Below are 144,179 nucleotides of genomic sequence, written 5' to 3'. Positions count from 1 at the left end.
GAAGGAGCACCGGTACGCGACGGACAGCCATGGACCCCATCCTACGTGTCATCCCGGCCCTCCTAGCCTACGACCTGGTGCACCGAAACCGCCGCACACGCCGCAGAAGGTCAGAACAACACCCAGGGGCAAAGGGGGGGGGGCGAGGGGCAGGAATCATAACCCCTACCCAATTTTAAAAAACTATATTCTGTACATACAATACCTCCAGGGTCTTGTCACTTCGGGGGGCGTGTCCACCAATCCCTGCGTACCGCAACAACGGAAGTGGACGTGTACGCGTACCCGTCACCACTACAATGGTGGGACAGACCGTACCCACGATCTGAGGGCGTGGGTATGGTCCGTACCATGCGTACCCCTACATCACCACTACAATGGTGGTACGGACCGTACCCACGCCCTCAGAGCGTGGGTACGGTCCGTACCACGCGTACCCCTACATCACCACTACAATGGTGGTACGGACCGTACCCACGCTCTGAGTCCGTGTGTACGGTCCGTACCACCATTGTAGTGGTGATGTAGGGGTACGCGTGGTACGCGTGGTACGGACCGTACCCACGCCCTCAGAGCGTGGGTACAGTCCGTACTACGTGTACCCCTACATCACCACTACAATGGTGGTACAGACCGTACCCACGCTCTGAGTCCGTGGCTACGGTCCGTACCACCATTGTAGTGGTGATGTAGGGGTACGCGTGGTACAGAACGTACCCACGCCCTCAGAGCGTGGGTACGGTCCGTACCACCATTGTAGTGGTGACATAGGGGTACGCGTGGTATGGACCGCACCCAACCTATGAATGCGGGGGTACTGACCGCATCACCCGTACCCCTAGGGCACCAGTACATTTGTGATACAAGGCATACACACGCCACGAATGTTGGCTTAGGGCCTGGTGCAGCATATAATCAGTATATTGGGGTGTGTGTATGCCCAGGACAGCAGAATACCAGCAGTGGACAGAGACATGTGAGGGGTGGGTGCCTATCACTCCCAGCAGTGGACAGAGACATGTGAGGGGTGGGTGCCTATCACTCCCAGCAGTGGACAGAGACATGTGAGGGGTGGGTGCCTATCCCTCCCAGCAGTGGACAGAGACATGGGGGTGGGTGCCTATCACTCCCAGCAGTGGCCAGAGACATGGGGGTGGGTGCCTATCACTCCCAGCAGCGGACAGAGACATGTGAGGGGTGGGTGCCTATCACTCCCAGCAGTGGACAGAGACATGTGAGGGGTGGGTGCCTATCACTCCCAGCAGTGGACAGAGACATGTGAGGGGTGGGTGCCTATCACTCCCAGCAGTGGACAGAGACATGTGAGGGTTGGGTGCCTATCACTCCCAGCAGTGGACAGAGACATGTGAGGGGTGGGTGCAGAGGAATACCAGCAGTGGACAGAAATATGTGAGGGGTGGGTGCCTATCACTCCCAGCAGTGGACAGAGACATGGGAGGGGTGGGTGCCTATCACTCCAGCAGTGGACAGAGACATGTGAGGGGTGGGTGCAGAGGAATACCAGCAGTGGACAGAGACATGTGAGGGGTGGGTGCCTATCACTCCCAGCAGTACACAGAGACATGTGAGGGGTGGGTGCCTATCACTCCCAGCAGTGGACAGAGACATGGGGGTGGGTGCCTATCACTCCCAGCAGTGGACAGAGACATGTGAGGGGTGGGTGCCTATCACTCCCAGTAGTGGACAGAGACATGGGGGTGTGTGCCTATCACTCCCAGCAGTGGACAGAGACATGGGGGTGTGTACATCATTATCAGATGACCACAACTCCATGGGTGTATGTACGCATCCCTAATTTTCGACTATGTTGATAGTGCCATAACAACACATCACTGACAGCAGTGTCCCATTCCCATGAGGATGGATGTCTTTCCCCCACTGCATGACACACCACATGTGGGTGTGAGGACAAATGACACATGCATACCCACCCCTGGCGGATGCAGCACAATACACACACAGAGATCATGCCACAAGACTGTATAGTCATGTCAATGCCTACTAAACTAAGAGAGCCTAAGGGAACACACACTGTCACGCACATCCCAGGACTGATAGGAATGTACAGGTGCTGGGACAGCCACCAAGATGTTGTCTCTCATGGAAGGAATAGGGTGGAGTTCCCACAGATACAATGCCCACAATTGTGAGTCAGGTGAACAAATACCCCGCAGAACAAGTACCATATGTGTGCTAGGCTGGGATTACACACATGCATAGTGCGGAAAAGGGAGAATTTCTCCATGAAGGCATGGCAACATACTCAATACACAAGTACAGTGACTAGCAAGGATGGCACAGACGATGCAGCCGGAGACATTGCTGGGCAGGCATGGCCATAGTTGAAGGGATCCGTCACCAACAAAGGGAATGTATACACAGGTCAGCACAACAATTGTGCAACTCTCTGCAGGGAAGATGTCAGGTGCCACGGAGGAAGGGACACTCCTTGGTACAATATCTCAAAAAACAAATAACACACACGACCAAAGATCCTTTGCAGAGACCTTGTGATGGCACGCAGATCCCATGGTCCAACTCATGACCATCAGACTCGAACCTTTGCCCGAAACATAACACATTACCACAACCCCAACTCCTGGAGCATCAGCACCAACATCAATACCTGAAATGCAACAGTGTTCAAAGTAAAAAGAAACTGCTTTAATCAGCATAAAATAATATTTTTTTTCAAGAACACTATATACAAAGGCCAATGGCCAGTCCAGAATAGAAGTCCTTGGTGGGGACACATGGGCACGCGTCTCTCCTAGCTTGCCTGCACATTTGAACCCTCAGGTTCGTCGACTGGGGGGGGGTGGGAGCATCATGTGGGGAAGGACCAGGCACCGCAGGGACAGGAGGTGTAAGGGTAGGTGTGGAGGGTGCAGGGACGCCTCCACCACAGGCGATGGGGTAGCGCCAAAGTTGGAGGTGAGCTCTGCGCTGCACACTTCTGCCAGGGCGTCCAGAGTATCCCCTGCACCGGAAGAAACCGCAGGCACAAAGGAGGGGGGAGGTCGGAGGGATGGGATGCAGCGCTACTGGGGGAGGGGGTGGACATGGGGGGACTCAACTCCCCTACCCGGGGAGTGCCTTGCACGTATGTGTACGCACTGGTAGTACACATACGGGTACGTGTGCTACCAGTGCCTACACGTACGTGTACGCACTGGTAGTACACGTACGTGTAGGCACTGGTAGTACATGTACGTGTAGGCACTGGTAGTACATGTACGTGTAGGCACTGGTAGTACACGTAAGTGGAGGCACTGGTAGTACACGTACGTGCGTACGGTCTGTACCACGTGTGCTCCTACGGCACCACTACTATAGTGATACGGACCGTACTTGTACAGTCCGTACCACGCGTGCCTTTATCCCCCTGAGTGTGCGTGCCAGGAGGTGTGTGCTTGCCCTTACGTGTTGGTGTGCTGCCTGTGTCTGGTGGCGTGCGTGCTTGGGAATGTCTGGGTGTGCATGGGACAGGTATGGGAGTGGGAAGTGTGGATGGGGCTGGGGTAGGGGGGGACGAAGCGCTGCAGGAAACTCACTGCTGCCATCAGTGAAGAGTCCATGGACCTCAGCAACACTCGTTGGTCAGACATCGCTGCTGACATGCCCTCCATGAACGACACCATCTGTGTCAGCAGTCTGGTGTGGCCATGGAGGACATTCAGCATCGATGTCTGGCCAACCTGCAACTGCCGCTGAATGTCCACAGACTCTGCAGTGAGGGCAGCAGGGGTGACAGGGGCAGGGGGTGCGGTGCCTGGCACGAAGGAGACATGGTGGTGCCCTGCACGTACAGAAGGGACCGGAGCAACTGGGAGGGTGGTGATGGGAATGGAGGAGGTGGTGCCAGGTGTTGTAGCAGCCTCCGTCCCCTCGAGGAGTTCAGTCTCGGACCCGTGAGCGTCGTAATCGGTGTCGCCACCAGACAGGTCCTCCGCCTGACTACCCTCGCCCTCCGTGCCACTTGCTCCCGTAGACTCGCCAGCAGTGGTGGCACCGGTGCGGGATCCCTCCTCCAGGTCCGTGCAGGTGTCTCCCTCGGTGTCCTCCGATGATGCTGTGGGCAAGGTGAAGATACAGAAAATAATCAGTCACCTGTATACATCTGACACTTGAGTCCAAACAAAATAGGTCACAGTTCATATCAGGCAATGCATCATGAGTAACATCTAGATTACTCCGCACATATGTAAGCCCTGCACTCCACAGTTGGTTGACCCACCATGCCACTTGGAAACAAGGAAAAACAGGACACAACAGCAAATAACTTGATATCAAAATATACTGAGAAGCTAGTGTCTGGGAACAGTTGAGCACAGCAATACTAGGAAGGCATGCCACCTCTTGTTTACTGTGAACGAAACAGTATTGGTGCACCCAAGGCCAAATAACAGACCTCAATGCTGAAGGTGTCCCCACACTCAGAGACCTGTAAGTACTTTGGAAACCTAAACGAAATATATTGTGATCCCTTGGGAATCACACCACTTTACACAATCTACATGTTTAGCATGTGTGAATGTGCCACTTTGTGAACAGAACACACATGTGCCTGTATAAAAGAAGTCTCACAAGGAGGTGCACACACAACTACATTTACACAGTCATTGTATGAGCTGCCAGCCTTATTCAAAGAAGCCACTGTTATAAAGAAATGGGGTTTCAGTAAGTACATATACATGGCACCACGGCGGTCTGGATGACTTGACACTCGTAAGTTGGTATCAGCAACAACCAAGGACTTATCCAAATGCCACCACACTGTGGGAACATGTATATGTATAATCTGAAAAACAGTCTAATTCGAACTGTGCCTTTCTTTAAAATGTGCCATCGTGTCCCCTGAAAGTGTAAATGTGGTTTCTTGTGCACTTCCTTGGGAGACATCTGTCATGCAGGCACATTATTGTCCTTCACAACAAAACATCAAAGTCAAGCATTGAAAACATGAAGACATGTTGACAAGTGTAGTGAGTGCCAAGGTACAAGACTTCTTGACTAACAACTTGAATCATGCCACCTGTCACATGGCCATCCGTACCATGATGACACAGTAGGCAACATATCTGACCCACTGCCTGTCATGTGGAGTGGCACACATGTCCAAACACAGGGCAATGCATAAGCTAATGGGCCTGCAATTGTGTCGGAATAAGGCACACCTGCACTGAGGAGACACCCTCATGGCAAGCAAGAATGTCCACACAGATGTCAGCACACAAAGACCAAACTACGTAGCATCTGGACTACACACTGGTGCCAAAAATGGATGAGCAGGAACCATGTATTTAAACTTTTGACACATGCTACAAAGCACAAACATTAAGCCCTGCACAACATCACTGGGTCACCGCATGTTGAGTGTCTGTCCAGACAATTATCACACACAGGTCAGACCTGGCAAGGAGACATAAGGTTTGGACATGTAGGCCTCGCCCGCACAAACCCCCATACCTGAGACAATATGATTGAGACAGATCAAGAAGTTACACCTCTTAATCTGGGTTTACTAAAATGTGCATCAAGAATTCCAAAATGTACTCCACATCACCTTGTGAGGCTGCCAACACATATTTGTGACAAACAACCATCAACAGACAGTTGTAAATAGACACACAGGCACTGCCCAGTGTGAGGATGCACAAGCCAAATGGGGTCACCCTGTCCAGTGGACACATGTAGCACACTTTAGATAAATACAAATGAGGCCAGGGAACAATGCCACAGAGGCCAACCTATTCTGAACACACAGAGAATGGGCACAGTGTTGGATGACACACATGATTCCGAGGCAAGGGTGTCTCAGGGGACTGTAGTGGGTACACTGCTCCATGGTCCTAGAATGATCTGACTGTAACATGAGCAACCGTCCCGGCACTATGCATATCTCCCACTCATGCACATCATGTCTGAGGCCACAACATGGGTCATGCATGCTGCAAGTCTGTTCATTTGAAACCTCACACTCCTATGTTGAGACTCAGCATCAGTGACAACAAATATGGACCCCCAAATTACTGAACAGGACAGGGCACAGGCAAGGTACCAACACTTGTCACAGACCACCCACACACATGATGCAGAAAGCAATGTGCACTTGGATTAACTGGCAGCCTAGATGACCATGTGCAATAGTGATTACACACAGACCAGGGAACACATGTCAAGGAGGGGAAGGGAGGAAGAACAGCACCGGTTGACTTGGGGGAACAGGATATGCACTGCACATATAAACCCTGGCAGTGTATCCAGGCGACTGAGCACTTCCAAAAGCTGGTGACACACAACAAACACACATGTACCTACCCCCTCCTTGCTGCTGTATCTCCTGTAACCGCCTATCCATGTCAGGGAAGACCACCGCCAGGACACGCCTCATCTGGTGGGTCAGGCGAAGGCGCCTGCCGTGGGGGCGTGGAGGCGAGTCCTTCAGCAGGACGCGGGCGATCCTCCGGGTCCAGCACCGGATGTCCTGCCACCGTTTTCTTACTTGGGCTAGGCGCCGACTGCGACCCTCCACTGATCTCACGGCCCTGACGGCCGGCTTCCAGATCTCCCCCTTCGTGTAGGCAGTTACCTGTGAGGATGACAAACTGAGACAACATCACTACACCTGCTCCATGTCAGAGAGACACACATTTGAACATCTTTGATATGTTGAACAGGGCATAGGATGCTGCCAAGGAATAGCATCTTTGTCATATGGACATTGGCCTCTGTGGAAGCCCCAATGCACTACATGGCATATAAAGTACACAGGTGGCATGAGGGGTGTGACACACTCCATGAACATGGCACACACTGTGCATCACAAGCAACACCAGGCTGATGGACAGCACCTCCAAGCAGTTACATGCCCCAGGCCACTGACGCAACCTCAGCAGAGTACACAGACACACACAGGCACAGATCAATCACATGTCATTGGCAACAGCGGATACAAACCTCACTCTGCACATGTGCCACTTGCCTGTGGGGTGTCATAGGTGTGGGTCTAGCTCAGCAAGTCAGACACACAGCACAGCTTATTTCTCACATCAGATGGGTAGAGCTGTTGCCTCCTCCATGCAGCTGTGGTGCAACACTTCACATAGACACTCACCCACATGACAAGGAACATTCACACACATCAATGTCCAGGGGGCGTGCACATCACTTGGACACTCTCACCACAGCTCCACTCAACTCACACACATCTGTGGGTACAGTCACCTGTCACACCGGGGGACCACTGAATCACCTCAGGACTATAGCCAAAACATGCCACAAAGGATTAGCCAGGCAGAATGTGTCATGCACTTTGCAGTGAATGTCACAGTAAGCACAATGCAAGTGAGGAGTGCACACATGAACTACATCATGCTCTGCATGGGAGACATAAGCCATTCCCCCCCTGGGACCCACTCTAAACAACATTGCATGTATGTCACACCTGGACACAATTCCAGAAGTGACAGTCACAAAAAAGGTGCACAGTCAAAGCTAGTGGAGTCAGCACTCACCTGCTCCACTGGTCTCCCATACAGGCTGGTGTACTTTGGGAGGATGACATCCAGCAATGCCTCATTCTCCTCCTGGGTGAATGGCTGGGCCCTCTCCACAGACCTTGACATGGTGCCAGAGGAAGCACAGACAGCAGCAGTGTTGTCGACAGGAAAGTTGTGCAGGCAAGTGCCCTCTCATGGGTTCTGGCTGACTTATATCTGTCTTGCTGAGGGGCATTCATTTGGAGGAGTACATAGTGATTGGTCAGATTCATTTGCATCTTACGTTTACTCCAATCCCTTTCCACATACACCAGTGACAGCATTTGCAAATTTTGAGCATCATGTCAAGTCAACAACCACTTTGCAACATTGCATTTTGTGGCCAACTGACTTTTCCAGGCCACCTGATGGAAAAATTTGAACTGAAAACTCTGTATCCATGACAACCAGCATGCATTTAGTGCCTAATACTTGGCCCTTATGTGTCCCCTATGTAATTTTCAAATCGACACACAGGTACGGTGCGTTTCACACGTACCCCTATGGCACCAGTTGCACAGTGCGTTTGACACGTACGTGTAGGCACTGGTAGTACACGTACCCGTGCGTGTACTACCAGTGCCTACACGTACGTGTACTACCAGAGCCTACACATACGTGTACGCACTGGTAGTACACGTACGGGTAGGCACTGGTAGTACACGTACATGTAGGCACTGGTAGTACACGTACCCGTACGTGTACTACGAGTGCGTACACGTACGTGTAGGCACTGGTAGTACACGTACGTGTAGGCACTGGTAGTACATGTACATGTAGGCACTGGTAGTACATGTACCCGTAGGCACTGGTAGTACACGTACGTGTAGGCACTGGTAGTACACGTACCCGTACGTGTACTATCAGTGCGTACACATACGTGTAGGCACAGGCATTACACATACGTGTAGGCACTGGTAGTACACGTACGTGTACGTGTACTACCAGTGCCTACACGTACGTGTACTGCCTGTGCCTACACGTACATGTACGCACTGGTAGTACATGTACGGGTATGTGTACTACCAGTGCCTACACTTATGTGTATGCACTGGTAGTACACGTACGGGTATGTGTGCTATCAGTGCCTACACGTACGTGTACGCACTGGTAGTACACGTACGTGTAGGCACCGGTAGTACATGTACGTGTAGGCACTGGTAGTACACATAAGTGTAGGCACTGGTAGTACACGTACGTGTGTACGGTCCGTACCACGCGTGCTCCTACGGCACCACTACTATAGTGATACGGACCGTACTTGTACAGTCCGTACCACACGTGCTCCTACGGCCACACAACTCTAGTGATACGGACCGTACACACGCCCTCTGAGCGTGTGTACGGTGCGTTTCACACGCTTACACTGTTGATAGGATGCGCACACGAAAGGAATGGAGGTCTCAGACTCGCACAAGGATGTACATCAAGTCATTGTCATTGCTGTCCTACATGTGCAGGGCCTAGGTGTGTCAGGCAGTGATATTGCACATGTCTCCTCATGTATTTGCATAGTTGATGTGTGATGACCTGTGTACACATGTCATGTGTGATGGGGCACTATGTGGCATACTTCCCCTTCACACTTTGCACATGTGTGCATGTAGTACAAACGTATCAAGCACAGCATCACTGGTATGGCACAGTCACCACCACCCGCAACTGTCCCCTGATGTCAGGGACAGGGACACTAACAACTGACATTTAACGACCAGCGTGCACCGATGTGACTATGTCATGTGTGTGTCATGTGTTCCCATGAGCTTGCTGTTGGTGTTCCGTCAACTGCATCTGCTGTTGCTGCATCCAACATGTGTCTGTGTGTAGATGGGCATGGCACACATCTACGCACACCATGCCACATGTGGATTTCCACGTAACGTGTGTCTGTATGCATCGAACTTGATATTTTGACATGAAGACATATCTGCGTTGTCTCAATGTCTGTGTTTTCTGTTTTCACGTGTACCCCTTCATCGCAATGTGTGTGATCTGTACATTTGACATTCCATGTGATCTGTGCGTCTAGCTTGCCGTCAGCTGTCTGTATGAGATGACATCCTTCAAATGCTGATATGTGGATGTATGTCACTCTTGTGATGTCTCTGGCTGTTCACTGACACTGGCCCACAGCTCGTTTCAGGGCATGTCATGTAGACTTGACAATCAACGGGTGTAGCTGGCTTTTCGTAGGAGCATCACCTGGCTGGCATACGTGTCCTGGATGTATTGCACAGATCAGACTCTGTATTTAGCAGATGTGTATTAGCAGTTGAGCATGTGCTCAGTTCATTGACATTAATGTTGTTATGTTCTCACTCTTCGTTATTCATTCCAATTTTCTGCAGGGCTCCGCCTGTCCCCAGACCAATGCCAGACTTGGGTGCCATGAGGGAACGTGACTGCATACACCGTTACAGATTCACCCACCAGTTGATTGAGGACCTGACAAACAGGCTGGCACCACACCTCCAACCGCGACACAGGTATCCTACTGCGCTGACCCCCAAGATGAAGGTGATGGCAGCCCTACATTTTTTTGCCACAGGTACGTTTCAATTCACCATAGCTGATGTTGGTGGCATGTCCCAGACGATGTTCAGCCGTGTCCTGCATGATGTTTTGGCAGCCATGTTAGAGCACGTGGATGAATTCATCCATTTTCCGACTCCTGAGGAGTTGACAGGTGTCAAGGGTGATTTCTATGCCCCGGGAGGGATGCCCCATGTCATTGGGTCCATTGATGGGACACAGGTGGCTTTGGTACCACCACAGGCACAGGAGGTCGCCTATCGCAACTGTAAACATTACCACTCTATAAATGCCCTTGTGGTGTGTCTTGCTAACATGCTGATTTCCCATGTCTGTGCACGTTTTCCAGGGTCAGCACACGATGCCTACATCATGAGGCGTAGCAGGGTGCCACAAATGATGCTGCGGCTGCACAACGAACGAGCATGTCTTGTTGTTGGGTATACTCTGTTTGTCCTGTGTTTTGCGGTATCTTTGTATCTTACGGCATCTCCTGACTCACTTTTTTACAAGATGTTTCCATGTAGGGGACTCTGGCTATCCCAACATGCCATGGCTGATGACGCCTCTCCGCAACCCAAGATCAGCTGCAGATCACCGTTACAACAATGCACACGGGCAGACCAGGCGAGTGATTGAGAGGACGTTTGGCCTCCTGAAGAGCCGATTCCAGTGCCTTCACAAGACAGGCGGCTCCCTCCCATATGCACCGGCGAAGGTCTGCAAAATCTTCCTCGTGTGCTGCATGCTGCACAACATGGCAGTGGAGAAGGCAGTGCCACTCATCCTGGAGCAGCATGAGCAGGAACATCCACCCGTGGAGGATGAAGGGCTTGGTCACGAGGCAAGTGAGGAGGAGGAGGAGGAGGAGGATATCCGGAGTCAGCTCATACGCAACTTCTTCTCATAATGGTGAGTCACTGGGTCTGAGTGTGCACGCTTGGAGCCTTGTGTGGCATGTGTTGCAATGTGTGTGTCCAGCTGACTGTATGCTAAGTGACTTAGATGTGTGTTCTGATGTGTCACTTGAGTGATGATGTCATTCCACTCATTTTAGCTGTGACCCTAATTTTTCTAATCGCATGGTGACAACATTATTCCTTTAGAGTAAATGACCATGTATGCGGATAACAATCTTTTAGCTGACTTCTTGTGTGTCTGTCATCCACAGGTTCTTGCGCATGTTGTGTGGTCGTGTCATCGTTTGCCTCCTGCTATTCCTCATGAGTATTGCAACGTGTGCTGAATCAGCGTTCCATGCACGGACATGGGGAAAAGTCATTTTGGGTGAGGATTGCAGCAAGGCATTTAGGGGTTGTTACATGTTTGGAATGTGTGGGGACTGCTCCTGAGCATGTTGGGTTACCATGCATACATGTCGACTCACCATGGGGCACATGACATGCAGCATGACTCCCATGAATTGATAGTCAACCTTCGTGACAGTCATCTCTAATGGTTTGTGGATTCTGATGAAGGCATCAATGTGTGTATAACTTCCCTCAGAAACATACGGGATGCTACGGGTGGACATGGTGTGGGACATCCCCATAACAGGCTCAATGGGGAAGTGCAGCCTCTCCGTGTGCAGAAGGGGGTGTCTGGCTCATCCCCTTAACTTGTGTGCCAGGCCATTTGGATTTACTACATCTCTGTTGTGAAGGGGGTGTCCAGTGTAGGTCCCACATGTTCAGCCAAATGACCTGTGTGTCTGTTTATATTGATGCATTTCCCTTAGTGTGAGCCTGAGTAATATAGGGGTTCCTTACCCTCCAAGGTGCCTCATCTCTGTCAATGCAGGTCTCTTGCCACTTTGCATGCGTCATCTCTGGTATAGTTGTCAAAGATTGTGCATATGAGTCTATGTGTAGTTTGGCTACATTCATGCAGTTATTCATGGGTTAGAATCTTGATTGAGCATGAAGTCCATGGTTGTGTATGTATTTGGGCATGTTGGTCCCCACGACGGGCCGTCAACACCTGCTGAGGGTGTGTCTCCTGTGCGCGGCTCGGCCTGATCCTGTGTCAGTCATCTTTGGTGATTGTGCTTCCATTTTCTCTGGGTGTGCCATGGGTAACCGGACACTCCTTCCTTTACATACGCCTGTTGCAGTTGTCCTTTCTGACATCCTTGTCTTTGTGTGCTACTTTTGGCATAGTTTCCAGGACATGCCGCCTGCTGCTGCGGCCCCTGCAGCAAGGGCCCACAAAGTGGCGGGATTCGGCAACACACACACCGCAAAGATGCTCCTCCCTGCCTCCCTCCACCCATTCATTTGGCTGTCATCATCTTGTCTGTGCCACTGTTGGGTCCACGCGGTGCCAAAGGTAGGACCGTCAGCACATGCAATGTGCACATTGCATGACCCTCATGTCCTTGCATGACCCACAGCACACTACAGTCTGATGTTGTAGCCACCCTCCAAGCAATGTCTATCCGAAACTCAATCGCCTGCTCTCAGGCATACCCTAAGCGCACACACGACACCTTTGCATGCTGAGTGTGCAACTCCAACTGCCTACACAGAGCTGCCCCACCTTCCAGGCCCTGTCACACCAACCAGATCATGTCCCTCCTGCTCCACACCGGCTCCGTCCACCAGCAAGGCCATGGGAGTGGGACTCAAGCCTTCAGCATGTGGTATAGTGGCGTCATCTGGCACATGGCCCAGGGATCATCTCTCAGCGTGTCAATCTTCAATGTGTCCAGGACCCCCCTCTCCACTATCACATGCGCACACAACCTCATCATCATGTCATATGCCATTGACACCCAGGTGCTCCTCACCCTCACCAAAGACGCAGCCATTGCCAGTTCCAACATTCAAGAAGGCATGAGGTACGTGGATGAATGGCTGAACATCAGCCACCTGAGGCTGGATTTGTACAGGACTGAGGTAAGCATCTGAGGATTGTCCCCTTACAGCTGGCTCAACTCCTTGTGTCCCACCCGCAGGCGCCCTACACAAGCACCCAGTGGCCACGCACACAGGATGGTGTGCATCATGGATTTGTCACTCACATTTGCCATGCAAATCACCAGCATCTGTACCTCATGCTGCAACACCCTCTGCATGATGCACAAGATCCTCAGATAGATCCACTCCAAGGAACGACAGACCATCCCCCAGGTCCACGACACCAGCCGTGTCAACTACTGCCCCGCCCTCTACGGAGCAAGTACATCCAAACTCATGGGAAACTTGTCCACATCCAGGGTGCATCTGCACAACTCAGCTTCAACATCCCACACCCCATCAATATCACCGTCCACCTGAGATAGCTGCAAGGGATCACTGTGTGCAGCAGAATGACCTTCACACTCCTCACACACACTCAGGAGGCAGTCAACAACCCCAGACCCCAAAATCAACGTTGTACGCCTGTCATCCAAGACCCCGTTGGCCCAACTCTATGCATCCGAACTTGGCCTGGCCACCATTCTTCACATCCACAACACTCCAGCATGAAGGAGATGGTTCTCACGCCTGGACAAACATACCTGGGACTTCCTCCCCGGGAACCTCCACATGAGCCATGACCTCTAGGCCTTCATCATCCTCTTCCTGATAGGTGTGTCCGCACAGTATTTCAAGCCCCCCCTCAGCAGCTTGAGGCCATCATGGGTGAGTATTGGGCTCCCAGGCTGTATCGGATGATACATTGTGACCCATGTGTGTCCTGTACCGGACTCAGATCCCAGGGTATGGATGGCTGGAGTTAGTTCAACACTCAGGCATAGTTTGACATTTACCCACACGTATGTTGTGGACTAATGCAAAATGACTGCAACATCTCATGACAAAAAAATAATTTTATTCTCGGTGGGGTGCGTGTTTTGGTAGAAAAAATGAGGTGCTCTACCGGGTGCATAGAATCCAAAGTTCACAGGGGGAGATGGGATCCTTGGCATTTGAAGTCATCAGAGTCCAGACCCCAGTGTTGGTCCTCATTGGTCAGACTGTGACCAGCAAGTCCATGTGGCAGAGAATGTCAGTGAATGATGTGCTGCTGTTGCGCATGAAGGACAGGTGCCAGGGCACGTGACCTGGGAGATGTGGATGGTCCGCTGCCTCTCACGGTCTTTTCCGTGGACGACCCACCTTCCTCCGGGGACCCTCAGATGCAGGCCTTGACGATGTTTGGGACGCTCCGTCGGACGAATCCTTCTCCTCCTCCTCCTCCCTCCCTGTGGCTGGTGCTGGTCTGCGCCTGGTGTCACAGGGAGGGTTGCCCATGTTGTCGGCGATCCGACGGAGTGAATGGCTTATGTCCCTTTGCACCGCCAGGAGCTCAGCCAGTCTTGCCTCCATCCGTCCTTGGTGTTGTTGTTAACTGGCGTGTTGCTCGGCCTGCTGATTCTTAATGTCTGTGAGGGTCGCCACTACCTGACTGATGGCCCTGGTGTCACGCCGGTATGCCTCCATGATGTTGCGTACGTGTGACATACCGGTCCCTTCAGCTGTCTGGTCAGGTTCTCTCCTCCGCCTGCCTCCACTCCCACCACCCCTGCCCACACGAGCCTGGCCTGCCATTGTGAGCACATCGGGTCTACGGGACCCCTGAGGGATGGCAGTGTCGGTGTTGGCTGCCTCCTCCTGGGTGCCTGGAAAACCTTGTCCCTTCAGGTCAGACTGGCTCAGTTGTTCATTGTGGGCAGGGCTCCTGGGTGTCTCCTGGGCTGTGGCAGGAATGGGGGTGGTGGTTGGCACAGATGTACTAACAAAACAGATGTACCTGAAGCAGGTGTTGCAGGGGCCTGGACACCAGAGGGGCCAGGTGGGTTGGGGTCATCCGCGGAGTGTTGTGAGGTGTCGCTGCCGGTGGGATCAGGTTCCTCCCGAGCCTGGGACTGTGGTACTTCCCCCCCATTGTTGGGGGGAGATCCATGACGTTGCCCTGTGTGTGAGAGAGACAATGTTAATGCTGTTTAATGCAACATCCATCTTTCATACATATTCTATTTGCCACAGTTCCTCCAGGTAGTTGTATGTGCCTAGCATTCACATCAATGTTCACTTGTGGATGGGTATGTTGCAGGGGACTGATTGAAATGTTCTCCAGGGTGTTTGACATGTCGAATTTGGGCTTGCTGTGGCTTGATCTTTTTGTGTCACATGTCCATTGTGAGAGTGGGTAACTCCATTGGCTGCCCCGGGGGTGTGTGCTTGTGTAAGGGGTGAGTGATCATCCCTCAGCCCGACGCTGTTCAACATCCACATGGCCCCACTCACAAAAGTGGCCCGCCACAACAACCTCAAAAACATCTCCTACGCCGACGACACCCAGCTCATCCTCTCCCTCGCCAAGGACCCTCACACCGCCAAAACAAACATCCACAAGGGCTGAGGGCCATCGCCGACTGGATGCGGAGCGGCCATCTGAAACAGAACTCGGACAAGACGGAGGTCCTCATCGTGGGACCCACACCCTCAGCCTGGGACGACTCCTGGTGGCCGATCGCTCTGGGGACAGCACCGACACCCCCAACCACCACGCATGCAACCTAGGATTGATCCTCGCATCCTCCCTCTCCATGTCCAAGCAGGTCAACGCCGTCTCCTCCTCCTGCTACGACACCCTACGCACGCTCCGCCGGATCTACTGGTGGATCCCGACCAAAACAAGTAGAACAGTGACACAGGCCCTCATCAGCAGCTGACTGGGCTACGGCAATGCACTCTACACAGGACTCTCATCCAAACACCAACGGCGGCTACAACACTTCCGAAACGCCTCCGCACGACTGATCGTCAACGCCCCCTGCCACAGCCACATCACCCCCCTCCTGAGTGACCTGCACTGGCTCCACATCGACAAGAGGATCACCTTCAAGCTCCTCACCCACGCACACAAGGCACTCCACAACGCCGGACAAGCCTACCTGAACATCAGACTCAGCTTCTACACTCTCACCCGCCAGCTCCGCTCCGACAGCCTCGCCCTCGCAGCTATCCCCCGCATCCAACGTACGACCGCCTGTGGGAGATCCTTCTCCTACCTCGCCGCCAAGACCTGGAACACCCTCCCAACCCACCTACGACTGACCCAAGACCTACTTGCCTTCAGAAGACTCCTCAAGACCTGGCTCTTCGAGCAGTAGTGGAACCCTCCCCCCCATCAGCGCCTTGAGACCCTCACAGGTAAGTAGCGCGCCTTACAAGTACCCTGATCGATTGTTGATTGATTGACGGTGCCTGCTGGTGGGTGTAGTGTGGCAGTGGGTCTCCCAGGTGATGTATCTGTCCCCCCATAGAGCATGCTGCCATGTCAGTGAGTGTGAGTTCCTGTCCTAGATATCTGAGCTTGTTGTTCTTGTGTTAGAGTTTGCAGTTGTCACAGGAGGGCCTTGTGCTGCCTACAGCAGAGCTAAGTGTCAGCTACCTTGTCAGTACTTTGCCAGTCCCTGTGCATTGCGCATGGTGCATGGGTATGTACCTGGGCCATATGGGCTGAGGGCAATGGTGTCTGTTTCTGAGTTGTACAATGTGTTTAGTGATCCCCACCCTCCCAGCATCCCGGACATCCAGTCTTGGGTTTGTGGTTTGTGTAGGCTGGGACATGGCATGGCCTTGCTTTGTGAATGGGGCATACACGTTAGTGGCATGAGCGTTGTTTTTGAGTGTGGTTGTGTCCGGTGAGGGCTTGGGGGTAGGTGACTGCATTTGTTGTAGTTGGGGTGTGGATGCCATTACCCCCATGTTACGTAAGTTGTTTGTGTACTCACCACGCTCGGCAACTCCTTCGACTCCGTGTACTCCCACCGGCGGAAGCAGGGCCATCACCTTCTCCTCCCAGGGATGGTAATGTACCGGTCTGCGGGGCAGCCCACCTCCAGGGATGTTACTCTGGGCGTAGTCCTCGTTCATTTTGCGCTTGACTGCCCTCCGCAGATCGTACCACCTGGCTTGGCATTCATTCCTGGTCCTTCTGATGGGCGCAACAGCATTCACCCGATCGACGATCCTCTGCCACAGGCGTGATTTTTCGGCTATGCTGGTCTGTCTGACCAATGTTCCAAAGAGCTGTGGCTCGATCTGATGACTTCGTTGACAAGGATGTCCAGCTCCTCCCTTGTGAACTTTGGATTCTTGTCTGGGGGCATGGTGTGGGGTGTGGGTGTGGATGGTTGTGGGTGTGTGGGTGTGAATGTGTAGGTGTGTGTGTGAATGTGTAGAGGGGGTATGTGTGAAGGAGCTTGTGTGAAGGTGTGTAAGTTAAGATGTATGGGTGCAGTTGTTTGTGTGTGGTGTCTGTCAGCAGTGGGTCTGTTGCAAAGGCTCATGGTTTGTGAGTGTGGGCCCTTTTTATTGGTCCATTTGTGGGTGTGGCTGGGTTTGAAATTTTGGTGGGTGTGTTATAAGAGGTGGTTGTGAGTTTGGGCCTCTGTTTGCCTGTTTGGATGTGCCAGGTCAGTCTTTTAGATGTTTTTTGTATTGTAGACGTGTTTTCTGGTGTTGTGCGAGGCGAATTGACCCTCCTTGTGCTGTTTTCCAGTGTCCTGGTTCTGTACGAGTTGTTTTAGCGTATGTAAGGTGCGTACATGTTGTTGTACAGTGCTCACATATGCAATGTTGTTGTACGGTTCGTACATATGCGATGCTGGGGTACGGTGGTGGGGTATGGCGCGTCCAAGTACGGGGCTGGGGTACGGCGCTGGGGTACAATGCGTCCAAGTACGGGCCTGGGGTACGGTGGTGGGGTACGGTGCGTACAAGTACGGTGCTGGGGTACGGTGTTGGGGTATGGGGCTGGGTAGGGCGCTGGGGTAGGGCGCTGGGGTACGGTGCGTCCAAGTCCGGGCCTGTGGTACGGCGCTGGGGTACGGTGCGTCCAAGTAGGGGCCTGGGGTACGGCGCTGGGGTACGGTGTGTCCATGTACGGGGCTGGGGTACGGTGGTGGGGTACGGTGCGTACCAGTACGGGGCTGGGGTACGGTGTTGGGGTACGGTGCGTACATGTACAGGGCTGGGGTACGGCGCTGGGGTACGGTGCGTCCAAGTAGGGGCATGTTGTACGGCGCAGGGGTACGGTGCGTCCAAGTACAGGCCTGGGGTACGGTGGTGGGGTACGGTGCGTACAAGTACAGTGCTGGGGTACGGTGTTGGGGTACGGGGCTGGGGTAGGGCGCTGGTGTAGGGCGCTGGGGTACGGTGCGTCCAAGTACGGGCCTGGGGTATGGTGGTGGGGTACGGTGCGTACAGGTACGGTGCTGGGGTACAGTGTTGGGGTTCAGGGCTGGGGTAGGGCACTGGTGTAGGGCGCTGGGGTACGGTGCGTCCAAGTCCGGGCCTGTGGTACGGTGGTGGGGTACGGTGCGTACAAGTAAGGGGCTGGGGTAAGGTGGTGGGGTACGGTGCGTACAAGTAAGGGGCTGGGGTACGGTGCGTACATGTACGGGGCTGGGGTACGGTGGTGGGGTACAGTGCGTACACGTACGGAGCTGGTGTAGAGGGCGGACATGGGGGGGGGGGTACGTTGCTGACATATGGGGGGGGGAAGGGGAGGCTGTACGACTCGTATCCCGGGCACAAGTTTACCCGGATACGAGTGGTACGGCGTTCGCTCCGTACGGGTCCTTTTCCATGCGCTTGTGTTTTCGGACGGGCGGTTCGGATCGTACTTGCGCGCTCAGACTTCAGTTTTACGATTTGTATGTAAAACTGTCCGGGGACGTCTCGTAGACTTTTCCCGCAGTGATTCGTATGTATTTTTCACGTACGAATCGTACTTCGCCGTTTGTACGGGACTTGTACGATTCGTACGTAAAAAAATACGGATACGAGTCGTACGGTAATTTTTTTTAACGGATCGGAATCGGCACCTTTATAATTAATAAAAATTATTATTTAATCATTATTTTTAAGTAAATATATTTATATATTACATTTTATATATGTATGTTTAATTTATTTTTAAATTACATTTATTACTTATAATTGTTAAAATTAACAAATAAATCTTAATTTTTTTAAGTTAAATGTATTCTTTCAAGTATTTTACATTATTTTTATACATATATAAAAAAACGATATTTTATACTTTGATATTTTTAACAACGATATTGTTTTTCTCAATATTTTTGTACTTACTATTATAAAGAAAGGAGGTCGATATTTTTGACAACAATATTTATGTCCTGAAATTTCTGTAGGTCGATATTAGTGTTGTCGATATTCTGTCATTGATCCCTTTCAACAAACTCATCCATCGCCTCACCAACTTGCTGTCTCGCTTGATTGAAAGGTTATCTTTCATAGTCAACATTCGGCTTTGTATTGAACTTGGCTCCTAATGCTTCTTTGATCTGACTGTATGGTATTGCATCAGTCTGTGAGATTTTCTTTATCACCTCTTTTATTCCATCACCAGCCTGGTTCTTTAAGTATTTTATGATTTTCTTATCATCTACTTCTTCTAGGGCATCTATAAAGTCATCAAACGTCTTGATCCATGAAGTCCACCTAATGCCAATCTTCTGCTTTTTGGCAGTGGAATGGCGTTGGTGGCTTCAGAGATGCAGCTGCATTATATTTCGTGCTACTTTCTGCCGCTGTCGAGAGTATGTGCTGTTCCAGCTGCATTTGCTGTGCACCTGATTCTGCACCTTTTGGAAGCACCAGCTCTGTGCTTGAGCTGGGGTCGTCCTGCCTGTGCAAAGATCGTGTGGCGCTTCCTTCATCCTTGATGGTGAGTAAGTTTTCTGTTTCTTGCACAGAGTTGTCTTTGCTTTCGTCTTTTTGTTTCATTCAAGTCATTTATCCATATTATGGAGCAGCTCAGTATCTCTTCTTTTAGCCTTATCGGCAGGTTTTGGCAGGCTTTTTCAATTGTGCTCCTCCTCGAGACGTTGAACTTCTTCAAGGGCCACGTATGGGCTGGCGTGGGGCTTTGACTCTACATATGCCAACTGCAGGCTGCTTGGCATCGACTTGGGGTGCACGTGGTACGTACGAGCAGTTTGCTCTTTCATTGGAAACTCTCAGGGAGAGCAGTCTTGTTTCTTCTGGGCACATATCCCCTACTCGTTGCCAGTTGTCGCGTCCTCCTCAGCACAGGAGCATGCAAATGAACATGCCACACACAGAGCTTTGTAACAGACGTCTCTATTCTTCAGCATACAACACACACACTGCTGTCTAACTATGTCATAACCATTATTAACCACATCTTAACACCCTCCAGCCAGTTCCATAATTTCTCTGTTGAGTCCACCCAGAACTGTGAAGGTCCTAGTGTACATAATCTCAAAAGACTACATCTACGTCATCAGCAGCACACGAGACAGGGGAATGTCCCTCTCGGCAGCAGCATAACGGACACCCCTGTGATGCAGGGCCCCCCTGTCATCTAGACATAAAGGGGGGACCCCTCAGCTTGAGAGCTTGAGGGTATGGGTATTGCGAGGGGCCCACTCACCATTCCTTGCAGGGGGGCCTCCTAAGGTTTCCTTACACTACTGCCTCTCAGTCTTTGACAGTGGTGGCTGGCATCTAAGGGGAGGGAGGGAGGGAAGGCACGTGCAAAAATAATAATAAAAAAAAACCACTTACCTGAAGACGAACTCGACGTCTTATGCACAGTACGTCTTTTTTCTTCCACGGCAGCCCGGCCACCAGGAAACTCCCTTGAATAATCCTGGTGCTGTTCTCCTCCAGCATGAGAGCAGCGCCCTGATTGGAGGTAGTGGCCTCACTCGGCCCTCCACAGGGCTCTGGAGGACGGCACTTGCTCTAACCCCGCTGTCTTATAATCAGCTGGGTTAGAGATGTTTAAAGTGCATGTGTGGCTTGCTGTCACGAGACGGCCATCCAAAAAGAGATGCGCATTCTGAACAGTGCACTGACAACCCACCTCCCTCACTGCTGATGTCACTCAGCAGGCCCGCTCCCCCCTGATGAGTTACCATTTTATTTGTCATCACTGTGGCTTTGGGGGTACTTTAAGTGGGGTGACGCTCCTCCGCTCCGATGGAGGAAACGCCCGTCGTCTTTGAAGTAATCATTTTGCACACACACACACACTCACGCACGCACGCACGCACACTCACACACACACACACACACACACACACACACACACACACACACACACACACACAAAAAGAGTAGACAATTTATGTCCATTGAGATCTGATGGCCTGGTTAACCAACCTGCCAGCAGAAAGGTTTGGATGGGAGACACCTGACTTCTTATGCAAAAAATCTCCCACCTGAAAACGGCCTCTGCTTCAATAGAAGCCAATGGGGAAACTGCACCCCCCAGTGTTTGTTTCACAATCTCCCACTTTCCAAGCTTTAAATGTTGGTATGTATGGGTTAAGTCTGTACTCCATGCTATAGCTCACCTCCTCATTATATAATAATAATCCACATTTGTAAAGCGCGAACAATCGCCCGTAAGGGTCTCTAGGCGCTGGGGGCGGTCAGGAAGATTAAGCGCGCTATTGCCCAGAATCACATGGTGCTGGGCTAATCTGCCGCCGGCGATCGAACCGTGATCCCCAGATTCCGGAGTCAGTCGCCCTGGTCGCGGTGCCACACCTCTTCCCTGTTTCACAGGGGTGGGAGTATGTACGTGTGGAGAGGTGGTGTTCTTTGAGGTAGGACAGTATATCTACACCCAGAGTTTAACCCTCCAGTAGGGGGTAGATTTATTACTCATTTTCGAAATTCACAAAAGTTTCCAGGTTATTCCTTGAAACTTAACCTATTCCATCTTTTTCAAGTTCCACTCCTAGAAGGTTTGTGTAGTCCATTGTTGCATGCGTAAATATGCCAGAGTATATTGTATACGTAAAAAGAAACTCAGAGCCAGTGCAGATGAACTAACTATTTTACTCTTTTTTCCTTCACCTGCTAAATATGTTTCACCTTGGACAAATCTTTTATCTTAGACCTCCATCAATTTTCTGGGTGGTCCCTTCACTGCTCCATCCTGAAACGAGCACTGGAAAAGTCTATAGGTTTCGCCGATGCGAAATCTATTTGCTTTGTCAATGTTTTCTTTTCTTTACAGGTTGCACAGTAGAGCAAGCTGCTGTGCAACATGGCTTCAAGTTAAAACAAGCATTTACAATGCAATGGTCTCGGCATTGGTAAAGTTAGAGCTATTGGCATTGCTCATGACATTATTTTTGTTTATGTTTTTGTTTTTAAAACATTTAAAGAAACGGCATTGTCATGAGCAATGCCAATAGCTCTAACTTTAACAATGCCGAGACCGTTGCAAGGTGGAATCAACAAAAGGCATCGGCCTGTTGATCGTCAACGCCAGCATTGGGGACAGCCGGCGGGGGCTTCACGAAACCCTTGCGGACCCTGCATTTCTTCATTTATACACATGAAGAACTGTCTTTAGGCACTTTCGAATTTAGGGGCATATTATCAAGGAGGGCGTTAAAATTATCGCCGCTTTAGCGGCAGAAAACTGCCGCTAAAGCGGCGATAATGGGCTTGATAATATGCCGCAGAGAATTCCCATAGAAGCCCATGTTGACACCAGAACATGGGCTTCTATAGGAATTCTCTGCGGCATATTATCAAGCCCATTATCGCCGCTTTAGCGGCAGTTTTCTGCCGCTAAAGCGGCGATAATTTTAACGCCCTCCCTGATAATATGCCCCTATAGTCCTTTTTTATACACAGCGCATGAAGCCGGGTCTCAGCTTCTTTCCGAGCGCTCCTAACTTTACTAAAAAGGAGGTGAAACCTGAGAGAAATGAAGTGATATGCACGGACTCACTCGACGAGAAATCAGGATTGCAACAAGTCACTTCACAGTGTCCCCGTTTTAAAGTTTCGCCAAACACCCGGAGACATAGATACCGTACTAGTTTGTTTTGCTCGACATTCATAGGTACAGACTGCATTCGTACAGGGTGCGCACGAAGAGCCAGTCGTTATTTTTAGGGGGTGACACGGTAGCTGTCGAGATGAAGTGTATTGCAAGCCACTCTGCTGCTTAAGGGCACACGAGATGCGGTGATCGGGCGGGCAGGCAGACGGCGTGTAAGCACAGTAGTGAGGCTATTAGGGGGTCCTGGCAGCGTGCAGTGATCCAAGGGGAACTCTAAAATCCGATAGATGGATATGACCAGGAACACACATGCTTCTTATTACAAAAACATCTCACAAGTGATATACTTTTATGAAGGCCTTGTCCGGTTTGCTGGGCGTCAAACCTGCTACCCCCCCCCCAAATCACGGAAGAATTCCGAGATCAACTCAGTCTCACTTCAACGTAGGCACAGTTCCACCCTTAACCACCCCGACGTTCATCTCCTCTGCAGACACCACCAAAAGCGCAAAAGAGGGTCCCAAAATCAAATAAAACGAAGCCAGCACATCTCACGGTGTTCAGGTACAAAAAAGCCATTCACAGGGAGCCAGGAACAAAGTCAACATCCTTGATAAGTCGGCACAAAAATACGAAGTGAGTGCGTGTGGAAAGAAATCTGCGTTTCAATATCAGGATCTGCAGAACGCCCCCTTCCCCCCAAAAAATTAGCGCCTCAGGCAGCCTGGGTTCTCTCCCTCCACGTCCTGTGCAACAACTGGCCCCTCTCCCAGTCTGCAGTGCCTCTTACAGATCACAGGAGGTGGGGATAAAGGGAAGGGGGGCGGGAGGGGAGGAGGAGGGAGGGGGTGTAAGGCTCTGTTACACATCCCACCTTTGAAAAAAAATGTAAGGAAACGGCCAGCTTTGACCAGCAGGACTTAAATTGACGATCACATAGAGGGGAAACAAGCATTGTCTCCACAACTGCAAAACCAACAAGGCAGAGCAAAAGGCACACCACCGCCTTTCTCCGAGGCAGAGCAGAAATGCCTCGGAGAAACGCAGCGTCGTTTTCGGATTCGGGGGCGTGTTTTGCTGTTATCTCCTCCAGCCATTGGCTGGAGGAGATAAAGAGACTTTCTGCAAAAAACACGCCCCCCGATCCGAAAAAGACGGGGCCTCATCGGAGTGACTGACCTCTTCTCCAGTGGCTGGCCAGCATTCAAGAGGCCAGCCAATGGAGAACAGGGGAGAAGAGGGGCGGTTTCAAGCCCCTCTTCTCCAAGTCATTAAATCTCCCGACTTCCGGTTCTGCCTTCGGCAGACCGGTCGTCCTCGACCTAAAAAAACAGCCCCATGGGGTGCGCTGCTGTGCAACATGTAAAAAACACTGCTGTTTAGTTTCAGTTTTCCATTCACTGGAAGACTGTTTAGTCCATCTGAAATGCTGAGTTGTCCTGGGACATTGTCCAGATTTCTGAGACCTCTTTTGATTCACCAAAAGCTTATTACCTCGACTTTGAGGTTATTTGGTTGACTGGGAGATTGTTTAGTTGACTATGAGGGTGTTCACTTGTTCTTGGAGGTCTTTGCGCGAATTACCAGGTTTTTGGGTTAACTGGAGGTTGGTCAGCTGACTGGGGTACTTGCAATAGATACGAGAAAGTATTGAGGTGACTGAGGTATTTCAGTTAAATGAGAGCTTGATAGTTGAGCGACTGAACTTCGTTTAACTGTTTGGTGGAATGGTTGACTGGGCCGCTCTACAGTTCACAAGAGCGGTTCCAAAAAAGCAAACCTGCTCTTTGCTCCCTTTCTGGGAGCCAGGGTGTCTCACGGTTAGGTCTTTGGTAGCCTTGGTAGGCAATCCGGATATTTTTAAGGTTGTTAAGCATGAGAAGGTACACAAGCAATTTGTTGAAAGTCGCGTGTTGGTGTCAGCACATGAACCAAACCAAAGTAGCCTAACAAAGTTCCATATGTCTAAAGTCTCTGATTTCACATAAGAACACGCATAAAGTTACTGAAGCAGCTCAGAGGAAATCTATGTGCTTTTATATCCTTTTGTTTTATTACTATAGAAAACAGTTCACATTAGAAAATAGCATATGAGCAGCCCCACCCTCCCCCCACCCCACAAAATCACATAAAAAGCTGGCAGAAAACACACACCACGTGTTGCACAAACAACAATCTAATAATATATATTATATATGTATCTAAATAAACTATCTGTACAAAAAATGTATGTCAGGCAAAGCCTTTCCTTTGTTCAGGGAATGTATACGGTGATCTACAGTCGGTTGCTCTCCACACAGAGCCTTGTTAGGCGAGGCAGCTCCAAGCCCCAGTCCCTCCCTCCTGATCTCACCAAGGTCTGATGGGATCAGGAGACGTGTCCTGGGTGGTAGCAGAGGAGCAGTCTAGGCAAGGAAGTGGAATGGACAGCCCAATCATCACACAGTGAATTGGTGAGAAATCGAGGCTCAAACCCAACGCTTTGATCCTTGCGTCCCACATCGCTCTTTCGACTCTGAGTTGGGATCACGGAGAAGCCCTCAGGCTCTGTGTTCTAGCAACATCTCCCTCTCTTCACTCCCCATTTTACTATGTCTTTCACCAAAGCGTGGGTCCCCACATAGATCCTCGAGTGCTGGGCCCTTGCCAGATTTATATAATATCCGAGTGGGATAAATTCATAATCAATCAATCTGAGTGGGAGTCATTTACTGATTGTCTTGAAAACTCTGGCATGGCTCCCTCCCCCCTCGTTGGCCAACACTGGACAACTATGAGCCATGCTGGAATGGTGTATCTTTGCAGCTGAAACACAAATACCAACATTGAAGTAAATCATGATTGTCGAGCCAATCACATATCAGGATTGTGCTGTGGGAAATATCTCATTCTTGTATGTGTTATTAACACAATTACTCAGTAAGGCCCTCAGACACCTTGGTGGTGCTGCCGGCTTTGTGCTGTGGCTGTGTAAGCCCATGTTTTTCCATATGGCTACTCACCAGTCTTATTGTGAGTACTCCCAAGAGAAGTGTGGATGTCGAAGAAGGGACCATGATCTCAGCAAGAGGCGGGGTGGTGAGTGACGGGAATGACTTTTAGGCACATATAATGAGAGTGCGAATAAATGACTGAAGGGTGTTGCAAGGGAAAAGAAAACTAGATGGATCAGCTGTACCGTGGGGGTTGGTATGCATTTATCGGAACACATGGTGCGTTGTAATTTGCGATGTACAAGCACCGCTTATATTTAATTTAATAGACAGCCATGTTACTCCATCTATACTAAGATTCTAGGCCATCATTAGGGTCCACATGACTTCTGACTTGCCTCTTAGTTCAATAATGGCTTTGTGTTTGGGGTGCGAGCAATGATGTTCCCAAAAAATATCACTTTTTTATAAATTTCTGTCTATGCAGTGAAATAATCTGATGTACCAAGGAGAAATGCTTCGGCACGTTATATCACAATTATATCATATGTTTGCATGATGTTTGTTGCACAATGTACATGCCACACAGTCTCATGGCTCAGCTCATGCACGGACTCTTAGCGCCAAGCCTGATCCATGGCTCGACTCACCCTATTGATTTGCCTACACACCATTCTCTATTTGCCACTCTGGCTTAGCACATGGGCCCGTCAGTTACTTGAAAAATTACTTGTAAAGGGTGAGAACTAGAAACATTGAGCCCCGCTCACTTGCACCAGTTTGGCAACTCAACCATCAAGGCTTCTTGTAGCAGGGACAAAGAAGGGTGCATGCAATGAAATGCATTAAAAATAAGTGATCCCAGGGCAGGAACTCTATGCCATTGTGTAGTACCTGACCATAGTCATGGGTTCCCAGGGAGAACTACCAGGCCCAATTGGAACAAGCAGGGGCATAGATTCAGCTGGGATGTTTAGGTATTGACACTCCTCAAACGTGTTCTTAATGTGTTATTTGTGTCTGGCGGCCTGCCTCGGTCTGCTATGTCTGTGTTGGTTTTTCTCGTTGCTCTCATTTCACTAGAAGGTTTTAACTTGTTAATATTTTGGATCGGGATTTTATTATATATAGTGATCTGTTTACAAAAAAAGTAGTAAACTGGCATCTATAGAAGGACTCCTTCAATGGGTGCAAATGTACAACTTTGTGTAATTCACAAACACCGGCAGGAGTAGGCTCAGAAAATTGCAGCAGTCTCACATTTCCAGACATACTACTGGCAGTCAAACACCCAAAAGGTGTTGGGATGAATGCTTGTAAATAGTGTAACACTAGCAATACCTTGGTGTAGCATTCCAACCCATTTTTGCCCACTGTGCCACTCTAGACAGATGCCCACCTCATACAAATCTGTACTGACCCTGTTCCTCATGGAAACAGTCCATCCCGAACCTTGGCCATCTCCACCCTGCAACCCACTGCATTTTTAGTTTGGAAATTTGAAGTTCACATCCCCCGCCCTCCCCTGAATCTCAGTGACTGAGCTATGCCCCTGCTGGGAAGAAAACAGAAAACATTATGACATACACCTCGAATTGGGAGGAGTAAAACAGATCACACCAGAGGCACAGTATGAAAAAAATGGCAGCTGGCTATGGAGAATCACAGATCATAATGGGAGTAACAGAAGCAAAGTTCAGCTGACAAGAAGAAGGCAGCTTGAGCACAGATCAGACTCTGGGAGGAAGAGTATGGCCAGCTCATTTGTGCTCAGAGGGAAGGGAGTACAGGCTGAGCAGGAGCGAGAAGCAGATAGAAGTCACATGATCTGGAACCGGAAACAGGAAGTCGAACAGATCGGACTGTGGACGGAGGTTGGCACAGGAAGGAGAAACACAAATCTCTCCCCAAGACTCAGAATGGCAATCCGAGGAGGGATCTGCTTTCTCCCTAAGGCACCAGGAGTTTCCGGAGCTCATAACATTGATCATATCTACCAAACCTCTGGCCAGCGCCTGTGATGGTGGGAGCGGCACAGGCTCCAAGAGGGGTTACTATGCAGTTCTCAGAGGGGTTGCTTTGGTTCCCATGTTGTTAGAAGGCAGCAGTTGGCTGGCACTGTGATCGTCTTCGAAATGCTGGCATTTACGGGGGAAGTGGACGGACAAGGGCAAACAGGCTGATAAAGGCATCTACGCAAACTTAGAGGTGATACTCCGGCATTCCAGGAAGACCAGCAGAGTCCTCTCCTTCCACCTGGCAATACCTGGACACAACTGGCAGTGTGGGTACAGAGTGGCAGAGAAAACCCTTGACCATAATGCTCTGAATTGCCTCCATAGCCCAGGAGTTTGGCACGGGAATAGAACATCAGCGTCCCATTTCCTCTTGATATAAGCAGGGCATTGTCCGCGAGTATAGAGTGGCAGACTTCCCACAAAGTTGTAGTTTCTTTTACATACAGAAAGAAGTGATATGGCATTGGGCAAGGATGGCACCGAGGCAGAGTGATGAACAGACTTGCAATAGGGCTATGACTTATCATGAAAGAGGAAACCTGCTTCTCAATGTTCCAACCTCTGGTCACTCAATGATATTCGGGTGCAAGAAAATTGGCCCTGAAGCAGAGCGTTGCCGCTATTGCCACTGCTTGGGCACGTCTAGCAATCAAAATGTAGTTCAGCGAGTTTACAGCTCGACAAAGCTGGTTCTAATTTAAATGATATTCTGACCTTCCTCACCATACAAGCTTGGCACATGGGCAGACTGACACTAAAGTAAACACTGTTGTACTCCCCCTTTGCTAGGACATATGCAACAGTCTGAAGGCTGCATTTGGTGATGTCATTGTCCCCTACTAGTATTGCTTAAGCATTCTTGACCCCCAGAAGCATAGTGCAATCTTAGGACATGCTCTGATCTCTCGTCATCGATGGAGCATGGTCTTGGGGCAGACTGGCACTGACATGTCTCAGTCTCCCCTTGCTGGTACTGCAGCTGGCAGCACCCACTGTAGCTTATCAATGGCACAGGCTATATCTCCTCATCCTCGCTAGCTTTGCTCCAGCGGTGGCAGCAGTTGGCTGTGATGCCCAGGAGGAAGTTGGTGGCAACAGAGGCGATGGAGACCACAAAGCCAACAAAAGCGATGAAGAGGTAGTCGTCGAGGGTCAGCGTCAGGTGGCATGCCTTAAAGCTCTCCTCAGTCAGTGAGAACAGTAGGGTGCCCTCCACCTCAGGGGGGCCTTGGCACTCTGCATGCTGGGCATCTGAAAGAAAGAGGGGAGAAGGGCATTAGGTGCTACAATCTGAGACAGGATAAGAGCCCCATTCCGGTGACTCGCGAAGGCACCAAAAGTCTTCCATCAATGCCACAATGCAATTCAACACTTTTACCCAAGCACAGACCTAGGACGTAGCATGCTACCCATCCACTAAAGTGCTTCTGCTCCTCATCAGAGTATGTAGCGCTATATAAAATCAATTACAATACAATACATTAAAAATAATGCTTAATACTACCTGTAAAATTCATGACGGATGTCGGAAAGCGTATTTAGTATTCATGAGCTTCCTGAAATGAGTCATGGGAGCTGTCAGAATGAAAGAGAATTCGAGGAGGGCATTAATGCTCAATAAGTGCCTGAAAAGATCTATATATTTGTGGGAGCATTTCACAGCACAGTGGTACAGGGAGCTGCATTACATTTTTGCCATTTGTGGGATGGTTGATGAGAAATGAGACAGCACAAACTACAGTAGATGTACAGAATCCAGGAAAATATCACACATATTAGACACGGAGAGCATGGCAGCAGGGCTGTTAAAGAGCAAGAGTCAGATATCCGGGAGCAGTGGGGAACGCTGTTGGTCCTGGTGGTCTTCATACCTGAGGAGGTGAGCTTTAGGGCGAACGTGAACGCAGGAAGGGAGTGTATGGCCTAGAGTTTACTGGGGAGCATGTTTCAGGAGAATTGTTCAATAAACCTTAAGGAACCTGAACCAGCAGGAGAACATGTTGGTTTAGTTACAGACAGAAGATTTTGGATGGCAAAGTGCAGTAAGCATTCTTACTTTCTTATGCCTACTACCCCTCCTGGGCTATAGGCCATCAACCAGGACTCTCCATCCATCTGTCATGGGCTTTTCTTTCAATATGTCTCCAAGTGTAACCTATCTCCTCGCAGTCAGCCTCAAGGCCTTTGGCACCAGCGGTTTCTTGGCCTGTCTCTTTTCCTTTTCCGCAGTAATCAAAAAGGGGTGTAACTCATGAGGTACTGATGGCCTAGTTTGAAGATATATGTGAGTGAAGCCAAGGAGCTCAGCTGGAATGCTGTTGCAGCACATGTTATGTTATGCTATGTTGTGCAGATTTGTCGAGGACACTATCTCCCAGGAGGGCATCTTGGCACTGAGGAAGGGTGAGTGTGGTCAAACCAAGGGCATAGAGGGACTACTTGAAAAGCCAGGTCTTCAGCTTCTAACATAACTCAAGAAGGGAGGAGGAGGCTCTTATGTGTAGCAGCAGGTCATTCCACGCTTTAGGAGCGATGAAGGAGAAGGCTCGACCGCCAGATCTGCTTTTACATACGGGTGGGGCGTGTGCATGAAGGAGTCCAGACGAGCTGAGGTTTCTGAATGGTTAGGGCAGGCAGATGTGATTGTTGAGGTATGCTGGACCATTTTTATGTAGTGCCTTGAAAGTGCCAGTGATGAGCCTGAATTGTGCTTGTTTGTGTACAGGAGCCGGTGGAGCTCATTAAGATGAGATGTGATGTGAGTGCGGGGTGGGTGGTTGAGAGTGATTCTGGCCATCAAGTTCTGAATGGTCTGCAGCTTTCTGGTGAGTTTTTTGTTGGTCCCGGCATACAGGGTGTTCCCGTAGTCAAGCTTGCTTGTGATGAGGGCATGTGTGACAATTGTCCTGGTGCCAGGTCCGAGCTGTAGTTGCCAATAAGTAGTTCTTTGAAGTAGGGAAAGATGATGTCACTTCCTGATCAAATGGATGATGGAAAATTCAGTGATGTAAATTTCTGTGCAGAAGTAAACGTTTGTTTGCTAAAAGCCAGGGTAATTGAACTGTGTGACTAAAGTAGGCAGGACCTGGTACTGTAAGTAGGCAGGACCTATTCCATGCACCCAGTGCAATCTTCGGTAGGGGTGGTCAGAACTTGGGGAGTTTACTCTGTGGAAATACGCAGAGATATATAAACTCTGTTAGATTCAGCAGAGATAACCCCTCTGCCCCTGGTTTATGCCCACCCCTAGAAAACACATTGAATAGATAGGCATGGAACTAGCATTCGTGAGAGCAGTTGTCCTGGTATATGCTGTCCACTAGTTATAGTAGACACCTTGTACCAGTCCAAACAACCCTTATTGATGAATAGGTTCAAAGATAACCTTTATTGAAAGCTATCCTAGTGGTAGCTATGGAGAGCAGCCTTCAGGCTAAGTCTTGAAGGAGTGTAAAGCAGCTTGGTTTACCAGATTATAACCTCTTGAATGACCAAATGAAAGGAGAACCACACAAGGTATATATGAAATATGTATTTATTTCTAAACACTCACTACTAATCTCTTTATGAGATTAGAGTCCAAGATACACAATAATACAGTTCTAAAACGACAGTATATAGCACAATATACAATGGGCCCCAGGGGGAGACCAAACCATATGTTAAGAAAGTGGTATAAGAACCACAACTTGACTAGACACAGTGCCTAGAGCACGTAGAATCGCTGGGACCCCATGGAACCACCCAAGGTAGTGACACAAGGGACCCATGGGGGACGCGTGCAGTGTGAGAACACAGCTGGGAGCTCCGTACTATTCTATGGAAAAGTCGCGGTTGGAATTTTAAAGTTTAAGGACACTTAGGAGAGGACTTTGAGCAAACCCTTTTAGACTTAGAAGGTTCTAAGGCCAGCGACCATGTGAGCACTGGAGGACTCGTGTTACCTCACCCAGGGAAGCCGGGTGCATAGGTGCCAAATGGTTTTGGGAATCTTCGTCGTTTCCAATGGAGAGTTGCTGCAAAGTGCTGCTGCCGTGATGAAGAAAAGTGTCTGGTGTGATACAAGCCTGGATCAAAGATGTGAAGAACCTGAAAGCAGAGGGGACAGAGTCTGAGTCACTTGCCAGTGACCAGGGGCACGATAGACGAATGGCCACCGATGTAGGGTGCTTCAGGTGCGAAGAGGTGAAGCTTGACTCTGCAGACACGGGGACGAGGAGATGTCGAGGACTACCAAAGTCTGGGGGTGAGCTGTCCCATGGGGGGGTCAGTGTCCGGATTGAACACCAACAAGCCTTGGCAACTGCAACCCACGCGGTCAGAGATAAGATGCTTCGGTGAGGAACAGCAAGGTCCAGGGGACTCCCCAAGCGATGGATAGTCAGGGTACGTCTGGAGCAACCAGGTAAGCCAAATCAAAGTTAGAGTTGCCTTCACAGGGACCCACCATTCGACGGACCAGGGATCGCGAAGGGACCTCGAGAGGTATCACACAATACCAGCCCACGGGACACTCGGTGAGTGTAGGCCAGTAATCTTCGGTGGAAACACTGCTGTGGGCCTGGACTACAAGTAGCCCAAAGCACAGCCTCAGGAATTGCCAAAAAGCATATGCTGCTTCAAATGTGCACAGTGTTCAGGGGTTCCGGTTTCATGGTCCCCACGAGGGATACGGGTCTCAGAGTTGCTGACAGCATGGGTCGGCCTCTGGGAAGTCTGGGAACCAACCTCCTGTGTTGCAAATTCTTCGGAGTCCGTCGAGAGCTTCGTAGATGCAAACCAGTCAGATGCGTCTTAGATGCCTGCCTTGCAGGGGAGTAACTCCTTTACTCCAAGGGAGATTATTCAGTCATCTAGCGCCTCGGAGATCGTCGAAGTTCCGGGATTATGTAGCAGAGTTTTGTCCAGGTAAATCTAGAGTCCTGTAGCCAGGGGTTCCTACTTTATACCCAAGGAAGGGGTGGGACAAACTCTGGGGACCCGCCTATGGGAGGGTCAGGACAGAGGGGTGGCTACACCCATGTCCTTTGTCCAGCTTCGCGCCAGAGCAGGGGCTGAGTGCCCCTGCAACCGGTTTGAGCTGGACTATGCACAGAGACACCAAATATGCCCCTAGTGAAGACATCAAAGCACTCTTGGAGTGCACCCACTCAGCCCCAATACACTAAAGCCTGTCTGGGAGGTGGTCACACCTCCCTGTGACAGGAAACCTATTGTCCATGCCTCCCCTGCCAGAGTTTCATCCAGCAGCAGGAGGGCAGACTCATGTCTGTGGCTGGCAGCATCCATTTTGTGATGCCAGGGTTCTGTTAAGCTGGTACCGGGTGTACCGGTGGTGTCATGTTTCTCCCTCTAGAAGGGTGGAATCATACCTCTCACACGTTACTGGTGTGGAGGTATGATTCCAAGGTGTTTGACACCAAACAGGACATGTTTCCATGCAGCCATTCCAAAGTTAGCATTTACCGCTGGGTTATAATGCACTTAAGAGTATTTGGTTTGGCTGCATCACAAACAACCCCGGAATAAAGGTTCCAAAAGCTGCAGAGGGGCTCTGCTCATGCTTGGGCACCCTCTCACATGAAACCCAGCACCCTGCCTTCAGGATTGTTAAGGCCTGCCATAGGGGTGACTGATAGGTTTACACGTGCAGTGATATGGAGAGAAATAGGTAACCTATATCTCAGTAAGGGGTGCATACACCACCTTACCCAGGCTGCAGTAGCAGACCTGTGGTGTCATTTTGAAAGGCCGCCCAGGGGTTGCATAATACATGCTGCAGCCCCTGGTACGCCTCTGGGGTACCTATGCCCTGGGTACATAGTATACCACATACTAGGGACTTATAAGGGTACCCCAGAATCCAATCTGGAGTGTGCTTAAAGTACTGGTAATCAATTTACAGAGGAAGCAGCTAGGCTGGGGTCCTGGTTAGCAGAGCCCCAGCCAGACTAAAGTTGAAAAACAGTGAAACATCAGCAAAAAGTGTGGGTAACTATAAGAAGCAGATCCTACTCTCCTACACAAACCCCCTCCCCAAACGTAAGGACATTAAACTAACCTTGACCAGTTGAGTCTTCATGTTCTAAGTGGAAATATCTGGAGAGTCCATCTGCACTGGCATGGTTACTCCCAGGTCTATGTTCCACTGTATAGTCCATCCCCTGTAGCGAAATGGAGCACCTCAAGAGTTTGGGGTTTTCACCTGTTAGACCTGGCACCTTGGCGTGAGTTTCCCTTCCACTTTTTGCTGATGTGCCTCATGTGTTTTGTTGGTGTTGGCTGCTCAGAGCACTGTGCCACTGCTAATCAGTGCCACAGTGCAAGTGCTCCCTGTTGTAAAATGTATACATTGATTGGTGTCCATGTTTGGCTTATTTGGTTTACTATCAGCCCCTAGTAAAGTGCACCAGGAGTGCCAGGGCTTGTAAATACAAATGCTGCCACCCACAGAAGCGGCCTAGTAAAATGTGTCCAAGGTCTGCCACTGCAGAACCTGCGTGCAGTCTGGTACTGTCGCGCTGACTGCGCAAGTGCCCCCACTTGCCAGTCCCTAAATCTTCCCTTAACTACATATTAGTCACCCCTCTGGTAGGCCCAAGGGCAGGGTGCATTGTAGGCATACGGTAGGACATGCCCTGATGTGTGTGGCATGTCTTAATAGTGAATTACAGCCATTTTCGTTTTTCACTATTGAAGGCTACCTGCTATCTATAGGCCAGAATGGGCTGCTGGAATTACTACACGCAGTAATCCCAGTGGACTCATAGAGCATGGTAGAAAGTCAAGTTTAGTATGCCTGAACTCAGAATAATAAAATACTTCTTTTCGTAACGTTTATTTTAATATCCTGTGTTTGTAAATACTACTTTTAGAAAGTTAGTATTTACTGACCTGGCCATATCAGTCCGCCTCTGCTGTGTGTGTGTGTGCTGCCTAGTTTCAGTGGGGAGCAGGGCTGGGGAATTCCAGGAGACAGGCTGGCTGCCAGGTGGTGGGTAGAGAGATTACACCAGGATGGGTGGGAGGAGTACACCTTGACTCTGAATAGACCTGTGCTCTGCCACCACAATGCCGGCTCCGCCCCCTGTGGAGTGGCTGATGTCTCTGCCCTGCTGCTGAAAGGAAAGAGCAGAGTCACCACAACAAAGTGCTCCAAAACCGGACTGAGCCAGGCCCAGGCCCCCTGGTGACAAAGAACAAAAGAATTGCTGTATAAAAGAAGGAGCCCTGCTCCTAAGAAAGCAGATCCTGTTTGCCCCAAGAAGAAACTCTGCCTGAAGAGAAGGACCTGGAAAAGCTGCATGGAGGAGTACTGTCTCTAAGCCTGAGAGACTGGCCTGTGGTGGGTGCCTTGCTGCTGGAAGGAGAGTAAAAGACTGCAGAAAAGACTTTTATTCAACTTGTGCTTTACAAACAATCTCCAAGGGCTTGCTTGTGAACTTGCCCCCTGACCTGCGCCCCAGGAACAGTGGGCGCTACCTTTCCCCTGTAGGAAGAGGAAGCTGCTGTGGGTGACCCTGCAACGCTGACCCCAGAGAACCTGTGTGCCCCATCTCACTGAGCACCGCGACTTCTGGCTGCCCGGGCTGCTGTGAGCACCGTGAAAACCAGCCTGCCTGGTCTGATCAAAGCAAGCAACTGCCCCCTCGAGCTGTAGCTCGCAACGTAAGGAGAGACGACCGGTGTCCAAGCGCCGAGCCTCTTCGACCCTGCGCCGCCGAGACCACTGTAAGGACCCAAGGCACCCTGTTCGCCGTCTGGCCGAAGCCGACAGTGCTGCGGCGCTGAGGATTACCCCTGAGCTGCCCCTCCTGCTTCTGACCCCTTCGTTGTGTGATGAGAAGTCCCCGAACGCCCCACAAAGCATCGCCGCCCGCTGAAGAGCCGGGACTGCAACGCGACATGGGACGCCCTTTGCGGGACTGCTGAGGCCGCCACGAACATTGCCCCCAAAGAACCAGGTACTGTGTGCTGAAGCGCCCCTGTACGAAGCTTCCTTCGCTTTGTACGGGCTTTGTACGGTGCCAGCGTCGCGCTACGTCACTCACGCGTGAAGCGTGAGCTTTGGTACGGTTCGTACCAGCTGTGCGAAGCGTCCCCACGTAGGTACGGTCCATACCGGTGAACATATATAGGCGTTGCTCACGCGGGAAGCGTGAGGTTCGGCAAGAGGCGTATCGGACTTGTACGACGCGTCCCTACGAGGGTACGGTCCATACGGCTTCAGTCTAGCGTACGCGTGCTCACGCGATAAGCGTGAGAAACGGCACGACGCGCCTAAAACCCCGTACGAAACGTACTGAAGGCGCTACGAAGCGCACAGATCCTAAAAGAAGCATATTTTAACCTGAAAAGTGCCTTTTAAGAACTGTGAACTCTTTGAAAAGTATTTCAAGTAACTGGAACCCCATTTGGAGTAAAGAACTGTATTTTTGAAAGCCTGCTTAAAGAAACCTTTTATATAAAGAATATATTTTTACAAAAATACAGCCTTGTGTCTCTGTGTGGTGGGTTGGTGGTTATTGTGTGGGACATCTTGAATGCTTAACATAATGCCCTCTGGAATCTAGCCTGACTGCTCGCGCCACGTTACCTAGAGGGGGAGCAGGGGTTATTTTCGCAGAGTAATCCTTCGCCCTGACTTAGAGGAAAGGGTCCCTGCTTGTCGCAAGTGCATACCTGCGCCAACCAGAGACCCCGGATTCTAACATCACCCTTCATCTGTTTTAGCCATTAGAGGGGCTTATGGTCTGTCTGAACAGTGAAGTGAGTGCCAAACAAGTATGGCCTCAGCTTCTTCAGAGCCCAAACCACAGCTAATGCCTCCCTCTCAATAGCTAACCAACGTTTCTCTCTGTGGGTCAGCCTTCTGCTAATAAAAGCTATTGGCTGATCCTGACCCTCATCATTCAATTGTGATAACACAGCCCCGACCCCAATTCAGATGCATCTGTTTGAACAATACATTCGTTGGAGTAATTAGGACTTTGCAGAATGGGAGCAGTGCACATGGCCTGCTTCAGTTCATCAAATGCCTTTTGACAACTGACTGTCCACTGAACTTTCTTGGGCATTTTCTTAGAAGTTAAGTCATTCAAAGGAGTCACTATGGATCCATAACCTTTGACAAATCTTCTATAGTACCCAGTCAGGCCCAAGAAAGCTCTGTCCTGAGTCTGGGTGGTTGGAGCAACCCAGTCCATGATGGTCTGGATTTTGCTCTGCAATGGTTGAAGCTGGCCTCCACCCACAAGGTGGCCCAGGTACACAACCTGACTCTGCCCTATCTGGCACCTAGTGGCCTTGATAGTTAGGCCTGCTTTTTTGCAGGGCCTCCAAAACATTTCTTAGGTGGACCAGGTGATCCTCCCAGGTGGAGCTAAAGACAGCAATATCATCTAGATATGCTGCACTATTGGCTTCCAGTCCTGTAAGGACTTTGTTCACCAACCTTTGAAAAGTGGCAGGTGAATTTTTCAAACCAAAGGGCATCACCACAAATTGGTAGTGCCCACTAGGGGTAGAAAATGCTGTCTTTGGCTTTGCATCATCAGCTAGTCTGATCTGCCAGTAGCCAGCTGTTAGGTCAAATGTGCTCAGAAACTTGGCTGAGGCCAAAGTATCTATAAGCTCATCTGCCCTAGGGATTGAATGGGCATCAGTCCTAGTGACGGCATTGAGACCCCTGTAGTCTACACAAAACCTCATCTCTCTCTTGCCTTCTTTGGTGTGAGGTTTGGGCACTAAGACTACTGGACTAGCCCAAGGGCTATCTGAGGGCTCAATAACTCCCAATTCTAACATCTTCTGGACTTCAGCCCTGATTCAGTCCCTGACATGGTCAGGATGCCTGTGAATCTTATTTATAACAGGCAGACTGTCACCAGTGCCCACTTCATGAGTGTACCAGGTAGTCTGACTTGGAGTCAGTGAAAACATATGTTTAAACTGACTGAGAACTTTTCTGCAATCAGTTTGCTGCTGGACAGTGAGGCTGCCTGCCAAGGCAACACCATCTACTGATCCATCATCAGGGTTCTGAGAAAGCAGGTCAGGGAGTGGATCACTCTTTTCCTCCTGTCCCTCATCAGTAGCCATGAGCAAGCCCATGTCAGCCCTGTCAACATATGGCTTGAGCCTACTGACATAGAGCACCCTGTGGGGGCTCTTGGGAGTTCCAAGGTCCACCAGGTAGGTAACCTCTCCCTTCTGCTCAAGTATGGTATGGGGGCCACTCTAATTGTCTTGGAGGTCTGCTGGGGCCACAGCCTCCAACACCCATACTTTCTGCCCTGGCTGGTAAACAGTCAGCACAGCCTTTTGGTCATGCCAGGCCCTTTGTAATTCCTGGCTAGCCTCAAGGTTTTTAGTTGCCTTCTTCATGTACTCAGCCATCCTGGAGCGGAGACCAAGTACATAGTCTACAATATCCTGTTTAGGGGGTTTGAGAGGTAACTCCCATCCCTCTTTCACTAGACACAATGGACACCTAACTGGATGTCCAAACAGAAGTTCAAATGGGCTGTAACCAACCCCCTTCTGTGGAACCTCCCTGTAGGCAAAGAGAAGGCAGGGCAAAGGTATGTCCCATCTGCACCTAAGCTTTTCTGGGAGACCTTTGATCATGCCCTTGAGGGTTTGGTGAACCTTTTCAACTAACCCATTGCATTGTGGATGGTAAGGGGTGGTAAATTTATAATTTACTCCACACTCCTTCCACATAGCAGTTAAGTAACTAGACATAAAGTTTGCATCTCTGTCTGATACTACCTCCTTAGGGAAACCCACTCTGGAAAAGATTCCAAGTAGGGCCCTTGCCACCACAGGAGCTGTAGTGGTCCTGAAGGGAATGGCTTCTGGGTACCTAGTGGCATGGTCCACAACCACCAGTATAAAGCACTGCCCAGATGCTGTCTGAGGATCCATGGGACCAACTATATCAATCCCAACCCTCTCAAAGGGAACCCCCACCACAGGTAGTGGTATAAGGGGGCCTTTGTTGTACCGCCTGCCTTACCACTGGCTTGACAGGTGACACAGGAGCGACACAACTCCTTTGTGTCTTCAGACATTTGAGGCCAATGAAAGTGAACGACAATTCTGTCCCAAGTCTTGTTTTGGCCTAGGTGACCTGCTAAGGGAATATCATTGGCTAGTGTTAATAGGAAGCCCCTAAACTTCAGAGGTATAACCAACCTCCTGGTGCCTTCAGGCTTGGGGTCTCTACTCTCTGAGTATAGGAGTCCATCATCCCAATACATCCTATGGGTTCCACTAGCATTCTCCGCAGCCTCAGCAGCAGCCTGCTGTCTGAGGGGTTTGAGAGAAGGGCAGTTCAGTAGCTATTGACTCAGATATGCCCTGGAAGGGCCCCATGTCCCCAAGAACTCAAGCTGATCAGGCTCAAGCGCATCTGGGACAGTTCCTTCTTCAGGACTAAAATCAGCTCCATCAAGAGACTGGTCTGGATTCTGAGTCAGGGGGGAAGACACTGCCTTAGCCCATGCTCATTTTCTTGGAAGGCGCCTGATCCATTCTTCCTGGATCCAGGGCCTGTTCAGTTTTAGACATTTTTGACTGTGACCTGGTCATAGCAAGCACAGCTGCAGGGATTCCCAACATTTCTGCATGATTCCTGAGCTCCACGTCAGCCTAAGCTGAAGTTTCCAAATCATTGACAAGCAAGCATTCAACAGAGAGGTCTGCGCTTACCACATCCTTCTTAGGGCCAGTTGTCCCTCCCTAGGTGAAATTAACAACTGCCAAGGAATGGTCTGTCCTGACATTGCTAGCAGTGGTCACTTGGTACATCTCACCAAGTATGGCTCAGGAGCCACAATATCTTTTGTCACCATTGTGACACTTGCTCCTGTGTCCCTGAATGCCAAGGCCTCTTTTCCATTTATCAAAGGCTGCTGTCTGGATGTGCCCACATTACTGGGACTGACAAAGGAGAACATATCCATGCCTCCATCACAGATCAGTACAGCCTGAGTAGGAACTCTGACTAGGTACCACCATTTGGAGCTGAACTAGGGGGAACAGTTGCCTTAGGGGCAATGGTGGCTGGAGTTGAGTCCTTGGACTTGGTAAAATCACTTGTCCAATGGGCTTTCTGTTTACAGATTTTACACCATGGTTTCTTTTGGCCTTTGGCCTTTTCCTTTGTTAGATTGAGACTCCCCACCAGATGCAGATTTTTGGGGCCCTTGAGAAGACTTCTGGTCTTCACCCTTGTCCCCACCCTTATCAGAGTTTTGGGAATCATGCTTCTTGGAGTCACCACCTTGGTTCTGAACCTTCTGCCGCACCCTGGTTCTGACCCATTTGTCTACCTTCTGACCCAATTCTTGGGAAGAGGTCAGATCAGAGTCCACCAGGTACTGATGCAACAGCTGATTTTGACTATTATTAAGGATCTGCTCCCTCATAATCAAATTGTACAATCCTTTAAAATCACACACTTTACTGCCAAGTTACCAGCCTTCCAGAGCCTTAGCAGCACAATCTACAAAGTCAACCCAGTCTTGCGTCTGTGCCTTATGGGTGTCTCTGAACTTCAATCTGTACTGTTCAGTGGTTAAGCCAAACCCATCAATCAGTGCACTCTTCAAGACTTTGTAATTGTCAGCATCCTCTTCTCTAATAGCGAGGAGCTTGTCTCTACCTTTATCTGCAAAGGAGAGCCACAAGATTGCTGCCCACTGCTCCTGAGGGACCCTCTGTACTTTACAGGCCCTTTCCAGTGCACTTATACATTTGTGGATGTCATACCCACTCTGGTAGGGAAGGGCAATCTTGTTCAGGTTCCTATGGTCATGAGTATGTTCTCTACCTCTAGGGACACTGTTGCTGCCACCATGGGGCTCTAGCCCCCATCTTTGTGAAGCTCTCTGGAGGTCCAGGGATTCCCTATCTAATGCATGATCCTAAGCTTAGCTTTCTCAAACTCAAGCAGTCTGCATTTCCTCTCATAAGAGGACTCCCTTTTCTGAGAAGCAGAGGTCCTATGAGAAATAGAGGTCCCTACAGATGTACCAGAATGATTAGACTCCAGAGAAGGAGAGCTTGATCTTCTTGGCACACCACCAACCCTTCCAGGTGGGGTATAGCGAAGGCCACTGAGGCCTTCTCCCTCACCTTCAGGATGGATTGGATTTTCCAGGTCAGGATCATCTTGATCCTCCTGGCCAGCATCGGAGTCTAGGTCATAGGTGTTTTCACCTCCTGGCCTTTCCTCTTCTGCTGCCCACCCAACTTGCCTGCCTCATCAGACCCTGGGGTCTTTCTGAGGTCATCTAAAAGCAAAGTCTCTATGAGGCGTTGAGTGCTAGCACTTCTCCCTGTCTTCAACTTCCTTGATGTACACATGTTTCTCAATTCTTGGAATGTGAGATGGTCATGCTTGGATGGCAAGTAGCCTCTAGCTTCAGGTCTTGGAGACATACTAGTTGTGTGGTGTAGTCACCTACCTAAGCTAGTGAGAGCTACTAAACTCTCTTGAGTTGGGGAAAAGTGGTGTGCTGGTCCCTTTGCTAACCCAACTCTAAGTTCAATAGAACTTACTTTATTCTAGACTTGATTTATATGTACCTAGGTACCTATAGTGGTTTTCAGTTAGTCACTGAAAAAGATTATCTGGTAAAGCAATAGCAAGCTTGAATCCAACCGCTGCACACCAATGTGAGAAGTTGGCCTGGTATATGCTGTCCACTAGTTATAGTGGGCACCTTATACCAGTCCAAACAACCCTAATTGATGAATAGGTTTAAAGACAACCTTTATTGAAAGCTATCCTAGTGGTAGCTATAGAGAGCAGCCTTCAGGCTAAGTCTTGAAGGAGTGTAAAGCAGCTTTGTTTACCAGATTAGAACCTCTTGATTGACCAAATTTATATTTATATTTATTTATTTGGAGTTTTATATAGCGCTTATAAGACCCGGGGATATTAGAGCGCTTTACAGCATACATGTATAGAAACATAAACATTAGAATACAGTGCGTAGCATCTAGAGTACTGGAGGTCACTTAGATCGAGGTCATTGGCCAGATGCACGGAGATGATGGTTGAGGAGAAATTCTTTTAGTTGTCTCTTGAAGTTCGTGAAGGAGGGATTAGTCCTGAAGTGGGTAGGGAGAGAGTTCTAGATTTTTGTTTATGTCTTTTTGGCGGGATTGAGAGGAGCGAGTTGGAGCTTCTTAGGTTTCTTGATTGCCCTGCTTTTGTGAGTTTGGCAGCGAGGTAGTCCGGATTGCCTGTGTGTAAGGCTTTATGGGTGAGACAGGCAGTTTTGAAGATGCAACATGCTTCGATGGGTAGCCGTTTTAGGTCCCGCAATGGAGGGGTGATGTGGTTGTATTTCTTGGTACCTGTGACCATTCTTGGCTCTCATGGGGGCTGTGTGTGTTTTCGCTGTCCCCGTTAGTGTGGCATTTCCATAGTCAAGTCTGAAGAGAAATAGAGATTGGGTTACGATTTTTAGGTCATTGGGGGTATGAAAGGTTTGATTTTGTAGAGGAGTTTTAGGTTGTAGAAGGCGCCTTTTGCTGTGGATTTAATGTGAGAGCTCATGTTGAGACTTGGGTCTAGGGAGATCCCTAGTGATTTGACTGTGTTTGCTGGAGTGAGTTTGCAGTTTAGGGAGTCAAGGTTGTTTATCCATTCTTGGATCTGAGGGGGGTGTTCGTGATTGGAGAAGACAAGGATTTCGTTTTTTTCTTGGTTGAGTTTGAGGTGGTTGAGTGTTAGCCAGTTTTCTACTTTTGAAAGAGTGGAGTTGAGACGGAGGATGTAATTGAGGAGGAGATCTCGTGGTACAGCTGGGTGTCGTCAGCATAGAGGTGGTAGGCGATGCTTGCTTGTTTTAGAATGGTAGTGAGCGGTTCCATGTAAATGTTGAAGAGTGTGGGGGAGAGGGCTGAGCCTTGAGGGACACCTCGAGTTGAGGGGGAGGTGTTGGACATTGAGTTTTTGATTTTTATGAGTTAGGAGCGGTTATGTAGAAATGAGAACCATTTTAGGACATTGCCATCTGCTCCGACACGCTTTTGTAGGGCGTCTAAGAGTAGGTTGTGATCAACCGTGTCAAAAGCAGCTGATAGGTCGAAGAGGACAAGTAGGCAGCATCTGTTGGAGTCAAGGGAGTTGTGAATGTCATCGGTAATGCTCTGTATAGCGGTTTCTGTGCTGCATCCCTTCCTGAACCCGGATTGGTGTGAGTCAAATAGATTGTTAGATTCCAGGTGTTGGTTCAGTTGGGAGAGAACACATTTCTCCAGGATTTTGGCTAGGAAAGGAAGGTTGATGATGGGCCTAAAGTTTTTGAGGTCATTTGGGTCAGCATCATTTTTTTTTTAGAAGGGTGGGTGACTTGGCCTTGTTTGAGGCAGCCGGGCATCAGTCCGTTGATTAAGGAGCTGTTGATAATTGCCCGCAGTGGGGTTAGGGTAAGGTTGAGGTTCTTAGCTAAGGAGGCAGGCGGAGGGTCTGCGTAATGGTTGGAGTGTTTGGAGTTGGCAATCACATTAGAAATGTCCTCTTCGAGAGAGGTTTGAAGTCCTTCCAGCGCTTGGGGGAAAATGGGGGACTAGGGTGAGGGCTGATTTTGGGGGTAGACAGAGGAGGGGTCTCGGCTTCCGGGAGCATGTTGTGAGCTGGGGTTGGGTTAGGTTTCATTAAGGGTGAGGATTTGCCGTGTTGTGATTGAGGGTGGTGGTCTAGGGAGAGCTCAATATTGGAGATTTTGTCATTGAAGAATTTGGCCAGGTTGTTACACTGAAGTTCGGAAGCACGGGGGTTAGCTTTGGCGCGCTTGGAGGTCTGTTTCTGGATGATGTTGAAAAGTTCTTTGGGGCGGTTTTTGGCTTTGTCTAGTGCGCTCCGGAAGAAGGAGGCTTTCTCCTTGATTATGTGTTTTTTGTAGTTACTGTGTTCTTTCCTGAGTTGGGAGAGGTTGGTTGTGGATGGGTTCCCTCTCCAGAGTCTCTCAGCGGCTCTTACTTTTCTTCTTTCGGAGTTGAGGTCATTATTGAACCATGCTCGGGAGGGGATGTCTCTGACTCTTTTCAGTTTCAGGGGGGCTAGTTGGTCAAGAGCAGTTGTCATTGTCCTGTTGTACAGTGTAGTGAGCTCAACCGTGTTGAGGTTGTCTGTACAGGTTGGGTGTTAATGTTAATGTTATGTTATGGTAATTTATATAGCGCACGGCTGCCCCAGCCAAGGGGCGTCCCGGCGCTGCGAAAAAAACCAATTGCAGAGAGAAAGAGGCGCAAAGAAAGGGAAGCAATTATTGAAAAAGGTGAGTTTTGATAGCCTTTCTGAAGGTCAAAAGGTCCTGCATGCCACGGATAGATTCCGGAAGACTATTCCATAGCTTGGCAGCTAAGAAGCTAAAGGATCGGCCGCCTACTCTGGCCAGTCTGGTGCGAGGAATGATCGCGAGATGTTGTCCCTCTGAGCGAAGCGACCTCCTAGGAGTATACTCCGACAAGAGGGGGCACAGCATTGGGGGAGAGGCGGTTTTAAGGATTTTAAAGGCTACACATAGTGCCTTAAACTGGATCCTTTTACCCACCGGGAGCCAGTGTAATTTTTTCAAGGCTCCGGTCGTCGAGGAGTGGCGAGGGAGACCTACCAGCACCCTGGCAGCCGCATTCTGGACTCTCTGTAGTCTGGAGGTTTCGGCAAGGTTCGCCCCTAGTAAAAGAGAACTGGCATAATCCAGTCTTGAAAGGATAGTCGCCTGAACAATTAACTGGCGGGTGCGGCAGTCGAAGAACCTCAAAATAGGTCTGAGGTTACGTAGAATGCCGAAGCAGGTGGCCGCCACCTTTTTAGTATGGTGCGTAAACCTCAGTGCCGAGTCCACCCAGACTCCCAGATTTTTAACGCATTCCTTAGGCTTAGGAGGTTGGCCCAAGACATCAGGCCACCAGCTATCACCCCAGGACGCAGTATTTTTCCCCAGGAGCAGTATCTCTGTTTTCCCCGCGTTAAGTTGGAGAAAATTTGCCGTCATCCAGTTGGTGATGTCAGTGAGTGTCTGTTTAAAGCGATAAGCCTCCAGACCACTGTTGTCATTGAGAGCCACCACCAGCTGGGTATCGTCAGCGTAGGATACCAATGCTAGTCCGCTCCTTCTAGCCACCTCTGCAAGGGGGCGGACATAGACATTGAACAGGGTAGGGCTCAGGGAAGAACCCTGCGGCACTCCCTGTCCGATGTTATGCTCCTTCGAGATGTAAGGGGGGGTGGAGACTCTGAAAGACCTGTTGGAAAGAAAGTCTCTAAACCATCCTAAAGCTATCCCTGTAATACCAATTTCCTCCAGTCTCGTCAGAAGGACCTCGTGCGACACCGTATCGAAGGCAGCACTGAGGTCCAACAGGACCAGTGCTGCCGTTCCGCCGCTGTCAAGGATGGTACGGAGGTCCTCTGTAACACTGAGCAGGGCTGTCTCGGTGCTGTGACCAGCTCTAAACCCGTGTTGGGAGTCATCCAGAATGTTATTGGTTAGGAGGAAGTTGGTCAGAATGTTATTGACGTGTGCCTCGATGATTTTGGCTGGCCAGGGAAGCAGGGAGATGGGCCTAAAATTTTCAGGAAGCATGGGATCTAAAGTGGGTTTTTTTAAGATGGGGGATACCCATGCCTGCTTCCATATAGAAGGAATGCTGGCAGTAGAGAGAGACAGGTTAATAGTGCCTCGTATATGTTCTGTAATAAGTTCATGGGCTTCACAGAAAGTCTCCGGTTTTAAGGGATCCGCCGGGGAGCCAGATTTAATTTTTCTACAAATTTTTTGAAAACTCTCTTGCTCAAGAGTAGGAAGAGAGGAAAGAGAAGGTCTGGTAGGATCCAGAGTAACCGAGAGCTGCGGACATTTAGGGAAAGTATCATAGATTTTCCTAATCTTATTGGTGAAAAAATTAGCCATATTATTGCAAAGGTCAGGAGAGGTAGTGGCAGTGATAGCAATTTTTTTCGCAGTAAGGTCTTTCAGAATTTTAAAAACAGATTTAGAGGTGTTGGAGCTACTGTTGATTTCATCGGCATAATATGCCGCTCTTGTTCTGCACACCTTTCGGTGATAGGTTTTCTGGAGTAGGGCGTAATTCTGTTTGAGATTGGCATCGTAGTTTTTTCTCCAACCCCTCTCCGCCTTTTTGCATTCCTTTTTCAAAATGGCTAGTTCAGAGTTGTACCAGGGACTAGCCGTATGGGTACGGGCCTTGATCCACCTGGCAGGGATCAGGGTGTCTAGTGCCTGGGTGATCCAGAGGCAAAACTGGTCATACCTTACGTCAAGGTCCTCACTTAAGGGAGGAGGATTTAACACCAGGAGTTTATGCAGATCTTCTAAGCGGAGTTTTCTCCATGGACGTTTTTGAACTAGCGGAGTGGGCACCAGAACAGGGCTAGAATTGCAGGAAATTGACAGTGTTACCAGATGATGGTCCGTCCAAGTCATAGGAATAGGCGGGTATGCGGATCCACTCGTAATATTAGTAAAGATGGGATCAAGGAGGTGTCCCGCTCTATGGGTGGGACCACTTACGAGTTGATTAAGCTGAAAAGCAGCGAGATCCGCAAGAAAGGTGGCAACTTTAGGCTCGGTGTCTCTGTCTAGATGTATGTTGAGGTCGCCTATGATCGTGAAGTTAGCCGTTTTAGTGATGTTAGTGCCCAGATACTGTAGGAGAGAGTTAATGAAGGGGGCATCAGCGCCAGGGGGTCTATAGATCAAGAGGCCAGTTGCGCAGAACTGTGAGTTGGCTTTGATAGAAAAGCGAGCGCTTTCGCTGCCCTTAATGTCCACTTTAGTTAGTTGGCAGGCAAGGTGGGATTTGACTATAAGTGCTAGCCCGCCCCCTCTTGAGCTCCTGTTCACCGTGTGAGTGGTATATCCCATAGGAGTAGCTAAATTGCAAACCGAGTCCATGTCATCTTGGAGCCACGTCTCGGTCGTGAACAGGGCATCAAGGGAGTGATCTATTAAGAGATCATGGATTTCTAGATGGTGTTTTTGCATAGATCTAACATTTAGGTGTCCTAGCCTGAGAGCCTGGGGTGGTTTAGGTTTCGATTTGGTATTAGAGCAGAGTTTGAAGGGGTGTAGTAGGGGATTTAGAATATGGGCTGGGTTCCGCCTGGTACATGAGCAAGTGGGGGGCTGGAGACTCAACAACTCGGTCTTAGAATAGCACATCTTACCCTGAAAAATGTGAGAGGGGGAACAATATATCTGACGCCTGGCGCTGCCTTAGCGCGGACGGGCAGCTCTTTGGCGGGTCTTCGGCGGGGCTGCGCGCGATCGCTGCGCGCTCGTGGTACTGCGAGGGCTAAATAGCCCAGAGGAAGTCAAGCACTAGAGCGCTAACCGCTCTTCGTGCAGGCCGACCGGAAGTGCCTGGAGGCCCCCACGATGAGTAGCAGGGAGGCGGCTCCGCCAGAGAAGGCAAGTCAGTAATGGCGTGTGATGCAGGGGGGTATTGAATTTTAAAAAGCACTCAGTAAAAATATCACACAATTTCACAACAGAAAAATAAAAATGCACATTAACACAGGAGCGCTGTCAAGCTCTTACTGCCCAGGTCAGATCGCAAAGCGGGTCGGGGACACTGCCACTGGGTGCAGTGATGTTATGGTTTCTTCAAGGACAGGGAGGGGGATGTCCTTGAGGTTTCTGCTCCTTTGATGGGTAATTTGTGTTTTGATTGGTGGAGCTGCTGTTTGATTGATGCTGAATATTATGATGTGGTGGTCTGACCAGTTGGTTGGGAGAATGTTATTGATGGTTATAGTTTCACTTTTGGCTATGATTGCATCTAAGTTAGAGCCCTTGTTGTGGGTTTGACCCTTGCAGTGTTGGGTGAGCTCATTTGCGAGAAGGAGTTCATTTAGTGACTGTATAATAGTGTCCCTTTCGTTATTCCAGGGGAGGTTGAAGTCACCCAGGATGATGTTGTCAGAGTTGGCTAGGGAGCACTGTGTTAGAAGGTCCGATATTTGTTCTCTGAAAGCTGGAGAATTTCCTGGGGGGTGGTAGATGAGATGGCATTTTGTTACTTTGTTGTTTTTACGTGTTATGTTGGTGTTGAGGTATTTGACGGTTGAGAAGGAGTGGGTTTTGATTTCAACTATATTGATGTTGTTCTTATGGATGATGGCAATACCGCCACCGCGTTGGTCTATTCTGTCTTTTTTCAATAATGGAGAAGCCAGGGGGGACTAGGAGGTCATGGAGCAGGTATGATGTTTTATTGAGCCAGGTTTCGTCGAGGAACGCAATGTCAATGTTGTGATTCAGTATGGCATCAGCCAGCTCTATTGTGTGCTTGGCTGCGGATCTGCAGTTTATAAGCATGCAGTTTACCTTGCCGCTGTTGGAATAGATTTGGGAGGAGGGGCGAACTTGGGGAACGGTTGTGTGTTGGGAGGGAAGTCGTGTGGACCTAGGTTGGTTGTTGTCTCTACCTATTCCGGTGATTACCTGGATGTTGGGAGGGGGTTGTTCTGGGGTCGTAGGTTTTAGCGAGTGAATGGTTTTAGCAAATGAAAGGAGAACCACACAAGGTATATATAAAATATATGTATTTATTTCTAAACACTCACTACTAATCCCTTTATGAGATTAGAGTCCAAGATACACAATAATACAATTCTAAAACGACAGTAAATAGCACAATATAAAATGGGCCCGGGGGGGGGGGGGACCAAACCATATATTAATAAAGTGGTATAAGAACCACGACTTGACTAGACATAGTGCCTAGAGCACGTAGAATCGCTGGGACCCCAAGGAACCACCCAAGGTAGTGGCACAGGGGACCCATGGGGGACGCGCGCAGTGTGAGAACACAGCCGCGAGATCCGTACTATTCTATGGGAAACTCACGGTTGGAATTTTAAAGTTTAAGGGCACTTAGGAACCCTTTTGGACTTAGAAGGTTCTAAGGCCAGCACCCACGTGAGCACCGGAGTACTCATGTTACCTCACCCAGGGAAGCCGGGTGCATAGGTGACAAATGGTGTTGGGAATCTTCGTCGTTTCCAACGGAGAGTTGCTGCACAGTCCTGCTGCCGTGAAGAAGAAAAGTGTCCGGTGTGATCCAAGGCTGGATCGAAGATGTGAAGAACCTGAAAGCAGAGGGGACAGAGTCTGAGTCACTTGCCAGTGACCAGGGGCACGATAGACGAATGCCCACTGATGTCGGGTGCTTCAGGTGCGAAGAGGTGAAGCTTGACTCTGCAGCCACAGGGACCAGGAGATGTCGAGGATGACCAAAGTCCGGGGTGAGCTGTCCCACGAAGGATGTCAAGTGCTGAGGGGTCAGTGTCTGGATTGCACCAACAAGCCTTGGCAACTGCAATCCACGCGGTCAGAAAAAAGATGCTTCGGTGAGGAACAGCAAGGTCCAGGGGACTCCCCAAGTGATGAAGAGTAAGGGCACATCTGGAGCAACCAGGTAAGCCCAATCAAAGTTAGAGTTGCCTTCACAGGGACCCACCAGTCGACAGACCAGGGATCGCGAAGGGACCTTGAGAGGAATCACACAATAGCAGCCCACGGGACACTCGGTGAGTGAGGGCCAGTAATCTTCAGTGGAAACACTGCTCGGAGCTTGGCTAGCCCAAACCACAGCCTCAGGGATCGCCAAAAAGCATATGCTGCTGCAAATGTGCACGGTGTTCAGGGGTTCCGGTTCTACAGTCCCCACAGGGGCTACGGGTCTCCTAGTTGCTGAGAGCACGGGACGGCCTCTGGGAAGTCTGGGAACCTACCTCCTGTGTTGCAAATTCTTCGTAGTCGGTCGGGAGCCACATAGATGCAAATGGGTCAGATGCGTCTTAGGTGCCTGCCTTGCAGGGGAGTAACTCCTTTACTCCAAGGGAGATTCTTCAGTCATCTAGCGCCTTGTAGATCATCGAAGTTCCGGGATTATGCATCAGAGTTTCGTCCAGGTAAATCTAAAGTCCTGTAGCCAGGGGTTCCTACTATATACCCAAGGAAGGGGTGGGACAAACTCTGGAGACCCACCTATGGGAGGGTCAGGACAGAGGGGTGGCTACACCCATTTCCTTTGTCCAGTTTCGCGCCAGAGCATGGGCTGAGTGCCCCTGCAACCAGTTTGAGCTGGACTATGCACAGGGACACCAAATGTGCCCCCAGTGCAGACATCAAAGCACTCTTGGAGTGCACCCACCCAGCCCCAATACACTAAAGCCTGTCTGGGAGGTGGCCACACCTCCCTGTGACAGGAAACCTATTGTCCAGGCCTCCCCTGCCGGAGTTTCGTCCAGCAGCAGGAGGGAAAACTTGTGTCTGTGGCTGGCAGTATCCCTTTTGTGATGCCAGGGTTCTGTGAAGCTGGTACCGGGTGTACCGGTAGTGCCATGTTTCTCCCTCTAGCAGGGTGGAATCATACTCCCACACCAGTTACTGGTGTGGAGGTATTATTCCAAGGTGTTTGACAGCAAACACAACATGTTTCCATGCAGCCATTCCAAAGTTAGCATTTACCGCGAGGTTATAATGCACTTAAGAGTATATGGTTTGGCTGCATCACAAACAACCCCGGAATAAAGGTTCCAAAAGCTGCAGAGGGGCTCTGCTCATGCATGGGCACCCTCTCACATGAAACCCAGCACCCTGCCTTCAGGATTGTTAAGGCCTGCCATAGGGGTGACTGATAGGTTTACATGTGCAGTGGTATGGAGAGATATAGGTAACCTATATCTCAGTAAGGGGTGTATACACCACCTTACCCAGTCTGCAGTAGCAGATCTGTGGTGTCATTTTGGAAGGCCTCCCAGGGGTGGCACAATACATGCTGCAGCCCCTGGTAGGCCTCTGGGGTACCTATGCCCTGGGTACATAGTATACCATATACTAGGGACTTATAAGGGTACCCCAGAATCCAATCAGGATATACTTAAAGTACTGGTTGTCAATTTAGGGAGGAAGCAGCTAGACTGGGGTCCTAGATACAGGGCCCCAGCCAGACTAAAGTCGAACAACACTGAAACATCAGCAAAAGGTGGGAGTAACTATAAGAAGCAGATCCGACTCTCTTACACAACGCATCACGTATAGTGACTTATGCAATGAAACAATTGATTTGGAGGCAAAAAGGCAAGAGGTTCCTTTAGCTGGAGAATGAAGACCAGCAATCCAGTGACCAAAGCGCAGCACTGCTCCTAAATATGACCATTTGTCATGAACAGAGAGACGCTAGCGGCCTGGACTGAATTGCCGAATAAAAGTAGGCAAGTTTTTGTGATCAGCAGTGGATAAAAAAAACACACGTACAGCGATAGAGGCTTGAGCCTTGTCACTGTTGACCAGCAGTGTCTCAGACACAGATAGTGGCTGGACGTTAGACATCATGATGACCCATGTACAGAAGGTGACCCCGGATGAAAAAATGGAGTCCAAGACGCAGGAGTGGGGACATGGACATTGCGCACCACGTTACAGCGTATCACGCTTCATCCACAAAAACATAGCAACAGCATCACAGTTTAGCGTTACTCCACAACTACAGCATCGTGGACTTTGTGTAGTTCAATGGCATCTGGGCTTTACCCACACTACAGCGTCCAGACTTTTTCCTCACTACACCAAAAATGAGCGCCCTGAAAGACTCCTCCTGTCCACTTCATTCCAAGAAAGTTACAACCAGCCTCCTAACAAATGTGACCAGCCTGACCCTTTTTGATTGTACGCAGGCACAATTGCATTTCAGGGTTGTCGCAAAATACACTGTGGAATTGCCAGCGTATATTTGGTGATTTCTAATTGACTTAACACTGCACTATAGATGAACTGAGGCCATTGGTTAATGACTTTCCTATTAAACTTCATGCTGATGCTTGAGTTGTGCAGATTTCATTGGGCAGAGCTCATTGGGAGGCATTAATAATGGGCTTTTCTTTTTCTGAGCTTCGAGGGAGTATTGGGCAGAGATCTCTCGGCTTCTTTTCATAAAGCTAATTGCCTTTTTCGACTGTCGCTCATTAGTTGCATGCCTGTGCCCGGTGTCCAGTAACTTGGCGGCCGTCGGGCAGTGCTCACTGGTGCTCAGTGGAGCTCCGTGTCCCTCACACACGTAGAATATCAGGCTGATCTTGACCAGGCATTTTATGATTTTCACTTAGGTCAGATTCGCGCCAGCAGTGTGCTCTACAGGTGAATGCGTGTCAGTGCTGCATTTATGTAGGAAATTGATCTCTGGAAGGAAGCATGACTGAAACTTGGAAAACTCTCTGTCGCTGCAGCTAAAAAAAATCCTCTCATATACTCACGGCCAGACTGATTGACTTCAGTTAGGTGGAGTCTTTGCTGAAATCCGTGCTCCAAGTGGAGCACGGAGTGGGCAAACTCCTCTAGCTCCGCAGGCGGAGCAGAGTTTACTACCCACCCCTAATTCAGAGCTCCAGTAAGTACTCCTACTGACAAACGTACTACATTTTGTTCTCCTGTGTCCTTCATATCTTTGAGAGTTTGGTGAAATGCATTCCAATTTTGAGTGACTGATGCCCTGCCCCCTCCAACAGATGCTTTATGACATTATACTGCTATGGTCTCCTCCCAAATATAGTGCACTATTGTGCAGCAATGCTTCTCCCCCTCGTGGTGCACTTCACTGTATCATAAGTGCATTGTCCTATAGTACTGCTCGACCCTGCCCCTCTTTTTATTGTCAGTTCCCTGCACCCCCTGACAATAGCACTGCACTATGGCAGCGTTCTCCCACCTCACCCGTTCTGATTTGCACACCTTCTGTCCCAAGCAAAGGGGTCAGTGGACAAGCGTGAAAACACTTTCCTACCTCCTTCCACGAAACAGACAGCTAAAGAGCTGCTAGTCCCACCTACACCCTTTTTGTCCTTCTTCTGCAGCCCATCCAAGGGATGGGGTTCAGCAGAAGGCTGGCAGACCCCTTGATATTTCCTGGTTGTGACAGAGGAAGCTGTAAGGGAGATGTGGGCAAAGAGGGTAAAAGAAAAGCAAGACCCAGCAAAAGGGTTCCCGTTGATGCAATGTACCACCAGCATGGAAAAAGCATGTGCAAGGATATAGAACAGTAGGTTGGATTCCCGCCATGGCCAATGCTGGTAGTGGAGCAGTGCCAGCTGAAGTCCAGCAGATTTGTTACGGCAAACAATGCTCGTGTAGGTGGAGCAAGCACAGCAAGTGCGGCGGTTGCAGAGAGCCAAGGGAGGGGCAGCGCTATGGGCTGCAATGCGCTAAAGGATGGCGCATCACACACACGATGAGATGTTGACTCCACAACTCTACTCACTTCTCCTAGAAGACACTATTGAACCAAGCGCACAACATCGGCCACATAGGTAGCGCACCCCAGCTATGTCCCGAATTGTCTTAGACGCACCACTGGTGGATGAGCAAAAGAACTTGAGAGAACCCTTCAAAATGAGCAATAACTCCTCCCGTCAAGTAACACAGATAGTGATGATGACTAGGATGCGCCATTTCAGGGATGTACCTGCCACTGGTGCAGCAGGTGCAGTGGCACCAGGTCCCAGAGGGCTGAGGGGCCCATTGAATGCTGATTATTGCAGAATTTCACAAGGGGCCCATTTCCTTCCTTGCACTGGGGTCCTGGACATACTGGCAACGCCCCTGCCCCATTTGACCCCTCCAAAGGCCTGCTTCCCTAATTAGAATAGCCTGTGCCACGAGCAATGCCCCTAAGTCTGAGTTAACAATAAGAAAGTTTCCTAATATTCACAAAATACTGTGAAATTCCGAGAAGAGCAACAAACACTTTTTGAATGCTACAAAACTAAGCTGGGTAGACGTAAAACAATTATGCATCATGTAATTAGTGAAATTCACGTAATTTGTTTTCATGTAATTAAGCAAAATGTCTGCAAAATTATACAAAATTACACCTAATAACAGGAAATGCTCATCCACCATTTCGCGCTATATTTTAGCATGAAATGCATTCATGTCAATTTTTGACACAAGGACACATTTTGAGCTAAAAGACAGTGCACAAATACAAAAGCACAGTGAACAGTCACTCACAGTATGTTTTACTGAGAATGGCACAGTCGCTGTAAATCTTTCCACGAATGGCTCATTTGCTTAATTACAAAAAGTGGCGTAATGGTATTTCCTAACAGGCGTAATGCAAAATTCCTGCAATGACATATTAAACTTGCGTAATTTGAATTTCGCCCAGGCGTACTTGTAATTGCGTGTGAGGTTAGGGACCGCGTGGTGGTAAAGAGTAACCGGCATTAACCGGCCCAACGTGATGCAGCTGCTGTGAAACAAACATTGCTAGATGCTTTCGGAGATGTTTGCCTGGCCACAATACGTGATGCAGCTGCTGTGAAACAAACATTGCTAGATACTTTCAAAGAGGTTTGGACAGCAATGGGCACAGGCGCCTGACTCCGTAGCTCCATCTTCCCAGGGAGCGAGCATCACAAAAGAACTTAAATGTGCTGAGAGAAAATGATAAACGGGGACACCAGAAGACGTTAGAACTAACAGAGAGACGGCGGCGCCGCTTGACTCAACCGAACAAGCAAAGAAGGAGGAGAAAATCCCAGAAAGAAAAGACCCTTGTCGGAGAAGAGAAAAGGACCAAAGATGGTGGTCGCAAGCTGAACTACCCCCGAAAGAAAGACCCACACTCAGCCACGCACACGGTGAGCCCTGCAACATACCCGTTCAAGTAAGATCAGTGTGGAGGACACTTCTTGTGATATCTCAGAAGTTACAGCACTGATATACAGGCAAACGAAGGTTCCGTTAAAATATCTGGCGAGGAACCAAAACTGACTTGGCTGCTGGGGGCCGCCATTTTGGAGAGAACAAAAACAATTATGATGCGATAGGTTTCGGAAAACAACGTAAGTCTTGCTCAATCGGCCGGTATGAGAAGACAATAAGGGGGTCTGGTATTACAAACCGGAGCACTATTGCTTCCCATAGTCCAGAGGAAGATCAGGGGACACGCCTAATACTCCAGCGCTCCCGGAGTGAAATCGAAACTATTGGCAGGGCGCCACCATCTTAGGGCCGCATTGCAAACAACAACAAAGCCAGCAGGAGACAACGCGCTCAACCAGCACAACACTTGGGGAGCAACGATACTCTAACTCGGAAAGGAGGGCTCAAAACCAGCGCTCCCAAGCCTCGAGCAGCTTCGACTCTCTGGGAAACATAGCTGCATAGCCGTATAACCAGACGTGCTCCGCAACTTACCATTTGCACCAGACAACAGTGCGTCCGATGACATATAACAACATCTAAAGCTCAATTCAACAACGATAGGGAACGCAGCCCAAGAGTGACCAGGGAGAACCAGAACGCAACCCAAGAGGGACAGAATGATGCCAATTACAGGGGAACGTACACAAAAGCATAATTGAAAGAAAGACAAAACTCAGCGGGGTGCACAACGGGGAATAGCTAGCTCAACTGTAAAACCAAAATACGCTATTCAACCCAGAGCAACGAGGTCAGGCCCATAACTGACATACTGTCTACATACATAGACCAACTGGTCATATCCGCCACTCGTAGCACAACAACAACTTACGACCCTAAGACAGAAATCCGAGGAGGGGGGATTTAATTGTCTGTATGTCATGTTAGTTCTAGCTCTGTTTGTCAAGCACTCGAATGTAGCTTCTACATCATGTACCCTCTTGTCTCCAAATCTTCCCACCCACAAACTCATGCACATTGTTGAAACGAAACGAGCACGGGCAAAAGCGAATATATGCACAGAGAGAGACCTGAGTCAGGGACAATACCCACGAAACACTAAGAACCAACGTGAGTACTATCATATCGAAAGGGGGCAGGGGATGAACCTCACAACCACAGCTTAGCCCCCCATACAAAATAAGGCACCATCTCTCTCATCCAATCTGAAGATTGTGTCCTTCAAAGTCAAAGGCCTTAACCACCCAGTCAAAAGGAAGAGAGTACTATTTAGCTAAAATAAAAAAAACGGACGTATTTCTCCTCCAAGAAACCAGGCTATCTCAAGATGATGCAGAACGGATTAGGGCAAGATGGACAGGGCAAATGGCGTGCTCTCAGGCCGTAGGGAAAAAACGTGGGGTGATCACATTAATAAATAAGAACTCCAAGATAAGCATAGAAGACCTTAACTCCGACCTAGAGGGAAGAATCCTATTGACACACCTCAAAAGGGGAGACGAAAAATTTCATGTACTTAATATATATGGCCCAAACACGGATGATGCCATCTTCTGGGATAACGTGTCAGAAAGGATGGAAGCGCTCCCAAAAAATGAGCTAACAGCAGTGGCGGATGGTCCATTAGGTGCGCTGGGGCAGCGCCCTACAAAAGAAACTGCTCACAGTTGCAGCAGCAGTTCGGCCAACAGGAATGTAAGCAGACAAATTGACAGCTTTTACAATTCGTCTGTTTACATTTCCGGGCCGGCCTGTGCTTCAGGGGTGAAAGTGCGCATGTGTCAAGGCACAGCGCACGCAGGCGATAGCAGGAGTCTACATGGACTGTCTGCGCATGTGAGAGAGGAGCAAAGCCCCTCACTCACATTAACAAAGCATTAGGCATGCTGCGCATGCCTAGTGTAGTGCAGGAGTCTGGAGATAGGCTCCTGCTCGGGCGGTGACGTGTTTTTCGTCAAGTCGCCCCATGCCCTATCAAATGCTAGCCGCCCGGCCCCCCGTCGCATCCAGTCTCCTGATTTGGCAGTTGGTATTTCCTGTTGAGCGGCAAAAGAAAGAGCTGGGAGAAGTTTGTTCCACGGTCCACCACGTTGCAGAGGGGACGTGATGCAACTCGGGACTGGACTCACTGGAGGAGGAGGAGGAGATGCCTGGTAAGTTTTATCATTAAATTAAACCCCCACCCACCCCCCTCCCCGCGCGTACCACCCCCCCCCCCTCAGTCATGCCCGCCGCCCGCAACTGTTGTGTGGTGCTCGTTGTGTATGGTGTTGGCACGCTTGAGGCCGGCACCGTAAATACATTCATTATTATTTACCAAGCGAGAGACACTTTTTAACGACTTCGTGCGGATGAAAGGCTGTGACTGCTTGCGTGGATTCCTCTCTCTGAAATTCACAGGTTTGCTGAAAGGTCGCTTCAGCAGGCACAACAGCCTCGACAAATCTCACAGGGGTGGCATGGTAGCTTTACACAGAGATGTCTGCAGCGGGGCACCAACCTGCCGAGGTGTCTTAATAGACTTTATCACTTTTATCTGCCGGAAAAAGGACCCGGTGTATTGGAAAATAATGTGATGCCACTGTTGGCCCAGTGGGGAAGTCGGGGTTAGTTTTTTGTGCCAAAGCTTGGCAGAATGCCCGTGTGTAAACCCTGCCCTTCGGCGTGCTCCAATGGGAACAGAACAGCCTGTTTCAAATAGCACACACACAGGAGTCAGCGTGGGGTCGGGCACACTGGGTAAAAAGTGATCTGCCTGAGATCACACGAAACGCCAGCTCTTTAATTATACACGCGGGTCTACACGCATCAGAATGCCAGGAGCCCGCCTCACGCGGCGCAGCGTTGATTCCGTAGAGACACAAAGTACTCTGCCAGCGATCACACACAGTGCCAGCTCTGATTATTAATGTAGAACTACACGTATCAAAATATAAACAAACTGCGGAACGGCACACGCCCCCAGTACAAAAAGAGATGACCCAGGTAGCTCGGGAGATGCACTTACTGCATAAACATAAATGTCAACTGCAGGTCCGGGGTTTGACTTCCAGTGCGGCAGCTAAGTGGGTTAAAGCGCCATTTGCAGAGCTATGCCTTTCTGTAACCTGCAGCGGAAGCTCCAGGTGCCAGGCCGGTAGCTAAGCGGGTTAATGCACCCTCTGCTGTGACTTGTGAGAATAGCCAGCACACCTTTCAAACCGAGAGCCATATCTTGAGTAGGTTAATGTTCCTTCTCCGGGTTATCTGTGCTTTACCTGCAGGACAAAGCATCAGATCGCAATGTAGCAACTAAACGGGTTCAACACCAACTGCAGCTCTCTGTGTGTACCCCCTTCCCCGCCACTTCAGTCCACGTCTACTGCACTAGTAAGACAACCAGGTGTCTCTGGGTACACGCAGGGTTCCAAGTCCCAACCCCAGAAAGACAGTTCGGGTGGTCAACGCGCTTGCTGCATGGGTTTGTGCAAAATCTGAAGGTGGAACGTTGAAAATTGCTTTCCCAACAGAGACTTTTGTCCCTCTGATGGCTGTGTCTCCGAATTCGTAAATGACACCTGTTATTTGCAGTGCCAAAGAGCGCCTGCTGCTCAAGACGATGGCGTGAAAAATGAGGCGCCTTGAGGAGATTCAGTCGACAGAGTTGTTCTATTCACATCTATTCATGCAGCCACCCATCCATCCATTCACAAGAAAACCTGGAGGCGCTTTAAGGCGATTGGATTGCGTCATTCTGTACAAGCCTATTCATCCATGCAGAAGAGGTGCGCCCTGATCCCTTCACTTGACAAAGTTATTCTATAAAAGTTTATTATTCGACCTATTCACAAGAGGAGCGGGTACCACCTTGAGACGATTCAGTTCACAGAATAGTGTTCTACATTACTATTCAGCCACCCATTCATCCATCTATTCACAAGAGCGTTCTTGGGCGACTCACTCAACAGTCATCACTACTTGGTTATTCATCCATTCACAAGAGAACCAGAAGGCGGCGTGACACCATTCAAATAACAGGGTCCTTGTCTACAAGACTGTCCACCTAGCCACACATCTACCAGTGCACCAGTGGGCGCCTTGAAGCCATTACTTTGGTACGGTCCATCGCTGGAACCCTATGAATTCATCAAGCTACTCGTGAATTTACGCGGGAACCAAACTGAACAGCATTCTCGTTGCATCCACCCTTGAACCCTACTTACTCTCCAGCCACATTCCTCCTCCGCTCTCTTCCATACCGTGGGCATCTAGTGCTGGGTGGGTGTTGAAGGGCACACGGTGTGTGCGCTCTGCATTCCCTCTTTTTATTTTTAAAGTACTTTGTTTGCACTGTGGTGTGCTGGTGGCGCGTTTTATCACAGAAATAACCCCAGTGAAAGAATCAAAACACAACTCGCACTGTCTTTGATGCTAATAAACACAGGCTTTCAATAAGAGGAGGGCAACCATTTGTCTGTTGGTAATTTTTAAATGCAGATAAACTGAATTTTATGGGAATAGCTCAGTGGGTTACTGCCTCTGTCTCAGAGATTCTTGTGTTACTTGTAGTTCAGAAGTTACTATCCTAACATAGGACAGTGACCAGTGAACTGTCATCAAAGAGCTGCCTACAAACTTCATTTTTTTGTGTTATGATATAGTTAGAACTTCTCCATTCTTTCATTATTCTACTAAAAAGAGTTTGTTCGGGCAAATATACATTTATATCAGTAAAGCCAACCCCCAACCACTGGAGTACTCTTTAAATCCTGAGTTTGGGGTTTTGCCAGACCAAACCCCCGTAAAATATATTGCCCACCAGTATGTATGACGTGATTTCTACACCTTGTAATCCTCATTTGTTTATGTGGCATTCCGCGTACACCGATTTGTCTCTGTATGATGTGTGCTGTTATGTAACGTACTGTGACACCCTGCACTCATATGAGTAGCGCTATACGAATAATGGAATGGATATGAGAGAGGGGCAACAGAGAGATGAGGGGCACTAGTGGAGGGTGGCAGTGAGGGAATCCCAGGAAGAGGTCATGGGGTGGGGGGGAGCTACGGAGAAATGAAGGGTGCTGGTGCTGGGTGGCAGCGAGGGAGTCAGAGGAGGAGGTCACGGGGTGGGGGGAACTACAGAGAGATGAGGGGCACTAGTGCAGAGTGGCAGTGAGTGAGGGAAGTCGAGGAGGAGGTCATGAGGTGGGGGAACTACAGAGAGATGAGGGGCACTAGTGAAGGGTGGCGTGGCAGTGAGGGAAACTGAGGAGGAGGTCATGGGTGGGGGGGCTATAGAGAAATGAGGGGCACTAGTGGAGGGTGGCAGTGAGGGAAGCCGAGTAGGAGGTTATGGGGTGGGGGAACTACAGAGAGATGAGGGGCACTAGTAGAGGTTGGCAGTGAGGGAGTCCGAGGAGGAGGTCACGGGCTGGGGGGGAACTACGGAGAGATGAGGGGTGCTGGTGGAGGGTGGCAGTGAGGGAATCTGAGGAGGAGGTCATGGGGTGGAGGGGAACTACAGAGAGATGAGAGGCACCAGTGGAGGAGGGCAGTGAGGGTATCCGAGGAGGAGGTCATGGGGTGGGAGAACTACGGAGCGATGAGGGGCGCTGGTGGAGGGTGGCAGTGAGGGAATCTGAGGAGAAGGTCATGGATTGTGGGGGAGCTACGGAGAGATGAGAGGCACTGGTGGAGGGTGGTTGTTAAGTTATCTACAGAGAAAGAGGTCAGAAAGACTTTTGCACCAGCACTAAAGCCGGCCCTGTCATGGCCTTTCTGTTTTTGTTTATTTAATTAATAGTCAGGTGATTAGGACAACTGTGGAGCATACTTTAGCATGCATGCTAATTACATTTACTGCTATATTCAATGTTTCAAGTTTGAAGGTGACTTTACTATTGTTTTTTACTGGGAATAATGAAAGTGAATGATATGGGGCTGGGGACCAAGGTCAGCTGCGAGATAAGGTGTAATGGAGAGGGGTGGTAGAAAAGTGGATAATCAAGCCTGTAAGGGAGTGCACTGCAGAGTCAGGGGTCAGGTGGAGGTAGTAATGAAGAGGGTTTCTCCCTGAAGGCTCGCACAGAGGGAGCCCGAGTAGAGTAACTTGCTAGATACTCCCACCTTAGAAACCTCCTCTTCCCATCAAAGGGACATTACATGGAAGAAAAGCACTTTTTGAGAGTGATAACATTTAGAAAGAGGCTGTATTGCATTATTAACCTTCCTGCTTCCTCATATTTGCTTGAAAATGCTACATTTATTCACAATCTTTTCAAAATTTTCTCGGGGGAGAACCCCCCGTAGGTTGTTTAGGCACGCTCGCTCGCCTCAGTGCAGTACTGCGATAATTTTACGCCTCACCACTTTCAAATGTCACCAGCCGCCACTGGCTAACAGTGCTAGCAGGCAATTTTAATATGGCATTGGACTACACCCTAGACAGACAATCGCATTGCCACACACTACCTCCGGGGGGGCATAAAGTACTTAGAAATATATGTACCAAATGCAACCTGAAAGACACCTGGAGACTTCAACATCCGGACACAAGAGATTACACCTTCTACTCAAACCCACACAACTCATATAGCAGAATCGACTACATACTGATCTCTGGCTCACACACCCACCTAATAGAGCATACGGACATAGGCACGAGAACAATTTCAGACCATTCCTGTATCAGCCTACTCCTAAACGGCCGCCATAATGAAGATCACCCCCGTAGCTGGAGATTTAATAGCGATGTCTTAAAAGAACAAAGTAATAGAACCAGAATAGAACAAGCCATAAAGGAATACATTCATTTTAACGACACAGCCTATGCGGACCCCAAAATCATTTGGGACGCCCTTTAAACCACTATTAGGGGAACGATTATGGACATCAAAGGCAGGATGAACAAAAATGCTAAGGCCCAGTTAGACCAGCTAGAGCTCGATATTCAAGAACTAGAATCATCACACATTTCAGACACAAAGAACATGGGGATCCTGACAGATCTCGCAAGAAAGAAATACGAATACAATAGAATTCTAAGCGAGAGAGCAGGCCTGTGGGTAAACGAATACAAGGCAATTAACCTGTGTGAAGTCAACAAAGCGGGGAAAATTCTAGCATCCTCCTTAAAACACAAACAAAGGCAACACACCTTCTCCGCGATCACAGACCCCCATAACATCACACACACACGACATAAAGAGATTCTACGCACATTTAGTGACTTTTACCAGGAGCTCTATAATAAGGACCAAACATTAGATGAAAAGGGCAGTTCAGAATCCCTTAACAGCTTAAATCTCCCAAAAATAACACCGGAAGACGCACTCAGTTTGGAGAAAGAGATCAGCACAACCGAAATAGAAATGGCAGTTAAGTCTCTTAAAATCAATAAGGCCCCGGACCAGATGGCTATACAGCCATATTCTATAAAACATTTATCACATTACTACAGCCAATATTAAAAAAAGTTTTCAACCATTGCGAAGGGACGGGGTCGATCTGTCAAACAATGTCCGAGGTGAACCTCATAGTCATACCCAAAGAGGGCAAAAACACTCAGTTCCCACAAAATTACAGGCCGATATCCCTAATAAACGTGGATTGCAAGATATTCGCAAAAATCCTAGCAGTGAGACTTAACAGGTTACTCCCAAAACTAATAAGGAACACACAAGTGGGCTTCCTCAAATCACGCATGTCACATGACAATACCAGACTCCTTTGCCACATTATCGACAGAGCAGCCAAGCAACTCAACCCAGCAGTGGCCATAGCACTCGATGCTGAGAAGGCTTTCGACAGGGTATCATGGCATTTTCTAGAAAAATGCATGCGGAGTTTCAACCTAGGAAGTGCGTTCATGAAGAAAGTAATGGCGCTATATGACAAACCATCTGCATGCATAGAGGTAAACGGGGCCATCTCCGAACCTTTTAAACTCCACAGAGGCACATGACAAGGATGCCCACTATCCCCCTCGCTATTCCTACTTGCACTTGAACCACTGATCAGGGACATTGAGTCCAACAAGAGGGTGAAGGGTTTTGCCATCAAGGACACTACAACGAAACTAGTGGCATATGCGGATGATATTCTTGTCGTTACTGAAAGCCCTGAAACCTCCATCATGGCCCTTATGGACTCCATAAATAGATATTCGTCTCACTCCGGCTATAAACTCAACAGAGATAAGTCGGAATGTAAACCCCTCAACATACATACAACTTGAGAGATATTGGGAGACTCGGGCCCCACTTGGCAAACGGGTTAATCAAATACCTTGGCGTCTATTTTGACAAAGATCTTAAAAACACGCTAGAATACAATGAGAAGATGCTTTTGAACAGGATAAAAATGCTGCTTGAGGGATGGTCACCAAAATTTATCACATGGTGTGGGAGGATTGAAACAATCAAAATGATGGTCACACCCATGATTAACTACCTCACTAACATGCTCCCCCTAACCCTCACTGTAGATTTCCACCGCAAAATAGACAAGATACTAAATAACTTTATCTGGCGAGACAAAAAACCAAGGATGAGTCTTAAGAAACTAAGATTGACGAAAACTCTGGGGGGTTTAAACCTGGCAGACTTCAGGACTTTCCAAACGGCCTTCCTGGCAAAACAGGGCAGCTACTGGATACTACCAGACCGGGAATATACACCGGCGTGGCTGAAAGTAGAAAGAGACATCCTAAACAATCTAGAGCCACTAGCACTTCTAACAGACACAGCACTCTATCGAACACTATACTTACAAACACCAGAAACGCTCTACTGAAGGTTGACCAGAAGTTAGAACACAGATGAACAAACTCGAGATGGGAATCAATATGGTCAAATAACAAAATAAAATACAAATACAAAACACTCTATATGGAAACATGGGTGGAAGCAGGAATATCCCTCCCCATCCAGCTAGAAGAGGAAGGGAGACCCATCACTTTCAGCTCGCTTAAGGACAAACACACCCTACCGGACATCGAACTGTACAACTTCTTAAAAATCAAGGCGGCAGTGTCCAGAGAGAGATTGTCCAATGCCATACCCTCAATCTTCCAATATATGTCCAGTATTAACAAAACAGGCCATCAAGTGTCACACATCTATAGACTTCTGCGCCCAAATGCGTCAAGACTCAACGTCAAAGCACAAACGTACTGGGAGTCACAGCGAGGTAACACCCTAAGCGAGAAAGAAAGCCAAATACTATGGTCCTCCCCCACACAGAGTAAAGTAACCCCGGTACTGGCTCAGACAAAATTCTGGATCCTACACAAACTACACTGGACTCCTGCTCGCCTAGCGAAACTGAGCATAAACACAAATGACCTATGCTGGAACTGTAATAGCGGGAAGGGAGATCTAGCTCACCTCATCTTCTACTGCCCTATAGTTAAAACTTACTGGGAGAAAATCTTTACTTTCCTAACTGACATGCTAGGGTGTTCCCTTAAGCCAGATTTCGCAACCCTGGTAACTACCCCTATCACGACAGAACCACTATCACAAAGAGACAGCGATCTACTCGACCTTTTGCTTACTGCAGGGATTAAGATGATTCTAAATAAGTGGAAGAACACATCCAAGGCATCGTTCAAAGGGTGGCTCAACTGGGTAACATACCTTAGAAGTGCGGATACGTTGTCCCTCTGAGACTCACCGTGGAGACAACCCAACAGAGGGATGTGGACATCTATGGACAAGTACATAGGCCCCTACGATCCCCCATGAAAAAAGCGGGTGCAACCTCGGCCTAATAGCTGTTAGAACAAAAATACCAAGCTCTCTCTCTCTATCTATGCTCCTTTACAAGTACCACAGCTCAGGCCCCTATCTCCTCTCTAAACAAACTAGACTCATTACTAGAACAGAGGGGAAGGGCAGACCATAAAAGAAATAGAAGGAAGCGGTGGGTACTATAGAATTCACGGATTTTGTGCATGTTCTATGTTTTTGCATGACTAAATGTTTAGTTTTGTATGTGCTGGTTTTGTTTTTGTTTTTATGACAAAAATCTAAATAAAAATCATTGAAATTAAAGAAGAGGATTGCCTGGCCACAATACGTGATGCAGCTGCTGTGAAACAAACATTGCTAGATACTTTCAAAGAGGTTTGCCTGGCCACAATACGTGATGCAGCTGCTGTGAAACAAACATTGCTAGATACTTTCAAAGAGGTTTGCCTGGCCACAATACGTGACGCAGCTGCTGTGAAACAAACATTGCTAGATACTTTCGAAGAGGTTTGCCTGGCCACAATACGTGACGCAGCTGCTAGAAACAAACATTGCTAGATACTTTCAAAGAGGTTTGCCTGGCCACAAAACGTGACGCAGCTGCTGTGAAACAAACATTGCTAGATGCTTTCGAAGAGGTTTGCCTGGCCACAATACGTGACGCAGCTGCTGTGAAACAAACATTGCTAGATACTTTCAAAGAGGTTTGCCTGGCCACAAAACGTGACGCAGCTGCTGTGAAACAAACATTGCTAGATGCTTTCAAAGAGGTTTGCCTGGCCACAATACGTGACGCAGCTGCTGTGAAACAAACATTGCTAGATGCTTTCAAAGAGGTTTGCCTGGCCACAATACGTGACGCAGCTGCTGTGAAACAAACATTGCTAGATACTTTCAAAGAGGTTTGCCTGGCCACAAAACGTGACGCAGCTGCTGTGAAACAAACATTGCTAGATACTTTCGAAGAGGTTTGCCTGGCCACAATTCACGGGATCAAGAGTTCTAAAAATGAGCCTTCTGCTGATTATCTCTGAATTGAAGGGTGCTTCTAGGCATTCTTCCGGTATTGCTCAACCTGCTGAAAATACTCAGGTGCTGCCTGTGTTCAAGGTTGTCTGTCCAAGTTACAGGTGCAGGGCCAGACCGTTTGTACTGCGTGGCAAACTAAGGTGAGCTGGCATCGGTTGCTACCCACTGCCTGGCAGCACAAGATAAAAAAGTCAAATTAATCTAGATTGATGTCTTTTACTAATGTAAACATTTCAATGGGCCCTCACGGGTGATTGTCTGCGCTTTATAAATCCCTGATTGATTGAATAGGCTGGAAAAGAGATGGGCAAGGGAGCAATGGGGAGACTGAATGAGAGGGGTGGGCGGGGGGAGGGTGGGACGAAGCCAATAAGAGGGCCGTTTAGCTCCTCATGTGGTTCGTGTTTCAAAAGTGAACATGTATGTCACTAGGAACACGATTGTCCCAATTTAATCTACAGTACATTACTCCATCGAGTTAATCAACAAGAAACAGATAGAGATACATAATGGTTATTTCAAGGAGCGCAAATATTTCAGTGTAATTTCTTAATGCAAAACACCATTACCCCTTGTTTTCTGCTTTTCCGTGTGATCACCAAAAGGAGACTTTGCATAAACATGAGAAAATCAAATGCAAATAAATATTTAAGGCAATAATGAGAGTTGTGAGTAGTTTTCTAAGAGATTTATTTTACAATCAAAATTTAAGGTTCTCTGACTCTTTATTCATTAGTCAGATATCAATCAGGTTACAGAATTGAAAATAGGATAAATAGAATTAATACAGTACTTATTATAGATAGCATACAAAGCGCTCCATACAGAAAGGAATCCTTAATTCAATGGAAAATGAGGCATAAATGTCAGTCAGAACTCATAAGAGTTCAAGAAATATAATGCAAAAGTGAGTTTTGCAAAGCTAAATCAATAATTAATAATTGCAAAATCTCAGAGAAAGAGAAATAAGCGTAAGACAATTAAGTCTTTACAAAGACAGTTAGTCAAAGCATAAAACGTAGGGGGATATTCTCAAGAACGTGTGATAACTACCGCAAAAGTAGCTTAACGCAACTCTTCACATCGCAGTCTATCGCGGGAAAATAACTCCATGTTAACGTGGTATTCTCAACACGGCGGCACCATGCGATAGACCCACGACAACGTGTCAAATGAACACGACGCCGCAAAAATGCGATACACAAACGCGAAAAAAGCGGCAATGACGCCAATCCCAATACAAAAATCAGCGAAAACCAGCCACAGGCCTGCAATCCTCACGCGACATGCGGGGAAATGCACTATAAAAGTTGAAAAAAAAACACATACAAAAGCCAAACAACAGCGAAGCACAATGGAGTCAGCCGGAGCAAGTGCAGAGGACAACCAGAACCCAGCCTGGGACCTCTGGGTCAGGAAAGGGAAAGGACAAGAAAAGTAGGAAGAAAAGGTTCAGTCCGCAGGAAAACAGGATCCTGATAACGGAGGTGAAAAAACACCATCAACTACTGTTCGTCACCTCCACTGTGTCACTGGCAACCAAAAATGGAATACGGCAGACCATCGTGGACAAGGTGAATGCAGTCGGAGTGCTGAAGAGGACAATGGAAGAGGTCAAGAGGCGCTGGAATGATGTCAATTACAAAACCATGCAGAAACTCGCAAACAACCGGAAGGCAGCAATGCAGACTGGAGGTGGGAGCCCAGCGCCACAGGAGGAGCTAGACGAGATGGATGAAATGATGTCCACAGTCATTAGTAGGGAGACGGTGGCATGAGTTGGTGGCCGGACACTGCTCAACATGACAGGACACAACAGCAACAGGGTGAGTACCGAACAGGGACTGGGGGACAGGGGGAGATGGGCACAATGGCACACATGCACAAGTAAGCATAGCACATCTGAAGACAAACCATGCCCCAGACCCCCAACTCCCACTAAGAGACCAATACAACCAATTATGAAACATCACAGCACTGTATGAGCACAGAAGTCAAAGGCACACCGCATGTAAGGGATAAGGGGCAGCAAAATCAGAGCTGCAGGGGCGACTCCCCCAAAATGCGGCACACACACATAACATGCAGAGCACATCAACATTGACAAAAATGTGGTACAAACCGCAACACATCCACAACAGAACAGAGAACACAACTGGTGCCGCTTGTGTGCAGACACTGGCCAATCACATTTGGCATAGCAGGGAAATGTGAGATGATGATGTACAAGTACAAACACACATCCGTGATGTTGTCGAAATGTCCACTGCCCCGCATCAAATAGGCAGCTCCCCCCAAATACTCACAATGTACACTGTCCTGCAGTCTGAATGTAAACATGTACAATGCGTCAACACAATGTTAAACTGCATCTCCCCTTCACATTTCAGGGGGAAATCCAACACCTCCTGCAGAGCTGACCGAACCTCTCTTCTCTGATGACGAAGAGGAGCACCACACCTTCGACTACGAGGCCCTCCAACAGCTCGTGGAGAGCCTCCGCACCCCACCTCCAGGAGCAGGGTAGCCCAGCTCCTACGAGCAGAACCCACCGCCTGCACAGTACACACAGCAGGCAGCACCCACCACCACGGCTGCCTCCCAGAACCCCCACGACGAACACATGGCCTTCCAACTTCGTATGTTGGGGTGCCAGGAGAAGCTGGCTGAACAGGTGCAGGTGGGGTTTGACCGCATGGCAGCCAAACTAGATGCCATACGTGGGTGTCTAAGTCCCATCAGGGACCACTCACAGTCCCTAACGGACACCCACAGTCCGCTCCATGCCCTCTAACAAACCATGGCTGACATCGCCAGAGTCCTGACTCAGAGACAAGAATGACTGTCCAGTTAGAGTGGCTTCAGCGAGCTCGCCCGGGAGTTGGGACTCATATGGAGGACATGGAGCGGACGCGGGCGGAAAGAGCGGCTGCCATGGCTGCCCACCAGCGAGAGCTAACTGGGTCCCTCAATGCCCTAAAGACCATCCTCATGGCATTGCTGCCACAAGGCCTGGCGCTGATGCATGCTGCCGCTACCATTCCATCCACATCTCCGGCCCCTGATGTGTCAGTGCCACACAGTGCGGCGGACATTCCACCTCCGGCCCCTGAGGTGTCACTTCTGATGTACTTGTCATTCCCTGAAGGACTCTGTCTGGCCCTCCACGGACCAATGCTGCAAGGTGGGGTTTGCATGGCCCTGTACTGCTCCAGCTACAACACTCCATTGAATGTGCATTAAACATTCATTGTCACACCGATGTGTCATGTCTATGATCTTGAAAGTGTGGAGGTATGGATGAATGTAGGGTCAATGATTCCCGCTTATGTCCATGTTGCTCATGTTGTGGGACTTGGGTCACAGGGTGACACATTGCCAATTGCGTTCCGGGAGGTGCCGACACTAGAACGGAGACACACGCATTAGTTACTTCCTTGTCCAGCCCAGAGCGGAAGCATGCCCAGAGCCCTGGGGTCATTGTTCACACCCTTACGCTGGACTGGCATACGCCAGGCAAGCCCACTCCGCTAACGCTCACAGGGGGGGACGACAACGCTACATGTCCCAGGTTTTCCCTGTAGGGATCTACTGCTCACAGGTCTAGTTGTCAGCATGCCACAGCCCCTCCCTCATGGCTGGTTCACACCCACACAACACCCATTTAGCACCGGCATCACAGGACATGTGACCCTGCCAATAAAAAGGGCCTGGCACACGTGCTGGACGCCATTTCCACTCTCAAACCGGGTGTCTCCGTGTGGGTATCATTTATGCATGAGGGCCTAGGGCCCTGCAACCTCACATTGCCCAGTTCCAGGGGTGACATTATGGCATCCGCACCACGGGACTCAATCATAAGGGGTCCATGGCTAGCATTGCACAGACTTGGTGGCACCGGATACACTGCGGCAGGCACAGGCACACCACCACGGAACATTGTCTTTCAGTGCACTGAGGTAGGGGCACCTTAAGTGCTGAGCGGGTGTGCAGCCTGCGATGATGCGCCGTCCAGGCGGTCCGGAATGGTGGCATTAGTGTGAGCCCTGCTGGACCGCAGTGTAGGCCTGAGCCAGCGGGCATTGCGGGCCTACCGACACGTGGCAACGCCTTGCGGTTCACAGAGTTAGTGGCACCCCTATGGCTAAAGCTGGCCCACAATGAGTCGTGCCTACTGATCCTTCTCGACCTCTTGTCAGCATCTGATACTGTCAAACACAATAACCTAATTGACCTCCTAGACAGGATGGGGTTGTCTGGGCGGTGCTTAACTGGTTCTCTTCGTTCCTCCTGAATAGATCTCAAAGCTTCAAGGTGAACCAATCCTTGTCCCAACCTTCACCGGTTACGCTGGGGGTTCCACAAGGTTCAACACTCTCTCCCACACTCTTTAACTTGTTCATGGAGCCTCTAACAGAAATTCTGAAATCATCCAGCATTTACTATCATGTGTATGCTGATGACACCCAACTTTATTTGAAGATCGCCTGCCCTGAGGACATTCAGTCCCTCAATTCAGTCCTGCTCGAAACACAAAGCTAAAACCAACAGTTGATGGACTGAATGCAGAATAATGTCATACATTCCCCCCAGTACAGAGATCAGGGCCTAAATCCATCGTTTTTTTGCTCACCATGCCGTTCCAGTTTGAACCCAGCCATATGCAAATCAGTCTTGACCCTGTCCCTCATGGGGACAGTCCAGCCCAAACTGCCAAGCCAGGTCCTCGCTGGACTGGAAACAAGCATCCTAGGACCGGTTTCGGGGTTTCATCCCTCTTCAGCCAGGATGGCTTGATTCCAGTGGCATAGTGAGCACGGGACCCACGTCTGGGCATACCCTTTCCACTCAAGGTGACAAATGCAAAAACAACAGTTGATGAACAGAATGCAGAACAATGTCATACATTCACCCCAGTACAAAGATCCGGGCCGAAATCCATCGTTTTTTTGCTCACCATGCCATTCCAGTTTGAACCCGGCCATATGCAAAAGTCTTGACCCTGTGCCTCATGGGAACAGTCCAGCCCGAAATGTCAAGCCAGGTCCTCCCTGGACTGGAAACAAGCCTCCTAGGACCAGTTTCGGGGTTTCACCCCTCTGCAGCCAGGATAACTTGATTCCAGTGGCATGGTGAGCACGGGACCCACGTCTGGGCATACCCTTCCCATTCGGGGTGACAAATGCAAAAACAACAGTTGATGGACAGAATGCAGAACAATGTCATACATTCACCCCAGTACAGAGATCTGGGCCTAAATCCATCTTTTTTTTGCTCACCATGCCATTCCAGTTTGAACCCAGCCATATGCAAATCAGTCTTGACCCTGTACGTCATGGGAACAGTCCAGCCCGAACTGTCAAGCCAGGTCCTCCCTGGACTGGAAACAAGCATACTAGGACCGGTTTCTGGGTTTCACCCCTCTTCAGCCAGGATAGCTTGATTCCAGTGGCATGGTGAGCACGGGACCCACGTCTGGGCATACCCTTCCCACTCGGGGTGACAAATGCAAAAACAACAGTTGATGGACAGAATGCAGAACAATGTCATACATTCACCCCAGTTCAGAGATCTGGGCCTAAATCCATCATTTTTTTGCTCACCATGCCGTTCCAGTTTGAACCCAGCCATATGCAAATCAGTCTTGAACCTGTGCCTCATGGGAACAGTCCAGCTCGAAGTGCCAAGCCAGGTCCTCCCTGGACTGGAAACAAGCATCCTAGGACCGGGTTCGGGGTTTCACACCTCTTCAGCCAGGATGGCTTTATTCCAGTGGCATGGTGAGCACTGAAGTCAAGCTATCCTGGTTGAAGAGGGGTGAAGCCCCGAAACCGGTCCTAGGATGCTTGATTCCGGTCCAGGGAAGACATGGCTTGGCAGTTCGGTCTGGACTGTTCTCATGAGGCACAGGGTCAAGACTGATTTCCATATGGCCATGTCAGAACTGGGGTGGCGTGGTGAGCAAAATAACAATGGATTAAACCCAGATCTTGACTGGGGGTGAATGTTTTGCCAATGTGCAACATTCCGTCCACCATCTTGTGTGGGGACACAAAGCTGGCTGACACGGAACCACCTGAAGCTAAATGCTCTAAAAACAGAATTCCTCCTAATCTCACGCCACAAGCAATGCCCGGTCATGGAACAATGGCTGAATCAGCTTACTGCTCTCAATTGTAGACCTTACCTCGTGGACTCGGCATCCTCGCATTGTATTATATTAGACAATAGTCTGAACATGCAAAAGCACATCAGCTCCCTCACCAAAGGAGCAAACTTCCAACTCAGCATCCTAAGGAAGCTCAAACCCTTTCTCCCTGCCCAAGACCAAAAGGTTGCAGTGCAAGCACTAGTGATCGCAAAGCTGGACTATGGCAGCGCAACACTGTGTGGCTTTCCCAGAGGAAAAACGGCTCCTCTTAGGGTGGCCCTCAATTCTGCTGCTAGGCTCATAACAGGAACTAAAAAATACAACCACATCTCTTCAGACCTGCTGGCCCTGAAGTGGCTCCCATATGAAGCTTGGATACAGTTGAAAATTGCATGCATGGCACACAAAGCCATCCACTTCAAGACCCCGCTGTACCTCGCCCAGAAACTGGAGCTCTCATGTGGTACAAGAGCTTCGTGAAGTGCCAGCACCCTTTTACTCATACCACAAACATTCAAGAAAAAAAAGACTTACAATCGAACCTTCTCAGGCATGGCGCAGAGGACCTGGAACTCTCTCCCCCCCCCCCCGAAGTCAGGGTGATCCCTTCCACTGTCCATTTCAAAATGGAAGTTAAAGGGCTCTGGATGAAGAAATATCTGCCTCAGTCCGCCTTCCCCATTTGACCTGGGGTCCATAGCTGCTATTTGTAGCCCAGAGGCCTTGCTGGCGTGATTGCTGGACATTTTTTTTTAAATGTTGTACTTTTCGCTTTGTTGCATAATCTGTAAAGCGCTCTGATACCCTCGGTGGTCATGTTTGTGCTTTATAAAACTTTATAAATAAATAAATAGGGCTGAGCGGGTGTACAGCCTGCGATGAGGCCGTGTGCACTGATATGTTCTCCGCCATAGCGAAATCAAGACCCAGAATCAAGTGTGTGACCTGGTGCGGGACTGCATGATGTGGAGGGTGCCATGGAAGTGGGCCCCTGGCTTGGAGTTCCCATAGGCACATGGTGGGCTCTCTTTGAGACACTCCAGTGGTGGAAGGTGAGCAGTGAGGCCTGGTTGCACAGGGGCGGGCAATCTCCGCTGGGCGGCAGGAGGGGCTGGGGTGCAGCTGCCTGTGTCCGCAGGGGCGGGCAAGCGATGACGGCGTGTGCAACTGTATGGACTCTGCCAATCATGTCTCTGGCAACTGTTTCAGCTGAGGGACCTGGGGGACTGCAGTGTGTACCGGCACGTGGTTGGAGACACACCGGTGGAAGCAGGTGAGCAGTGAGGCCAGGGTCCGCAGTGTCGGCACTCTCTCTCCCTCTCTCTCCCACTCTCTTTCTCTCTCTCTCTCCCTCTCTCTCTCTCCCTCTCTTTCTCTCTCCCTCTCTCTCCCTCTCCCTCTTTCTCTATCCCTCCCTCTCCCTCTTTATCTCTCCCTCTCTCTCTCTCTCTCTCTTTCTCTCTCCCTCTCTCTCCCTCTCCCTCTTTCTCTCTCCCTCCCTCTCCCTCTTTATCTCTCCCTCTTTCTCTCTCCCTCTCCCTCTTTCTCCCTCCCTTTCTCTCCCTCTTTCTCTCTCCCTCTCTCTCTCCCTCTCTTTCTCTCCCTCTCTCTCTCCCTCTCTTTCTCTCTTTATCTCTATCTCTTTCGCTCTCTCTCTCTCTCTGTACTTTGATGAGCGCATGACACACCTTCTTATCTAGGATTTTGTCTTGCAGGCTGTAACTTACAGATTGTCCTGAGAAGACCCGATATGACTCTTCCGAATTGCTGTTTTGGGTTTACTCTATAATAAACGGATTACTTGGATATTCTGAGATGGATGTATGAATCTCCTTTTTCTGACCACACAAGTATTTTAGGTGTTGTGACTGGGCGACTACAGGCGAATTGTCTGGTTCATGATTTCGTGAAGTTGATGTGCAATATCTTTGCTCAGAACGCCTACTCTGCATCTCATTAGCGATAGTTGCCGGGGTCATCTGTGGCGATGTGTTTAGCGGCTGCTACCGCAGGTAAACTGGTGATATGGGCTGTTAGCACCAGCTTATGAATGGTTCGATAACTTTATCGTGACTTTGGCTGCGCTAAAGTGCCGATAACTCGGCTATAGATCCTTGACAATATGCCCCTTAGAGTTTTAGCATCTAAATCTGCCCTCGTCCCCTCAGCTGATTCTCTGTCCTTACGCTGTTCATCTCTGTTTGCCTCTCTGTGTCTCCCACAGACGCTGCACAATGGCCCCTCCTCCCTCTGCAGAACTCAAAAAGGTGTGTGATTCTGCAAACGTCTTGCTAAAAAATAAGCAAAGACCCCCACACCTCTCAGCTAGGAACCCGTACATATTTCTAACAAAACATGTGACTTGGTCTTCGTACTTCATCTAATTGGAGTTTCAGAAAGCATTGACACCCCATGGGCTGACTGCTCACGTCATCAATCAGGCAAGTTCTTGTAACACATTTGAAACTTGTGCTAAATGACTTCATCTCTAACATCCTGCTAAAGAAACAATAAAATTTTCAACTGAACGGAAAACCTTTACTCCAACAAAAAAGTATCAATTATGCGGAAACAGTGAATACAATTTATTATAAAAGAAGAAAAAACGTGTGTTTTGCAGTTTCACTTTACGTTATGAAATGAATAAGACTTTGTTTAAACATCTGTATATTGATAGAAGTAAGCCACAGTAAACTATAAAAAAAAGTCTTTTCTTGTAGAAACAGAAACGGGGAGGGAAGATCTCAAGGTCTTGTGCTGACTTCCCAAAGCAAACTAAATCACGTGCTGTGTATTTCAGCTTTTCTTCTACACTTTTAAATAAGTGTTAACTCAGCATAAATATATGCAAAACACAGTTTTCAAATTAAATGTTCATTCTATAGTGAGCTCAAATCTAAACTAAACACATTTTAAACCACCATGAATTAATTTGTGCATCTTTTTACATAATTTATTAAACTGAAAGCACCTGAGCAGCATGTCGCATAAGGCATGTTTTCGCTTCTCCAGCGCTAAATGTCTGCTTGGCACTTTTTAAATGCAGTTTGTCTCAAACAATGCTTAACTCTATAGGTGATATTTGCACGCTCACAGTGGCGAAACTTCCTCCTTGATTGCGATCCCTGGTGGCTGTCGCTCATCTTATAGCTCCCTCTATAAATATTGTTCTCGGTTCCACTCTCATAGTATCTGTGCCCCATGCCGTAGCCGCCCTTTCGCTCACTCATAAAACCTGACATTTGTCCATGGCAATATAATCATGGTAGAATATTCTCTTGCTGTCCATTTCCCATATGACTGTAGTTCGAGGCCCTGCTTAAAGCCCGCCTCCTCGCTGTCCACTACTCAAGACGATGAGCGGCACAATTGTCTCATTCTAACTGCTCATCGGACTGAGCAACATATTCCCCTCTCTGATGCACCACTATCCAAATATGATCTTCTATGTTACGTTGATCGATCACTTCTCAGAAATAACGGGGGCACACTAGTGCCTTGTTATGCCATATGCCCACTGTACGAAGTAGTTGAAAGCCAACTTTTTCCTCAAATGCACTCTGCTCAAGTCCCTGAATTCATCGCTGTTACTCTTGCTTGTATTCTTGTTGTCCAAAAGGTATTTGCTATATTTACTGACTAAATTTATGCCTTCAGAGTGACCCACAATTGCAGACTTGACTGAATGCCAACCGTTTCCTTACTCCAGTGGCGACCCACATCAACAACAGTACCTACGTTAAGGCGTTACTTGATGCTATAAAGTTATTTTGTAAACTTTCTTTTGTTAAATGTATTTTCTCACCATTCTTCTCAAGATGAAGTGTCCAGAGGGAACACATTTTCTGAACAAACAGCTAAGAACGCTGCTTTGTCCTAAAATACTGTATTGACTCTGCATGTTTCTCAAACTATTGAATCCCTTATGCACACTCTGAAAGGCATATCTGAATTGCGTGCCTGTGCTATAGAGGTGAAAAAACTGGCATGGATAAAACAGAATTGTAACAAGCATCGGCATAGCCAATAGGTCTCGCCTTTGGGACCTTATAAGTGGTTAGCCATGCAATAGTTGATGTTGTTGCACCAAGGATATTGTGCTGGATAACTAAACACTTATAAGGTCCCAAAGGCGAGACCTATTGGCTATGCCAATGCTTGTTTAACCCCTTAGCATTTCCACATAGAAAAGCAAACACGTCTCCTTTTCGAGTGTGCATGCTATACAGTGGACACGCGCCTTCAGGACAGAATTAAAGCACTCTCCATGCACTAATTCTAGATTCCGATGCACCCATGTTAAGCGCATCAGTGCCATTAGCCGATGTCACTAAAGGCATTTTGTTTACACGTACATTGTATTTGATCAGTTTTTGTATTCATTTTAAGATTTGAATAAGTTATGTTATGTTATGTTAAAAGAAATTTATACCGCGCACTATCACCATAGGTTTCTTGGCGCTGAATGACCAGTAGCGTGATTCAGGAGAGAGGGTTAAACATATGCAGAACGAAAGAGCAGAGTTTTTAAAAGTCTGCGAAACGAATCGTACTGGGGGCAGAGGCGAAGTGAAAGTGGCAGAGAGTTCCAGGTAGAGGGAGCCTGGACTGAAAAACTCAAGCCACCGTGTTTCTTCCTGGTAAATTTGGGAACCTCAAGAAGATTGAGAGAAGCTGAGCGGAGGGCCCTAGAGGGAGTGTAGCGAGTCAGGCACGAAGAGATGAACGAAGGGGCTGCATTCGAGAGGGCTTTGAAGGTGGAACATGCCAACTTATAAGTGCAGCGTTTAGAGATGGGGAGCCAGTGCAAACTAAAGAGGAGAGGGGTGACATGCTGATATTTAGGCTGGTGGAAGATCAGACGGGCAGCTTGATTCTGAACCAGCTGAAGTCGATGAAGGAGACCGACTGGAATACCCGCATACAGCATATTGGCATAGTCAAGCCTTGAGGTAATGAGAGCGATAACAACTTGGGTCAAAGCATCTGTAGTAAGAAACCTGCTAATCTTACGGATCCGTCTGAGGTGAAAAAAACAGGCTGAGGTGACCGAATTGATTTGCGGTTTCATGGAAAGATCTTCTGAGATAATCACCCCGAGGCTTTTAACTGAACGCACAGGAGTCGGTGCGGCCCCCAGGGATGTAGGCCAGTAGGTGGAGTTCCATGGATGGTTAGGGCCACCTACCAAGACAAGCTCGGTCTTGGTAGGGTTAAGTTTTAAGTGGCTGTGATACATCCACTCAGCGATGGTCAGCATAATAGTCTGAAAATTAACGCGGGAGGAGGGAGAAGGGTCAATAGGGAAAATTAACTGAAGGTCGTCCGCATAATTAAAAATGGTAGCTGGAGAGTTGCGGAGGGAGGCTAACAAGGGTTGAAGGTACAGATTAAAAAGAAGCGGGGATAGTGCCGAGCCTTGAGGGACTCCGCAAGGGAGAGAGACAAAAGGCGCGGACAAAGTGGAAAGATGGACGGACTGAGTTCGTTGATGGAGAAAAGATCTGAGCCAGTCGAGGGCTACTCCCTGGATGCCGGCGTTGTGGACACGGTCGATCAGAATGGTATGATCGACCGTGTCGAACGCCGCTGAGAGATCCAATAGGACAAGGGCCTGAGATATATTATTGTCAGCGCCCTTCCTGAGGGTGTCCAGGACTGCTACTATGACCGCCTCGGTGGAATGGAGGGGTCTGAAACCCGCTTGTTGAGGGTCTAGATAGGAGGAATTCTCTAAAAAAGAGCTCAAGCAGCGGGTAACATAGGTCTCCAGAATTTTTCCTAAATAGGGGAGGAGAGAAATCGGTCTATAATTGCTGAGAATGGTGGGGTCAGCATTCGATTTCTTCAAGATGGGTAGGATGGCAGCTTGCTTGAAAGAGAGAGGGACCTCCCCTTTAGCAAGAGAGTTGTTTAATAGAGCAAGGGGGGGGCCCGGACAAGCAAGGAAGGCCTCTCTCAGAATCTGGGGAGGGCAGCAATCGTTAGGGGAACCTGACTTAACTTTGAGGAGGAGTGAGGTGAATTCCTGAAGGGAGATAGGTGGAAATTCCATTAAGATACTGGTGTTTTTGGGAGGAAGAGGGGGGGGAACGGGAGATGCTGGGTTAGGGATATTGTTCTTAATGGTTATTACTTTCTCTATGAAATAAGAGTTGAGTGCGTTGCAGAGGGTTTGGGTCGGTTGGGGCTGAGGGGTAACCCTGTCCGGCAGTGCAGTGAGGAGAGTATATAGCAGTTCTATCTGGTGTCAAAGAAAAACATACGTTTCAAATCCGGTAAATAACGAGCAGTTACCGAACAAGGCTACTTTTTTTCTTTTACATTTCTGTGCAGTGTTTTGGTTCCATGCAAACCATGATTGATTATTATTTGACTTTATTTTTAAAATATTTTCTCACGCTTGTGATGCACAAGGACTCGATCGACTTGACACTTTAATGCTAGTTTGAGAAATGCCGACACTCTGCGTATCTCTAGGTGACGATATTCAAAATGTCACTCGGCAGATAAGTAAAGGTGAGCGCACGTTTCGGGACTGGGATTTTGCACAAATCTACAAGGGACATTTACTGTTTGAATGCACCACGCACATGGGACTTCAAAGTATGGCAGCAGGTGAACGCAGCCTCAGCGATGGACTAATGAATAGGTATGACAGCAGTGCACGATGATATGTTGCCCATAATTCATCCTTTGTGCACAGGGGGCGAGCATCCTTCATCTGTTTACAACATGAATTGCTTAAACTATATTTGTGCAAATGTACGGCCAAAGGAACAGCCACACAAACATGCTTATGAAGAACATAACTGAAACAATCAAATCCCGGAGACGATTAAAGCTGTTTCAAAATGAAAAAAGGCAAACAACTCACAGGTCTTTTCCCGGGCGGCGGGTTTATAGAGCAATATTCACCCAGCCCTTGTATAGACAAAACATGTGCCCCTGTTAACCAGCAGGGCGGGAAGGCTACAAAAACAAGCCATTGCAAAAAAAACACGAACGCGCGCCCTTGAAAATGAAAGCCACCGCGAAGGCTACAAAAACAAGCCATTGGAAAAAAAACATGAAGGCGCACCCACGAATATTAAAGCCACCATGAAGGCTACAAAAACAAGCCATTGCAAAGAACATGAACATGCGCCCACCAAAATGAAAGGCACCAAGCTAATTGTTGAAACATGATACAGACCACATGGCGCCCTGCGCGCCGCTGCTCGCTCCCGCAAGGTGGATGCTGCCACACGCACGAGTGTCAGAAAAGTGCAGATCGATTCCAAAAGGTCATCTCCTAGAGCAGCGCATGCGCGGTGCGCTAGGCTCGACCTAAAAAGGATCCTGATAGAGTGTGAAGGTTTAGTGCCATGATAGTGGTGGCTCCTAAATTCCGCCTTCCCAGTGTTGCCTGACTGTATCCCAGTATCATCCACAACAGCAGAGATTGCATGATTCTTGCCACAAGTACACACAGCTTTGCGTAATTTTCACTTTTGTAGCCCAGAAGCATTGCCATTCCTGTGCCATTTGACAATTCCACAACACTGGGAAACAGATTAAATCCACCCGCTGCACACAGACCTCTGTGGATCCCCCTCATTCAACTGCAAATTGAATTCATCCATGTACTCAAATGTTGCTCTTTTTTCTATGTCCTGGTGCTAGGTTGTATGTCTTCAGTATGAACCGAGGCTTATACTTGTTCACAGACAATTAAAACTACAGTTATGAAAAGGCTAATAGGTGAATTTACATCTAGATGTGGGGTGCCTTCTTAGATAGGCAGTGACAAGGGCTTCTACTTTGTGTCATCAAGAATTAAACAACAATTCCATTATGCATACCATCCTACGTTCCCAAGGAGAGTAGATTAACTCCACTTTGTATAACACGATAGGGAAGATCTGTTCCAAGAATGATCTCAGGTGCCAAGACACACTATCCTTAGTACTCTAGTCAATCTGACACATTCTCACTTAATAAGCAAAGTTGTGTCCACATAGGATCATCATCGGGAGTCCTATGCTGCTCCCATCTCACCCCTTCCACCAGTGCCGTGAGTGTCTCCAGCCTTGACGATTTACACTTGAATAATGATGCAAGACTGCAGTGTTGCGGACAACTCATCCGCTGTCGCTACAGCTTCGGTTCCCAAATGCAAGCTACCTTTCTACTTGCCCGGCTGAAGCCTACCCCAAACTGCAACCAGGGAATTGGTGAACAGGTAAATTCACCTGTGAAAATCTGCACTTCAGCCACATTGTGGTGAGCAGGACTTGGAAAGGACCACTCCAAACACTGCTGTAAAGTGTAGCAGATTACCAACTTGGGTGCACACCAGCCATGATAAAAGAACCACAGGGCCACAGTGATTGCAATCTGGTTCTTACAGCCAAATCTGATTCTGAACATGGGGACAAATTTACTAAGGGCTTGCATTGCCCTTGTGCCATGCAAGAAACACAAGGCAATGCAAGCCCTTAAGTGGATCTTACTAAGCCATGTAAAGCCACCTTGCATAGCTCTATGTGGTTTAGTAAATACAGAGTAACTCAAGGCAGCGTACATCACTGTCTTGCGTTAGTCTGCCTCAGGGAGGCGATCCATGGGTGGAGCGTGGGCATTCCCATACGTCCACCCATGGATTTTGATGCAATCCCAGATTTCAATAATCCTAGGATTGTATCAAAATGGTGAACCTTCGGAAGTGAAGTGTAACGAGGCAAAATATGCTTATTTCTCCTCATTATTTCCTCTTTTCACATGTGCTGCATTTTGCAGAATATGTGGAAAGAGGAACATATCTGTAAGGATTGTTTTTGTGTAGGAAGGTATCCTGCCTGCTTTGGTGCTAGGCAGCATGCAGTGCGCCAGTGGAGGAAGACAGCACAAATGTGTCATATATTAGTAGATATGGCTCACTTCTGCTCTCTCCCTGTCATACAAAGCTGCGCAGCAAGTTTCATTGGTGCATTACGTGACTTCTTAGTAAATCTGTCCCTTGATCCATATCCTTTTCAACTCCCCCCAGGGGCCCTTCATTCTCCAAAGCTGCTTAGCACTTTTATTGTGGCAACTGAGGCTATCATTGGCTACCCAAGGACAGGTTTGGATCTTGCTATCCCACTTACTGCCATACGACAACTGATGGTTTCTTTGCAATCCTGTTTCCTAATATGGAATAAGGCCATCAATTCATGAAATTCAAACTGTTGCTGATATCTTTAAAAAAAGTATTTTAAAAAAGTCACTAATTGTACTGCCATAGCATTAGGGTTGATTTCCGATCAATTAGAAGCAATTTGAACTGTCTTATTGCAAAACTGAATGGCTCTTGATTTTGCCCAAGCTACCAAGGGTGCACATTCATACCAAATGCTTCATTGAATATACATGACCGGAGTGATCACATCCGTAATAGCGTTTAGAATTAAAGAACATTAATGGTATGGAGTATATGGTCTTGGTTAAAGGGCATATTTCGGGGACTTGAAAGGCAGATAAGAGAGATGGCTTGGCAGTTTTGATTGTACTTATTCAGCTCTATGTATTCATCAGGATTTTCATATGCTCCGTTAATCGATTTAGTACAAATAATAGAATCTTTCCTTTTTCCCCCATCATGTTACCAGAGACTGAAGAGAATGTAGATGAGAAATTTGATTTTCACTCTCTCAAAAGTTCAAATAATAATGATTTAACTTGCTTTAAAGGTTCCATACAATAGTGAGGGATTGCAAATTTAAAATTATTGCCTTAGTATAACTGTAGTAGAGGCAGACACTTTCTTGCTTAATGATACACCAGACAGCCAAATCCTACTTAATATAGTGGGGGTTCCAAAGTGAAAGTGTAATTACTGCTTCACGTGGAAGCTCATAAATAACATTTCACCTAAATATATGATAAGAGAAGGGGGTTACGACGTAGCAGTATGCCAACAGTGATGGAGAAATGGAAAGAGAAAAGATGAGAAATGGAAAGAAAGTGGGGGTGACAACAAAAAGCATGGCAGTTAGAAATCGCAAGAAGGAAAAAAAAGATAGGTAGAAAAAGGCAGACAAAGAGTTCTTAGGCACAGAATAAACAGAGCAAATCCCTCCTAAAACGTTATAGGGGTGGTCGTACTTCCTTGCACCAGAATATGAAACTATGCTATCTTGCTGCTCAAAGCCCTGTTCTCATGCCTGGCATCGTAGGTAACAAGATTCTTGAATAGCTTAGTCAGCTCTTAAAGCCTAGATTTTTGTATGAGTTTGAAGGACGATTGTATTCTAACAAACGCAAAAAACATAATAGGAGGAAAGCTTGCAAATAGTCTAACCACTGGCAATCGCTTAGAGTATCATTCTAACCTATCGTTTTCACTAACTGTGCCAATTTAGACAAAAACCCTTCTTACACAAATCAGTATTGACCCTGCTCCTCATGGTAAAAGTCCATCTTGAGCTGCCTGCAGAAGAGAACACAAGCAATCTCAGACTGGTTTCAACATTATGAGGTCTCATGAGTGAAGCATAGTTCTGATCCTATGGGTCACAGTGCAAGGAACTCACGTTTGGGCCTACCTTTGTCAACTGAGGGTGTTACATCAATCACAGAAAAGGTGATGCTTCACTGCGACATAGAATCCAAGCTATACCAAAAAAGGAGTCCGTTCTCTGCTCTTGTCATTGTACACTATTCTTTTAGTTTCTATCATTTTATCCTTTGAATTGAATGCTTATGTTTATGCTAAAGACTTTCAAATGTTTGTCTTTTTCTTCCTTTTCTGACTCCTGTTGAAACTGAATTTCTGTTTGTTTATCACATGCTGAAGACTAAATGACTATGCACTTCTTAAAACTGATCTCCTATATTTCCTGGCTTCAGCAGCTATTTTCACTCCTCTGCTATCATTCCCTTTTTTTCTTCTCAGCTAGAAATCTTGTGTTATCTTTGATTCTTTGGAGAGGCTGCTATCCTATGTAGTCAAGTCTTGTTGTTTACATCTCCGTAATCAAATCTCTCCTACCTTTCTCCACCATCAAACTCATGTTGCAATGTCTGGTCCTTTCTCAAATGAGTTACTTTTTAAATGTTGCCCCCTCTAAATGCCTTCTCCCCTACGCCAATTAATTATTGCGTCCATGCGTCCATCTCCTCTTTTCTTTTAACTGTTGTACTCACAACTCTTCTTAACTTGCTCAGCTTCCTTAGTTATTGCTTTCCTTTTAGTTGGGATTTTTACAATATTTATATTATCTTCACTTTCCAGCACCATTGTGTATAGCTTCTTTGACATCTTTGTATTCTCCAACTTTTTCCACTTCATTCTTGCTTTCAATTCCTCTTAGTGCACCTCGTGTTCCATGTACTTCTTGCTGTGTCACTCCTTCATAATACCTGCTCCTAATCTGTGGAACAGTCTTCTGCTTTCAATTCACTCTGCTCCTGTATTCAAAAAATTATTGAAAGACTGTTATATCTCTCCTAGTTGGTACGTCCCCTGTACCCCCTCCTTCTGCCACCCGTTGGTTCCATCTTAGAACCCTGTAAGGAAGGCTCTCTTAGAATGTTCAGAGAGCTCCTCACTGTTGTACTTGGTTCTGTTGTTGGCAAGCTGAAGATGTAGTTACGAAGTTCTACAAATAAAGAAGATTGATTTTACCTGCTGCGTCAGTATTTACTTCAAAGACCATCCTCTGGCCACTGCTAATCAAATATAGCTCTGCTGTACCTACTGATTCACCTTTCACCAGTGCTGTAACATTGCTGGAATTCTTTCTGAAGTTCATTTACAAACTCACAATAAGAAGTATATATGGAGAGAGGGGGCCTCATTTATGAAAAGTGACGCATCGCTACGAGAAAACAGCGATGCGTCACTTTTCATTGCGCCCTCCTTGCGACACCAAGATGCGTCATATTTACAGTATGACGCACCATGTCGCAAGTAGTTACAGATACGTCAGTATTTCTGACGTATCTGTAGGCGCAAAAATGATGCATTGCTGGATTGTGTCACAAAAGTGACGCAACTCCAGCAATGGGTCATTACACATGGGCAAGTCCCATTTCAGATGTGCCTGGGTGAGTCTTATGCCTGCCATGAGGCAGGTGTAATATATTGACGCCATTTCATCCTAGAAGTGGCGCAGTGAAATCTCATAGATTTCACTGCATCACTTCTACGACCCTTTCTTGCGTCGGAACGCTTCCCTGCATATATTATTACTGGCACAGGTATAAAGTGGCACAGGGGTTTACAAAGTGACGCATCTACCTAGATGCATCACTTTGGAAATATGGTGCAACAAGGCTAATTCTTTACGCCACTGGTGCTTTACAAAAAGTGACGCACCGGCGGCGTAAAAGTGACGCAAGGGCTCATAAATAAGCCCCAGAGTCTTAGGTCATCCCCATTCAGCCAATGGCTTTCGTGTGTCTACCCCCACCCCAGCGTTCTACCTTCACTCTCTTTGAAGTATACCATGGTCTTCCGCTTGCTCCTTCCTCCACTTTGTTAGTATTCTTATGTAAGACACTACAAGGCATTTATTGCTATATATCTTTGGCAACCGTGCACTATATAAATCTGAAAATAACTTCATAAATAGATGTGTTTTTCATGATTTGTCATTGCTTTGATGGGCTGTCCTTTTTCCATAACTGTTCCATTAGGTTTCGGTGATGGGCTATTAGTGGCCTTAAGAAGCTACTCATCCTGTGGTCCATCCTTCCAAACCCTCGTTCCTCATCCCTCCCGACTCCTTCACTATCCCTCGGCACATCTTATCAACCCCCCACCTGCTTCTCCCACCCCTCCTCTCCCTGTTCCTCCTCCATCCTCACCTCCTATCATCATCTCCAGGCTTGCTTCCTGGCCCTGCACGTCTGAAGTGGCTTTGATCTTGAAAGATTCACACCTTGTAACACATCATTAGGAAGGGCGTCCCTGATACAGATGAGACATTTTCTACATGCAAGTGACTGCTCATACCTACAAATAATAGGGAGGTTTCTTCAGAACATACAGGAGTTGCACACACAGTCATAACCCAGCACTGGCATATTTATTTAAGATAAAAAGAAGCACAAATCATTAGACTTGTGAAATTGAATATGCTAATTTTTAGGTTAAACCCACAGCATCTTTAGGATTTAGTGGGCTCGAAACAAAATCACAATGGCATTGTTTGCTATTGTTGCTTTCCACTTTCAACAAAAAGAAACATTTAAATATTTTACTCTGTTCATTATTCTCATGCCCCGAGGCGGAGTGGACAGTGGTAGATTCCTGGGGGACGTCTAGTAATGGCTTTAGTGACTGTAACCTGCTTGCAGCAAGGACTTCTGTTTTACTGTTTAACTTACAAACCTCTAGTAACGGCCTAAGGTGCAACAGTCAGCTATGGCATGGGCTTGCGTCTGGCTCAAGGGACTTCTACTAAATGCAAAGGTGCTGCTGCCCGCTATAGCATGGACTTGTGTCTCACTCAAGGGGCCTCTATTAAATGCATAGGTGCTGCAGTCTGCTATGGCATGGGCTTGTGTCTGGCTCAAGGGACTTCTATTAAATGCATAGGTGCTGCAGCCGAATATAGCAAGGACTTGGATCTGGCTTAAGGGACTTCTATTAAATGCATAGGTGCTGCAGCCCGCTATAGCATGGGCTTGTGTCTGGCTCATGGGTTTCTAATAAATGCATAGGTGCTGCAGCCCGTTACAGCATTGACTTGTGTCTGGCTCAAGGGACTTCTATTAAATATAGGTGCTGCAGCCTGCTATAGCATAGGCTTGTGTCTGGCTCAAGGGACTTCTAATAAATGCATAGGTGCTGCAGCCCGCTATAGCATGGGCTCGTGTCTGGCTCAAAGGACTTCTATTAAATGCATAGGTGCTGCAACCCGCTATAGAATGGACACGTATCTGGCTGAAGGGACTTCTATTAAATGCATAGGTGCTGCAACCCGCTATAGAATGGACTCGTATCTGGCTGAAGGGACTTCTATTAAATGCACAGGTGCCGCAGCCCGCTATAGCATGGACTTGTGTCTGGCTCAAGGGACTTCTATTAAATGCATAGGTGCTGCAGCCCGCTATAGAATGGGCACGTATCTGGCTGAAGGGACTTCTATTAAATGCACAGGTGCCGCAGCCCGCTATAGCATGGACTTGTGTTTGGCTCAAGGGACTTCTATTAAATGCATAGGTGCTGCAGCCCGCTATAGAATGGGCTTGTGTCTGGCTCTCGGGAAGTCTATTAAATGCATAGGTGCTGCAGCCCAATATACTAAGGACTTGTGTCTGGCTCAAGGGGCCTCTATTAAATGCATAGGTGCTGCAGCCCACTATAGCATGGACTTGTGTCTGGCTCAAAGGACTTCTATTAAATACATAGGTGCTGCAGCCCGCTATGGCATGGACTTGTGTCTGGCTCAAAGGACTTCTATTAAATGCATAGGTGCTGCAGCCCGCTATAGCATGGACTTGTTTCTGGTTCAAGAGACTTCTATTAAATGCATAGGTGCTGCAGCTCACTATAGCATGGGCTTGTGTCTGGCTCAAGGGACTTCTAATAAATGCATAGGTGCTGCAGCCGGCTATAGCATGGACTCGTGTCTGACTCAAGGGACTTCTATTAAATGCATAGGTGCTGCAGCCAGCTATAGCATGGACTTCTGTCTGGCTCATGGGATTCTATTAAATGTATAGGTGCTGCAGCCCGCTATAGCATGGGCTTGTGTCTGGCTCAAGGGACTTCTATTAAATGCATAGGTGCTGCAGCCCGCTATAGCATGGGCTTGTGTCTGGATCAAGGGACTTCTATTAAATGCATAGGTGCTGCAGCCCAATATAGTAAGGACATGTCTGGCTCAAGGGGCCTCTATTAAATGCATAGGTGCAGCAGCCCGCTATAGCAAGGACGTGTGTCTGGCTCAAGGGGCCTCTATTAAATGCATAGGTGCTGCAGCCGGCTATAGCATGGACTCGTGTCTGACTCAAGGGACTTCTATTAAATGCATAGGTGCTGAAGCCCGCTATAGCATGGACTTGTGTCTGGCTCAAAGGACTTCTATTAAATGCATAGGTGTTGCAGCCCGCTATAGCATGAACTTGTGTCTGATTTAAGGGACTTCAATTAAATGCATAGGTGCTGCAGCCCACTATGGCATGGACTTGTGTCTGGCTCAAGGGACTTCAATTAAATGCATAGGTGCTGCAGGCCGCTATGGCACGGACTTGTTTCTGGCTCAAAGGACTTCTATTACATGCATGGGTGCTGCAGCCCGCTATAGCATGGACTTGTGTCTGGCTCAAGTGACTTCTATTAAATGCATAGGTGCTGCAGACCGCTATAGCATGGACTTGTGTCTGCCTCAAGGGAGTTCCATTAAATGCATAGGTGCTGCAGACCGCTATAGCATGGACTTGTGTCTGGCTCAAAGGACTTCTATTAAATGCATAGTTGCTGCAGCCCGCTATAGCATGGACTTGTGTCTGGCTCAAGTGACTTCTATTAAATGCATAGGTGCTGCAGACCGCTATAGCATGGACTTGTGTCTGCCTCAAGGGAGTTCCATTAAATGCATAGGTGCTGCAGCCCACTATAGCAAGGACTTGTTTCTGGCTCAAGGAACATCTAATAAATGCATAGGTGCTGCAGCCCGCTATCGCCTGGCTTGTGTCTGGCTCTAGGGACTTCTATTAAATGCATAGGAGCTGCAGCCCACTATAGCCTGGCTTATGTCTGGCTCAAGGGACTTCTATTGAATGCATAGGTGCTGCAGCCCAATATAGTAAAGACTTGTGTCTGGCTCAAGGGGCCTCTAATAAATGCATAGGTGCTGCAGCCCTCTATGGCATGGACTTGTGTCTGGCTCAAGGGACTTCTATCAAATGCATAGGTGCTGCAGCCCACTATGGCATGGACTTGTGTCTGGCTCAAAGGACTTCTATTAAATGCATAGGTGCTGAAGCCCGCTATGACATGGACTTGTGTCTGGCTCAAGGGACTTCAATTAAATGCATAGATGCTGCAGCCTGCTATGGCACGGACTTGTGTCTGGCTCAAAGGACTTCTATTAAATGCATGGGTGCTGCAGCCCGCTATAGCATGGACTTGCTACTGGCTCAAGACACTTCTTTTAAATGTATAGGTGCTGCAGCCCGCTATAGCATGGACTTGTGTCAGGCTCAAGAGACTTCTATTAAGTGCATAAGTGCTGCAGCCCGCTATAGCATGGACTTGTGTCTGGCTCAAGGGACTTCTATTAAATGCATAGTTGCTGCAGCCAGCTATAACATGGACTCGTGTCTGACTCAAGGGACTTCTATTAAATGCATAGGTGCTGCAGCCAGCTATAGCATGGACTTCTGTCTGGCTCAAGGGACTTCTATTAAATGTATAGGTGCTGCAGCCCGCTATAGCATGGGCTTGTGTCTGGCTCAAGGGACTTCTATTAAATGCATAGGTGCTGCAGCCCGCTATAGCATGGGCTTGTGTCTGGCTCAAGGGACTTCTAATAAATGCATAGGTGCTGCAGCCCGGTACAGCATTGACTTGTGTCTGGCTCAAGGGACTTCTATTAAATATAGGTGCTGCAGCCTGCTATAGCATAGGCTTGTGTCTGGCTCAAGGGACTTCTAATAAATGCATAGGTGCTGCAGCCCGCTATAGCATGGGCTCGTGTCTGGCTCAAAGGACTTCTATTAAATGCATAGATGCTGCAGCCTGCTATGGCACGGACTTGTGTCTGGCTCAAAGGACTTCTATTAAATGCATGGGTGCTGCAGCCCGCTATAGCATGGACTTGCTACTGGCTCAAGACACTTCTTTTAAATGTATAGGTGCTGCAGCCCGCTATAGCATGGACTTGTGTCTGGCTCAAGGGACTTCTATTAAATGCATAGTTGCTGCAGCCGGCTATAACATGGACTCGTGTCTGACTCAAGGGACTTCTATTAAATGCATAGGTGCTGCAGCCAGCTATAGCATGGACTTCTGTCTGGCTCAAGGGACTTCTATTAAATGTATAGGTGCTGCAGCCCGCTATAGCATGGGCTTGTGTCTGGCTCAAGGGACTTCTATTAAATGCATAGGTGCTGCAGCCCGCTATAGCATGGGCTTGTGTCTGGCTCAAGAGACTTCTAATAAATGCATAGGTGCTGCAGCCCGGTACAGCATTGACTTGTGTCTGGCTCAAGGGATTTCTATTAAATATAGGTGCTGCAGCCTGCTATAGCATAGGCTTGTGTCTGGCTCAAGGGACTTCTAATAAATGCATAGGTGCTGCAGCCCGCTATAGCATGGGCTCGTGTCTGGCTCAAAGGACTTCTATTAAATGCATAGATGCTGCAGCCCGCTATAGCATGGACTTGTGTCTGGCCCAAGGGACTTCTATTTAATGCATAGGTGCTGCAGCCGAATATAGCAAGGTCTTCGAACTGGCTTAAGGGACTTCTATTAAATGCATAGGTGCTGCAACCCGCTATAGCATGGGCTTGTGTCTGGCTCAAGGGACTTCTAATAAATGCATAGGTGCTGCAGCCCGGTACAGCATTGACTTGTGTCTGGCTCAAGGGACTTCTATTAAATATAGGTGCTGCAGCCTGCTATAGCATAGGCTTGTGTCTGGCTCAAGGGACTTCTAATAAATGCATAGGTGCTGCAGCCCGGTACAGCATTGACTTGTGTCTGGCTCAAGGGACTTCTATTAAATATAGGTGCTGCAGCCTGCTATAGCATGGGCTCGTGTCTGGCTCAAAGGACTTCTATTAAATGCATAGGTGCTGCAACCCGCTATACAATGGACTCATATCTGGCTGAAGGGACTTCTATTAAATGCACAGGTGCCGCAGCCCGCTATAGCATGGACTTGTGTTTGGCTCAAGGGACTTCTATTAAATGCACAGGTGCCGCAGCCCGCTATAGCATGGGCTTGTGTCTGGCTCAAGGGACTTCTATTAAATGCATAGGTGCTGCAGCCCGCTATAGAATGGGCTTGTGTCTGGCTCTAGGGACGTCTATTAAATGCATAGGTGCTGCAGCCCAATATACTAAGGACTTGTGTCTGGCTCAAGGGGCCTCTATTAAATGCATAGGTGCTGCAGCCCGCTATAGCATGGACTTGTGTCTGGCTCAAAGGACTTCTATTAAATGCATAGGTGCTGCAGCCCGCTATGGCATGGACTTGTGTCTGGCTCAAAGGACTTCTATTAAATGCATAGGTGTTGCAGCTCGCTATAGCATGAACTTGTGTCTGATTTAAGGGACTTCAATTAAATGCATAGGTGTTGCAGCCCACTATGGCATGGACTTGTGTCTGGCTCAATGGACTTCTATTAAATGCATAGGTGCTGCAGCCCGCTATAGCATGGACTTGTTTCTGGTTCAAGAGACTTCTATTAAATGCATAGGTGCTGCAGCCCGGTACAGCATTGACTTGTGTCTGGCTCAAGGGACTTCTATTAAATATAGGTGCTGCAGCCTGCTATAGCATAGGCTTGTGTCTGGCTCAAGGGACTTCTAATAAATGCATAGGTGCTGCAGCCCGCTATAGCATGGGCTCGTGTCTGGCTCAAAGGACTTCTATTAAATGCATAGGTGCTGCAACCCGCTATAGAATGGACTCATATCTGGCTGAAGGGACTTCTATTAAATGCACAGGTGCCGCAGCCCGCTATAGCATGGACTTGTGTTTGGCTCAAGGGACTTCTATTAAATGCACAGGTGCCGCAGCCCGCTATAGCATGGGCTTGTGTCTGGCTGAAGGGACTTCTATTAAATGCATAGGTGCTGCAGCCCGCTATAGAATGGGCTTGTGTCTGGCTCTAGGGACGTCTATTAAATGCATAGGTGCTGCAGCCCAATATACTAAGGACTTGTGTCTGGCTCAAGGGGCCTCTATTAAATGCATAGGTGCTGCAGCCCGCTATGGCATGGACTTGTGTCTGGCTCAAAGGACTTCTATTAAATGCATAGGTGTTGCAGCTCGCTATAGCATGAACTTGTGTCTGATTTAAGGGACTTTAATTAAATGCATAGGTGTTGCAGCCCACTATGGCATGGACTTGTGTCTGGCTCAAAGGACTTCTATTAAATGCATAGGTGCTGCAGCCCGCTATAGAACGGGCTTGTGTCTGGCTCAAGAGACTTCTATTAAATGCAGAGGTGCTGCAGACCACTATAGAACGGGCTTGTGTCTGGCTCAAGAGACTTCTATTAAATGCATAGGTGCTGCAGCTCACTATAGCATGGGCTTGTGTCTGGCTCAAGGGACTTCTAATAAATGCATAGGTGCTGCAGCCCACTATAGCATGGGCTTGTGTCTGGCTCAAGGGACTTCTAATAAATGCATAGGTGCTGCAGCCGGCTATAGCATGGACTCGTGTCTGACTCAAGGGACTTCTATTAAATGCATAGGTGCTGCAGCCAGCTATAGCATGGACTTCTGTCTGGCTCAAGGGACTTCTATTAAATGTATAGGTGCTGCAGCCCGCTATAGCATGGGCTTGTGTCTGGCACAAGGGACTTCTATTAAATGCATAGGTGCTGCAGCCCGCTATAGCATGGGCTTGTGCCTGGCTCAAGGGACTTCTATTAAATGCATAGGTGCTGCAGCCCAATATAGTAAGGACGTGTGTCTGGCTCAAGGGGCCTCTATTAAATGCATAGGTGCAGCAGCCCGCTATAGCAAGGACGTGTGTCTGGCTCAAGGGGCCTCTATTAAATGCATAGGTGCTGCAGCCGGCTATAGCATGGACTCGTGTCTGACTCAAGGGACTTCTATTAAATGCATAGCTGCTGCAGCCCACTATAGCCTGGCTTGTATCTGGCTCAAGGGACTTCTATTAAATGCATAGGTGCTGAAGCCCGCTATAGCATGGACTTGTGTCTGGCTCAAAGGACTTCTATTAAATGCATAGGTATTGCAGCCCGCTATAGCATGAACTTGTGTCTGATTTAAGGGACTTCAATTAAATGCATAGGTGCTGCAGCCCACTATGGCATGGACTTGTGTCTGGCTCAAGGGACTTCAATTACATGCATAGGTGCTGCAGGCCGCTATGGCACAGACTTGTTTCTGGCTCAAAGGACTCAAAGGACTTCTATTACATGCATGGGTGCTGCAGCCCGCTATAGCACGGACTTGTTTCTGGCTCAAGAGACTTCTATTAAATGCATAGGTGCTGCAGCCCGCTATAGCATGGACTTGTGTCTGGCTCAAGTGACTTCTATTAAAAGCATAGGTGCTGCAGACCGCTATAGCATGGACTTGTGTCTGCCTCAAGGGAGTTCCATTAAATGCATAGGTGTTGCAGCCCACTATAGCAAGGACTTGTTTCTGGTTCAAGGAACATCTAATAAATGCATAGGTGCTGCAGCCCGCTATAGCCTGGCTTGTGTCTGGCTCTAGGGACTTCTATTAAATGCATAGGAGCTGCAGCCCGCTATAGCGTGGCTTATGTCTGGCTCAAGGGACTTCTATTAAATGCATAGGTGCTGCAGCCCGCTATGGCACGGACTTGTGTCTGGCTCAAAGGACTTCTATTAAATGCATGGGTGCTGCAGCCCGCTATAGCATGGACTTGCTACTGGCTCAAGACACTTCTTTTAAATGTATAGGTGCTGCAGCCCACTATAGCATGGACTTGTGTCTGGCTCAAGAGACTTCTAATAAATGCATAGGTGCTGCAGCCCGCTACAGCATGGACTTGTGTCTGGCTCAAGGGACTTCTATTAAATGCATAGTTGCTGCAGCCCGCTATAGCAAGGACTTGTGTCTGGCTCAAAGAACGTCTAATAAATGCATAGGTGCTGCAGCCCGCTATAGCCTGGCTTGTGTCTGGCTCAAAAACTTCTATTAAATGTATAGGTGCTGCAGCCCGCTATAGCATGGGCTTGTGTCTGGCACAAGGGACTTCTATTAAATGCATAGGTGCTGCAGCCCGCTATAGCATGGGCTTGTGCCTGGCTCAAGGGACTTCTATTAAATGCATAGGTGCTGCAGCCCAATATAGTAAGGACGTGTGTCTGGCTCAAGGGGCCTCTATTAAATGCATAGGTGCAGCAGCCCGCTATAGCAAGGACGTGTGTCTGGCTCAAGGGGCCTCTATTAAATGCATAGGTGCTGCAGCCGGCTATAGCATGGACTCGTGTCTGACTCAAGGGACTTCTATTAAATGCATAGCTGCTGCAGCCCACTATAGCCTGGACTCGTGTCTGACTCAAGGGACTTCTATTAAATGCATAGCTGCTGCAGCCCACTATAGCCTGGCTTGTATCTGGCTCAAGGGACTTCTATTAAATGCATAGGTGCTGAAGCCCGCTATAGCATGGACTTGTGTCTGGCTCAAAGGACTTCTATTAAATGCATAGGTATTGCAGCCCGCTATAGCATGAACTTGTGTCTGATTTAAGGGACTTCAATTAAATGCATAGGTGCTGCAGCCCATTATGGCATGGACTTGTGTCTGGCTCAAGGGACTTCAATTACATGCATAGGTGCTGCAGGCCGCTATGGCACAGACTTGTTTCTGGCTCAAAGGACTCAAAGGACTTCTATTACATGCATGGGTGCTGCAGCCCGCTATAGCACGGACTTGTTTCTGGCTCAAGAGACTTCTATTAAATGCATAGGTGCTGCAGCCCGCTACAGCATGGACTTGTGTCTGGCTCAAGTGACTTCTATTAAAAGCATAGGTGCTGCAGACCGCTATAGCATGGACTTGTGTCTGCCTCAAGGGAGTTCCATTAAATGCATAGGTGTTGCAGCCCACTATAGCAAGGACTTGTTTCTGGTTCAAGGAACATCTAATAAATGCATAGGTGCTGCAGCCCGCTATAGCCTGGCTTGTGTCTGGCTCTAGGGACTTCTATTAAATGCATAGGAGCTGCAGCCCGCTATAGCCTGGCTTATGTCTGGCTCAAGGGACTTCTATTAAATGCATAGGTGCTGCAGCCCGCTATAGCATGGACTTGTGTCTGACGCAAGGGGCCTCTATTAAATGCATAGGTTCTGCAGCCCGCTATAGTCTGGCTTGTGTCTGGCTCAAGGGACTTCTATTAAATGCATAGGCACTGAAGCCCGCTATAGCATGGACTTGTGTCTGACTCAAGGGGTCTCTATTAAATGCATAGGTGCTGCAGTCTGCTATGGCATGGGCTTGTGTCTGGCTCAAGGGACTTCTATTAAATGCATAGGAGCTGCAGCCCGTTATAGCATGGGCTTGTGTCTGGCTCAAGGGACTTCTATTAAATGCATAGGTGCTGCAGCCCAATATAGTAAAGACTTGTGTCTGGCTCAAGGGGCCTCTAATAAATGCATAGGTGCTGCAGCCCTCTATGGCATGGACTTGTGTCTGGCTCAAGGGACTTCTATCAAATGCATAGGTGCTGCAGCCCACTATGGCATGGACTTGTGTCTGGCTCAAAGGACTTCTATTAAATGCATAGGTGCTGAAGCCCGCTATGACATGGACTTGTGTCTGGCTCAAGGGACTTCAATTAAATGCATAGATGCTGCAGCCTGCTATGGCACGGACTTGTGTCTGGCTCAAAGGACTTCTATTAAATGCATGGGTGCTGCAGCCCGCTATAGCATGGACTTGCTACTGGCTCAAGACACTTCTTTTAAATGTATAGGTGCTGCAGCCCGCTATAGCATGGACTTGTGTCTGGCTCAAGAGACTTCTATTAAGTGCATAAGTGCTGCAGCCCGCTATAGCATGGACTTGTGTCTGACTCAAGGGGTCTCTATTAAATGCATAGGTGCTGCAGCCCGCTATAGCAAGGACTTGTGTCTGGCTCAAAGGACTTCTACTAAATGCATAGATGCTGCAGCCCGCTATAGCATGGGCTTGTGTCTGGCTCAAGGGACTTCTATTAAATGCATAGGTGCTGCAGCCCGCTATAGCATGGGCTTGTGTCTAGCTCAAGGGACTTCTATTAAATGCATAGGTGCTGCAGCCCAATATAGTAAGGACGTGTGTCTGGCTCAAGGGGCCTCTATTAAATGCATAGGTGCAGCAGCCTGCTATAGCAAGGACTTGTGTCTGGCTCAAGGGACTTCTAATAAATGCATAGCTGCTGCAGCCCACTATAGCCTGGCTTGTGTCTGGATCAAGGGACTTCTATTAAATGCATAGGTGCTGAAGCCCGCTATAGCATGGACTTGTGTCTGGCTCAAAGGAATTCTATTAAATGCATGGGTGTTGCAGCCCGCTATAGCATGAACTTGTGTCTGATTTAAGGGACTTCAATTAAATGCATAGGTGCTGCAGCCCACTATGGCATGGACTTGTGTCTGGCTCAAGGGACTTCAATTAAATGCATAGGTGCTGCAGGCCACTATGGCACGGACTTGTTTCTGGCTCAAAGGACTTCTATTACATGCATGGGTGCTGCAGCCCGCTATAGCACGGACTTGTTTCTGGCTCAAGAGACTTCTATTAAATGCATAGGTGCTGCAGCCCGCTATAGCATGGACTTGTGTCTGGCTCAAGAGACTTCTATTAAATGCATAGGTGCTGCAGCCCGCTATAGCATGGACTTGTGTCTGGCTCAAGTGACTTCTATTAAATGCATAGGTGCTGCAGACCGCTATAGCATGGACTTGTGTCTGCCTCAAGGGAGTTCCATTAAATGCATAGGTGCTGCAGCCCACTATAGCAAGGACTTGTTTCTGGCTCAAGGAACATCTAATAAATGCATAGGTGCTGCAGCCCGCTATAGCCTGGCTTGTGTCTGGCTCTAGGGACTTCTTTTAAATGCATAGGTGCTGCAGCCCGCTATAGCCTGGCTTATGTCTGGCTCAAGGAACTTCTATTAAATGCATAGGTGCTGCAGCCTGCTATAGCATGGACTTGTGTCTGACTCAAGGGGCCTCTATTAAATGCATAGGTGCTGCAGACCGCTATAGCCTGGCTTGTGTCTGGCTCAAGGGACTTTTATTAAATGCATAGGCACTGAAGCCCGCTATAGCATGGACTTGTGTCTGACTCAAGGGGTCTCTATTAAATGCATAGGTGCTGCAGCCCGCTATGGCATGGGCTTGTGTCTGGCTCAAGGGACTTCTATTAAATACATAGGAGCTGCAGCCCACTATGGCATGGACTTGTGTCTGGCTCAAAGGACTTCTATTAAATGCATAGGTGCTGAAGCCCGCTATGACATGGGCTTGTGTCTGGCTCAAGGGACTTCTATTAAATGCATAGGTGCTGCAGCCCAATATAGTAAAGACTTGTGTCTGGCGCAAGGGGCCTCTAATAAATGCATAGGTGCTGCAGCCCTCTATGGCATGGACTTGTGTCTGGCTCAAGGTACTTCTATCAAATGCATAGGTGCTGCAGCCCACTATGGCATGGACTTGTGTCTGGCTCAAAGGACTTCTATTAAATGCATAGGTGCTGAAGCCCGCTATGACATGGACTTGTGTCTGGCTCAAGGGACTTCAATTAAATGCATAGATGCTGCAGCCCGCTATGGCACGGACTTGTGTCTGGCTCAAAGGACTTCTATTAAATGCATGGGTGCTGCAGCCCGCTATAGCATGGACTTGCTACTGGCTCAAGACACTTCTTTTAAATGTATAGGTGCTGCAGCCCGCTATAGCATGGACTTGTGTCTGGCTCAAGAGACTTCTATTAAATGCATAGGTGCTGCAGCCCGCTATAGCATGGACTTGTGTCTGGCTCAAGGGACTTCTATTAAATGCATAGTTGCTGCAGCCCGCTATAGCAAGGACTTGTGTCTGGCTGAAAGAACGTCTAATAAATGCATAGGTGCTGCAGCCCGCTATAGCCTGGCTTGTGTCTGGCTCAAGCGACTTCTAATAAATATAGGTGCTGCAGCCTGCTATAGCATAGGCTTGTGTCTGGCTCAAGGGACTTCTAATAAATGCATAGGTGCTGCAGCCCGCTATAGCATGGGCTCGTGTCTGGCTCAAAGGACTTCTATTAAATGCATAGGTGCTGCAACCCGCTATAGAATGGACTCGTATCTGGCTGAAGGGACTTCTATTAAATGCACAGGTGCCGCAGCCCGCTATAGCATGGACTTGTGTTTGGCTCAAGGGACTTCTATTAAATGCACAGGTGCCGCAGCCCGCTATAGCATGGGCTTGTGTCTGGCTGAAGGGACTTCTATTAAATGCATAGGTGCTGCAGCCCGCTATAGAATGGGCTTGTGTCTGGCTCTAGGGACGTCTATTAAATGCATAGGTGCTGCAGCCCAATATACTAAGGACTTGTGTCTGGCTCAAGGGGCCTCTATTAAATGCATAGGTGCTGCAGCCCGCTATGGCATGGACTTGTGTCTGGCTCAAAGGACTTCTATTAAATGCATAGGTGTTGCAGCTCGCTATAGCATGAACTTGTGTCTGATTTAAGGGACTTTAATTAAATGCATAGGTGTTGCAGCCCACTATGGCATGGACTTGTGTCTGGCTCAAAGGACTTCTATTAAATGCATAGGTGCTGCAGCCCGCTATAGCATGGACTTGTTTCTGGTTCAAGAGACTTCTATTAAATGCAGAGGTGCTGCAGACCACTATAGAACGGGCTTGTGTCTGGCTCAAGAGACTTCTATTAAATGCATAGGTGCTGCAGCTCACTATAGCATGGGCTTGTGTCTGGCTCAAGGGACTTCTAATAAATGCATAGGTGCTGCAGCCCACTATAGCATGGGCTTGTGTCTGGCTCAAGGGACTTCTAATAAATGCATAGGTGCTGCAGCCGGCTATAGCATGGACTCGTGTCTGACTCAAGGGACTTCTATTAAATGCATAAGTGCTGCAGCCAGCTATAGCATGGACTTCTGTCTGGCTCAAGGGACTTCTATTAAATGTATAGGTGCTGCAGCCCGCTATAGCATGGGCTTGTGTCTGGCACAAGGGACTTCTATTAAATGCATAGGTGCTGCAGCCCGCTATAGCATGGGCTTGTGCCTGGCTCAAGGGACTTCTATTAAATGCATAGGTGCTGCAGCCCAATATAGTAAGGACGTGTGTCTGGCTCAAGGGGCCTCTATTAAATGCATAGGTGCAGCAGCCCGCTATAGCAAGGACGTGTGTCTGGCTCAAGGGGCCTCTATTAAATGCATAGGGGCTGCAGCCGGCTATAGCATGGACTCGTGTCTGACTCAAGGGACTTCTATTAAATGCATAGCTGCTGCAGCCCACTATAGCCTGGCTTGTATCTGGCTCAAGGGACTTCTATTAAATGCATAGGTGCTGAAGCCCGCTATAGCATGGACTTGTGTCTGGCTCAAAGGACTTCTATTAAATGCATAGGTATTGCAGCCCGCTATAGCATGAACTTGTGTCTGATTTAAGGGACTTCAATTAAATGCATAGGTGCTGCAGCCCACTATGGCATGGACTTGTGTCTGGCTCAAGGGACTTCAATTACATGCATAGGTGCTGCAGGCCGCTATGGCACAGACTTGTTTCTGGCTCAAAGGACTCAAAGGACTTCTATTACATGCATGGGTGCTGCAGCCCGCTATAGCACGGACTTGTTTCTGGCTCAAGAGACTTCTATTAAATGCATAGGTGCTGCAGCCCGCTATAGCATGGACTTGTGTCTGGCTCAAGTGACTTCTATTAAAAGCATAGGTGCTGCAGACCGCTATAGCATGGACTTGTGTCTGCCTCAAGGGAGTTCCATTAAATGCATAGGTGTTGCAGCCCACTATAGCAAGGACTTGTTTCTGGTTCAAGGAACATCTAATAAATGCATAGGTGCTGCAGCCCGCTATAGCCTGGCTTGTGTCTGGCTCTAGGGACTTCTATTAAATGCATAGGAGCTGCAGCCCGCTATAGCGTGGCTTATGTCTGGCTCAAGGGACTTCTATTAAATGCATAGGTGCTGCAGCCCGCTATGGCACGGACTTGTGTCTGGCTCAAAGGACTTCTATTAAATGCATGGGTGCTGCAGCCCGCTATAGCATGGACTTGCTACTGGCTCAAGACACTTCTTTTAAATGTATAGGTGCTGCAGCCCACTATAGCATGGACTTGTGTCTGGCTCAAGAGACTTCTAATAAATGCATAGGTGCTGCAGCCCGCTACAGCATGGACTTGTGTCTGGCTCAAGGGACTTCTATTAAATGCATAGTTGCTGCAGCCCGCTATAGCAAGGACTTGTGTCTGGCTCAAAGAACGTCTAATAAATGCATAGGTGCTGCAGCCCGCTATAGCCTGGCTTGTGTCTGGCTCAAGGGACTTCTATTAAATGTATAGGTGCTGCAGCCCGCTATAGCATGGGCTTGTGTCTGGCACAAGGGACTTCTATTAAATGCATAGGTGCTGCAGCCCGCTATAGCATGGGCTTGTGCCTGGCTCAAGGGACTTCTATTAAATGCATAGGTGCTGCAGCCCAATATAGTAAGGACGTGTGTCTGGCTCAAGGGGCCTCTATTAAATGCATAGGTGCAGCAGCCCGCTATAGCAAGGACGTGTGTCTGGCTCAAGGGGCCTCTATTAAATGCATAGGTGCTGCAGCCGGCTATAGCATGGACTCGTGTCTGACTCAAGGGACTTCTATTAAATGCATAGCTGCTGCAGCCCACTATAGCCTGGACTCGTGTCTGACTCAAGGGACTTCTATTAAATGCATAGCTGCTGCAGCCCACTATAGCCTGGCTTGTATCTGGCTCAAGGGACTTCTATTAAATGCATAGGTGCTGAAGCCCGCTATAGCATGGACTTGTGTCTGGCTCAAAGGACTTCTATTAAATGCATAGGTATTGCAGCCCGCTATAGCATGAACTTGTGTCTGATTTAAGGGACTTCAATTAAATGCATAGGTGCTGCAGCCCACTATGGCATGGACTTGTGTCTGGCTCAAGGGACTTCAATTACATGCATAGGTGCTGCAGGCCGCTATGGCACAGACTTGTTTCTGGCTCAAAGGACTCAAAGGACTTCTATTACATGCATGGGTGCTGCAGCCCGCTATAGCACGGACTTGTTTCTGGCTCAAGAGACTTCTATTAAATGCATAGGTGCTGCAGCCCGCTATAGCATGGACTTGTGTCTGGCTCAAGTGACTTCTATTAAAAGCATAGGTGCTGCAGACCGCTATAGCATGGACTTGTGTCTGCCTCAAGGGAGTTCCATTAAATGCATAGGTGTTGCAGCCCACTATAGCAAGGACTTGTTTCTGGTTCAAGGAACATCTAATAAATGCATAGGTGCTGCAGCCCGCTATAGCCTGGCTTGTGTCTGGCTCTAGGGACTTCTATTAAATGCATAGGAGCTGCAGCCCGCTATAGCCTGGCTTATGTCTGGCTCAAGGGACTTCTATTAAATGCATAGGTGCTGCAGCCCGCTATAGCATGGACTTGTGTCTGACTCAAGGGGCCTCTATTAAATGCATAGGTTCTGCAGCCCGCTATAGTCTGGCTTGTGTCTGGCTCAAGGGACTTCTATTAAATGCATAGGCACTGAAGCCCGCTATAGCATGGACTTGTGTCTGACTCAAGGGGTCTCTATTAAATGCATAGGTGCTGCAGTCTGCTATGGCATGGGCTTGTGTCTGGCTCAAGGGACTTCTATTAAATGCATAGGAGCTGCAGCCCGTTATAGCATGGGCTTGTGTCTGGCTCAAGGGACTTCTATTAAATGCATAGGTGCTGCAGCCCAATATAGTAAAGACTTGTGTCTGGCTCAAGGGGCCTCTAATAAATGCATAGGTGCTGCAGCCCTCTATGGCATGGACTTGTGTCTGGCTCAAGGGACTTCTATCAAATGCATAGGTGCTGCAGCCCACTATGGCATGGACTTGTGTCTGGCTCAAAGGACTTCTATTAAATGCATAGGTGCTGAAGCCCGCTATGACATGGACTTGTGTCTGGCTCAAGGGACTTCAATTAAATGCATAGATGCTGCAGCCTGCTATGGCACGGACTTGTGTCTGGCTCAAAGGACTTCTATTAAATGCATGGGTGCTGCAGCCCGCTATAGCATGGACTTGCTACTGGCTCAAGACACTTCTTTTAAATGTATAGGTGCTGCAGCCCGCTATAGCATGGACTTGTGTCTGGCTCAAGAGACTTCTATTAAGTGCATAAGTGCTGCAGCCCGCTATGGCATGGACTTGTGTCTGGCTCAAAGGACTTCTACTAAATGCATAGATGCTGCAGCCCGCTATAGCATGGGCTTGTGTCTGGCTCAAGGGACTTCTATTAAATGCATAGGTGCTGCAGCCCGCTATAGCATGGGCTTGTGTCTAGCTCAAGGGACTTCTATTAAATGCATAGGTGCTGCAGCCCAATATAGTAAGGACGTGTGTCTGGCTCAAGGGGCCTCTATTAAATGCATAGGTGCAGCAGCCTGCTATAGCAAGGACTTGTGTCTGGCTCAAGGGACTTCTAATAAATGCATAGCTGCTGCAGCCCACTATAGCCTGGCTTGTGTCTGGATCAAGGGACTTCTATTAAATGCATAGGTGCTGAAGCCCGCTATAGCATGGACTTGTGTCTGGCTCAAAGGAATTCTATTAAATGCATGGGTGTTGCAGCCCGCTATAGCATGAACTTGTGTCTGATTTAAGGGACTTCAATTAAATGCATAGGTGCTGCAGCCCACTATGGCATGGACTTGTGTCTGGCTCAAGGGACTTCAATTAAATGCATAGGTGCTGCAGGCCACTATGGCACGGACTTGTTTCTGGCTCAAAGGACTTCTATTACATGCATGGGTGCTGCAGCCCGCTATAGCACGGACTTGTTTCTGGCTCAAGAGACTTCTATTAAATGCATAGGTGCTGCAGCCCGCTATAGCATGGACTTGTGTCTGGCTCAAGTGACTTCTATTAAATGCATAGGTGCTGCAGACCGCTATAGCATGGACTTGTGTCTGCCTCAAGGGAGTTCCATTAAATGCATAGGTGCTGCAGCCCACTATAGCAAGGACTTGTTTCTGGCTCAAGGAACATCTAATAAATGCATAGGTGCTGCAGCCCGCTATAGCCTGGCTTGTGTCTGGCTCTAGGGACTTCTTTTAAATGCATAGGTGCTGCAGCCCGCTATAGCCTGGCTTATGTCTGGCTCAAGGAACTTCTATTAAATGCATAGGTGCTGCAGCCTGCTATAGCATGGACTTGTGTCTGACTCAAGGGGCCTCTATTAAATGCATAGGTGCTGCAGACCGCTATAGCCTGGCTTGTGTCTGGCTCAAGGGACTTTTATTAAATGCATAGGCACTGAAGCCCGCTATAGCATGGACTTGTGTCTGACTCAAGGGGTCTCTATTAAATGCATAGGTGCTGCAGCCCGCTATGGCATGGGCTTGTGTCTGGCTCAAGGGACTTCTATTAAATACATAGGAGCTGCAGCCCGCTATAGCATGGGCTTGTGTCTGGCTCAAGGGACTTCTATTAAATGCATAGGTGCTGCAGCCCAATATAGTAAAGACTTGTGTCTGGCGCAAGGGGCCTCTAATAAATGCATAGGTGCTGCAGCCCTCTATGGCATGGACTTGTGTCTGGCTCAAGGGACTTCTATCAAATGCATAGGTGCTGCAGCCCATTATGGCATGGACTTGTGTCTGGCTCAAAGGACTTCTATTAAATGCATAGGTGCTGAAGCCCGCTATGACATGGACTTGTGTCTGGCTCAAGGGACTTCAATTAAATGCATAGATGCTGCAGCCCGCTATGGCACGGACTTGTGTCTGGCTCAAAGGACTTCTATTAAATGCATGGGTGCTGCAGCCCGCTATAGCATGGACTTGCTACTGGCTCAAGACACTTCTTTTAAATGTATAGGTGCTGCAGCCCGCTATAGCATGGACTTGTGTCTGGCTCAAGAGACTTCTATTAAATGCATAGGTGCTGCAGCCCGCTATAGCATGGACTTGTGTCTGGCTCAAGGGACTTCTATTAAATGCATAGTTGCTGCAGCCCGCTATAGCAAGGACTTGTGTCTGGCTGAAAGAACGTCTAATAAATGCATAGGTGCTGCAGCCCGCTATAGCCTGGCTTGTGTCTGGCTCAAGCGACTTCTAATAAATGCATAGGTGCTGCAGCCCGCTATAGCATGGACTTGTGTCTGACTCAAGGGGTCTCTATTAAATGCATAGGTGCTGCAGCCCGCTATAGCAAGGACTTGTGTCTGGCTCAAAGGACTTCTACTAAATGCATAGATGCTGCAGCCCGCTATAGCATGGGCTTGTGTCTGGCTCAAAGGACTTTTATTAAATGCATAGTAGCTGCAGCCCGCTATAGCATGGGCTTGTGTCTGGCTCAAGGGACTTCTATTAAATGCATAGGTGCTGCAGCCCAATGTAGTAAAGACTTGTGTCTGGCTCAAGGGGCCTCTAATAAATGCATAGGTGCTGCAGCCCTCTATGGCATGGACTTGTGTCTGGCTCAAGGGACTTCTCTCAAATGCATAGGTGCTGCAGCCCACTATTGCATGGACTTGTGTCTGGCTCAAAGGACTTCTCTCAAATGCATAGGTGCTGTAGCCCACTATGGCATGGACTTGCGTCTGGCTCAAAGGACTTCTATTAAATGCATAGGTGCTGCAGCCCGCTATGGCACGGACTTGTGTCTGGCTCAAACGACTTCTATTAAATGCATGGGTGCTGCAGCCCGCTATAGCATGGACGTGCTACTGGCTCAAGACACTTCTATTAAATGTATAGGTGCTGCAGCCCACTATAGCATTGACTTGTGTCTGGCTCAAGGGACTTCTATTAAATGCATAGTTGCTGCAGCCGGCTATAACATGGACTCGTGTCTGACTCAAGGGACTTCTATTAAATGCATGGGTGCTGCAGCCCGCTATAGCATGGACTTGCTACTGGCTCAAGACACTTCTTTTAAATGTATAGGTGCTGCAGCCCGCTATAGCATGGACTTGTGTCTGGCTCAAGTGACTTCTATTAAATGCATAGATGCTGCAGCCCGCTATAGCATGGACTTGTGTCTGGCTCAAGGGACTTCTATTAAATGCATAGTTGCTGCAGCCCGCTATAGCAAGGACTTGTTTCTGGCTGAAAGAACGTCTAATAAATGCATAGGTGCTGCAGCCCGCTATAGCCTGGCTTGTGTCTGGCTCAAGCGACTTCTAATAAATGCATAGGTGCTGCAGCCCGCTATAGCATGGACTTGTGTCTGACTCAAGGGGTCTCTATTAAATGCATAGGTGCTGCAGCCCGCTATAGCAAGGACTTGTGTCTGGCTCAAAGGACTTCTACTAAATGCATAGATGCTGCAGCCCGCTATAGCATGGGCTTGTGTCTGGCTCAAAGGACTTTTATTAAATGCATAGTAGCTGCAGCCCGCTATAGCATGGGCTTGTGTCTGGCTCAAGGGACTTCTATTAAATGCATAGGTGCTGCAGCCCAATGTAGTAAAGACTTGTGTCTGGCTCAAGGGGCCTCTAATAAATGCATAGGTGCTGCAGCCCTCTATGGCATGGACTTGTGTCTGGCTCAAGGGACTTCTCTCAAATGCATAGGTGCTGCAGCCCACTATTGCATGGACTTGTGTCTGGCTCAAAGGACTTCTCTCAAATGCATAGGTGCTGTAGCCCACTATGGCATGGACTTGCATCTGGCTCAAAGGACTTCTATTAAATGCATAGGTGCTGCAGCCCGCTATGGCACGGACTTGTGTCTGGCTCAAAGGACTTCTATTAAATGCATGGGTGCTGCAGCCCGCTATAGCATGGACTTGCTACTGGCTCAAGACACTTCTATTAAATGTATAGGTGCTGCAGCCCACTATAGCATGGACTTGTGTCTGGCTCAAGGGACTTCTATTAAATGCATAGTTGCTGCAGCCGGCTATAACATGGACTCGTGTCTGACTCAAGGGACTTCTATTAAATGCATAGGTGCTGCAGCCAGCTATAGCATGGACTTCTGTCTGGCTCAAGGGACTTCTATTAAATGTATAGGTGCTGCAGCCAGCTATAGCATGGACTTCTGTCTGGCTCAAGGGACTTCTATTAAATGTATAGGTGCTGCAGCCCGCTATAGCATGGGCTTGTGTCTGGCTCAAGGGACTTCTATTAAATGCATAGGTGCTGCAGCCCGCTATAGCATGGGCTTGTGTCTGGCACAAGGGACTTCTATTAAATGCATAGGTGCTGCAGCCCAATATAGTAAGGACGTGTGTCTGGCTCAAGGGGCCTCTATTAAATGCATAGGTGCAGCAGCCCGCTATAGCAAGGACTTGTGTCTGGCTCAAGGGACTTCTAATAAATGCATAGCTGCTGCAGCCCGCTATAGCATTGACTTGTGTCTGGCTCAAGGGACTTCTATTAAATGCATAGGTGCTGAAGCCCGCTATAGCATGGACTTGTGTCTGGCTCAAAGGACTTCTATTAAATGCATAGGTGTTGCAGACCGCTATAGCATGAACTTGTTTCTGATTTAAGGGACTTCAATTAAATGCATAGGTGCTGCAGCCCACTATGGCATGGACTTTTGTCTGGCTCAAGGGACTTCAATTAAATGCATAGGTGCTGCAGGCCGCTATGGCACGGACTTGTTTCTGGCTCAAAGGACTTCTATTACATGCATGGGTGCTGCAGCCTGCTATAGCATGGACTTGTTTCTGGCTCAAGAGACTTCTATTAAATGCATAGGTGCTGCAGCCCGCTATAGCATGGACTTGTGTCTGGCTCAAGGGACTTCTATTAAATGCATAGGTGCTGAAGCCCGCTATAGCATGGACTTGTGTCTGGCTCAAAGGACTTTTATTAAATGCATAGGTGTTGCAGACCGCTATAGCATGAACTTGTTTCTGATTTAAGGGACTTCAATTAAATGCATAGGTGCTGCAGCCCACTATGGCATGGACTTTTGTCTGGCTCAAGGGACTTCAATTAAATGCATAAGGGCTGCAGCCTGCTATAGCACGGACTTGTTTCTGGCTCAAGAGACTTCTATTAAATGCATAGGTGCTGCAGCCCGCTATAGCATGGACTTGTGTCTGGCTCAAGAGACTTCTATTAAATGCATAGTTGCTGCAGCCCACTATAGCATGGACTTGTGTCTGGCTCAAGTGACTTCTATTAAATGCATAGGTGCTGCAGACCGCTATAGAGTGGACTTGTGTCTGCCTCAAGGGAGTTCCATTAAATGCATAGGTGCTGCAGCCCACTATAGCAAGGACTTGTTTCTGGCTCAAGGAACATCTAATAAATGCATAGGTGCTGCAGCCCGCTATAGCCTGGCTTGTGTCTGGCTCTAGGGACTTCTTTTAAATGCATAGGTGCTGCAGCCCGCTATAGCCTGGCTTATGTCTGGCTCAAGGAACTTCTATTAAATGCATAGGTGCTGCAGCCCGCTATAGCATGGACTTGTGTCTGACTCAAGGGGCCTCTATTAAATGCATAGGTGCTGCAGCCCGCTATAGCCTGGCTTGTGTCTGGCTCAAGGGACTTTTATTAAATGCATAGGCACTGAAGCCCGCTATACTATGGACTTGTGTCTGACTCAAGGGGTCTCTATTAAATGCATAGGTGCTGCAGCCCGCTATGGCATGGGCTTGTGTCTGGCTCAAGGGACTTCTATTAAATGCATAGGAGCTGCAGCCCGCTATGGCATGGACTTGCGTCTGGCTCAAAGGAGTTCTATTAAATGCATAGGTGCTGCAGCCCGCTATGGCACGGACTTGTGTCTGGCTCAAAGGACTTCTATTAAATGCATGGGTGCTGCAGCCCGCTATAGCATGGACTTGCTACTGGCTCAAGACACTTCTATTAAATGTATAGGTGCTGCAGCCCACTATTGCATGGACTTGTGTCTGGCTCAAAGGACTTCTCTCAAATGCATAGGTGCTGTAGCCCACTATGGCATGGACTTGCATCTGGCTCAAAGGACTTCTATTAAATGCATAGGTGCTGCAGCCCGCTATGGCACGGACTTGTGTCTGGCTCAAAGGACTTCTATTAAATGCATGGGTGCTGCAGCCCGCTATAGCATGGACTTGCTACTGGCTCAAGACACTTCTATTAAATGTATAGGTGCTGCAGCCCACTATAGCATGGACTTGTGTCTGGCTCAAGGGACTTCTATTAAATGCATAGTTGCTGCAGCCGGCTATAACATGGACTCGTGTCTGACTCAAGGGACTTCTATTAAATGCATAGGTGCTGCAGCCAGCTATAGCATGGACTTCTGTCTGGCTCAAGGGACTTCTATTAAATGTATAGGTGCTGCAGCCAGCTATAGCATGGACTTCTGTCTGGCTCAAGGGACTTCTATTAAATGTATAGGTGCTGCAGCCCGCTATAGCATGGGCTTGTGTCTGGCTCAAGGGACTTCTATTAAATGCATAGGTGCTGCAGCCCGCTATAGCATGGGCTTGTGTCTGGCACAAGGGACTTCTATTAAATGCATAGGTGCTGCAGCCCAATATAGTAAGGACGTGTGTCTGGCTCAAGGGGCCTCTATTAAATGCATAGGTGCAGCAGCCCGCTATAGCAAGGACTTGTGTCTGGCTCAAGGGACTTCTAATAAATGCATAGCTGCTGCAGCCCGCTATAGCATTGACTTGTGTCTGGCTCAAGGGACTTCTATTAAATGCATAGGTGCTGAAGCCCGCTATAGCATGGACTTGTGTCTGGCTCAAAGGACTTCTATTAAATGCATAGGTGTTGCAGACCGCTATAGCATGAACTTGTTTCTGATTTAAGGGACTTCAATTAAATGCATAGGTGCTGCAGCCCACTATGGCATGGACTTTTGTCTGGCTCAAGGGACTTCAATTAAATGCATAGGTGCTGCAGGCCGCTATGGCACGGACTTGTTTCTGGCTCAAAGGACTTCTATTACATGCATGGGTGCTGCAGCCTGCTATAGCATGGACTTGTTTCTGGCTCAAGAGACTTCTATTAAATGCATAGGTGCTGCAGCCCGCTATAGCATGGACTTGTGTCTGGCTCAAGGGACTTCTATTAAATGCATAGGTGCTGAAGCCCGCTATAGCATGGACTTGTGTCTGGCTCAAAGGACTTCTATTAAATGCATAGGTGTTGCAGCCCGCTATAGCATGGGCTTGTGTCTGATTTAAGGGACTTCAATTAAATGCATAGGTGCTGCAGCCCACTATGGCATGGACTTTTGTCTGGCTCAAGGGACTTCAATTAAATGCATAAGGGCTGCAGCCTGCTATAGCACGGACTTGTTTCTGGCTCAAGAGACTTCTATTAAATGCATAGGTGCTGCAGCCCGCTATAGCATGGACTTGTGTCTGGCTCAAGAGACTTCTATTAAATGCATAGTTGCTGCAGCCCACTATAGCATGGACTTGTGTCTGGCTCAAGTGACTTCTATTAAATGCATAGGTGCTGCAGACCGCTATAGAGTGGACTTGTGTCTGCCTCAAGGGAGTTCCATTAAATGCATAGGTGCTGCAGACCACTATAGCAAGGACTTGTTTCTGGCTCAAGGAACATCTAATAAATGCATAGGTGCTGCAGCCCGCTATAGCCTGGCTTGTGTCTGGCTCTAGGGACTTCTTTTAAATGCATAGGTGCTGCAGCCCGCTATAGCCTGGCTTATGTCTGGCTCAAGGAACTTCTATTAAATGCATAGGTGCTGCAGCCCGCTATAGCATGGACTTGTGTCTGACTCAAGGGGCCTCTATTAAATGCATAGGTGCTGCAGCCCGCTATAGCCTGGCTTGTGTCTGGCTCAAGGGACTTTTATTAAATGCATAGGCACTGAAGCCCGCTATACTATGGACTTGTGTCTGACTCAAGGGGTCTCTATTAAATGCATAGGTGCTGCAGCCCGCTATGGCATGGGCTTGTGTCTGGCTCAAGGGACTTCTATTAAATGCATAGGAGCTGCAGCCCGCTATAGCATGGGCTTGTGTCTGGCTCAAGGGACTTCTATTAAATGCATAGGTGCTGCAGCCCAATATAGTAAAGACTTGTGTCTGGCTCAAGGGGCCTCTAATAAATGCATAGGTGCTGCAGCCCTCTATGGCATGGACTTGTGTCTGGCTCAAGGTACTTCTATCAAATGCATAGGTGCTGCAGCCCACTATGGCATGGACTTGCGTCTGGCTCAAAGGAGTTCTATTAAATGCATAGGTGCTGCAGCCCGCTATGGCACGGACTTGTGTCTGGCTCAAAGGACTTCTATTAAATGCATGGGTGCTGCAGCCCGCTATAGCATGGACTTGCTACTGGCTCAAGACACTTCTATTAAATGTATAGGTGCTGCAGCCCACTATAGCATGGACTCGTGTCTGGCTCAAAAGACTTCTATTAAATGCATAGGTGCTGCAGCCCGCTATAGCATGGACTTGTGTCTGGCTCAAGGGACTTCTATTAAATGCATAGTTGCTGCAGCCGGCTATAACATGGACTCGTGTCTGACTCAAGGGACTTCTATTAAATGCATAGGTGCTGCAGCCAGCTATAGCATGGACTTCTGTCTGGCTCAAGGGGCCTCTAATAAATGCATAGGTGCTGCAGCCCACTATGGCATGGACTTGTGTCTGGCTCAAAGGACTTCTCTCAAATGCATAGGTGCTGCAGCCCACTATGGCATGGACTTGCGTCTGGCTCAAAGGACTTCTATTAAATGCATAGGTGCTGCAGCCCGCTATGGCACGGACTTGTGTCTGGCTCAAAGGACTTCTATTAAATGCATGGGTGCTGCAGCCCGCTATAGCATGGACTTGCTACTGGCTCAAGACACTTCTTTTAAATGTATAGGTGCTGCAGCCCACTATAGCATGGACTTGTGTCTGGCTCAAGAGACTTCTAATAAATGCATAGGTGCTGCAGCCCGCTACAGCATGGACTTGTGTCTGGCTCAAGGGACTTCTATTAAATGCATAGTTGCTGCAGCCCGCTATAGCAAGGACTTGTGTCTGGCTCAAAGAACGTCTAATAAATGCATAGGTGCTGCAGCCCGCTATAGCCTGGCTTGTGTCTGGCTCAAGGGACTTCTATTAAATGTATAGGTGCTGCAGCCCGCTATAGCAAGGACTTGTGTCTGGCTCCAGGGACTTCTATTAAATGCATAGGTGCTGCAGCCCGCTATAGCATGGACTTGCTACTGGCTCAAGACACTTCTTTTAAATGCATAGGTGCTGCAGCCCGCAATAGCAAGGACTTGTGTCTGGCTCAAGGGACTTCTAATAAATGCATAGGTGCTGCAGCCCTCTATGGCAGGGACTTGTGTCTGGCTCAAAGGACTTCTATTAAATGCATAGGTGCTCTACCCCACTGTGGCATGGACTTGTGTCTGGCTCAAAGGACTTCTATTAAATGCATAGGTGCTGAAGCCCGCTATGGCATGGACTTGTGTCTGGCTCAAAGAAATTCTAATAAATGCATAGGTGCTGCAGCCCGCTATAGCAAGGACGTGTGTCTGGCTCAAAGGACTTTTAATAAATGCATAGGTGCTGCATCCCGCTATAGCCTGGCTTGTGTCTGGCTCAAGGGACTTCTATTAAATGCATAGGTGCTGCAGCCCGCTATAGCCTGGCTTGTGTCTGGCTCAAGGTCCTTCTATTAAATGCATAGGTGCTGCAGCCCGCTATAGCCTGGCTTGTGTCTGGCTCAAGGTCCTTCTATTAAATGCATAGGTGCTGCTGCCCGCTATAGCCTGGCTTGTGTCTGGCTCAAGGGAGTTCTATTAAATGCATAGGTGCTGCTGCCCGCTATATCATTGGCTTGTATCTGACTCAAGGGGCCTCTATCAAAGGCACAGGTTCTACAGCTCCCAAAAGGAAGGACTTATCTTTAGGGAGGGCAGGTGGGCCTGAAGTCCATTATTACAAGATTGGCAGGTCCGCTGATGTGTAGGGCTGTTTTTCTGCACATGACTGCTACCTTGAAGTGTGTGCAACTTACAAGATCAGAGATAACCTGCAGTGTACTTTTGACAGCAAACTAACATATAGACATTGAGAGACAGGCAAATGGACACTATGGCACACCACAAAGTGACAAATGTGCAGAAACATACGTGATGCACTTTTAAAGACAAACTAACTTGTGCACACAACGTTTATTATAGACACACATAGTGATGGCAATGCATACAAACACCTGTAAAAATCAGACCAGAACATACAGAGCACTGCTAACACATGCACATTGATAACCAGACACGCATACAGGCCCTATTAACATGCACACAGGTAGAAGCTATCGTTAGTGCAGTAGGTGCAGTGGCAGCTACTGCACTAATGATAGCTAGTGATAGGAGTGAGAGGGGCCCAATGTACCCCAGTGTAGCTTTGGTTTGCTACGTGGAGACGTGTCCTTTACATGTATAAGAGCCGTGGTGCATTCTTGCTAAGCAACGGTGTACACATACATGACAAGCACACACAGATATCTGCACAGCTATAGCAAGATAACCATGCACACAAATGGACACAATGACATAAACAGACATACAGGGTGGCAGTGATAGTCTGTGCCTGGCTGTGACACTGGTTTTATTGCATTCCTTACCTGCCACACACCTCCGGATGTTATCCCGCAGCCACTTTAACAGCGGCTCCATAGTGCAGCCGCACATCCAGGGGTTCCCGCCGAGCTGCAGGATCACCAGCCCTGACAGATCTTCAAGAGCATCCAACCCCAGGAAGGACAGGCTCCCAAAGCTCAGGTCCAGATGTCGGAGCTGAGACAGACCTTGGAAGGCCAGCGGGTGGACCCTCCTCAGCCCAGGGTTATGGCTGAGGTTCACCCGCACCAGGCTGTAGGCCATCTGGAAGATCCCAGCAGGCAGGTGGCTGAAGTTGTTGTGGCTGAGGTCCAAGTGGGCCAGCCGGCGGGTGTTTACGAACAGGCCTTCAGGAAGTTCCGAGAGGGAGTTGTTTCGCAGGTCCAGGATCTGCAGCTCAACGTGGCACGACAAGTAGCCGCGAGGGATGTTAGCGATGCGGTTGTGGGCGAGGCTTAGGTTGTGTGTGTCCAGAAGAAGGTCAGGGGGGACGGAGAAGAGACGCTGGTTGCTGCAGTCCACTGAGCGGTCCTGGCAAACACAAAGGACTGGGCAGCCCTGGACCAACTGACGTAGGACCAACACCAGAAGCAGAGACATGAGGGGCTTCATGATCATAACGATGGAGAGAGAAAGGCTGGGGAGTCTTCTCATGAACAAGGAGTGCTAGGAAACGTGGATGACCTCTTGAAGGCTTGAGATACTTTACCAAGACTAGTTGTTTCCAGATGCCCTAACCTTCTGCATTAGTAACGTCAACTAACAGAACATGTTTCCACAGAGCTGGATTGACCAGCAAGAAGAGTCCCTTCATCTCTGCACTGGCTGTTCTCTTTGTGTGCTCAGGTCCAGGTACACAGGAGGTTCCTGCTCCAGAACCAAGACCCATTTGACCATTAGAAGATTCACCTAAACATCCACGTGATCCGGTCAGATAAATGCTGAATCATCAAACCTAACTCCGTCACACATGTTCCTCCATAGCCCATAGATTATTTCCATAAAAATCCCTTAGCCTTCAGTCCCTGTTCCTCGGTTTCTCCCAATCCCATTATTAACATTCTTGCTTGTCTACATTCAAAAGAATTGTGAGTTAATTGTAAAACAAATCTTTTAGCAACTGATCAAATTCAAGAACATTGAGGGCAATGGTGGTCTAGTTGGTGCTAATGTGAACAGCACCATGGTGCACCCAAATTAGCGTGCTCTTGGTTGAGGTAAATTAATTATACTTCAGAAATAAATGAGAAACCTACAATATGTTTACAACCCTTCCTAAGCACTACTGAGAATCAAGGCGGTTAGAAACAGAGGAGTTATTGGGTATTTCTTGATGTGAAGTGGTGTTGTCCTGTATTTGAAAATAGAGCAGCGTTTTCAGTAAAAAGTGGTCTGGGAGTTTTTGCAATGTTTCCAAACTCAATGCCAGAATAAAGTTTTCATGTCCAAGACGTTCCATCGATGAAAGTTGGATCTATGTTAAAAAGACTATAGTACAATTGCATCCAAAATGGCTGCCGGATGTTGGGTCCTCAGCTCCAGGGATCTTGTAGTATCATCGGATTCCTGCAGAGTCTTTTCGTCATTGTGTCTGGACACCAAAGGTTTAATGTCCCTTCCTAAAAGTGGTGCCTCTTTTGTTCGCCACAACAAAACCAAGAAATTATAGCCTCAACGAGTCAATGAAGAGTAGAATGAGGACCAGTTGGACAGAGAAAAGTGTTCCTAATAATGACCTTTACAGTATTTTGTAGAAGCTGGCACTTGCTGGATTAAACGTGTTCCCCGGAGGAGGGGTGAATTTGTTCTCAGTGATCCACATTCAAAAAGATCAGTGATCTTTCCTTAATGGGCAAATTTCTCTGGAGGTTAGCCTTATGTCCGAAAGTGTCTTTGGATATGAGCTTGGAGAAGAAGCCATGGTCATATGTCCATGACACTGCCCCAGAGTTTGGAAAATATCTTTTCGCTCTTGGAGGGCTTTAGGTTGAGAATCCCCTCTGAGGTTCAACACCAGGATCTTAGTCCAGAAATAATTGGCCACTTTTCCCTATCACAATGTTTCGTCCAGTGTCACTCTTTCGGGTCTAGGTGTTTATCGTCATTCAGTATCACCAGACGCGGAGGCTCGCCACACCCAGACCCATGATTCTAAAGGGGAACAAGAGATAAAAAACACAGGTTACCCACTAAACACCTCTGAGAATCCTACTCACTTTGTAAGGAATGCTCCGAAGGTGAGCAGTGAACGAGAGACCAATTTTGTTTTACTTCGGGTGTCGTGGTACCTCCCACTTCTACCTGGAATTCTCCTCCTGTCAATATTAGAATTAAACCCATCGATCTTTCCTACAGAAACTCTTAAAGAAACCCCTAAACGTATTATTGACATACAGAATATGTTTCTGCTTTTTGTAATGTTATTATCAAGGGTATGCAGACTTTGTGCCATGTTTATTATGCATTTCACCACCTGCGCTGCATCGGTTAATTAAAAGGGAATCACCACGGGACAAACATTGATGTTGAAAGGGTGTCTGTGTTTGTCTCGTGGCGAAATGTCCTCAAATTATTCTCAGGCTCTGTATCATGCTAACTCTACTGTGTTATTCATAATTAGAGTTTTAATATTTGCCCAATATTTAATGGAATGGAATGAAGTATATGTCATGAGCCCTACAACAAATAGGTGTAAGAAAGCTGCCTAACAATGTTAAATAAACAAATAATTTAGTATCATAATGTTATAATGAATGTTAAAAATGAAAAAGGCCTACAAGTATCAATTAAATCACCCGCAGAAAGATCTGTTCAAATGTACATATTAAAGGAGAAATACAGGCCTAAGCTGCCTTTGGTATCAGAATATAAAATAAAAGAGCACAGATGGAGCCAGGCCTTGTGGGAGGGAAGTAGATATGAGCTTCAGTCGAATTTCGAAATATAATTAGGTACAGACCAAATGGAAGGTCGTATACCTACTTACAAAAATACATATCTGAGAAAATATGTAAATAAGGCAGCACAGAGGCACAGAATAGGTGGGAGGCTGGGCTTTGTCAGACAGCAGATGTGTAGGGAGAATAGCACTGCTAGGCAACAAATACGAGATGCGTGGGGGACGCCGGTCGTGTAGCGGCGGCGTAGAAGCGTAACTAAAGATAGCGTGCACCTCATATTTAGTAAACACGTGACGCGCTGTTTTTGCAGAAGTATAACCTTTTGATAATAATGTTGTGCTTTAGCAGATGTTCATTTAATATTTAAATGTATGACGTGTTTATGATAAGCCGTGTCATCTTTCTCTTTCACCCGGCAACAATTATCATAAACAACTTTTTCAGCAGCTAGAAAAAAACAATTATTTACTTTGTGAAATTCAAGGAATAAGAGTAGTAAACAAGCATTTGGAAAGTCAACTGGTCTTGCTTTGACAACAGTGAGTGCGCGACATGACTGGCTTTGGCAGTGCCCAATAATAATACTTTCAAGACCGCGTGATGAAGACATAATGAACATCATGTGCGCCCGAAGCAACGGCCTCTCGAAAGCAAAGGATACAATGTTTTCTATATCTTCTAGATGGTCACCACAGTGTATGATGCAATATGACGAAGCAACTTCGCCATGCAATGTGGGAGCCATCTTGGAAATATATATATACTTTTATTATGGCTGCTTTTTCTATTAGCTCTGCCAAAGCTGGGGAGATTTAAAAGCCTGCAGCATTTGCAAAGCCCAGTAGGGGCTACCACTGTGCTACACAAGAAGGAAGATTGTAGCAAAAAATTATCAAAAGATGAGTCTCAGAAGGGATCTGGAGCAACAGAAAGAAAAAGAGCGGTGTGATGGGGCTACAAAGAAAAAAACAAGAGGTGTGTAGGGAGGAAAATATTAAGAAGACAACAAGAGCGAGTGGGGACCTGGAGTATTGGGAAGAAAGACAAGAACAAGCTTAGATCTGAAGCAATAGGAAGAAAAAAAGAAGAAGAGGAGAGCAACAGCCATGTGCCCCCATGGACTGCTAAAAGAGAAAGACATGTAAGGGTGTACAAAGAAAAATAGACCCCAGATGCCAGCGGTGTAAGGATACAACCAGGAACATAGCTTCGGGGCAGGTGTTTGTGATTGGACCCACCTAAATAAATGCAAAAACACAAAGGTGATGGATTGAATGCTTGACTTAATCTCAGGCTTTGGGGCCGCCTCCCAGTCCATCATCTTTTGCCCTCTATACCATCTCAGTTTGGACCCAACCATATACAAATCAGTCTTGACCCTGTTCCAATGGACACAGCCCAGCCTGAACTGCAAGGCCAGGTCCTCTCTGAACCGAGACATAAGCAAAACAGACTGGTTATGCCACTATTAGACCTGTCACCAGGTACATCTTGGTTCCAGTGGCACAGTGTGCCCAGGACGCACGTCTGGAGATACCAAGTGCACCTAGGGTGTCAGATGCAAAAACAGCAAGGTGGTGGATGGAATGCTCGAATAATACTCAGCCATTGGCAATCACTTGGGCGCATCCCAAGTAATTGTTTTATGCTTATTGGTCATGGGCTTGCGCTCCGTTTTAGGGTGGAGCTGGTTTGGCAGTTTGGGCTAGACTGTTCCCATTGGAGCAGTGTCAAGACTGCTTTGCATATAGCGGAGTCTAAACTTAGCTGGCATGCTATGCAAAAAAACAATGGACTGGCATACGGCCCGGAGTGAATGCCAGTGGCTGAGATTCATTCAAGGTTTCCATCTATCACTTTTCGTATACTTTAGTATAAAATAAAGGCATTTTTGGCTTGGTAGTTGGGTCTGGAGGCCGTGCGTAGGCTCTGCTCTGTGTTAGTTTTTCTTGTCCTCAGATAAGAATTAAAGATAAAACAATCGACTGTAATGTTGCTCTAGCTATAATAAGAATCTAGGCCATGTTTAGGGTTTACAGGACTTCTGATTTGCATCTTAATTCACTAATGACATTTTCGGGGGGGGGGGGGGGGGGTTTGCTATGAATATTTCTAGAAAGTGTCCCTTTTAATAAATGTCTATTTGTGCAGTGAGATAATCTAATGCACTAAGGTGAAATGCTTCTGCATGTTGAAGACATACACTTCTTTGAATGCAGAAGAGCTTGTTTCATAATTTTACATTATATCATAATTTTACATTATATCATAATTTTACATTATGTTCGTTGCAGGATGTACATACCACTTTCTCATGACTCCGCTCATGCACAGACTCTTAGAGCCAAGTCAGACCATGGCTTGACTCTGGCTTGTCTCCTCGTGCCCTCCTCTGTTTGTGACCTGGGCTTAGTGAATAGGGCCATGGGTAACTTGCTAAAAGGCTTTGTAAAAGGAGACAGCTAGAATCATAGGGGCATATTTCCAATGCCCTTGCAGAACTTTTACCCGTCCGAGCATCACAAATGTGATGCCCTGGAGGCGCATTCTGCTGGCCCATATGTACATGGCCACGCAAAGCCACCCCTCATGGCTTTTCATGGCCTTGTAAATGGCCCCCTTTCATGCATTGCTCTGCGTGAAAGGGGCGTTCCATGAGTGTTGCTGTGGGTGATCCCATCAAACACACATGGAATCTGACGCATTCCCAGATCTACAAGCTTTTGTAAACCTAAAAATGCGTCAGATTGGCAGAGCAAGGAAAAATATTTATTTATTTCTTCTCGTTTCTCGCTCTTTCTATGTGTACGGTATTATGCAGCACATATAGAAGGAGGAAAATGACATAAATTATTGTTTTTGTGCAGGAAGGTCAAAACAAACAATCATTCCAGCAGCACGGGCCCCCTTGAACCATGGTGCAAAGGTGCCTGTCTGGATTGGCGCTAGGCAGCCAATTGTGTGCCAGCGCAGAGGAAAGCACAGGTACGCATCATATTGCTGTAAATATAATGTATCCCTGCACTTTCCTATGATGCTGCTCGGTGCAGAAAGATGGCTTGCAGCGCTGCACTGCATCATTTTCCGCTAAATATGCCTCATAGAGTCTGGCCCACAGGCACTGATTTGACAACTCTACCCAGTGGCGTAGCTCGGGGGCAGACCTGGGCAGCACTGTTTTTGGGGGTGGTGGGAGTAGTGTCTGTCGACTACCACCATGCCCCCCAGCCCCAAGAAAAAGTCACCAACTGGCCACAAACCGATCCGCACCCACCCACCCCTCTGGAACAAGTTGTCAGTCAGCTGCTAAACCCCCCCTGCTCGTACCTGCTCCCGGGGGGCATACTAAGGGGACGCCCCAGGTGGCAATACGTCTAGCTACACCACTGACTCTAACATCAAGACTTCTTGTACCAGGGACGAAGAAGAGTGTGTGTAATGAACATGCACTGCTCTGAAGCCTTCTATTCTTGTCATTTATGAAAATGTGGTCATTTGTTGTTTATCTCTGTCTGTCGCATGACTGTGATTCCGAGAGACTGTGGGGGTGGACAAGCAGGGCCGGCAAATCGAGAGTTTCTGGGTGGCTGTCTGTAAGTAGGATAACTGCTCAGTAAAGGCAGCTTAGTGGCTGCAAAACGAATAGATGATGGACGGAATGCTGAATTAATCAAATATTCACCCCAGTCACAGATCTGGGTTAAATCCATTGTTTTTGCTCCCCATGCCATTCCAGGATCAGTCTTGACCCTGTTCCTCATTGGAACAGTCCATCCTGAACTGCCAGACCAGGTCTTCCCAGGACCAGAAACAAGCATCCTGGGACCGGTTTTGGTGTAACACCCCTCATCAGCCAGGCTATCTTGAATATGGTGCCGTAGCCTGCACGGGACCCAGGTCTGGGCATTCCCTTCCCACTTAGGGCAACAAATACAAAAAGAACAGAATGATAAATTAATCAAACATTCAACCCTAGTCACAGATCTGGGTTAGATCTATTGTTTTTTACACAGCATGCCATTCCAATTTAGACCCAGCCTCAAGCTGCCCCCCCCCGGGCCACGGGGTCAAACAGGTACCTGCCTTGTGCTGGGTCAAAGATCCACGCGCTGGACCGTGCGCTGGTTCTCTCCAGACTGGACTATGGGAACTTGTGCCTCAGATGGAGAAGGAAATCATTGCCTTGGCATCTGAGATGTCGGTCCAATTTAAGCATTTTTAGGAAACATCTCAATTCCTGGCTCTTCTCCTTCGCTCATCAGCTTCCATTAATAGTGTGACCACAGTACAGTTCCTTACAGACGTCAGCGCCAAGACGCCCCATGGCATTCGCTGCATTTTACAGATATATATCAATATCCAGTCTCCCTAAACACATCTAGAACCACTGAGAGCCGTGCGTCACGCAGCCGCCCACGTCATAAGAACGTCACCTTACAGTCTCTACTGTCCTTCGTATCCTAAAATTGCTCCTCATCGAAGCAAGAGTCTGATTTAAGACTGAACGCATCACTCACAAAGCATCAACCACGTCACGCCCTGTCCTCAAACTGGAAAACCGACTGTCGTTGGCCCTTACGGAGGGTCGAGGAATGATGGAGCCCCCTCCATTCGGTTGTATGTTTGAACCACGCATGCATTTCCCACTCAAGCTTTTACAAAGCGGTCCGAACCACGAATGTGTCTTTACAACACATACCTTTACCACGCAAGTCTTTACAGATACTTGCCTTAGGGCGGCTCTGGACTTGAAAATAGTGTCATTTACTTTGCCAACTCTAGTCTGTGCAACAGTAGGGAAAGTGTTGGACTTAAAGTACAACAACAGTCCCACAACACTTCCCCTAAAGCAAGATGTTGTAATGACGTGCGTGGTAAAGGAATGCACAGTAAAGATGCATTTTTAAAGGCACTGCGTGGTTTGAGCTGCACTGTAAAGGCACTGCATGGTTCAAGCTGCACTGCAAAGGCACTGTGTGGTTCGAGCCGTGCTGTAAAGGCACTGTGTGGTTCGAGCTGCACTGTAAAGGCACTGTGTGGTTCGAGCTGCACTGTAAAGGCACTGCGTGGTTCGAGCCACGCTGGAAAGGCACTGAGTGGTTTGAGCCATGCTGTAAAGGCACGGCGTGGTTCGAGCTGTGCTGTAAAGGCACTGCGTGCCATGCTGTAAAGGCACTGTGTGGTTCGAGCCGCGCTGTAAAGGCACTGCATGGTTCGAGCCATGCTGTAAAGGCACTGCGTGGTTCGAGCCACGCTGTAAATCCACTGCGTGGTTTTAGCTGTCCTGTAAAGGCACTGCAAAGTCACTGCGTGGTTCGAGCTGCGCTGTAAAGGCACTGCGTGGTTCGAGCCACGCTGTAAAGTCACTGCGTGGTTCAAGCTGCGCTGTAAAGGCACTGTGTGGTTCGAGCTGTGCTGTAAAGGCACTGCGTGGTTCGAGCTGTGCTGTAAAGGCACTGCGTGGTTCGAGCCGCGCTGTAAAGGCACTGCGTGGTTCGAGCCGCGCTGTAAAGGCTGTTTCCCCTTCATTCAGGTACACTCTGGCACTAGGGCAGAGACCTGGATCTCTCCTCCGCCAGCTCTCCCACAACCCCGGTCCCTCCACATTTAAAAGGATCTCACAGGCCTCCCCTTTGAGGGGCTCTTTGGGTAAAGCTCTGCTCACCTCGCGCGTCCCCTCTGCTGACGAGTCCACTCTATCCGGACCGAACTCCTCGGCCTGTCTTCCCCGCTGTGCACTGCTTGGTCTGGTTTCTTCGCTGCTTGTCTCTTGTTTAGTGACTCTTATTGAGCCTTTATTTTGTGTTCTAGCGTGAAGGTCTCTGCCGCCCTTGGCCCAGGTTGGCGCTATAGAAAACTGCTCGATAAATCAAAAAAATACATTTTTAAAAGCATTTTTGAAAAATGCAGTAAGCTCAGTGGCCAGCATCAAACACCAACCTCTTCCCCATGCTTGCAACACTGTTGGCAGAAATATGAGATTATTAGAGATCTGTAGCGCTGCATTGTCAATACCATGGCCTCGCAGCACTGTTGGGTCTGTCCTCGAACACTAAGTTTAAGTCTTTTGTTTCCAGACTCCTGTCATTGCCCTAGATTGGCCCCTGGTAACAGCTACTGCTGCTGACCCTGAGTGACGTGACTCACTACGGGGTACATTCATCGAGAAAAAGCGCCCGCTCGAAGCCTTCTGTGTTATTTCATTTATGAAAATGTGGTCATTTGTTATTTTCCTCTGTCTGTCGCATGACTGTGATTCCGAGAGACTGTGGGGGTGGACAAACAGGGCCTGCAAACCGAGAGACTCTGAGTGGGTGTGTGTAAACAGGATGACTGCTCAGTCAAGACAGCTCAGTGGCTGAGTCAATACTGCAGCGATTGAACGAGACAAAACCAACCTTCATCTCACCCCTGAACAGAGATCCCACAGCCCACCCCTGAGCAGGGGTCCCACAGCCCACCCCTGAGCAGGGGTCCCGCAGCCCACCCCTGAGCAGGGGTCCCACAGCCCATCCCCTGAGCAGGGGTCCCACGGCCCACCCCTGAGCAGGGGTCCCACGGCCCACCCCTGAGCAGGGGTCCCACAGCCCACCCCTGAGCAGGAGTCCGCAGCCCAGCTCTGAGCAGGGGTCCCACAGCCCTCCCCTGAGCAAGAGTCCGCAGCCCACCCCTGAGCAGGGGTCTCACATCTCACCCCTGAGCAGGGGTCTCACAGCCCACCCTTGAGCAGGAGTCCGCAGCCAAGCTCTGAGCAGGGGTCCCACAGCCCACCCCTGAACAGGAGTCTGCAGCCCACCCCTGAGCAGGGGTCCCACATCTCACCCCTGAGCAGGGGTCTCACAGCCCACCCTTGAGCAGGAGTCCGCAGCCAGGCTCTGAGCAGGGCTCCCACAGCCCACCCCTGAGCAGGGGTCCCACATCTCATCCCTGAGCAGGGGTCTCACAGCCCACCCCTGAGCAGGAGTCCGCAGCCCAGCTCGGAGCAGGGGTCTCACAGCCCACCCCTGAGCAGGGGTCCCACAGCCCACCCCTGAGCAGGAGTCCGCAGCCCACCCCTGAGCAGGGCTCCTACAGCCCACCCCTGAGCAGGGGTCCCACATCTCACCCCTGAGCAGGGGTCTCACAGCTCACCCCTGAACAGGAGTCTGCAGCCCACCCCTGAGCAGGGGTCCCACATCTCACCCCTGAGCAGGGGTCCCACAGCCCACCCCTGAGCAGGGGTCCCACAGCCCACCCCTGAGCAGGGGTCCCACATCTCGCCCCTGAGCAGGGGTCTCACAGCCCACCCCTGAGCAGGGGTCCTGCAGCCCACCCCTGAGCAGGGGTCCTGCAGCCCACCCCTGGCCTGGGGTCCAACAGCCCATCCCCTGAGCAGGAGTCCGCAGCCCACCCCTGAGCAGGGGTCCCACAGCCCATCCCCTGAGCAGGAGTCCGCAGCCCACCCCGGAGCAGGAGTCCGCAGCCCAGCTCTGAGCAGGGGTCCCACAGCCCATCCCCTGAGCAGGGGTCTCACAGCCCACCCTTGAGCAGGGGTCCCACAGCCCGCCCCTGAGCAGCGGTCCCACAGCCCATCCCCTGAGCAGGGGTCTCACAGCCCACCCCTGAGCAGGGGTCTCACAGCCCACCCCTGAGCAGGGTTCTCACAGCCCGTCCCAGAGCAGGGGTCCCACAGCCCATCCCCTGAGCAGGGGTCCCACAGCGCATCCCCCTGAGCAGGGGTCTCACATACCACACTTGAGCAGGGCTCCCCCAGCCCACCCAGGAGCAGGGGTCCAACAACTCACCCATGAGCAGGTGTCCCAGAGCCCACCCCGGAGCAGGAGTCCACAGCCCAGCTCTGAGCAGTGGTCCCACAGCCCACCCCTGGCCTGGGGTCCCACAGCCCACCCCTGGCCTAGGAACCCCAGCCCACTCCTGGCCTGGGGTCCCCCAGCCCGCCCCTGAGCAGGGGTCCTGCAGCCCACCCAGGAGCTGGAGTTCGCAGCCCAGCTCTGAGCAGGGGTCCCCCAGACAATGTCCTGAGCAGGGGTCTTGCAGCCCACCCCGGAGCAGGGGTCCCACAGCCCGCCCCTGAGCAGGGGTCTCACAGCCCACCCTTGAGCATGGGTACCACAGCCCACCCCTGAGCGGGGGTCCCACAGCCCACCCCTGAGCAGGGGTCCCACAGCACAGGTCCTGCAGCCCACCCCTGAGAAGGAGTCCGCAGCCCAGCTCTGAACAGGGATCCACAGCCCAGCTCTGAGCAGGGGTCCCACAGCCCACCCCTGAGCAGAGGTTGTGCAGCCCACCCAGGAGCAGGAGTCCACAGCCCACCTCTGAGCAGGGGTCCCACATCCCATCCCCTGAGCAGGGGTCTCGCAGCCCACCCCGGAGCAGGGGTCTCACCGCCCACCCCAGAGCAGGTGTCCCATAGTCCAACCCTGAGCAGGGGTCCCACAGTCCACCCCTGAGCAGCGGTCCCACAGCCTACCCCTGAGCAGCGGTCCCACAGCCTACCCCTGAGCAGGGGTCTCACAGCCCACCTCGGAGCAGGGGTCCCACAGCCCACCCCTGAGCAGGGGTCCCAGAGCCCGCCCCTGAGCAGGGGTCCCACAGCCGGCCCCGAGTAAGGGGCTCCGCAGCCCACCCCTGAGCAGGGGTCCTGCAGCCCACCACTGACCAGGGGTCCCGCAGCCCACCCCTGAGCAGGGGTCTCGCAGCCCCCCCCTGAGCAGGGGTCTCGCAGCCCCCCCCTGAGCACAGGTCCCGCTGCCCACCCCTGAGCAGGGGTCTCACAGCCCGCCCCTGATCAGGGGTCTCACAGCCCACCCCTGAGCAGCGGTCCCACAGCCCACCCCTGAGCAGGGGTAGCACAGCCCACCCTGGAGCAGGGGTCCTGCAGCCCACCCCTGGCCTGGGGTCCCACAGCCCGCCCCTGAGCAGGGGACCCACAGACTGCCCCTGAGCAGGGGTCCCAGCCCACCCCTGATCAGGGGTCCTGCAGCCCACCCAGGAGCAGGAGTCCGCATCCCAGCTCTGAGCAGGGGTTTCACAGCCCACACCGGAGCAGGGGTCCCACAACTCACCCATGAGCAGGCGTCCCACATCCCACCCCTGAGCAGGGGTCCCGCAGCCCACCCCGAAGCAGGAGTCCGCAGCCCAGCTCTGAGCAGGGGTCCTCCAGCCCATCCCCTGAGGAGGGGTCTCGCAGCCCACACCGGAGCAGAGGTCTCGCAGTCCACCCCAGAGCAGGGTTCTCGCAGCCCACCCTGGAGCAGGGGTCTCGCAGCCCACCCCGGAGCACGGGTCCCACAGTCAACCCCTGAGCAGGGGTCTCACAGCCCGCCCCTGAGCAGGGGTCCCACAGCCCACCCCTGAGCAACGGTCCCACAGCCCACCCCTGAGCAGCGGTCCCACAGCCCACCCCTGAGCCGGGGTCCCACAGCCCACCCTGGAGCAGGGGTCCCACAGCCCACCCCTGGCCTGGGGTCCCACAGCCTGCCCCTGAGCAGGGGTCCCACAGCCCACCCCTGAGCAGCGGTCCAACAGCCCACCCCTGAGCAGCGGTCCAACAGCCCACCCCTGAGCAGGGGTCCCACAGCCCACCCCTGAGCAGGAGTCTGCAGCCCACCCCTGATCAGGGGTCCTGCAGCCCACCCAGGAGCAGTAGTGTGCAGCCCAGCTCTGAGCAGGGGTCTCACAGCCCATCCCCTGAGCAGGGGTCCCACAGCCCACCCCTGAGCAGGGGTCCTGCAGCCCACCCAGGAGCAGGAGTCTGCAGCCCACCCCTGAGCAGGGCTCTTGCATCCCACTCCGGAGCAGGGTTCCCCCAGCCCGCCCCAGAGCAGGGTTCCACAGCCCGTCCCTGAGTAGGGGTCCAATAGCCCACCCCTGAGCAGGGCTCCCGCAGTCCACTCTGGAGCAGGGGTCCCACAGCCTGCCCCTGAACAGGGGTTCCACAGCCCGTCCCTGAGCAGGGGTCCCACAGCCCACCCCAGAGCAGGGGTCCCACAGCCCACCCCTGAGCAGGGGTCCTAGAGCCCACCCCGGAGCAGGGGTCTCACAGCCCACCCCTGGCCTGGGGTCCACCAGCCCACCTCTCAGCAGGAGTCCCATAGTCCACCCCTGAGCTGGGGTCCCATAGTCCACCCCTGAGCAGCGGTCCCACAGCCCACCCCTGAGCAGGGGTCCCACAGCCCACCCTTGAGCAGGGTCTCACAGCCCGCCCCTGAGCAGGGGTCTCACAGCCCACCCCTGAGCAGGGCTCCCGCAGCCCAGCCCGGGGCAGGGGTCCCACAGCCCACCTCTGAGCAGAGGTCACACAGCCCACCCCGGAGCAGGGGTCCCACAGCCCACCCCTGAGCAGGGGTCCCATAGCCCACCCCGGAGCAGGGATCCCGCAGCCCACCCCTGGCCTGGGGTCCACCAGCCCACCCCTGAGCAGGGGTCCCACAACCCACCCCTGAGCAGGGGTCACACAGCCCGCCCCCGAGCAGGGGTCACATGCAGGCACCGTTCTAACAAGCTCGATCTTTTAAGTCCCAGAGTTCTGAGTGTCATCTGTTGACCTCCAAATGGTGCCAGCTACTAAAACTTCATCCACAGAATCCAAAAGAGGGCCTCAGCGGGGCTTAACTTTTAACCAATCAAAAGTCAGGGCCCAGGGTGTCGCGTAGTAGGCCACTGCAGCTTGAACTGGCGACTAGAACTGCTTCACTGCCACATACCAGACTAAACACTCCCTACTAAGTATCCCACTCCTAGAAATTTGACACTCTGGGCATTTACATCTCACCCAAAGCAGCAAGAATGGCCTGGAAGAAATGTTTAAATGTGCATTCAATTGTTAAACTCGTGGGCGTTGCTCAAAAATAGACCCTTAGCGCCACCATCTGGTGAAGTGTCATAAGTAAGGGCCAGTGTTAACAATTAAGTGCCGGTGCTAGGCCCTGGCAAACATTGACACAAATTAAGTAATGGGCATCTCCAACGGTATCACTGGTATCCCGTAGCAACTGTGTGGCCATACAGTTTTCAGCTGTGAATGCCAGATATGACATGTGGCGACAATGGGGAATAGTTCAAACATGGTGTTTTCCTTCACTAGCCCCTTTGTCCTCCACGCTGCTGGCTATCTTCTGGCAGCCCATCCCCTGAGCAGGGGTCCCACAGCCCACCCCTGAGCAGGGGTCCTGCAGCCCACCCAGGAGCAGGAGTCTGCAGCCCACCCCTGAGCAGGGCTCTTGCATCCCACTCCGGAGCAGGGTTCCCCCAGCCCGCCCCAGAGCAGGGTTCCACAGCCCGTCCCTGAGTAGGGGTCCAATAGCCCACCCCTGAGCAGGGCTCCCGCAGCCCACTCTGGAGCAGGGGTCCCACAGCCTGCCCCTGAACAGGGGTTCCACAGCCCGTCCCTGAGCAGGGGTCCCACAGCCCACCCCAGAGCAGGGGTCCCACAGCCCACCCCTGAGCAGGGGTCCTAGAGCCCACCCCGGAGCAGGGGTCTCACAGCCCACCCCTGGCCTGGGGTCCACCAGCCCACCTCTCAGCAGGAGTCCCATAGTCCACCCCTGAGCTGGGGTCCCATAGTCCACCCCTGAGCAGCGGTCCCACAGCCCACCCCTGAGCAGGGGTCCCACAGCCCACCCTTGAGCAGGGTCTCACAGCCCGCCCCTGAGCAGGGGTCTCACAGCCCACCCCTGAGCAGGGCTCCCGCAGCCCAGCCCGGGGCAGGGGTCCCACAGCCCACCTCTGAGCAGAGGTCACACAGCCCACCCCGGAGCAGGGGTCCCACAGCCCACCCCTGAGCAGGGGTCCCATAGCCCACCCCGGAGCAGGGATCCCGCAGCCCACCCCTGGCCTGGGGTCCACCAGCCCACCCCTGAGCAGGGGTCCCACAACCCACCCCTGAGCAGGGGTCACACAGCCCGCCCCCGAGCAGGGGTCACATGCAGGCACCGTTCTAACAAGCTCGATCTTTTAAGTCCCAGAGTTCTGAGTGTCATCTGTTGACCTCCAAATGGTGCCAGCTACTAAAACTTCATCCACAGAATCCAAAAGAGGGCCTCAGCGGGGCTTAACTTTTAACCAATCAAAAGTCAGGGCCCAGGGTGTCGCGTAGTAGGCCACTGCAGCTTGAACTGGCGACTAGAACTGCTTCACTGCCACATACCAGACTAAACACTCCCTACTAAGTATCCCACTCCTAGAAATTTGACACTCTGGGCATTTACATCTCACCCAAAGCAGCAAGAATGGCCTGGAAGAAATGTTTAAATGTGCATTCAATTGTTAAACTTGTGTGCGTTGCTCAAAAATAGACCCTTAGCGCCACCATCTGGTGAAGTGTCATAAGTAAGGGCCAGTGTTAACAATTAAGTGCCGGTGCTAGGCCCTGGCAAACATTGACACAAATTAAGTAATGGGCATCTCCAACGGTATCACTGGTATCCCGTAGCAACTGTGTGGCCATACAGTTTTCAGCTGTGAATGCCAGATATGACATGTGGCGACAATGGGGAATAGTTCAAACATGGTGTTTTCCTTCACTAGCCCCTTTGTCCTCCACGCTGCTGGCTATCTTCTGGCACACCAAGCTATGCCAAGAGCACCCTCGAAGCCCTCACTTCCTGCTGAGTCTGAATCTAGCTTCGGCTGGCATAAGGGTACACAGGGTGGTCACCAGATGACATTACCATTGAACTGGGCTAGAAGAGTCTGTTAGGCTGCGTTTCGATTGTTCTTTTTGCATTTGTAACCCTGAGTGGGTCGGGTATACACAGAAGTGGGTCCCGTGCTTTCCATGCCACTGGAGCCAAGCTAGTCTGGCTGATGAGGGGTGAAACCCCGAAACCGGTCCCAGGATGCTTATTTCCAGTCCAGGGAGGACCTGGCCTGGCAGTTCCGGCTGAACTGTTCTCATTGGGCGCAGGGTCAAGACTGATTTGCATATGGTTGGGTTCAAACTATAATAGGATGGGGAGCAAAAAACGATGGATTTAGGCCAGATCGCTGTTCTGGGGTGAATGTATGACATTGTTCTGCATTCTGTCCATCAATTGTTGTTTTTCCATTTGTCACCCCAAGTGGGACAGGTGTGCTCAGACGTGAGTACCGTGCTCTCCATGCCACCGGAGTCAAGCTATCCTGGCTGAAGAGGGGTGAAACCCCGAAACCGGTCCTAGGATGCTTGTTTCCAATCCAGGGAGGACCTGGCTTGGCAGTTCGGGCTGGACTGTTCCCATAAGGAGAAGGGTCAAGACTGATTTGCAAATGGCTGGGTTCAAACTGGAATGGCATGGTGAGCAAACAAATGATGGAATTAGGCGCAGATCTCTGTACTGAGGACGAGTGTTTCACATTGTTCAGCATTCTGTCCATCAGTTGTTCTTTTGCAGGCTTCGTTTTTTTGCTTACACACTGGTTCAGTACGACATGGTGGTGTTGCTTTAAGGCTTCCCTTGTCAGTTTGGCCGGACGCCTGTCAAAGACTCTGCAAGCAGAGGGGATTCTACCCACAAATCGAAGTTTGCCTGGCAGCTCCTGTATTTCAAAGTGCTCAGGGCATTCATGTGCAAAATCTTGGGAACCTGCACTGCCCTGAGACTGGGTCAATTTCTATACCATGAAATACCGGTGTGGTTGTGGGGCCTTCGCCATTTCACCAAGTAACTGGAATCCTAAAGCTTTGGGTAGGTAGGTTGAGAGCAGCTAGGAGGCTGCTGCACCGCTGGGACCTGGCTTCACCCATTAACAGGAGTATAGCGCCTCTGGGGTGCTGTTTCCATAAGGCGCAATCGAGGCAAGTGCTGAATATTTGTAAGTATGAGCATGACGTAAAGCAACCCATCAGCAAGCACTTGTCGAAGTACTATTCCTCAAGTTAAAATCCCATCAGATGAAATTTACCCAGGTGTAGCTGCAGGACTGGTTCGAGGCTGGCACTGGCCTGTACCTGCAGGAGCTGAAAGGCTGACCCTGAGGCTGCTTTAGCCACCACTGCCCTGTACCCCCAGTGTAGGAGAGTAGGATCTGCTTCACATGGGTCCCCCCACTTTTTGCTGGTGTTTCACTGTTTTTCGACCTTAGTCTGGCTGTGGCCCTGCTAATCAGGACCCCAGCCTAGCTGCTTCCTCTCTAAAATGGTTTCCCTGTACATTAGGTACATAGCTAATTGGATTCTGGAGTGCCTTATAAGCCCCTAGTATATGGTATACTATGTACCTAGGGCATAGGTACCTCAGAGGCCTACCAGGGGCTGCAGCATATATTATGCCACCCCTGGGAAGCACTCCAAAATGGCACCACAGGTCTGCTACTGCATCCCTTATTGTGGTATAGGCTACCTATATCCACACATATATACAGACACATATAAACCTATAAGCCACTCCTATGGCAGGCCTTGACAATCCTGAAGGCAGAGTGCTTGGTTTTGTGTGAGAGGGTGCCCAAGCAGGAGCTGAGCCCCTCTGCAGCTTTCGGAAATACTTCCTTATGACTGTTCTGTGATACAGCCATACCATATACTCTTAAGTGCATTATAACCTCACGGTACCCCCCCCCCCCGCCAATTCTGGAGACGGGGGTAGCATTCCACCCTTCTAGAGGGAGAGACATGTTCACACTGGCTAAACCCGGTAGGACTTTCCTGAGCCCTGGCATCACAAAATGGATGCCTCTGCCACAGACACGGGTCTGGGCTCCTGCTGCTGACTGAAACTCCGGCAGGGGAGGCCTGGACAATAGGTTTCCTGTCAAAGGGAGGTGTAACCACCCCCCCCCCCACCCAGACAGGCAGATGTGTATTGGGGCTGGGCAGGAGCACTCTCTGGTGTTTTGAAGTCCTGCACTGGGGGCACGTTTGCTGTCCCTGTGCATAGCCCAGTTCAAACCGGTTGCAGGGGCTACCTGCCCCTGCTCTGGCGCGAAACTGGACAAAGGAAATGGGTGTAACCACCACTCTTTCCAGGCCCACCCATAGGTGGGGCCTTAGAGTTAGTCCATCCCCTAAACTTACTATAAGTATAGGAATCCAGTCCCTAGGACTTTAGATTACCCTGGAAGAAACTCTGCAACATATATCCTGGACCTTCGACGTTCTACTAGAAGACTGAAGAAATCTCCCTAGGGGTCAAGGAGTGACTCTCCTACTTGGCAGGCACCAAAGAAACAACTGACCGGTCTGCATTGCTGAACCTCCCGACGGACGCCGACGTCTTTGCATCACCAGAGGTGGATTTCCAGACTTCCCCGAGGCTACCCTGAGTCCACAGCAAAGCTGAGGCCCATGGCTATTGTGGGTGACGTGGAACCGTGACCCCTGGACACCGTGAACTTTTGCAGCAACACTATCTTCCTGGTCCTTCTCTAAGTTGTGCTTTGGGCTCCGAGTAGCCCCAGCCTTGAGCACCTCCTGCACCGAAAATTGTTGGCCTCCACTCCACGAGTGACCCGTGGGCCAGCTTCAAGTGCGACTGCTCGATGCTCCTTCGCGATCACTAGCCCGTTGGCTAGCAGGTCCCCATGAAGGCACCTCCTGTTCTGCTTGGGCTTCCCTGGTTGCTTCAGACTTGCCCTGACTTACCCTTGCTGGGTGAGTCCCTCAGACCTTGCTGGTCTGCACCGCAGTCCTTTCTCTAAATTCCAGTGACTTGCCATTGCCAAGGCTTGTTGGGTCCATTGTGGTCGCTGACACCGCAGCACTCGACAGACTTCATGGGACAGCTCGAATCCGGCTCGTGGACTTCTTCGACGCCACCTGGACCTCGTGGCTGAAGAGTCAAGACACTCATCAACTCACCTGAAGCACCCAACATCTATGGGCATTTGTCCATCCTGCCCTCGGTCACTGGCAAGTGACCCAGACTCTGTCCCCTCTGCTTTCAGGTTCCTTCCATCCTAGATCCGGCCTTGGATCTCTGCGGACACTTCTCCTCTTCACGGCAGCAGCAGTTCTTTGCAGGCTCCCACTGAAATCGACGACGCGACCCGACACCAAAAGACACCTATGCACCCGGCTTCCCTGGGTGAGGTAACTCGAGTACTCTGGTGCTCTCATGGGTGCTAGCCCTAGAACTTCCTAAATCCAAAACGGTTTGGTCCTGACTCGATTAGAAGTGTCCCTAATCTTTAAATTTCCAACCGCGACATTGCCCATAGAAGATAATGGGAACCCGCGGTTGTGTTTACACACTGCATACAGTCCCCGTGGGTTCCCTGTGTCACTACCTTGGGTGGTTCCTTGGGGTCCCAGTGATTCTACAGGCTCTAGGCGTAGTGTCTATTCCAGTCGTGGTTCTTATACCACTTTTTTGGTATATGGTTTGGTACACCCCTAAGGCCCAAATGTGTATTTGTGCTATTACTGATAATTGCTGACTTGTGAACAAAGTACTTCGAACTCCAGTCTCATAAAGAGACTAGAGGGGTGTGTTTTATCTTAAATACATATATTTTGAATATATACCTGGTGTGGTTGTCCTTTCATTTGGTCATTCAAGAGAATATAGACTGGTAAAACAAGCTGCTTTACATTCCTTCAAGACTTAGCCTGAAGGCTGCTCTCCATAGCTACCACTAGGATAGCTTTCAATAAAGGTTGTGTTTAACCTATCACCATAAGGGGTTGTTTGGAATGATACAAGGTGCCCACTAGAACTAGTGGACAGCATATATCAGGCCACCTTCTCACACGCAGGAGCTGAAGGCTGACCCTGTGCCTGCTTTAGCCATCACTGTCCCTGTTCCTGCAGGAGCTGAAAGGCTGACCCTGAGCCTGCTTTAGCCACCACTGCCTTGTACCCGCAGGAACTGAAAGGCTGACCCTGAGCCTGCTTTAGCCATCACTGTCCTAGTTCCTGCCTCTCACCAGTCCGGTTACACCGGTGACCCAGCTGTAGGACACGGAGTGATGCTCCTCCTGGGTCCAGTCACTGACTGCATCTCCCGCAGAGAAGCAAAGGTGGATTAGTCTGAACTGACCTGGGTCTTCCCTTGGGACACCCTCCAATGGTGAGGCGATGACGTCAGGCAGCAGTGGCTCAAGAGAGTAGTCCTTTAACTCTTCATAGATTTCATTTTTTTTTCCATGACTATATCCGGGCTTCTTGTTCCTGACTTCTGTTTTTTACGGCTCCTACTGTTTGCTGGGGTGGACCTGGGAAGCCTTTTGCCCACCCTACCAGCAGCACTGCCACATCCTTGGCTCCACGGTACTCATGTACCCGTGGACTGAGCTTCGCCTAGTCTGTGGGTGTGGGGGACAGTTCAAAACTGGGAGCCAAGCAGCCTTAATTTGTTAATCTGTTTCCAACCACGGGGTCAACAGTAGCTGACATGTGGGGGCATCACTTTTTTCTGTGCCCCCTCTTCCTAATTCCACCCTTACTTTTTCTATGTTCGGTTGAAGGCCATCTTTGTGCATTTTGATTTATTTAGAAGTCTGTCAAAGCGGCAATTTTATTTTGTGGCCCACCCTTGATGCCACATCGTGTTATGGGGGCCCCATACATCATCCTGAAACAGGACCCTCATACTTTTCAGCAACTCTGGTAAACATTACACTGGGGTGTTGAGAGTGCTTGAAGTGGTAGTATGAAGGACTGGTACTCACTATCCCTGGGCACTTGTTTGATCCTGAGTAGTACTGGGACTCTCCCATTAAAAGTATTGCACTCGTACAGAGAAGTACTGGCATTCTCCTCTTCAAGGTTTAGAAGTTCAGGCACTCAGTACCTGAGAAAATATGTCGACTTAAACAAGCAAACAAGCTGGAGGCCTGTCTGAGCTCAGTTCGAGGGTCCTTACTCCTCTGGACCCACACTCCACAGGGAGCAATCTGCTTTGAGTGAGCGAACAAGCGGGCCTGTCGTGAAGTGCAAGAGTGAGCGAACAAGAGGTCCTGGCGTCATGTGCAAGAGTGAGCGAACAAGAGGTCCTGGCGTCATGTGCAAGAGTGAGCGAACAAGAGGGCCTGGCGTGATGAGAGAGAGTGAGTGAACTGAGAGGGCCTGGCGTGATGAGAGAGAGTGAGTGAACAAGAGGGCCTGGCATGATGTGCAAGAGTGAGTGAGTGAGCGAACAACAGGGCCTGGTGTGATGAGAGAGAGTGAATGAACAAGAGGGCCTGGCATGATATGCAAGAGTGAGTGAGTGAACAAGAGGGCCTGGCGTGATGTGCAAGAGTGACTGAGTGAACAAGAGGGCCTGGCGTGATGTGCAAGAGTGACTGAGTGAACAAGAGGGCCTGGCGTGATGAGAGAGAGTGAGTGAACAAGAGGGCCTGGCATGATGTGCAAGAGTGAGTGAACAAGAGGTCCTGGCATCATGTGCAAGAGTGAGCGAACAAGAGGGCCTGGCGTGATGAGAGAGAGTGAGTGAACAAGAGGTCCTGGCATGATGCACAAGAGTGAGTGAGCGAACAACAGGGCCTGGTCTGATGAGAGAGAGTGAATGAACAAGAGGGCCTGGCATGATATGCAAGAGTGAGTGAGTGAACAAGAGGGCCTGGCGTGATGAGAGAGAGTGAGTGAACAAGAGGTCCTGGCATGATGCACAAGAGTGAGTGAGCGAACAACAGGGCCTGGTCTGATGAGAGAGAGTGAATGAACAAGAGGCCCTGGCATGATGTGCAAGAGTGAGTGAGTGAACAAGAGGGCCTGGCGTGAAGTGCAAGAGTGAGTGAACAAGAGGGCCTGGCGTAATGTGCAAAAGTGAGTGAACAAGAGGGCCTGCTTGATGTGAAAGAGTGAGTGAACAAGAGGGCCTGGCATGATGCGCAAGAGTGAGCGAACAGAAGGGCCTTGGGTGATACGCAAGAGTGAGCGAACAAGAGGGCCTGGCGTGATGAAAGAGAGTGAGTGAACAAGAGGGCCTGGCATGCTGTGCAAGAGTGAGTGAGTGAACAAGAGGGCCTGGCGTGATGTACAAGAGTGAGTGAGAGAACAAGAGGGCCTGGCGTGATGGGAGAGATTGAGTGAACAAGAGGGCCTGGCGTGATGTACAAGAGTGAGTAAGCGAACAAGAGGGCCTGGCATGATGAGAGAGATTGAGTGAACAAGAGGGTCTGGCGTGATGTACAAGAGTGAGTGAGCGAACAAGAGGGCCTGGCGTGATGAGAGAGATTGAGTGAACAAGAGGGTCTGGCGTGATGTACAAGAGTGAGTGAGCGAACAAGAGGGCCTGGCGTGATGAGAGAGATTGAGTGAACAAGAGGGTCTGGCGTGATGTACAAGAGTGAGTGAGCAAACAAGATGGCCTGGTGTGATGTGCAAGAGTGAGTGAACAAGAGGGCCTGGCGTGATGAGAGAGATTGAGTGAACAAGAGGGCCTGGCATGCTGTGCAAGAGTGAGTGAGCAAACAAGATGGCCTGGTGTGATGTGCAAGAGTGAGTGAACAAGAGGGCCTGGCGTTATGTGAAAGAGTGAGTAAACAAGAGGGCCTGGCGGGAAGTGCAAGAGTGAGCAAACATGAGGACCTAGCATGATGTGCAATAGTGACTGAGTGAACAAGAGGGCCTGGCGTGATGTGAAAAAGTGAGTGAACAAGAGGGCCTGGTGTGATGTGAAAGAGCAAGTGAACAAGAGGGCCTGTCTTGATGTGCAAGAGTGAGTGAGGGCCTGATGCAAGAGTGAATGGTCAATAGGGCCTGGCATGATGTCCAAGAGTGAACAAACAAGTGGTCCTGTGTAATGTACAAGAGTGAGCCAACAAGAGGGACTAGCGTGATGTGCAAGAGTGAGTGACCAAGATGGCCTGGCGTGATGTGCAAGAGTGAGTGACGGCCTGTCATGATCTGCAAGAGTGAGCGAACAAGAGGGCCTGGCGTGATGCGCAAGAGTGAGTGACGGCCTGGCATGATCTGCAAGAGTGAGCGAACAAGAGTGCCTTGAATGATACGCAAGATTGAGCGAACAAGATGGCCTGGCATGATGTGCAAGAGTGAGTGAACTGAGAGGGCCTGGCCTGATGTGCACGAGTGAGTGAACTGAGAGGGTCTGGCGTGATGTGCACGAGTGAGTGAACTGAGAGGGCCTGGCTTGATGTGCACGAGTGAGTGAACTGAGAGGGTCTGGCGTGATGTGCACGAGTGAGTGAACTGAGAGGGCCTGGCGTGATGCGCAAGAGTGAGCGAACAAAAGGGCCTTGAATGATACGCAAGATTGAGCGAACAAGATGGCCTGGCATGATGTGCAAGAGTGAGTGAACAAGAGGGCCTGGCCTGATGTGCACGAGTGAGTGAACTGAGAGGGCCTGGCCTGATGTGCACGAGTGAGTGAACTGAGAGGGCCTGGCTTGATGTGCACGAGTGAGTGAACTGAGAGGGTCTGGCGTGATGTGCACGAGTGAGTGAACTGAGAGGGCCTGGCCTTATGTGCACGAGTGAGTGAACTGAGAGGGCCTGGCTTGATGTGCACGAGTGAGTGAACTGAGAGGGCCTGGCCTGATGTGCACGAGTGAGTGAACTGAGAGGGCCTGGCTTGATGTGCACGAGTGAGTGAACTGAGAGGGCCTGGCCTGATGTGCACGAGTGAGTGAACTGAGAGGGCCTGTTGTGCAAGGGTTGGCAGCGTGTCAACTGGGCCTGAAATATGATTAAGTCAACCTGCAACTACCAAGGCTGCACTGTGGTCCAGACAGGTCAAATAAAACATTTTCGTCTGAAAATATAATGACAAATGTGTAGTAAAACATGCTCGAGGAGAGAAGTATTGCGCCAATCACCTCCCAGCACCTCTCTTTCTGCCCTTGCCAGGATCTCCTGCTCGGCAGCTTTCGGTTCCCAGTCCGACCTGTTTTCGGAACCCCGGCACTCTCCTCTCCCGCACGGGTGCCCACAGGCTGTGCCTTTGGCTGCCTGTGGGTGTCTACCAGGTGTCTGTCGAGGACGTAACCCCCCCTCAATCCGCCCTCCCCTTGACCTTACAGGTTGTTGTCCCTCTCTCGACTCTCGAGGCCCTCTTCTCTCTCCTTCTAGATGCGCGCCCCCGGCAGTGCCTCTGTGTATATGAGGGTGTCTGCCAGGTGTCTGTCGAGGGCGTACACCCCTCCCCTCCCCCCCACACACATTGCCTCCCCTCTTGACCATACCATGTTGTTGTCCCTCTCTCGAGGCCCTCTTCTCTCTCCTTCTAGATGCGCGCCCCCGGCAGTGCCTCTGTGTATATGAGGGTGTCTGCCAGGTGTCTGTCGAGGACGTACACCCCTCCCCTCCCCCACACACACACTGCCCCCCCTGTTGACCTTACCATGTTGTTGTCCCTCTCTCGAGGCCCTCTTCTCTCTCCTTCTAGATGCGCGCCCCCGGCAGTGCCTCTGTGTATATGAGGGTGTCTGCCAGGTGTCTGTCGAGGACGTGCACCCCTCCCCTCCCCCACACACACACTGCCCCCTCTGGACCTTGCCATGCTGTTGTCCCTCTCTCCCAGCCCTCTTCTCGTTCCTCCTAGATGCGCGCCCGCTGCAGTGCCTTTGTCTGTATGAGGATGTCTGCCAGGTGTCTATCGAGGACATGCACTCCCCCACCACACACACACCCCGACTGCCCTCCTTTTGATCTTACCAGCTGTTGTCCCTCTCTCCTGCCCCTCTTTTCGTTCCTCCTAGATGCGCGCCCGCGGCAGTGCCTCTGTCTGTATGAGGGTGTCTGTCACGTGTCTGTCTTGATCACAGACAGGTATGCCTTCTACCCCCTGCAGTCCCATCACCGCGCTCGACCTCTTTCTCATGGTAGCCGGCCCGCGTGTTTGCAGGCCACAGGATATGCTTTTATATGAGAGTGTCTGTCAGGTGTCTGTGGAGCTCACAGCCTCTTCTCCCCTTCTACCCCCGGGAGCCCCAGAATGTTGCTCCCCCTCTCCCCCAGGATCTCTCGCATGGTTGCAGGCCACAGAATGTGCCTATATATGAGGGTGTCTGTCGAGGTCATAGCCCTGTCTGTCCCCAGCAGTCACAGGGTGGTTGATGTTCGCCCAGTATCTCTCGCACGGTTGCAGACTGCAGTGTGTGTGTCTATATGAAGGTGTCTGTCAGGTGCCTCTCGAGCTCACAGGCTCTTCTCCCCTTCGACTCCCTGGGTGTTGTTCTCCCCATCCCCCCTCATCTATCCCCCCGCAGTTTCTCTCGCATGGTTGTGGACCACAGGCAGTGTCAGTGTCAGGTGTCTGTCATGCTCACAGGCTCTTCTCCCCTTCTACCCCCTGCAACCCCGGGTGTTGCTCTTCCGCTCCCCCAGCATCTCTCGCATGGTTGCAGACCACAGTATGCGCCTATTTATGAGGGTGTCTGTCAGGTGTCTGTCGCGCCCACAGGCTCTTCTGCCCTCCTACCCACTGCAGCCCCCGCGTGTTGCTCTTCCACTCCTCCAGTATCTCTACCAAGGTTGCAGGGCGGTGTCTGTCAGGCGTCTGTCAAGGTCACAGTCCCTTCTCTTCTCTCCTATATATTTGCACTCCTTACTCATGACTCCCTCGTCCTACCCATCAGCCCCTCTCCCCCCACCACCGTCCTTTGTTATCTCGAGCCCCCCTAGCTGCACCTCGGTGCCTGTCTGGATTATGGGTCTCTGCCCACTGCCCCTGCCCGACCTTCACCCTTCTCCGTCCCTCCTTCTTTGCCTCTCATGCGCTCCGCCTCTCCAGCCTCTGTGCAAGCCCCAGGCAGCACCTCCGTCTGTGTGAGGGGGTCTGTCTGTCGCACAGAAGACAGACCCCTCTTCTCCATCAAGCTGCCACGCTGACTATTGGTCCCCAGATACCTCTGTCTGGGGGTCTCTCTTCAGACCGGTCCTCCTTGGAGACAAGTCATCAGGCTCCGGTGCAGAGCACCCCCTCCCCCCCCCCCCCTCTCTTCTGACCCTCCGGGTCCGGCTCAAATTAAGCACTGACCTGCTTACTTTGCATGGGGGCCTCCTCCTCTTCAGATCGGTCCTCCTTGGAGACAAGTGACCAGGCTCAGGCGCAGAGGCCCCCCCTCTCTTCTGAACCTCCATATCCGGCTCAAATTAAGCACTGCCCTGCTCCCTCTGTCTGGGGGCCTCTCTTCAGATTGGTCCTCCCTCGTGACAAGTCACAAGGCTCAGGTCAGGCGCGCAACACCCATTGGACTCACAGGGCTTCAGCCCCCCCCCCCCCCCGTCGTGTGTGGCAGCCCGGGCTGAGACACCTTCCCGGGCAAAAAAGCAGCCGCACCTGAGCACTTCACAGGTCTTTAAACGACCATTTGCATGTTAATGAGGCCTTGCTGTTGTTTCACCCCCTCTAACAGTCCCTGCAGCTCCACTCTGCCTATTGCTTAAAGTTCAGCCCCCCCGAAATTTTTGCTCAGCCCCCCCCCCCGAAATTTTTGCTCAGCCCCCCCCCCCCCGAAATTTGGCTCTAGTTGCGCCTCTGGCTCAGGTACAGATACCCCTACCACCCCGGCCCTCACCTGTCTGTGTCGTGCCTTTGACTGTCTCGGGGTGTCTGGGTGCAAAGTGAAGCCCCTCTCCCCAACCCCCACCACCCACCACTTCTCGTCTTTCCTCTTACCTCCTGCTGTGTCGGTGCTTCTCTTGAGACAGCTCCTCTCTGGGTACGAGGCACTAGACTGAGGCGCAGATCTCCTCCCCTCCCGTCTCGTGCCCCCTCTCACCTCCTGCCCCTCCGTGTCGTCTGGGTGCAGCCCCCCAGGGTGTCTCTGAATGAGTCTTTTCGCCTCCGGTCTCCCTTTTCTGTTTCCGTGCGCTCTCCCCGCTCCCTCCTCTCTCGTGACTTCTTCGAGCTCCACGTCACTGGGCTGGGGTACAGGCTGCTCCCCCTTCCTCTCACCTCATGCCCTCACTCTCTTCTGCTCTCTCCTCTCTATCATCTGGGTTCAGGCCAGACTGCTTCTTGGTCTGTATGAGGGGGCATGTTGGGGGTCTGTCGGTGATACAGGCCTCCCCTCCGACAATCCTCACCTGTTGATCTCCCTCCCCCCAGGTTGTGCCCTTGTCTGTATGAAGGAGTCTGTCTGATGTAGAGCCCCCCTCCCCCCCCTTACCTCTTGCTTCTGTTCTGCTTCCCTCCTCCCAAGTACAAGTCCCAGGCAGCGCCTCGAGGCGTCTCTGGGGCACAGGCGCCCTCTCCCGCTCACCGCCGCCCCTGGCACCCTCTCCTCCTGCCCGCTTTACCTCCTCTCTCCTTTTTCCTTGAAGGCCGGAGTCTGACGTGTTCCTTCTGTCTCTTAGCAACCGCCTCCGCATCTCCCAGCAACCGGGTGAGCACCAGGAGATGAGAGGGGTGGAGGGCTGGGATCTTGGCTTCAGGTGCCCCACCGAGCCGTGGCTGTAGGCCCGGGCCCCTGGGGCGGGACCCCTGCCTACCCGTGGCTCAGGCTATGTGGGGGAGCGCTAATGAGCAGCCCTGGGGTCGGAGCCGGATGCCAGCGCTGCAGGGACACCTACAAGCAAGAGCAACACATGGTCAGGTGTACATAGTGCTGAGCGCGAGCCGGTCTCTAAGCGCTACCACTTTTTGAAGTTTATTATATTTTTTCGTACAAGACAAGTGCAGTTACAGCCTTTGAACTACTAAGCACTGCAAACGCTGGGTACTGCAGAAGTGGAAGGTACGGATTTTTGTCAGCAACAGAAGGATGACATGCTAAGTCAGCCCTGCAACCACTGGCTCACAGGTGCCTTTGCTGGAGTGGGGTTTTCTTTAAAAATCGTATACCCTCTCCATTTTGCATGTTTAGATTAATATGAATAATTAATTAATAGTAATTGTACTAATTGTTTGCTGTGTGAATTGACCAACATTACTAAAATAAGAAATACACGTGGGAATTGCATTTGCATGGCTTAATTAATGACGTAAACTAATTTCGTATATATATTAATAATAGACAATCAGAAATTGCATGATTATATGTTGCTTTTGTGATGTATTTGTGATGTGTGCTTTATTAATGTGAATATAACCTGCATTAAGTGTCGCTTCTGCTAGATAAATACACGCACATATGGGTATTAGTAAGGGGATAACATTTTATTAGTCATTTCCATGTATTAATGACATTTTTGTGTTTCTTTGCTTAAGTTGACCATTTGGTGGCCACAAAATGGCCGACATCCCTATTTTGACGAACACGACTCCATTATGAAGGTCTCTGGGTGAAGTGCGCATGCGTCGCCATCAGCTGCAGTGGGCTTTGAACGACCCTAACTCAACTGTGCCACCCAAGGACACACCGGGCTACCAGCCAGCTGCTCTGAAAGAAACAATGAAAAGATACTATTCCGAGGAGAAAATAAGAACTATATCTAAAGACACATTATATGTATGGGAAAGAAGTCGAACAATTTTAAACGGACCAATAAGAATCGTTCAAAATATCATTTGTTACACTTTGGAATGTAATTTTACTATGAAAATGGCAGAATAGAGAGGATGAAAAGCGAGACCCTTCAGAAGATTTTCGATTTCCTGACGTTATGCTGACGGAGAGGACGGTGACACTGCAGCACAGCTGTTTCCTAAGACTCTGACAGTATAAACTGATGACCAAGATTTTGACTTAGAGGGCGACTTTTAGCCAGAATAGGTAACTATGATGATCTATTTGCGTGATTAAACCAGAGACTCGAATTTCAATTATTTAGATAAAATTTAAGATTCATTACAAGAACTGTGTTGGGTCGTTATTATTTGAGAAAATGTATTTATGTAAATGATGTTATAGATTTTGTTATCACTCTAACCTGCAGCTAGTTGATCCATGGCCTATTCATGGGAGGAGTACTAAAGGTGAAGCTTAGATCTTTGTGAATAGGGATATGTAAGTACTCTCTTCCATTACAGCGAGTGGAACAATCACCTCCTTGACACAGGTTATTAGAAGGATGTATGTTGGTGTTATGGGCCCCACCAGCGAATGTAGTGATTGAGTGTGATCTGAGATCTGTGACGAAGGGAGGGATTTTGCATTCCGCGCTGCATCACCTTCAGTAGCAGATGTAGTCATCGCTTTGCCTTGTTCACCCCCATTGTTTTGCTGAATGATACAGGTGGTGATGACTGACTGTGCCCCGGGCTCTCCTGGCAGGCCCAGGCCACTGCTATGTTTAAAACACAACACATGTATAGGGTCCAGCATGTATTGGGGTACACATACAATTGGCGTGACAGGCCCTATAAGTCCTTAGTAGGTAAAAGGGCAAGGCGGATTAATCTACCTATTGTACTGTATTGTAATTGCATTTATATATCGCTTACTACCCCTGACGAGGCGTTGAAGCGCGTTTTCGGAGAGTAGCACGCTACTCCGGAACCCAAAAGGATTAATGGTGAATGAGTATAATGAAATATGAAAGTAATTTGAGCGGTGCACATGTTATTTTGGTATTTGGATTCAGAAGGGTAGTAGGTTGTAGAGCATGGAGGTTTAGAAGCCCAGCAGATTTCATGCACTTTGCACGTGTTCACTGCAGAATGGCCGTCTGTCATTTCAAATGCAGCCTTGCCTTGCAGACTGCCTTAAAAACGAAATTGTTGCAATTACCGTGACCTACCTTACAAGTCCTTAGCAGATAATGGGGCAGGGGGACTGAAACTACCTATAAGACCCTAGTATATAATAGGGATTGGAAGTTTAAGAGCCAGCAGCTCTGTTTGCACGTGCACGCGTGCACTTTAGAGTGCCTGAGGTATTTTTAAAAGTAGCCCTGCTCTGCAGCCCTGCTTTAAAAAGTACATTCACTGCAAACTCGACTTTGGTGCAATGGGCACTTTAGAAATAATAATCTACATTATTTGTCCATATTAGGTACCCTCTAGGACTCCTACAGGTATTCCAGGGGTGTGTGTGTGGGGGGGGGGGTCATGTAACTATAAGCAGGGTCCTTGTAAAAGATGGTTTTATAAACACTGGTGAGGGAAATCTGCCATCCACCCTCCCCCCCCCATTGTAGATACTTTGCCCATAGGCTAACATTGCAATATTTTATGCTCACTAAATTATTGCTAGGAAGGGAATAAATGTCCTTCAAAGACTTAAAAGTATGGTATAGATACATCCTACAGATTGTCATTGTTGAATTTATCATAACTTATACAGAAACTAAGTTATAAGACGTTCTTTTCTGTGAGCCAACATCCAGTCTTCCCGCAGTCTTCCCTGATTGGTCAGCTCTAACAGGATTAGCCAGGCTGCCTTGATTAGGTGATAAGTGCCTTGGCTCAGCAGAGTTTATCTGATGGAGAGAGGCCTTCAGCTGGGGGGGGGGGGGGGGGGAGGGCTAAAATGCATGAGCTTCAAAGAAGAACAGGACAGGCTAGAATGCCGGTCCGGCCCACTCCCTCTACCTGCCGGATGGAGTGCTTATGACAGGAATTTGCAGATGTGAGGATGGGGAGCTTATGGAAACAAGCCACTCTGCGAGTTTGTTTAGCTCTTAATGCTCTGTTGAGATTTCAGTCATGATGGACTTTGGAGGAATAGTGCTTTCTGGGCAAGAAGATGACACACTTTGGAGGAAGTGGTCATGTGCCCGGGTGGCACCCTGCATCCCATTGGTCCCCTCTAGATGCCCAGAAGCAGAGAATAAATACATATGTGAGAGGTGCATAGCCTCTCAGTTCTGCTGCCTGAAACTACAAGGAACAGAAGGACTATCCTGCTAGAATCTGAATTTATACGCAAAGGCCTGCACTCTGAAGGACTGCGCCTGCTGCAGAATTTGGTATTACAGCCCTGGGGGCTGTGCCTTGCTTTAAGAAGAATTAAGGAGTGGACTCCCTGCAGCTGCTTCTTAACAGAGCCCACCTGTATCATCTCCACAAACAGTCCCCGTCCTGGAGCGCCTCCGATGGAGTTTTAAGGATCTGGCCAGGTGCATTGTGGAAATTGTTGTCCAGATCTTCCAGAGACCATCCAGGAGATTCCAGACCTTTGGAAATGTGTTTTGGACACTTTGTACCTACAAGGAGGACTTCAGGAATCATCACCTGAAGTTTGGAGAACTTTGGAAAAAGCCTCATAAGGTGACCAACCTGACCTGACCGCAAGAGTCAAGTGGGCACCTTCAACTGCGACCCGGCCAGGATTTAAGGTTTGTACAGCTGAAAAGCTCTGGCTTCCAGGATTTGACCGGGAGCTCTCTGAAAATCAAGCCAGCGAGCCCTCATAGAAGTCACCCTGGTGAAGAGCACAGAGTGCTGTCGGGAAAAAAAAGCTCCTCAAAAGTTTTGAAGCGTGAAGGTCAAATTTTGACCGGGGCCTCCCACTTAGTTTATCCGGCCAGGGCTCCACCGTGGTCAGCCTGAAACTTTCACTTTGTCCCGGTCAAGCGCAACCAGATGTCCCAGAGTGGCACTATAGGTTTTTAAGCACTATAAAGTGGTTAATCTTTAAAAATTCATGTCTCCAGTTCCCTACATTGGATTTTTGTCATTTTGGTGTCTATTTGTTCATAACAATCTTTCATATTTTTATAAATTGGTGTGGGGTTTTTATTGTGTGCTGTGTCTTACTTATTTAATGTAATGTTGTTTTTAAATGCTTTACATACCTGCCTTCTAAGTTAGGCCTGACTGCTCGGTTACAGCTACTAAGTGACTAATTTATTAAGACCTTTACTGGACCCTATAGCATGTTAGTGGACTTATTACTAGTGCTAGGTGCATACTTACCCCAACCAATTTGGCAACTTATGTAGCAGCACTATACAAAAACAAGGAGCAGTGGACCATACACACGTAGCAGCACCTGTACCGTAGGTCACCTATATAGTAAAGATGATGAGTGGCGTGCTATAAAAACAAAAGGGACCCCACTACCCAGGGGCACCTCCCCACTGAAGGAGATACAATACAAACAATCACAAATATGGTTTTAAGCACCGCAAAACATCAGCAGCAAAGAAATCAGAGTCCATGAACATACAAGAATAATAAGAGTAGATTATGTTCTTGACGTTTCAATCTTCCATTTTTATTATTTCATTTTAATCAATAGCGGTATTGCTTTTTCTTCATCAGCCGACGCGTTTCGTGCTGTTGACTTAAGACTTCTTCAGGGCAAAATGGTGGCACACCGACCACCCTTGATTTCCCAAAAATTCCTAGGTACATAAAGACGTCCAATACATGTCTTATGATGGAACTTGACTATCAATGAACTGATGAACCGGACAAAAGTCGGTGCTCCTTTTGAGTATAAGTCGAATTGGACACCATTTGTCTCATTGATGCCAGACTTTCCTATTGGCTTTTTTTGGCGGATATTGTTGTGAAAATGTCGGTTATCAAGCCGTTCTTGCCTAATGGTAGTCAAGTTCCATCATAAGACATGCATTGGACGTCTTTATGTACCTAGGAATTTTTTGGAAAATATTCGATATAGAAATATGCGGTTATATGAACATACAAATATTTGAAATCAAGGGTGGTCGGTGCGCCACCATTTTGCCCTGAAGAAGTCTTAAGTCAACAGCACGAAACGCGTCGGCTGATGAAGAAAAAGCAATACCGCTATTGATTAAAATGAAATAATAAAAATGGAAGATTGAAACGTCAAGAACATAATCAACTCTTATTATTCTTGTATGATCACGGACTCTGATTTCTTTGCTGCTGATGTTTTGCGGTGCTTAAAACCATATGTGTGATTGTTTGTATGTAGCAGCACTGTACTGCTCTGTGTGCAACTGAAAGGGTAAGAATCTTTCTCATGTACAGTCATACATCATAACAATGTAAGTCATACTGCCCAGTTGCATTTTGTACAGTTCAGTCCAGATCTGTCAAGCAGTGCTTAATTTCAGCCGGTAGTTTCCGGCACTTAATTGTCAACACAGGCACTTATTACAGCCCACCACATGGTGGCGATGTTTGTCTAATTTTGAGATGAGCACAACAGTTGTTTAGCACTTCAATATACATAAAAAATGACTATGCCGCCCAACAATTCTTATAGCTGGGGTGTCCTAGAATAGTCCGAATTGTCACACTGCAGGGGTGTGATGGTTAGTAGTTGTCTTGGCTCTGACATTCGCAGTGGTGCGTCAGGGGTAATGGGTGCTGCATGATGCAATGGCTTGCAAACCAGAACAATGGCACTTATGTTTTTTTGTTTTTTTTAAATTAAGCACTACTGTAAAGTCTGCCCATTCCTAAGGCATTATTTATGAGGAATTGGCAAAGGGCAGTGCCGCAAGTCTCCTATACCAATGTGAAAGGGCAGGAAGGCACTGTATTTATGAAATACGGTGCATTCATGTCCTTTTCCCCTGCGCTGGCGCACAATTTGCTGCCTATCGCCAATACAGGCACCCTTGCTCCATGGTGCAAGCGTGCCTCCGTTGAAGGCAGGGTTGTTTTTTTGTGCTGGAAGGGGCACCTTCCTGCACAAAAACAATCCAGAGAGGCATCTTCCT

General features: G+C 49.2%; 1 protein-coding gene across 1 annotated transcript; it reads right to left on the bottom strand.

Annotated features, from left to right (window-relative positions):
- Positions 1-25,031: 25,031 nt before the first annotated feature.
- LRRC55 (leucine rich repeat containing 55) lies at positions 25,032-137,913 on the bottom strand. The gene is made up of 3 exons (XM_085651501.1): positions 137,804-137,913; positions 110,911-113,056; positions 25,032-29,094 (listed from the first exon to the last, which is right to left on the bottom strand). Exons 2-3 carry the CDS (start codon positions 111,557-111,559, stop codon positions 28,859-28,861), a joined length of 885 nt encoding a protein of 294 aa, XP_085507627.1. The 5' UTR covers positions 111,560-113,056; positions 137,804-137,913; the 3' UTR covers positions 25,032-28,858.
- Between the last annotated feature and the right edge of the window lie 6,266 nt (positions 137,914-144,179).

The sequence above is a fragment of the Triturus cristatus genome, chromosome 4_1, assembly GCF_964204655.1.
Source record: "Triturus cristatus chromosome 4_1, aTriCri1.1, whole genome shotgun sequence".
NCBI classification, from domain to species: Eukaryota; Metazoa; Chordata; class Amphibia; order Caudata; family Salamandridae; genus Triturus; species Triturus cristatus.
Note: the sequence above shows the minus strand (reverse complement) of the source record. Positions and strands in the feature narration are given on the sequence as shown.

Bases quoted from the DNA above. Each gene is read 5' to 3' on its own strand.
- LRRC55 (XM_085651501.1), bottom strand. From the start codon at position 111,559: ATGAGAAGACTCCCCAGCCTTTCTCTCTCCATCGTTATGATCATGAAG. The intron at 29,095-110,910 runs GTAAGGAATGCA...TCTTTCTTTCAG, and splicing joins CATCCGGAGGTGTGTGGCAG to ATGCCCAGCATGCAGAGTGC.